The sequence below is a fragment of the Epinephelus moara genome, chromosome 8 (genome assembly GCF_006386435.1).
Source record: "Epinephelus moara isolate mb chromosome 8, YSFRI_EMoa_1.0, whole genome shotgun sequence".
NCBI classification, from domain to species: Eukaryota; Metazoa; Chordata; class Actinopteri; order Perciformes; family Serranidae; genus Epinephelus; species Epinephelus moara.
Genome location: NC_065513.1, coordinates 27,721,058 through 27,865,236, shown reverse-complemented (window position 1 = coordinate 27,865,236; position 144,179 = coordinate 27,721,058). Strand labels below are relative to the sequence as shown.

Here is a 144,179-nt window from a genome sequence, read left to right as displayed (position 1 = left end):
AAAGCAGACGAGACCGAAGGAAGAGGGACAGAGGTAGGGAGGATAAAGGAGAATGGAAGATAAATGGAGAATGGAGAATATGAAGGACAAAGGGTTTCAGAGACGGAGAGATGGATCGAAAAAAGGGAAAAGAAAAGGCCAGTGACTTCTCCGACGGCCCAGTGCTCACATATGGCTAGGCTTTGCTTGTATAGCCTCACTTCAAGGCGAAGGGCCCTGCAAACATAAACAGTAGAGAGGCTGCAGCTGGAGCAGGGAGGCAGCCGCTTGCTTACCGAGACCTCTCTACACTAAACAATGGATCAAGTGACGCACAGGCCTTTGGCAGTGCAACAGAGACCCAGGCGGCTCAGAAAAGCCTTTCTTCCGTACGTTTATATCTCTGCTCTCTCAATATTTACCCCATGGGAAAACACACAATTTTCCGTTCCTTTTGTTCTGAAGGGAGCGAAAGAGACGACCTCCCTCCATCTCTCGTCTCTCCCACCTTCAAGACAGGACAGGTTCAGAGAGGACAAGTGTCTTTTTGTGCAGAATGTGGATACAGGACACTCTATTTTCAGCAATTATGCAGCTCTGTCCAAAATTCCACCACTTACTCACTCCTACAGTTATGTACAGGTGTCAGAGAATGAATAGATTTAAGCTTTCCAATTCATTGATATTCACATGCACGGCCTAGTTCCAGGCGTGTTGAGGAGAAGCAAACAAAATGAGGATTAGTCTCTCTTACTGTGTGCGTTACTGCATTAGAAACTTGGTGTGTGTGCGTGCGTGTGCATCTGTGTTATATCTCTTTTATGGACGGCACAATGGGGAACGGAAGGGCCCAGGAGCCAGTGAATTAACCCAAATTACAGCTAACAGTTGCCCGGGTAACTGGATAGGAATGAGGGGCAAATGGTGTGTAATTTCCTAATGAAGGGGGGGAGTTCTTTTTTTTTCACATTTAGAGACCTCCTCGGCCTGTTACCGTAACAACAGGGGGACTCTGTACCCCCCCAATGTACTTGTTTGCTTGCTGAGTCACCTGAAAGTTTTTTTCATAGGCCTTAGATACAAACTATTTACCCTGTTCCCTCATAAACACCTATGATGGTCACTTAAGTTCAACTTTTTAATGATACATTATTACAGTTGCCCTGTGGAGAATCACACGCTAATGATACACGTTTCTTAATACTTGTGTGTAGGAGTCAGTGGCATCAAGCGGTGAGGTTTCCACGAAAGCCTTGAGGGGCGAGTGAGAAGGAAAAATGTGGTGATCCACTTTCTGAGTCGGATCTTAAGTGTTTTCTCTCCTGTGTTTATGACTTGAGAACAGGTGATAAGAAAAGGTTTTGCCTAGATAATCTTTCTAACTTCTTTTGTTTTTAAATTCTGTGTAACACATAGGAAAAAAGGTGGGGTTTTTTTGACAGATTGTAACCAACTAAAATCCTCCTGCACTCATCCGTCTTTACAAGAGAACCTATGGAGGCTGCCAGGTAACGTTCTGGGCTACCGTAGAAACATGGTGGTCAAGTCAAGTCAAACTTTATTTATAAAGCACATTTAAAAACAACCTCAGTTGACCAAAGTGCTATACAGTTATTAAAATACAATATAATCATACACAAATATAATAATAAATAAAAACAATAAAGGAAATAGTAAGAGCTCAAAAAAAAAAAGAAAAAAAAATGTCTATGTAGATATGAAGAGCTCATTCTACGCTCATGTAAACACAACCATTCTTAGTTTGAGGTGATTTTACACTATTGAAAACATAATCATGAATACTATACTTTATATTTCTGCCAATAGATCCTCCCAAACATACTGGACCTTTAAAGGCCCTAAAAACAAATGTTCTCTATCAGCTTCTTACCATGAGTGACGGGATCCCATGGGAACTCAGTTTCCTGCCAAAGTAGGAACAATTTGGTGAGAGATTTCTGTTTGTGTTTTTGTCCTTCCACTGGTTTGAAGTGGCAGGGGCTCAGTTAGTGTGGTGATGTCACACACGCCTGTGCACCCATTAGGGTTTAGCATAATTTAAATTAGAAACTGATGACAGTTTGTTATTGTCGAATCTCATGAAACCCCATCCACACAATCCTGATGAAGTAGATTTGTTTTTTAGCATTAAACTCTTGAAGTCACAGTGAAACTTAGGTTAAATCACCTTCTGCAACATGACAGAGTTTTTCAAGTGATACGGACCTGTGCACACTGCATAGGGCAGTGGTTTTCAAACTTTTTGTGCCCAAAGCACACCTGTATTTAGGTTCATAAATATACAGTATAGTAGTTTCTATAATGTGTATGACCACTCTTATCACAACATAAGACAATAAAATTAAGGAAAAAATTAGATAAGTAGCGTTCATGATACTCTTTTTCTTTCGGTAAGTCGTCTTTGCTGGTGCTTTGTTATAATTTGCTCCGTACTCACACTGGCTGCCAATCAGGGCTTTTGATGTGTCACACACTTATAATTCCCAGGCACAAACAGCAACAAATAGGTTCCCCATTAGGTTTTTTTTTTTAATTAAATTGAATTAAATCATATTTTTTAGCAATGGTTTGACTCTTTTACGATACTGGTGGTGCACATAACATACTGATACAGGGGGGGGTTGGCAGTGCCCAGGAGGTGAACTGGCACCTCTCCAGCTACCAGTTCACGCTCCATATTTTGGTCCGGATAGGGACTTGAACAGGCAACCCTCCGGTTCCCAACCCAAGTCCCTATGGACTGAGCTACTGCCGCCCCAAATGATGAACAATCAGAGTCCCAAATGATAAATGCATGTATACACCCCAAAGTTCCAAACTATTGTATTGTCTTACAGCAAAAGAGAAGGATCCTGCTATAATTAAAACTCAAAAATATATAGTAATTTGCCACAAACCAAGAGATAACTGAACAATGAACACAGAGACACATGAAAGAGGATTAGGATTAATTTAAGAAATGTTTTTATGTCTCCGTCTTTAAGAAATGATAAGTATTTTAAGTTATTTTATTTTAATTTTTTTATAAGTTTTTTTGATACTGTATTCCATGCTTATTTAGTCATGGACATTTATTGCAGGGGCTTTAATGTTTTATGCATTCATACTAGAACTACAGCTCTTAATCAGCACTCTGCAGACCCTTTTAACACATTGCAGAATGAATGTATTGAAACCTGAGCTAAAGATGACTGGAGGCGCGGGGTCAGCACGGGTCAACCCTCATTCACAGCTTTTAACAAATCAAATCAAACTAAGTGTCACAGTCTGACTTCTGCAAATAAACCTCCATCGCCAGGGCCGTCCCTCCGCCGCTGTCTGACCGTCCAGTTCATAACAGCCTCACAGACACGCAGGATATAGTGGCAGGAAATGTAAACAGACTTCTCATCCTGCTCCTGACACAAAGACAGGAGACACTAATGGGAGAACTAGAAAAACACACCTTCTCTTTGGTGGTATTTCTCATGACTCTTTCACGGTACGGCAAATTGGACCACGGCGTATAATAAAATAAAATACAATCATCAGGCTGACTTGAGACATTGTCACCGATCACTCATGGTGGGTTATGTGTCTCACTCCAGATCCTTGACAGAATCCCGCAGTTAGCATTACGGATAAGAGAGCTTTGTTCGCCACTGAGCCATGTTAGCCGGCCTCCATTAGCCTCCAACCACTGTCAGTCAGCTGGCGAGCCTTTCTTTTGTCAGTTAAATGTCGCTCTGCTATCTCACTTGAACCAGACTATGACCACAAAAAGACAGATAGGGATCTGCAAATCTCGGTTGTGGGTGAAACAGACAGAGGAAGGCAGCGAGGGAAGGGCTTGGGGGGTTGGGATAGGAGAAAGGGCTTTTTATTCTCCTCCGTCTATGATTTGAACAGGTGTGACAGATGTGTGGCCTCAGAATATGTGTGTACGATAGTCATGATCTACCACCCAGAAGGTCTGCACGCACAAACACACACACACACACACCCCGCTATTTACCGAGCTACATGTTCTGTCGAGGCACGTAGTCCTTTCTCTTGTTTATAGATCGCTATCAGCACTTTCTCATTTCTGCTAAACAGAACACAACACTTCCTCAGAGCAGCTCTCTTTGGGGCTCTATTTACTTCAGTGCAACAGCTGAAAGAGGTCGGACAAAGCTGTGAGGGTCAGCACATGCATACACACTCATGCACGCACACACACTCTTAGTTTTCACATTAAAGCTATAACTTTGATATGTCACCTAACTTTTTTGTGCTTTTTTTGAAGTGGTGCAAATTATTCTGTCACCACTGTTTGAAACACTTCACCTAAAAGCGTGAGAGGACCAGGGTGGATGGATGGGTGTAAAAACAACCCCCATCCCTCCTCTCCCTGCTCCACTAAGTCTTCAACTGCTTATTGTTATTTCACTAATAGCGCAGCAGCTTCCACTCTGAGGGGCGTTTGCGGCACAACTGAGCCCAAGCCACAGACGATCAGATTACTGTGCGGAACACTGTGCAGGGAACCCACACCACATACACAATATGAACACTCTCATGGGAAGTGGGAGGCAGCGAGGTGTTCAGAGTGACGGGGACGTTAACAGCCATTAGGGAGTTTTAAGTGATATCTCTGCAGGGCCACCAGCAGTCCCCCGGTGGCAGTCGTAGTATCGAATAACGATAATGGCTAATGCTTACAGCAGGATGGGTTTTCTCTGTCATCCACTTATCATATTAAGTGCAGCAGTTTGAGCGTTGACACTGACCTTTAACTATATATCCACATAAGAGGCATAAACTCATTTATACAGTTAATTTCACCAGTTTTATAGAACATGGGAGCTGAAATGATGAGTTCATCAGCAGGTAATTAACCTGTAATTAATAAGATAATCAATTAACAGAGTTATTTTTCAGGCAATAAAGCACAGCATTTCATGGTTCCAGTTTTTCAAATGTAAGAATTTGCCATTTTCCTTGTGGTACATTATTAACTAGGGTTTTAGCCCTATATAGGAGTGTAGGAATGAGTCCTGAAATTTGGAAATTAGTTAGCATTTTTGATTCCCTCGTCTCAAAGTCAGTGGGTTTTTGATTAGATGACTGAAATAAGGTGGGTTAAAATATTCTCACATTTTGTTCCATGAAAAAATATGTCAGTAAATATCACTGTCATGAATTTTGAAGGCTTTACATGTCTTAAAAATGGTGGTATCCAAGTATGTCTGTAGCCTGTTTATAGCCCATCATTAGCTTTTTACTTCTGGCAAGAGTATTAACGCTTCCTAAAACTGGTGTTCATTTGTGGAGATTATTTAGCTGAACAAACCATGCAATTATCAGTAATTCTTGCTGGCAACAGAGCTTTTTTCTGCAATAATCCAATGGACATCCCACTGGCTTTTTGTGGAGGGAACCAGGGCAACACTAACTTCCATGTCATTCTACAAAAAAAACAAAACAAAATCATCCCTGAACCACTCTATTACATATTTACAACTTACCATTGTGATTTTTTTTTTTTGCCTCAATTTTTCCACTTTTTTTTTTAAAGACGAAGAAGTAAATGCCTCCGTGATGACACATCAGAGCAGTGGCTCCCAACTGGTGTGTTGTGGTCCAAAAGTGGGTCATGGGTCCATTCTGAATGGACCGCAAGTGACTCAGGAACGTGTTGTTTGTAAAAAACACACTGAGTTGGCACAGAGCTTTTATTTTGAAGTGCTGTTTCCTGCTGTAAAATGAGTGAATAATGGACAGCTACTCAGCAGAGACAGCACACTAGCTCAACGACATGGCCAAACACAAGCATGACAATGAAAATATTAAAACATGTGGACCTTAAACTAATGACTGAGAAGAAATCTGGACCCTGAGACTGAACCACTGTATTAGACTGCTCCCTTGTGGACTGTGTGTTAGGTCAAAGAAAAAAAGAGAAATAAGCAATAAACGATGCAATGACGTCCATAAAATATACAAAGGTTTAAATTCCCAGAGTGATTAACACCCTGTTTATTAAGTAACAGTTATGCTAGTAACCCAAATATTCAGTAAACACTACATATTTTTAAATAACTACAGTAATAAAATATTCTAAAAAGGTACAAACTTTTAAAAAAAATAATAGATATCTGCAGCAAGAAAACCTGCTTTAAATCTCCATTCAGGTCTCTTTTTAACCATCTTCCTTAAAACTTTGAAAGTAAAAGGTGTAAAATAGAAAAATAAACTAAAATAAAAATTGTCTCCCCTGTATTATTTCTTCCAAAGGAACTTGTCATTAGTCTTCCAGAGATTTTTGCTCTCCTCTTCTTTAGATCTACCTCTTGCTGCAAACTTAGCGCTGATGCAAACCCGCTGCACTTCCGCCGGGTCTGTTAACCTGTTGATGCTCTCCTCGTTACCCTCATTCAGGATGTCCCAGAAGTCTCTGCGACTGCTCTTTGACACCACCGGGTGTGAAGGTGGTTTGTTCGACTTTGGAGAGGTCAGAGAGTCTATGCAGCCTGCTGAAGGAGAATCAGTCCTGACAGTTACTCTGGATGGAGACGGTGTAGTGACACACGTGCTTACTGAAACGGAGGAGGGTGCAGGGGGTGTTTTTGGGGTGTCCCTCTGTTGTGCACCCCTGGGTTTGGGTTTTAACAGGTCGTCAAGGATTGAGGTGTCTCCTATCAGATCTGTGAGGAGGGAACGGTGACTGGAGGTGGAGGTGGATGTGCCCAGCGCAGGAAGGGAAGGGGTCTGGGGATTTTCTCTCTGGCCTTGAAAAGTCTCGCTGGTCCTGGAAGACAATTTTTGCTCCCGCTCCTGCTCCCTTCCCTGTGCTGTGGGTTTGGATAACGCGGTGGACCTGCCATGGCTGAGGTCCGGAGAAGAAGGGAAATCTCTGTCTGCGCGGTTCAGGAAAGCAGCAGCCTCCCCAGACCCCGGACCACTGCTGCTGGCCTGCTCCAAGCCAAGACCACCACCAGCTCTGAAGGCTCCAGAACTAGAAACACTACCCCTCTTTGTCCTCTTAGGTCCTCTGGCACCGCAGGCTGTCTCCTCCTGCTCCTCTGACTCAAGGCTCCGAACATCACTTAGAGGTTCTGGGACATTCCTTCGTGGGATCTTTTGCTTTCTCTGGGGTGATGGAGCATCACTTTGTGGCTTTCTAGGCTTTGTCTGTGGCGCGGGAACATTGTTTTGTGGGGTTTTGGGCTTAGTTTTAGCTTCAGGATTCCTTTTAGTGTACTTAGGCTTTCTCTTGGCTTTTGGAGCATCCTTTTGTGGGGTTCTGGTATGTGTGCGAGATTTTGCGGCTGTTTTGGTGGATGTTGAAGAGGTAGCAGCTGAAGAGGAGGAGGCCTGTGCTGAATCAGGTTGTGGGAAGTTGTTTGTGACTGTACTGGTCAGGTCAGGGTGGTTCTGTGAGGTGTAATACTTTCGAAGCCAGGCCAGTCTGTGGGTTGAGTTTCCACTCAGAATCTCTTTTGCAAACTGCTGGACTGAGGGATAATTGAACGTTTGTGACATTTCCTCCAGCTGCTGCCTGCACACAAAGGACAAATGAGTGTGAATAAACATGCATGCACGTTCTCGAAAAATGCGAATGGTTTTATAACTAATATCATCTGCTAAATTTAACAGCATATTCAGACACGTACAGTTAGCATGAGGCCTGAATTTGGCACATGTGAGCATACAGTAAGGTACTTTAAATCACACGTAAAATAACGTCTTTAAAAAACCACAAGGCCTATACTATTAATCAGATATTCTGCGGGTCTGTCAGGCCTAGCCTAAGATGAATAGTTCTCCACATATTCAGGCTCATATCCAGACAGCCGTGCAGTATGAGGTGTTTTTCCTCAGCTCCAAGGCAGTCATTAAAACTTTGGTCTAACCAGACTCGGGGACAGAAATACTTCAAAGTCGCTGGTGGTACAGCAGCATTATGGTGGTGTTATTACCATTTGTGGCTTTCACTGGAAAAACAATAAATAAAAGCAACTGCAGTAAAACATGACGCGCATGTGGATTTAAATCGTTAAACAGCGAGGTTAATTGAGGAGATATCAATATAACTAGTGTGTGTTTTCACTCCCTGGTGAGCCTCTGGGCAGAGATACAGCCTTCCCCTTGGGAAGTGAGATTGGACCCATAAAGGTGTCTGTGTGTCTGTATATGAGTGTTTGGGAAGGTAGGGGGCGGAGGTGATGCAGCAGGACAGAGTTGTGTGTTTGAGCACCGTGTGCCTGTATGTGTGCGTAAATGCTTGTTAGGACGTGTGTGTGTGTATATCAGTGTGGGTTTGGAAGTCCTCGGGCAATCATTTTTGGTTAGTCTCAGGAGGGCTGCGGTTGTGGAAGGGGAAAACTCCTGCACTGTTGGGCCTGAACATAACTGGGTAATCTTTGGCATGATGCTGGGAAATAGGTGGAAGGGAAAGCTCAGAGGTGGTCTCTCGCTAAACGCACATACACACACACACACAATTCCTGAGGCCCAGGTGGGGGCGCTCAACACTATATTTGTGGTAAGTTTTGGCCTGCTTCCCAACACTGCCAGGAATTCCTCTCTCTTCCGACTTCACTCTTTACACCCCCTTTCCCCCGTTCTTCCACTGGCCTCATTTATTCTTACTCAAACCTTGCAGGCTCCCTTATTTTAAAGGAATACTTCACCTTTCAAACGTCCATTTATATGTCAACTATTCACCCCATATTACATCGAATTCATGCATAAAACTTAAAATAAGAATTCTTGATGAACTAAAGTAATAGCCGACGTGTTCAAAAACAGTAAAACTACATACCCCTTCAACCCTTCTCTTGGTAAATCCATCATATCTCATAATCTACAATCCGCTCTTTTTCTAAATCTCTTCCTCTCAGCTTTTTTGCGTTATCCAACTACTATCGCCTCCGTTCTTTTCTCTTCACCTCACCTCGTCTGACACCCTCTCAGTACCTGCATATGGCTTGGGGAGTCTCTCCAATGATGATGGTGGTGTGTCTGTTGTGGAGCACAATCTTGTTGCTGAAGGTGACGGGATGGTCCGCACTGGGCTTCTCAAGTGTGACAGTCGAGGGGAAAAGCTCACTGTCTGGTTGGCTCTGTGACAGGCTCTGGTACAATCAAACGAGATGTGGAGCACACCAAATAATTACACTTTGAAAATGAAATACCTCTAATCCAAAAATCAAGACAAAGAAGTCCACAGACCTTATTATGAATCAAAACTGAGCTATCGTCAAGCTAAGAACCATGTGTGTTTGGAGTCACTTGTGTCTTATGAAGCATGTTTGTCTGATACTGGCGAGCCTCACTCTGCATGCCAATATATAATTGCCAGGCACACTTTGGTAGAAAACAGGTCTAAATGACAATGTTTACAGCGAGGCCTGTGGATTATTGAGTAATCCTGTCAAGGGTTTCTGAAAAAAATATATTCCTGGTAAGTTTTTCAAATGTAATTTGATTTATCTAATCTAATTTGTACGGTGGTGGACGAGGGCAAATGTGCTACAACGGCCCAAAACATTTCCATGAAAGAGAAAAATGTTTTTTATGATACTGGGAAAGACTAAGGCCAAACATAAAAAAAGAATAAGTTGCTTTTCATGTCACCTCCTTACTCAACCTGCCTTTTCTCTTCAAAAACAAACTCTCGTCTGGTCTTTTTCTGGGGTTGAAAATCAAACTCAACTACTTAGCCTCTTTTGTTTTGACTGGGTAGGCAGTTTTTTTCCGTTGCACTTGTTTTTGGAGTTTGTTTTCGACTTTGCACGTTTCCATTGTTGTATTTGTTTTAGACTTTCACATGTGGTTTGGAATTGTCATTGTTTCTGAAGCTGCAGCATGTTCCTGCTCGTGGAAATGTTTTGGGCTGTTGCAGCGCGTTTTCTCTTGTCGACCACAATAAATTTGGGAAGGCGAGATAAATGCCAGGGTTCACACACATTTTCATGGAAAAAAAATTGCAAAACTTTTTCACGACTTTTCAGGAACCCATACTAATTTTATTTTACTTTGCCAGCTCGCCCGGCATTTTTCAAACAAATCAAATTCAAATTCTATTCAAACATAATTTCAGTTAGCTGTCATAAAAGGAGGGAGAGACGGCGTGTGGGAGGAAAATGAAGAAACCTACATGATGGTAAACAAAACGTTACGTCAACAGCTACAGAAACACACAACAAAAATCCATAACTTCCCAAAACTACCAATGATTTTTTGAAATTCCATGACTTTTCCAGGTTTCCCATGGCCATGAGAACCCTGACAACCATAAAACTACGTTTACAAGTCTAAACCAGATCAATGTTAAAGCAGTATGTACCTCGTCGATGTCTAGAAGGTGATTGGCCGGCAGCTGAGAGTTTATCTTTCGCTCAAACACGTCTCGTACAGCAGCTCTGCTGATCCACTGCTCTGCTTTGCTCCCTCCCACCACACGCTGGTTAGAGTGGGTGTACACCACCTCATTTACACCACCTTTAAACAGAAATATACATTAATGTTGAAATGAAGTTCAAAAAAATTAGCAGCATGTAAAAATAAATATTGAATCTGACCTAGCACACTGTCGATGGTTACATCCTTTCCTTTGGGTGCTGAAGATGTCTGACGTTTAAGACTTGTAAATGAAACAGCTTTGGGCGTCCCTGCTTGTCTCTTTGTCGTGTCAGTTGTTGCAGCTCCTGTAGATCTCCCTTTCTTAACAGGAGTGTGTTCCTCGTCGGAAGATGTGAATGTCTCTTTGTCTTCTGTGTGTTTGGATCTGGCCTTGCTCCTAGCTTTAGTTCTTTGCCTCTTTCTATTGCAGTCTGGCCCTCCTCTTCCACTGTCACCTCCTCCGCCATGTGAATTTGAAGCGTCCCTCTTGGGCCATGTCTTTGCGTCTAAGTCAAAATCCTCAGATTCATCTGAGTAACCCTCAAAGCAGGACACTCTTGGAACTGGAGTTTTAAGCTTGTAAGGTTTCTTTTTGTCTGGTGAGGAATTTTCATCACTCTCCTCATCTACAATCTTCTTATCTACCCACCCTTTCAGGTCCTGTCTCTGTCTTACAGCATCATCGCTCTGCTTCAAGAGAGAAACCCTCTCTGGTCTCCCCCCATCTTTCTTCTCCCTGTCTTCTTTGTCTGAACCACTGGTGAAGTCCCAGGTTTTCTTTCCTAACTTAGGGAGACAGACTGCACCATTTCCTGCATTGGAGCTCTTGCCGATGCCAGAGGAGGTACCCTCCATCTTTTGATCCTCAGCACCTTCCTCAGACGGGCTTTCTTCTATATCCGTACTGCTGTCCCCTTCTGCTGACTCTGGTTTTCCTTTGACCCTTTCGAGGAGCCTGGAGAAACCGTGCTGGAGGAGACTCATTCGACCAGGACTGGTGGCGTCATTCACACCCCTGCTGCCATCCACTGCATTGAGGTTTGACACCTTTCTCTTTAGTCCCTTCACCTCATCATCCTCTTCACTCCCACTGCTGAAGTCCAACACGCCTATGGCCATCTTTGACGCATCTCTGTACTCCTTGGCAGGCTCCTTTGGAGCAGGGCCGTCTGCAGAATCTCCAGGTGCCTTAAATAAAAAGGTGGAAACAAACAGCTAAAGAAAAGTTCAGATTTACAGATAAGTACAGATTTGCAGAACAGATGCGTTAGTCAACTAGTCAGTTAAATGTTGCTACCCTCGCTAGTCCGCATCAGATATATTAGTCAGTTAAACATATTATTAGGATGCCCAGATTGGCGTACAAGAGTAACCAGGAGCTCTGATCATCAACAGCTCTTTCTCCCTCTCCCTGTCTCCTTCCCAGACACACACAAACACACAAGTTCAATCTCAGACTTGCAAGCACAGAAAGTACGTACTAAGGCTTGTTATTAGTTGGACGTACTGTTTAAATTTCTGTTTAAATGTCAGGGAAATTTACTGTTAGGAACATCCCTAATTTGTAGGTCTGCCCCCGGAGTAAGAATTTTCCTAGTCGACCAATCATTTAGGGCCATTAGTCGACTAGTCGCCCACATGTTTATGATATCGATTTCATTATTAAATTATATATTTTGGGCAGGGCAACACAATGGTTTGAGTTCAAGTAACATTGTTAACACTGTGCTACATTACAGAGAAATACAAAACCGTACTAATGAACCTTCATTAATATAGGCCTATATTTTATCTACAAGTGCACGTCACACACTGAGCGAGCCGCCTGTTAATGACGCTGTCGGCAAAGCAGTAATGATTGTGCTAAGTGGCTAATGGGCATGTAGCTACTGACATGTTTCAGATGATACGTCATGTTTGTAGTCGACCAATGAAGATGAGTTTACATATCACCTTGGGTTCGTCCTTCACCTTCTCAAAATGATCCCACACTTTGGATTTCCTGCCCAACGTGTTATTAACTAGCCTGTGGAATAACCGCAGATACCAGCCCTGGAAATTAGCCTGACTCCTGTCTGACTGCTGAGCGTGGCCACTTCCTGTGTCTGTCCTTTCAAATTAAATTCCCACATGGTCTAGTCATATAGGTTTAGATTTATTTTGACAAGGCGCAGCTCCTAATAGAGTTTCAAGTTTGTTTGTTTTTTTCTGTGATTAAGCGATCAATGAAATCTTGCCGACTAATGACCTTTCAGGTCTACTAACATTTGGTCGACTATTAGGGGGCAGCCCTACTAATTTGCACAGAGAGTGGTACAAAGTAGGTTGTGTGAGAACAAGAAATTGATGCGAAACTTCAAAATAAACTGTATATTTGCAGCGTGAGAAATATTTGGCTACAAAAATTGCACCAAAAGGCTACAAATTCCTCAATTCCCTTGTTAACGCCATCTTGTAGTGCGGACCAGCCCATGTGAACTTTCATCGTGTAATACAAAACAGATGTTTGCAACAATAAATCATAATAAACATCAATGTGACACATGCCCTCCATCATGATGTAATATGAAGAAAACAAAGGGGTCATAACATTTCCTGGAGCTTTATGGCAGCGACCACCAACAGCGATTCCAATTTCACAAAATTTGCCAACTGGATGACTCCTCCGCAATTCTGTTGCGCTCGTGTGCACGTTGGTGCGTATACGCCTCGAGCCTCTCTCTGTGCGTGTAAAGGCACCCCAGTGTATTCTGTATTTTTGAAAGAATCTGAAAGGCCTCGGTGGAGCAGCAGCCCTGTAAAAAGGACCTGGCTGGGAACAGGATGATAAGGGGTATCACTGTGTAAATAAATAGCTGAAAAGCAGAAGACAGGCTTCAGTGTGGTCTGCTCCTTCCATTAGGACAGGCAAGTAATTACAACCAGCTGTTTCACACAGCATCAGAGAGAAAGTGAGAAGCAGACAAAGAGAGCCTCATCCTTTAGTTTTCCTACAACACAAAATAATGAGTGTGAAAATGGCTTTAAAATGATACTCCACCCAAAATCTATGGCATTGTGGCTTTTTTTATGTGAAGAAAATTAAATATTAATATCCTCTGCACTTGAAAGCATTGCTGTAAAAAGTTTGTAGTTCTCACACTGACAGAGAACAGGAGCGGAGGTCAGCTTCAACTCAGTCAGTCACTATGGACTCCAATTGTTACAGGTTTTCATGGCAAAAAAGCAATAAAAAAACTTCCATACAAACTTCTGAAAACACTAAACTAATGCTCAGTATGTTGCAAACACTCACAGTTTAGGCCAAATACTACTTTAAGAGCACTTTTCAATCTGAGGAGGATAATAATGAGACATGAACGCAGTGTAATGAGCCATATTTTGCTGAAAATATGACGATTAAAACTGAAGTGGTTTGAGAGATTTCCAGGTTTAAAGCTTTTTCCCACTATAAAAAAAATCAATCTATTGTAACTTCCTGAACTCAAGCTAACCACAACTCCTGTGAGGAAACCACAAACTTTTTACTGCTACCTTTACAAAGCCTACAGCAGGGTGAGTATGTGATACTGACAAGGAAGATTTTCAGCACAGTATCACTTTCTCCATGTTCTTCCTTTATAAAGTAGAATTATTGATCTCATTTTGACATTTTTGTCCAAGTAGAAGCTGTTTTTACTTGTAAATGGGACATTTTTGGATAAACTCCTCGAAGAACAGGAAGATTACAAGACAAAGAAGAATCGAGGAAGCAATGAAGAAAAGAGTTTGAGCTAAAGGCAGAGAAAGTTAAATGAGACTGCATGAATAGGTTGAGTGACAGACAGGAAGGTCCCTGTTTGAGGTATCGACTCTTTCACGTGGGAATGTGAGGATGAGTGGGCCGCCTGGGAGAGCAGACGGAGAGAGGGATGGGAAGATGAGTGCCCTCGAGTTCTGGGTCTCTGAGAACGGCAGAGTTACTCACGCTAACTCCCTTCGTCTCCTCCTCCTCCTCCTTCTCCTTGCCTGTGTGTGTGCTGCTTGTCATTACACCAGCCTCCACTTGTCCTTCTCGCTGACAGGGAGAGCAAAAGTGAGTCACACGTTAATCAAAACATAACCATATTATTGTAAACCATCAATGTAATGACATTACAATCATCAACAAAAACTTTGTTATCTTTCACATTCATTTTTTCTAGGCAATGCATGACATTTTTTTGAGTATTAGGCATGTTCTCTACATCAAACCAAAAACACTTTGAGCAAAGGACCTCCATTACTAATCCATATAAACACATAAGAGTAAATTCCAAAGAATAGAAATAAAGCAAAAGTTTTGTTGACTGTTTTGTAAGACCTGTCCCACATCCCTGGTGACACAAGGTAAACTGAGACAGTGGAACACATCATAATGAAACAGTAAGTGTGTATCTCACCTCTAGTATCTTGCGGGTGAGGCAAGTCCCTTGGGTCTGCAGCCTGAAGAGGTTTCTTAACCCAAACAGCTCCCCCTTATAGACACCATTCACTGCCTCAAAATACCGCCGTGCACTCTCCTTGCCCACAACAGAGCTCTGCAATTGCTGGAAGATGGGACAAAGGCACGAATTCAGTATTTTTATGTCATTCTTTGATTTGTGTGTGTGGTTATATTAATCCAGTACCTGTTTGTAAACTTGTCTGAGGTAGATAACCTCCTCTACAGTCCCCAATGAGATCAGCCTAAGAACAGTCACATCCCTGCACTGGCCAATACGATACGCCCTTTAGAGACACAAACATATCAACACACAGGTATCATGCATGTAAATAGTAAAAATGATCTATGTTTATGTTTTGAAATCAGACAGTGTATATGATATCAGTCAGAATATGACTAGGTACAAATGATGCGCGGGTCAACCCACAGACTGCAGGCTTTATCATCAGCATTACTGCACTAAGGCTTTCTGTTATTCTGTTTTGACTAGGAAAATCTGTTGAAGTCCAACATATTTAAATGTCTGCTGTCGTAATGTCCGCTAAAAATGTTTGTTAACATGTCCAAAACAGCAAGCAAGGGTGTCTCTGTCCTAAGTGAATCTGTTAAACATGCACCTCTGTAACATCATGGAAACAAACCACTGTATGGATAAGCTGTGCGCTCCTGTAAACAATCCAAGTAGGCTATTAGCTGACCACTCGAGATTATTCAAAAGATGTAACCGCTTAAAACAGTGGTTCCCAACTGGTCCAGCCATGAGATCCAGATTTCTCCTTAGTCATTAGTTCAAGGTCCATAGAGTTCAATATATTCAGCGTCATACTTGTGTTTGGCCATGTCGTCGAGCCAGTTTGCTGTCTCTGTTAAGTAGCTGTCTGTCTTCCACTCACTCTAAAACAGGAAATGGCACTTCAACATAAAAGGTTGTTCTGGGAATTCACTGTACTTCAAAAATTAAGTGTGTTTTCTACTAACTTGACATGTTCGCGAGTCACTTGTGGTCCATTAAGAATGGACCCGTGACCCATTTTCGGACCACGACCCACAAGTTGGGAATGACCGACCTAAAAGATGAGTATTGGGAAGTATTTGCTGTCTTTAATACTGTGATATTTACTGGAAATGACGTACAGTACAATATAGCTAATAACAAGTAGGTCAACGCTTGAAACCTTCAGCTCCAGTTTGTGTTTGCAGTTTGGGTCATTGATTATGCATGTGTTTACAGGCCGGGCTGGTGCGGGTTTTAAAAAATCCTGACCTGCACATCACTAGTAGTTACGCTATACTGGAAGCTACAGCTGCTTTTTGAAGCCAGTTAAGTGAAGCAGTGACAGAATACTTATAGCTTAACATACATGATAAGATAAGGCCCACAACCTACCTGTCAATAGCTTGGAGGTCACTGGCTGGGTTCCACGTGGGGTCAAAGAGCACTACCACATTGGCCCCTACAAAGTTAAGACCAAGACCACCCGCCCTAATGAACACAGAGCCAGTTATCAGCAGTTTCAAGGTTCTGAATACTGAAAAAAGCACCACTAGGCTTAAAATGTAAATGTGAAATCTAATTGTTATTGTTCAACTAACAAGGTGGAAACCAGGCAGAGGTTGATGTGAGAGGAGTTGTTGAACTCCTTGACGATCTGGACTCTCTCTTTCGATTTGGTGTTCCCATCCAGCCTGCTGTAGTCCAGTCCCTCCGCCATGCAGTAGCTCTCCAGCACATTTAACAGCTGACAGGTTCAAAACACAACAAACAATTGTGAAGGGTTCAAAGCACATGAATTAACTGAGTAAAAACTTGCATCTCTACATGTAACATGTGAATTCACTCATTGTTAAGATTGAAGATTTTGACTGAGAAATAAAACGTAAAAACTAGACAAATATTTAATAAAAAATAAACAGATTTTCCCCAGGCTTGTATATTTATAGATATACTATATGGGTAATACTGAGTCTTGTACAATCAAAACTGTATGGACTAAAAAAGCAAAACATAGGCCATGAAAATATGACCTCATAGCAGCCAGAAATGTTATCATAATGTCTCGGGTGACAGCGACCATTAGATTCTGCAGAGTCTAATTATCTTTAAAACTCTAATGGCCCCCACTTATAAAACCCCAAGGCTTACCTATTAATGTATGTCATGAGAAAACCATGTCTCCTGCTACTATTTTTTCTGTAATCAAGTCATCTGCTCTAAAAGCAGTGGCAATTAAGGGTGTGTGTTCAAGGCTGTTGTTGTGTTTAAAAGTTGAATGGATAGTGTAAATCTCTCAAACCAACAAGCGTATTCCCATTTTAGATGACATTGCTTTGAGCATCAAATCATTTTTCGACAGCGAAAACACCTCTTCACGCTGCTCATCCTAATCCAACACTATATATCTGTGCACTCACACACGCAAACACACTGACACACTAAAAATCGGATTTCTATAAACACACAAACGCAGCTCTCACCTTGGTTGAGAGGGAAAAAAGAAGTACTTTATCTCTCCTTTGCAGGTAATATTTCAGCAGCTTCTGTAAAACCTGAAAGGAACACAGATACATTGTTTACCCACACGGAAACAACCCATAATGCTCAAGTTTCTGAACCTTTGTTCCAAAATTGTACCTTCATCTTTCCACTGTACATCGGGTCCGACAAGGCCTCAAATGCTTCATCTTTGCATCTCTTCATAAAGTCTGGAAACTTCTGAAATACCTCTTTACAAATGGCAGCCACATACCTTTCCTGGAAGAAACAAATGAGTCATATTAGTGAACCAAACACATAACTAGAAGATGTCCAATGAACTAAGTCTGGAAAAACTGTTTTTACCTGCATCTTGCTGGTGCCTGTGGTGGACTGAAGCAATGCTACATGGTTGGCAACCTTCCTCAGTATGGCCATGTAACTGAAGTACAGCGTCTTAATTTTTGCACCTTTTGAGTTTCTCTGCAATAAAATAGATTTTTTTTTCCCTCAGAGTGAATCCTTAATTATTTCTAACACATGACAATTTTCCATGAATGTAATTCAACTGCAATAATCCTTCCCACATTTAATATGGACCTATAATGCTTATTTTCAGGTTCATACTTGTATTTTGGATTTCTACAGGAACACGTTTATATGCTTTAATGGTCACTTAAACACTTTATTTCTTTATACTGTCTGTGCTCGAACAACTGTGTTCACCCTCTGTCTGAGAAGGCTCCGTTTTGGCGCCTGTCTCTTTAAGCTCCCTCCCAAAAAAGCCCAGTCTGCTGTGATTTGCATCTCTGCACCGTCGATGCAGCTGGGTGAATGACTGTAATGGAGAATGGCGGCACTTTCTCCAATTAAAAATCACCAATGAAAGCTTCTAAACAGAAGCAGACAGGACCCAGCCGGAATATGATCCGAAATCGAGGGGAAATTAATAACATCAGCAACCAAGATTACAGGTTTCCCTGACATTAGCATGTAGCTACATGTAACAGTGTAGGCTATGTAGAGTAAACATTTGCAGCAGCGTGCCTGGATATAAAGAAATCCATTACGAGCCCATGTCATCTTGTCGCGGATGTAGAGGGAATTACTTTTAAATACATTTACCGCATTATTTGAAACCCTGGCCACATTTAACATGAGCATCCAATAAGGAAAAAGCATAATAGGTCCCCTTTAAATATTTTGGATGATGATAACAAGCTCTGATATTGTGCTTTTTCAATTTCACTGCACTACACTGTATTTAAAAAGCAGAATGCAGACGTACTGCTTGGATAACTAAAGGGACAGTTCACCTAAATCACACAAAGCATTTCTTCCCAACATGTTTGTCTGATTTAGGTGATCTGACCCTGCTCACATAAGAGTCAAAAATAAGATGCACTTAATTAATATCAGAACCGAACCCCTACAATTAAGTTGAACTTGTTACAATACACAGCATACAGAAGCATGCAACAATAAAAAGCCGTGAACCTACTTGATAGCAGCAGCTTCCGCGGGTTTTTCCACTTTGACAGTCACATTTCTCTGAAGACCTCAGCATTAACGTCACATCATCACTGTCCAGCACCGTCTGATACACACTGCGCTGAAAGTCTGTCAGAGTGCAATACACCACCTTCGAGAAAACCAAACACAGAGTTTCTTTGAAGGTTGCTTTAAGACGTCATAGACCTTCATCTGAATATTACGATGATGGAATATAATCATGTAGATGGTGAATTGTGAGCTTCCAGAGAACAGAAGAACCATTAAAGTGATAAAGTCTGGTCTGACTTCACCAGTCTTACCCTGTCATCCTTCTTAGGCAGCTGTTCCTTGATAAGAGCTTTAGTTCTTCTGAGGAACAAGTGGGAAATCTTCCTCACAAGGGCTCTGACAGTCTTCCTCCCTGTGGCTAGGGCACGTTTGGTTGCACTGTGCTTCTGACCATGCTCAATAGGATCTGAAAACTTGTTCTTGAAATGTCCTATGTTGCCAAGACAACCAGGTATGGCCCTAAATAGAATAAAAAAATATATGAAAGCTGTTAGGAACTAATTTTCAGACAAAAAGTTGAAACTACAGGGCATGAGATGATTGAGATCTGCTTCTGAATACACAAATGACAAATGTGTTGTAACATAAAAGTCTCTTAACCCACCAGTCCATAACACACCACAGCTCCTCAAGGTTGTTCTGTAAGATGGTGCCAGTCAGGCCGACTCTGATCTGGTGAAATATGAGTGCATAGCATGAAAAGCAAAGTCCACATACAAAGCTAGGTTAACTATTTTGTTAGCAGTTTATCACTTTGGTGGTACAATTCAATATACTTTAAATAAAGCACAGAAGAAAACCACTTGTGCTGGAGTAGAATGTAACTAAGTACATTTACTCAAGTATTGTGCTTAAGTAATTTTGGGGTACTTGTACTTTACTTGAATATTTAGATTTTCTGCTAATACAACTAATAAAATATGATGTATTATTATAGATTAAACTAAGCAGCAATATATAAAGTAATTAAATTCTGCATGATGAGTACTATCACTTTTGGTGCTTTATGTATATTTTGATGCCAATACTTTTATATTTTTACTTGAGCAAACCTGTAAACAGAGTATTTCTACACTGTAGTATTATTACCTTTACTTGAGTAAAACATCTGAGTACTTCTTCCGCCTGTGCACTTGAGGACAGACATTAAAGTTCTAAATGACAAGCACCATCAGGGCTCTCCACCATCAATAAACCCTCACTGAGTCTAATTACACAAAAAATAATAAGACATAAGACATAACATAAAGCTCTCTGGGGTGTGCAGTGTCCTTGCCGCGGCGGAAGTGGATTCAGTTCCAGCCCAGGGCCCTTCTCTGTATGTTGTCCCCTCTCTCTCCCCCATTCACTTTTGAAACTGTCCTTTCATTAAAGACAAAAAAGCCCAAAATCTTTTAACATAAAGTTCTCTGACCTTACATGTCAGATTCTTCATGGCCTGCGTGATCTGAGAGTTAGGATTTTTTATCTTGTGGGCCTCATCCACAATCACAGCCGACCAGTCTATGCTGCAGAAAGGGCAAAGGTAGATTTTAGTCACAGAAAAAAAAAAAAAAAAAGATCATGTATTTAAGGAATAAATTAAATACATGTAAACAAGGAGCATGTATTGTGTGGTGTTTGTTGCCTGTGTGTGTTGAGCACGGTTCTTACTTGTTAAACCGATCCAGACAAAGGCGCAGAGTCTCATAGGTAGTGAGAGCGATCTCAATGCGTCCCTTCCTGATGCGAGCCAACTCCTCCTCTTTTTTCAGACCGTGGACCACCACACACTGGAAGTGACCCCACGTGTCCAGTTCCTCTTTCCAGTTATAAAGCACTGACAGTGGGGCCACAATGAGGAACACCTGGACCAGATCATGGAAACACCAAATCAGTGCTCATATCTGCAGCTGTACACTATTGCTGCACGTCATTGAATGCATCTGGTATTTTAAAAAAGACTTTATTTATCCCTACAAGTTTTATGATTCATAAATATTTCCATGTACATAGCATATTTCAATACCCACTTTGTTTGATTTATTTTGCTTTGAGGAGGTCATCTGACTCTGCAGAAACTGAGGCCTGTTGTTCTGGATGTCCTGCCATGTGCCTGTTTTGTGCAATACAGCAGCAAGGAAACCAATGACCTAAAATATGACCAAAGAGGTGGCGAGAGCGAGATCAAGAGAGACAGCCGTGTGGAGAAATCATGCAGACATTTAAACATTTCTGACAACAGATGTGCAGCTAGTGTACTTTGTACCTGTACAGTTTTTCCCAAGCCCATGTCGTCCCCAAGGATACAACCTCTAGAACGGATGTAATTGTTGTAAATGAACCTGATTCCCTCTCTCTGGTAATCCCTCAGGTATCTGTTGATGGTGTAGGGGACTCTGTGTCCACCAACATGGCCCAGCTCTAAGGGGACACACAGCCTGGTGTCTGTGACGCTGCCGGGAAACAGGGGTTTTTCCTGGGTGCAGTGATTCAAACCTGGTCTCATGAGTTTTGAGACAGGCACAGCTTCCGCCGTTTCTTCCTCATTCTCTTCTGCATCTTCATCATGGTTAGTGAACACCACCCATGCTGTGGTTTCATTATTATTATGCGAGGAGGAGATCAGTCTCTTAATGGTGGATTCTCGCAGGGTGCCATCTCTTGGGTCAGGGGCCAGACAGCTGTCACCTTCACGCCATGCTGCTATTAATCAATATAAGCATGTCATTCGTTAAATGTGCTTTGTAACATATCAACAAATATAATTAATCAAAAGCACACACATTTTTTGGATAATAGTGGGTGTGTATAATCAAAATTAGTCAAATTTTACCTTGGTTTACAACAAATATCTTCACAAAATAATATCTTTTCATGGAAGGGTTTGGGATGCATTTTCCTACTATTAAACTCCCTGCAATATCATCAGACTAACAGTAGTTAAGTTTATCCTATCTAAACATAGATCTGACCTACTGATTGAATCAATCTTATGATAAGAGAGTAACTAAGACCCTAATGTTCCTGGACAGGAAATATGGCTAACTTAATTATTAGCTAGCTTCGAAAGCTTTGTGTAGGGCTTGTATTGTGTAAACCAGTGTTCCACTGAATTGTAGAAATAAGTAAAAAACATTAATTTCAAACCTTTATCTGCTGTAGATGTTGAAGCCATCAGGATACATTGTAAGAGTCCTCCCCTCCTCTTCTCAGTGTGTAGGTGAAGTCACTGTAGCATGCTAACGTTAGCTAGCTCGGTTAGCTTAACTTAGCGAACATATTAAACAAAAGAAAGGGCGACGGCAACTATGGGAAAACTGAGTAAGCTTTCACTTTATCCTCCGGTTACGTTCATTTAGTTGCTAAAAAGGCACAGGCACACAGACAGACACAGACACACACACACACAATCAGCAGAGCAGCTGCAGCCCCACAGCAGCTTGATGGATGTTTATGTATTTTCACGACGAGAAACGCACTTTCGACGATTTTCAAACTGATTTAAAATACAATTTGAACACCTACTCCACAAAAGAAAAATACTACAGAATTATTTATTTTAATAAAACGAATGTTTTTTGTTATTTTACTGTCTCCCCTTTTTTTTAACTTTACAAATTTCACTGTGGACAGCATGTTGAAAGTGCTGGGGCGAATCTAAATTACCATTCTACGAACTAAAACAAAACTAGGTTCAATTTAATTAAAAAATGCTGAAATAAAATCTGAGGAGCATTTAATCTCATCAGTGCTCTTATCAGCGAATGTACAGGCTATATATATCCATAATAAAATAAAATAAAATAAAATAATATATTATTGTATTTCTGCTGCTACAGATCGCCTACTTGGAACTTCTGCCCATTCACAATAATGTGTAAATGTGCCATTATCAGTCTACAGGTCTTTAAAAAGTCTTAAAATGTCTTAAATTAAATGTTACAACAATAAGGTCTTAAAAGTCATTAAATAGTCTTAATAGTCTTGTAGAGTGTTAACTACTACAAACATTTTATCTAATTTAATCTATCCATTTTTTAAATTTCTTTTTGTGAAAATGAGAGAAACCTTTCTACGTAAAAGTCCTCATTTCTAATGTTACAAATCTTAAAAAACAAACAAAAAAAAACAGCTATATAACTGACATTTACATCATATCTCCACTTACCTGCTGGCAAAATGTAAATCAGCTTAACTCACTCTAATAACCATATTCCTATAAAACACTTACCTCTGCACCAGACCACATATATACTACCTGCCTGCAATGCTTACTTGCAATGCTTAAATAAGTAAAACAAGATTTGTCCAGAAATCTGTCCTAAATTTAGTTAAATTGTGTCTTGAACAGGTCTTAAAAAGCATTAAATTTAACTGTCTGATACCTGTAGACACCCTAATTATGTACTACATGGTGCTGACATGTAAATTGTAAAATGTCACTTTCCCACGTGTAATTGATATTAAAGGAACACTTCACCCACAAAATGACCATTTGATTAGTCATTCCATGCTTCCTTGGATTTGTGAAGAAAGCTTTGTATGTCTTGCATGCCCCTGCAGAAAACAGTAAATTGATTGATTGGGGACCATGTTGAATGACTGCAAAACTATAATAACACATCCATTTACAAACTCTCTCACAACTTTCATTTATCCAGTCCTATGCTTGCAGGCTACTTCCAAAACACATGCATTTTCACTAAACTCTCACAAAACTTATCTATGCTCTCTTCATCACCACAAAACGCATGTTCTGGAAGTACTGAGCATTCTACTGGATACATGAGACTATTGCCTACTGCACAAATTGTGATAGAGTTTGTAAATGTAAATGAATTTAATTGCCCAATCTCTCTGTGTAGAGGACCTTATAGTGTATAAGCATGTATGTTTATTCAGAAAGAAAGAAGGAATCAGTGAATATGTGTAGGGTACATTATTACTAGTCTGATTCTAAGGACACAATTTGGCATTACAGCGAAACAATAACACATCTCCTAAAAATGATTTTAGCATTATAAATACTTGGTCACTGTATTTAACCACAAACCTTGAGTGATTAAAAATAAAGATCTGCCCATGAGGCCAGAGTTAAACTGTAGAGTAGACTGTGAGAGGCTGGGAGAGCACTGTCACTGAAACATTTGTAGAGTGGAAACAAAGCATCATCATATCAACCAATATTGCTCAACAGTCAAGAGACTACCACAAGCAAGTCTTGACAGAAGGTGAAAGAAAGGAATCAGTTCAGTTTGAAAGACCTGAGACTTGGTGGTCTCAGAAACAGACACAGAAAGAGCAGGGTGAAGAGTTTGTCTGTCCTCTGGGGTTGATACGACGGCCATCAATAAGTTCATTTCAAGGTTTTCTGTTGCTATGCGGAACAGACTTGTAAACACACAGTAACACTGTCTCAGTTCTCCATCCCCGATTTGACTTTCCCTAAACGTTGGCCATGGCTCTGCAGATGAGGCACGACTGGGTCCGCTTCTCGCCATGGTACACTGCCATACAAAAATTGAACTTTTTGTTCCTGTTTTCTCAACACTGGGAATTTATAGGGCAGCTGCCACAGATGTTCTCATAAAGAAAGCCCAAACACTGATGTCAAACGGTTTACATACTGCACTGGATCTCACACACACTTGTTCTCTCACTGAACCACAAGGGCCTTCTCTGGCCTCATTTACAATAATACATTACCGCTCAAGCAGATAGAGCTGGGATAAATAGATCATTGGCTGCAGATAAGAAGTTCTCATCAACAGCCGTTTTCACAGATGACTAGCTGAATTTGTTGAGTGACTGTGTCAAGTGGGCTGTGTTGGGCTTTGGCTTGATTTTCTAAAATGAAGTGTCGGTTTTCAAACTTCTTTGCTCCTTGCTCGGTTTGGGGGGAAACTAATGTGTCCCATTCTATGAAAAACATTTGATTTATGATGTGACACAATGATTTTTAGCTCTCCATCTAATAAAGACTGCAAAATATGTGACAGACCCAGAGTTTAACCAAAACTGTGTGGATTTTTACTGTAATGGTCCAAATGTAAAACATTAAGTTTTCTGTTGACATGCATGTTGAGGTCATTTTTGCAGCTGCATGTTTTGAGTCTCAAATCTTCCGTCCTTGACACAAGGAGATTTTTTTTACGCTGAAAAAATGTAATTACTAAGCAAATCCAAATATATCAAAACATGCATCTATGTAAATTCTATTCAGATCCTTAACCTCAAGTCAGGGTAGGCAATCTGCGGCTTTGAAGTCGCTTACATCTCTGTCACCCCTCTCCAGTGGCTCGCTGTTGCTTTGCCAAAAAAATCACATGGAAATAAATAACGGTTAGTTTTTAATATTTTAACTTTAATTTATCATTATGACTAAAGTGATTCTTACAATCTACAGTTGTAAATATCTATAGCCTACACATCAAATAAAAAACGTTTCAACATCAGTTACCCAAATTGTGCATCATACGTCTACAGCCTGGGGACTTTTCCTTTAAATTTTGCCGAACCTCAGTAGCGGTAGTTGGTCTGTGGATACCAAATCCCCTCCAAAAAGTATTTGAGTAAAATAGAAAATGTATTGTATATGCAAGAATAGATTTGTTTGCTTTCACTGCCAACACTGCAAAGTTTAAGTAATCATAAATAGCCATCTACAGGGTAGTCACACTGTTTCAAAACATACTGATGAATGCTCATTTAGACCTGTTAATAATGGTGTTAGGTTTGTATTGAAATAATGGGTTGTGTTACCTTGCTAACTTATTGCTCAAATATGTTTTGCTGTAAAAATAACACCACAGTGTGAAAATAAAAGTAAAAAATTTGAGCTAAATGTACTGAAAGTATCAAAAAAGGAAGTACTCATAATGCAGAATAAGTAAGTAAAGTTTATTTATATAGCGCTTTTCACAGACATAGCTGATGAAATGCTTCACAAGGACAATATACAACAAGAAAGAAATCATAGAGCCACATCGTGAAAAGTACACAAAACTACTGGCAAAACTATTTGCACACACACAAGGAAAAAAAGAAGAAATTACACGACACAACAACAATACACAAGATTTGAAAAGGTACAGCTCTGGTACATACAAGTTACCAAAACGCCTGTCTACACAGGTGTGTCTTTAGCTGCCTTTTAAAACCACTGAGTCAGCAGATTGGAAGGGAGCAGACAAACATTCAAAATTTTAGGTGCAACAGTTGCAAAAGCTCGATCACCTCGTGTGTTAAGGTGAGTGTAAAGGACAGACAACAAGTTATATGATATTTTTGTACTGATGCATAAATGTGTGAGCAGGATTTTAATGCTGTACCTCATCAAAGTAGTGCTTGCTTTAACATCCGGTAATTGAAATGCCACTGGGTAGCTTAACCTATAAAAATGCATCAGATTTTATTTGTGTATTTGTTTTCAAAAGAAAGTAGCAAGGTAAAAAAGATCATTTTCCTCTGACATGTGGTGGATTTTGAGTATAAAGAAACATATAAAAGAAAAACTCAAGTGAAGTATCAGTGGTTAAAGGTTTACTTAAGTACCACAGATGAGTAAATGTACTTGGTTACTTTCCACCACTGCTATTTAGTAATGGTCGTGCCTGCAGCTGTGTCAACTTTGTGGTTTTTTGAAGTGCCTCTTTAAGTAAGGTCAATTTCATCGCATTTTATACATAATCTTTAAAGACTGAAAGGGAACTGTTTCATAATTTATTCTAATCAGGTCAGGAGGGTGCATTCTCTTGCATCCGCCATGAAATTTCCCTACTGGCTTTCCTGAGACCCACCTGGATTGACTTAAGCAAACTTATTTCTCTGGACGAGGTGTTTCCTGCAGCCATAGCTTTCATCTCAATCACATTAATTTGGCTGAATCGAGGTTTGATTTGAATAAAACATAGTGTTGGACCAGACGTTTGCTGAACTTCTGTTGTTGGTCATAATCAGCGGTTGGAGAGGAAGACCTGAATGGAGGTCTTGTCCTGCTCTTGGGAGCTTCGGAAACACTCCATCTGTGTTCCACCACCTCTCTCTCATGAGTCAGAGGGTCCGCTATGGGCCAAAAGCAATTACCACCATGCCAAAAATGACAGTTTCAGCTTCATAAGCATTGATTGCAGAGATGGAAAATTAGGTTGATAATTCATGCTTTTCTTTTCTTTTTTATTTCATTTGTCTTCACTTGCTTTCCCATTCAACTGCTTTCCTATCCACTTCATTAGTTTCTTAATAATTCATTCATGGTGTGAGTGTGTCTTCACTTAAAGAAACCGAAAACAGTTGGATTAATATGACGTACCGTGTCTAAAATCAACATATTACACATGGTTTTTTAATCCAAAGGGCTGAATCATATTGGTTATGATGTTTTGGCTACTTTTCCCTCCTCTCATCTCTTGCCACTGAACTCGACTACAGTAGTTGGGACATCATTATACTGAATACAGTTGCATTTGATTAAATGTGATGTTTCTGAAGTGAGTGGAAATAATATGTTATGTTTTTACATTCATGTACTGTATGTTACTCTGGGACACATTTTTGGTTTTTGCACCAGTTACCGCACAGAACAGCACAAGTTCAATGTTTAGTTTTTATGTTCGGTTTGTGGTAAGGTTTTCTTTTTCTTTCCAGACCAAATTACTTTTAGTTTTCTTCAATTTATACTGTATCTGGGATATCACGCTAACATGAAATCCATCCTTTTTTTAAATAAACAAAAAAAACAATGACATGGTGATTTGATTCGACCTGATAGCATTGTCGGTGAAGATTTTCAGTCATCCAGGTCATGGTAATCTTAAGTGCTATATCATAGGCAACTACATTTGCTTGAGTTTCTTGAAGACGTTTCACCTCTCATCCAAGAGGCTTCTTCAGTTCTAACAGATTGGTGCGGAGTCATGTGACCTCGACAACTGTGTAAAGTAAAGGTAAAGGTAAAGGTAAAGTTCCACTGATTGTCACACACCTGAGCGTGTGAAATTTGTTCTCCACATTTGACCCATCCCCTGAAGGAGCGGTGAGCAGCAGCAGTGCCGCGCTCAGGAATCATGTGGTGATCTAACCCTCCAATTCCAACCCCTGATGCTGAGTGCCAAGCAGGGAGGCAATGGGTCCCATTTTTATAGTCTTTGGTAAGACCCAGCCGGGGATCGAACCCACGATCTCCCAGTGTCAGGGCGGACACTCTACCACTAGGCCACTGAGCTGAAAGCGTAAGTGTCCGTTCACACCTGCACAGGGTTTAAAACCTAAAAACTACTCTGTTAGAACTAAAGAAGCATCTTGGATGAAAGGCGAAACGTCTTCAAGAAACTCAAGCAAGTTCAGTTGCCAATGATATAGCACTCAAGCTTAATAGCATTGTTTGTGTTCTTGACTTGTTGACATATCACTTCCAATACATTCTCACTATGACCTTGTCACATATCAACCGTTTGGTCATGGACTTTCAATGTCCACATATGACGTTTAAGGTACCCTGGGTGCGTTGGTTGTTGACGTTCTGGGATGCCGTGTCAAGTTCAGCCTTGTTACATGCATTGTCTTCTTTCAAGATACACTTCTGTTTTCACAGGAAATTTACCATTTACATACAGTCTCTTTCAAAATAAATGTACTGTATCGGTAAAATACCTCGAATTTACGTTTTTTCTTCAACAACAAATGCACATAGTTGGGTTAAAGAAGACAGAACAGGGTTTGGCTTTAGAACCTTACGGGACGTGAACACCGCTCTCTTGGGTAATTATCTGTGTTTGTTGAACCCATCCACCATCCCTCCCGCCGCCCAAATCGGACTTTCGCCACCTTAACTTTCGCCCTTGTCCCGCTGTATTTTCCCCTGATGCCGCTGGGTGCTGTTAAACTGTAACAGTAAGCACGCTCTTTTCATGCCGATGTTAAAGGATGCCCTTTTTTGCTGGTGTCTGATGCCACAAGTCACTGCCCAAGTGCCAGATTTAGACGACTTCGGAGTGAGACTGGGCTCTCACTTCTGTAAACATAGGTGTAAAGTTTGGAGAGAATGGGACACATGCCCCTCAATATTTAGAAAATGTGCATCTGTCCTCCCCCAATAAATATATTAAAGAAGCAGAGGACTTTTATTTTTGATGAAATTAAAGACATATTTACCATAAATTAATGCAAAAAAGGCAAAAATAGATGCATAAAAATTTGCCAGAATGCAGGAAATTAAGTGTTTCACAATCCAAATTTCCTGAGCAAGGACCCCAAACCCCCCATTTCATATGTGTCCCCGAATTTTAAAACAAAACCTACGCCCTCGTCTCTAGAGATCGGACCAGCCTATGTCCCATTTTTTAAATGCAGCTATCATCTTGTCTTTGTCTTATTACTCATCCTCAGCCCATAAAAGTAAAGGCTAGTAACTGTAAACAGTGTCTATTTAGCAAGGCTGGAGACAATAAAAGCGCTGCATTGCTTTTTAATTAAGTTGTACAAACTTTGAATTTCTTCCAAGCAGCTCTGAACATCATCCAGTTTGTCTCTCCCCCCACACCTCCTGCTATCCTACACTCTTTTTGTTTTTTTCTCTATTTCGGAGGTATTTAGTTACACACAAGGCATGATTAATTGAAAACTTCTGCGCATCGATGCTTGAATTCTTTCTAAATGTCACAGAGCTCTGAGCAAGCACTGAAATAGAGAATAACTATCACCTGTGCTCGGGGAATCCTGCTACTGTACCTCTGTCGTCCACTTTGGGGCCACAGACAGCCGTGATGACACAACTGATTCTGCTCAGTGATTTGATTTACAACGTAGAAGCCTCTGATGACCTGAATTTGATGGCTTGTCCCTTTTGTCCTGCAGTGAGATGGAAAACTCTGTAGAGCAACATATTTACGATCAAACCGCCCCTCATTACACTGCAACCCCGTAGAGGAGCCTTTTGTTCGTCTACTTTGGCCACACTAAGTACATCGACCAGCGCTGTGCATGTGTATGCATGTGTATATGATGTGTGCATCCTTGTGTTTGTGTGCTTTGCTATCAAAGGCTCCACAGGCCCTTTTAAACAGATGATTAAACGAGACTGTTAAACTATGGGACAGTAATACAATAGAAATAGGGAATAGCCTCAGATTTCTGTCTCTGTTTTACTCCACTCTGGTCACAGCCACCCTCCTCCTGCCAGGCATGTGGGACCGGCACAAAGTGCTTGGTCTTGGAATGAAATATCTGGCCGCTAGACAATATTTCCCCCTCTTCCACTCTTCTGAACCACCCCTAACCCAACATGAACACCGACGGGGACTCAAAGAGCTGCATGACTGCACGTCCCAACAATGAGGCCACACAAAAAGCACCAACTCAGCAGAACTGGACGTCCGTTTCTCAGGCGTTTAAGCATGCAATTATGTTCCCCTCCACTCCCCACTTCACAATCAGGATTGGGGGAACACAACGTGGTGTCTGTAGTAGTTCAGTTCCTAGAGGGGAGATGTAGAGACAAGAATACAGTGCTGTCTTGATTGGAAGGATTTTGTTTGCAGGAGTTGTTGTGTGTGAAGAGAGATAAAAGTTGAATGGGGCACTTGTGTGCGTGGGTGTGTATATCTGTACCCTCAGAAAATGTAACATAATCCAGATAATACTCTGGTTCATGCCACATATGCTGAAATGTATCAGCCATGTTTTAACCCTGGTATATGCCCTTATGCATGTGTGTTTGCATATATGTGTCAGTGTTTTATGGGATGTTATCCGGTGGGGAGCAGTCCTGCTGAGGGCTAGGCCATGCGTCCATGCATGTAGCGCACACACATTCACCATATGGGGTCCAGAGGGGCTTGCAGGGCCAGGCCAAGCCATGCTTATGGACCATTTAGCACACATTGCTTTCTCCTTCATGGCTGCACTGCACTCCCCGAATACACAAGTCAGGGCTGGAAAACTTTACAGTGAATCACAGAGAAGGGCCCCACAAGGCACAGAGGATCTAACTCGAAGGATATACAAATCTGTATTTATTGGCATATTTGTCCATTTTTCCATTTTCCGTTATGTTATTTCTTTGATACCGTAGGATATCATTTATTTAAATCTGTCAGTGAAGCTGCAGTGTGTAGCGGGGCCTGTCAAAGTAGGCTGCTGTGAAATACAACTGCACACCTAGTTAAGAGAAATATGGCTTCTAAATAGTGGCGTGTAGTCTTTTTATTGAGCCTTCTTGCAAGATGACATACCCTGATTTATGTGCTTAAATACTTTAGGCTTCTTCATGTTGTGGACATCTTTTGTGCCACTACTTCTTCTACAGTTTTGAAGCCATAACTGATGATGTTGGGTGGGTAAAGTCAAGACAATTTTATTAATATAGACCATTATCATGAATCACATAGTAGCATTTCGGCTCTAGCTCAAAAAAACAACAACAAAACAAACGAAAAAAACTTTTAAAGATGTCTTTATTTTCACTCCTCTTACACAAATTACCAGCTTGATCTCACACATTAACACATCTAACACATTCTCACTTTGACCTGGCCACATATCGACGTTCGGTCATGGACTTTCCACGTTCTGCCTGTTATATGCATTGTTTTCTTTCAAAATAAACTTCCGTTTTCACAGGAAATGACCATTTACACACGCTGTCTTTCAAAATAAATACACTACATCAGTACAACACTGCAAATTGACTTTTTTTTTCCTTCAACAACTAACAGATGTGGTTGGGTTTAGGAAAAAAGAACAGGCTTTGGCTTTATAATCTTATGGGACGTGAACATCGCTGTCCCGGGTGAAAGTCTGTGTTGGTTTGTTGGACCCATCCACTGCGCCTCCCACCCACCCGACTCGGACTTTTGCTGTCTTTACTTTCGTTCTTGTTCCACCGCATTTCGCCCTGACACCGCCAAGTCCCGTTAAAATATGCCTTTGACTGGCTGCAAATCATGCCGACATTAAAGGACAGCTTTTTTGTAGGTGTCTGACACCAAAAGTCACTGCCCAAGCAATTGATTTCAAAAACTTCAGAGAAAGACCAGGTTGCACTCACTGGGTACCAAGGTACCTGTGGCCATCAGCAACAGGTCCCTCCAGCATCTGTAAAGGATGCACCAAGCTGTCAACCAACTCCAGTGTAAACTAATCCGCTCATTATTAGATGTTCAGAGCGACGGTAGCATAAAGAGTTTGAAAGGGCGCTCGGGGTGGATGGGCCCACAACCACAGGACTTTGACCCAGGAGACTCGTGTTTGTGTCTCATGTAAAACTAAAAGTCAGCTCTGAGTTATTTTGTCATATGAGTTGACTGACGTGACCATAGTCAACTAAGATCTTTTCCTAACCCTAACCAAGTAGTCTGGTTGCCTAAACCTAACTGCCAACCCCTTTGCGTCAAGATACAGCCCAAAGGCTGCCACGGTTGGCTTCTGTCTAAGCATTAAAATATGACAAGTAGGGATGAGATTATGTTGCAAATGACATATCTTTAGCTCAGTGTTCGAGTACTTGAGACTGTTCTTGGTCTTGAGAATACTTTTTGAAGGTCTGAGTCTCATTTTGAACAGGACCGCATTTTTTCTCAGACTTGTCTTCAGACAAAGAGAACTCCACTCAAGACCATAACTGTGGAAATATTGCTTAATTTCCTGAGCGAAAAAAGGAGTGTTGAATAAAGATGATTCAGCTGATTTCAGCTCCTTAGTATTTGTATTTGTGTGCTGATATAAAACAAAGGAAAATACCCACATAAAAAAGTCACCTTTGCAATGGGTTTGATTATTTTTATCAAGGCATTTCTCATTATAGACTCATACATATGATACACAATAGTATGGCAACAAAAGAGTTACATAGAGAGGACTCTTTATTTGTTTTCTGTGGGTGTTTTTACAGGAATGTGGATCTTTCAAATCAGTTTGAGGAGTGCTCATGGTTCGCATGTTTCACAATTTATCCTAAATGTGTCATGCAGTGTGGGGCTCACACTGGACTGGTCTGGTCTCAGTCTTGGTTTAGCTGGTCTTGATTACAACACTGATTCAGCTACAGACCCTCTTACCCTAATTGAAAAAAATCTAAGTGATAAAGCTTTTACTGTTTGACTTTTTGTTTCTAAAAAAAAGCTCAGGCTGCAACCAATACCTTTAAATCTTCACTGGACAAATTTAGACTGTATGAACTCATATAATTTGAGTCGTACACATATTTAAATCAACATTATGAGCTGAGCTGAAAATTTTAGCAACCACATTGCAAATCACTTGCATTAGTTTGGAAAATGTAGGCTCCTCTAGAGAAAATTTCATGTAATTTAGCTGACATGGAGCCCTTGGTTATGAGCTCCCACACACACACACACACACACACACACACACACACATAATCATCAACGTTATAATGTTGGCTTCTACAGTCACAATGCCCAGTGACTCAGTATCAGGAGTTACCCAGAACTTCCCCTCCCCTCTCCTTCCATCTATCTCCCTCTTCCTCTCCATATCCTCCCTCCATTTATTCATCCCTCCCTCTCTTTCTCTCTGTCTGTCTGTGTGTGGTCTGGAGACACTGTAAATCCCCAGCTCACACATGGTGCCACCCAACACGACGCTCAGGCCTCCTTATCCACAGTATCAACTACCATGTCAGACCAACCGGGTCAAGGCCATTTATGCCTTTATACTTCCTCACAGAGGCATAAATGAACTCTTTCCACTCACACAAAAAGCCAATATGTAACCGCTTTGATATGTGATAACTGTTAACTTATGTATTCCCACCCATTGTGAAACTGGTACTATCTTCAAGTGGTTTGTGGCTGTGTGAGAATTGAGTGAGGATTGCAGTAGCCTCAGAGATATGGTTGAAATTAAGGAATTCCCTGTACCAGTGGTTCCCAGCTTTTATTGTCAGACATACTCTCACAGTCCTGTCAGATCGGTTTAAGTACCTCATTGTCAGAACCATCATGTTAAACGATGGCTGGATTTGTAGTTCCGAATGGATTTCATATTTTATTGAATGAGATGCTTTGGTTGGGTTTGCATCCTATAGGATTCCTGGAACAGTTGGGAAAATAGAAAAACTGTTTTTCAGGCCTGGAAATGATTTGGAATAAAGAGAATGTTTTAGAAAGGTTTTGAATATACATTGCTTTGGCTATTTTTAATTACATGTTTAAACATTCCAAAACATTACCTGATTTATGTTCCTTGTATTACAAATTTAAAATCTAGTCTTGCGCTGTGTGACTATGGAAACATCACTAGTATCACATAATACACATAGAACATACCGGCATCGCATCAATGCCCCTTTTCGAGGAAAGAAACACGCTGTCACATCGGGAGAGAAACAGGTAAATGCTGAAAAGCATGAGGCACTTGAGGCATGGTTATCACTGTCAGTGATTTACCAATTGCTAAAGAATGCTGGTTGCAGCCACCATTTAAGGATAGCTAACGTTAGCTTTATTGGGAGGATGCTGCAGTGCTGTCATACAGTATAGCAGCATCAGACTGCCTTCCCCAATTAAATCTCAGTCTATAGATCAAACACTCATTCATTCATTCATTCATTCATTCATTCATTCATTCATTTTATAATTTTGACAAGTTTGTATGCATTTATTTCTTGCAACTGAACATGAACATATGCAATGCCTTAAATAAAATCATGGAAACAGGATGAAATATTATGAAAAAGTTGTGGAAAAGTTTCGTGTAATACCACTTGGAGTGACAGAGGTTTGACGTTTCACCTTTTCTTTTTTTTCCAGCAGTTTAAGCATTCATAGGGTGTTCACATTGCTTCCCATTTCCGCTGTTTAATTATTACTTTTACTCTACTTTTAACTCTAATCACTGCCCTATACTATATTTGAAATTCTCAAGGCTTCTTTACCTTGACTTTTTATCTACAGCCACTAGAGGGAATCACTTAAACAAATCCCATCTCATATGACTCACACTTTTCTTTCTTTCTCATTGTTTAATCAACACAAAACAAACCCTCTGTTTACACATCCTATCTTTCACCTGGATGTTACACAAGTGAGCACTATCCGAGCTGTGTCATAATCACACATACTGGTGACAGAGAGGGATTAATCTCATTCAGCTCTGAGGCCCTGGGAACAGCGGAGGCGTTGAAAAATAAAGCCTTAACTCCCCATGTCTTGGCCCTGGCTGACTGGGTGGTCTACAGGCATAAATATCATACTAAGTGACCATCCTCTCTACAGTTCACATCAGCACATTCAAACAAACAGGGGCAGAGCACGCTGCTGGAGGGGAGATAGAGACACGCAACGGCGGGCACAACACCTTTGCTCTGCCTCGTCGTCTGGGCTGAGAGGAGGTGAAATGTGGAAACATGAGAGAAGAAGAGGGAATGATAGAGAAAGAGTGACCATATAAAACAGTGAGAGGGAGGGAGGGAGAGAGAAAAGGCAGCAGGAGGAAAAGAAAGAGAGTCAGGGAGAGCTCCTTGCACCGCTCTGTGTGTGGTCCGAAGACCTCCAGGCTTGTTCCGGGGTGAGTGTATGAGTGCTCCCTTCCTGGGCTCAGAGAGGAAGGGGGGAATAAAAGAAGGAGAAAGAGACAAGTCTGCAAAATAAAGGGAATGTTTGCCTTCGCTTGTGTATGAGAGCGAATGAGTGAGCTGTTCTTTTATGTGGAATAAGCAAGCAAACACAGGCATGTTTGGCCTGCCGTGGGGAGATTACTGTGTTATTTGCAAATATATCAGCTAGCTGGCCAAACAGTCTGCTTTTCACCGGGCCATCAGCCTGCCAAAAAGAAGCCTTTCCTCTCTGACACATACTTTTAAAACACTTGTGCACCTGTGTGTAGGCTGGTGTGTGTGCTTGGCAAAGGCATGGGTTGAAAAGCAGAATTGTAATATTACATAAACCAATGTTGCTTTATTTTCAATACCCCAAACTAAGTTGTACCATGTACTGTTATGCAGTGGTGAAATGTAACAAAACACATCTACTCAGAGACTTTGCCTAAGTACAAATTTGAGTTACTTCTACTTTACTTGAGTATCTTAATCTTATGCCACTTTCTACTTCTACTCCACTACAATTAAGAGTGAAAGATTGTACTTTTTACTCCACTATAATTACTTAATAACATTGAAGTTTTGCACACAAACAGTATGAAAATATACAAGTGCAAATGAATTGATTAATCGATTAATTAGGAAATTGATTGTCAACCATTTTCATAACCGTTTTCTTCATTTTTAATGCAAAAACATTTCATGGTTCAAGCTTCTCAAATATGAAGACTTGCTGCTTTTTCTTTTAATAATTTTGATTTATTAAATTTACTTCTTTAATAATTTGTGAGGCAAATTGTGATTTGTGATATTGGGCTTTATAAATAAAATTGATTGATTGATTAAGTACTTTTAATCCTTAATACATTTTCTCAATGTCACTTACATACTTTTACTTGAGTAACCTTTTCAATGCAGGATTTCTACTAGTAACAGAGTATTTTGACAGTGTGGTATTTTACTTAAGTAAAGGTTATGGGGCCGGTTGCACAAAGCTCCTTAAGTATGACACTTAAGGCTCACATGAAATATCTCACCAATAACTCACTGGAAAGATCATGTTGCATAAAACTTTGGAAAGTTCAGTGCTCCAGTCACAATCAGAAATTGACTTTCAGTCAAATTTATAATGCAAAATCAATTGCTCATCATTAAGTGTATCCATTGGATTCTCCAGGTCATGAAACACCGGAGTCAGAGGTCCTTACTTTGGTTACTAAGGTTCTCAGTGCAACAGTTTAACAAACTTTCAGCAATTCCTTAAGTATCAGACCAAGATAGGAAGAAAAACTTAAATCCTCAAGTAAACAGTTTAAGGAAATCTTTAAGAGAAGACTTGAGGGTGTTTAATGCAACCGATTTGATTTAAAGGAAACCTTAAATCGTACTTGAAGGAAATTTTAACTTAAAGATCTTTGTGCAACCAGCCCCTGAATACTTCCTCTACCACTGCTGTTATAGATATACTATTATCTAAAGTACAGCATGCACATATGAAATGCAGTCATTCTTAAAGCTCTCTGTTCATGATGTACCTTTGAGAAAAGTTTTGTTATTATCAACCAGCAAGTGAACCTTTTCACCAATGTGTTTGTTATTACACTGAAAGAATCATGACTTTGATTCAGTTTTTCTGTTACAGATTCACGTGTCATTGAACAGACCTGGAATACATGCTCTATACAGTATGTGACAATGAGGCTGTTGGATGGAAATCTACAAATTCAAATTTCTATCTTTGTCTTCTGATGTCCATATAGGTTGCAGCCCAATTGCCAGAATAAATATTGGCAGTGTGCATCTCTGCAAACCACAGATATGTACCATTTGTATATTGTTATTATTATTATTATATTTTATTATGTTGCAGATATATTGAAACTTTACATTTCTGTGAGATTCAACAGTGCTGTGGTTAACATGTGGTTATGTTTAGGTACAAAAACAACTTGATTATGGTTAGGAAAAGATCATGTTAAGGATAAAATAGCTGTTTTTGGTGGCACAATCATAGCTGGAAATGCAACGATGCCTTGCTAAAAAAACAACCAGTTTAGCAGTCATCTTGTCTAGGTGTCACGCCATCCACCATCCCTCTACTGGAGACAAAGTCAGCTCATATGCATGTAATCAGAAGTACAGCACTTTCGAAACACTGATATGATATGTGTGAAATGTAGAAATGTAACATGGGTTGCAGAATCATACAACGCCTATATTTTCCTCTGGTGACTGGGCGAACACACAAGGAATTTTGGCAGTGTAGTGTTTCAAAAATTTGAAAGGCACAAGTGCAAGGTTTGATATGACAGCCAAAGTTTATTTAAGTAATTAAGATCATACAGTACATGTGGATGATCCCTCTTTATCTCTTTCAACCCCACAAGCACACACACACTGCAAACACAAACGCATATGCACAAACACACTGCAGATGTGTCTGTGTGTTTGTATATGCGGTGTATATGTGAGAGAGCACACACCCACATACATCAAACACACACACATACTTGCGCTCAATTAAAATCAACACTCAGTGAGGCCTCAAACCCCAAAACCATTTCCAGAGACATTTCGCGCCCCTCCAGTGAAATGTGGGCTGCGCCTGAGTCTATGGGACTGCAAGGACCTGGAATGAGAAGGTCTGGTGCTGAACAGACAGGGTTACATATGAGTCCACTGCTGTGTGCCCCAAATACAGAGACCCATATACCCTTCTTTAAATAAAGACTCTGATTGGACTCCATCAGTCATTTGTTAGGGTTGACCCAGAGGTTTTTCCACCTTCGACCTGGAGGGGAACAGATGTCAGCATATGTACACAAAACACACACTCGCTCTCTTAGGCACACACACACACACACACACAAACCACTTCAAGGACAGATTATGAAATTATATATAAACTGCTGCGCAACTGATTATTTAGAAGAATTTTTAATTAAGTTTGCAGTTGAACCTTGTTTGGAGAAAGATACATGCACAGCAGTGTACAATATTTAAAGATGAACATGAGTAACAACAAAATAAGGGTAAAATAAGCAAGTAGGAAGCTTGACTTCATGTAAGAAGTTATGTATTGGTGGTTTAACATTAGTGTTGTTGTATTTGTTTAATATTTGTTTATCCAGAGTGAATAAAGCTATAAATGGGGACCGGCTTTCCCACTTTTTAAGTTACTGTGTGACTGTGATCCAGACAAAGTCAACCGGTTGGTGTATTGTACTGAAGCTGGTCAGAACCATTTACTACATTTTACGTTGAAAAATTGTTTCTAAAACAACTTGAAGGGAGCTGAAAAGTGCAGAAGGATGTAAAGGTTTATTGTATGCTGTGAATTTGTTGCTAAATGGCTCTGTGGTGACGCTTAGTATAGTTCATCAAATGCTTTTTTGTATCTTGTGATGTAATTGCTGTAGTTTGAGTCTGTTTTTAAAGATTAAACAAGTACGAACATTATCAGAAACTTGTTTTATTTCTTTAAATACAAATTGTTTCACTGAGATAATTTAGGACGGACATGACTGTTTATATGGGTAATCTTGTGAATCCAGTTTTAGTTAGAGCAGGAGTCTGCAACCCTTACTACCAAAACAGCCATTTTTTTTTAACCAGAAATAATAAGAACAAAAATCTGTGCCTAGCTGCAAAAGATATTTGAGGCTTTTAATGAAGGTAAAACAGCCTATTAAGCCTAAATTAGCCTCTACTTATAGTCTAAATGAGCATTCATCCACATATTACCAGATGGCCACTCTACAGGGCACTGTTTATGATTATTTGGTATTTTAACTTTGCAGAGCTGGCAGTGAAAGCAAATAAATCAGTCCATGCACTGCTAAATTTTCTATTCTATTGCAAGACTTTTACCTTTTTGGATTTGGCATCTATAACTAACCAGCTAGGAAGATTCAAGACTAGCCACTAATATTGAGGTCCAGCAAAACTGCAAGGAAAAGATACCAGGCAGTATATAAGGATAGATATAGATATATATATATAGGCATATAAACTGCCCCTTTGTGGGTGAAGTTTAGGAAGGAGAGCCATCACAAACTACGGGTTGCGTACAATGACTGTTTAATGATTCTGTTGAACAAGCCCAGGTGGAATAGTGCCACTGAACTGTTCTGCACGGCCAGAATTCATACCTTTGACTTGATGTATAAATGTATATGCCGTCTAAACGGGTCAATGAATGGTGTTATCCAGGTGCTGACTAACCCCAAGTTTAGCACTGTCAGATATGGTTCCCAGTTTTGGACATATTGGTTACAGTGCCTTGTTCATTGATTTTTTTCTTTTATGTCTTTGTGTGTTTTTAAATGTTGTATGTGCTTTTATGGACCCGAGTGTGTTCAATAAACTTGATTGATTGATTGATTGATTGATTGATTGATTGATTGATTGATTGATTGACTGATTGATTGATCGATTGACTGATTGATTGACTGATTGATTGATTGACTGATTGATTGATTGATAAGGCACATTTTAGTTGTAGAAATGTAAAGATTATTGTTTTATTTGGTATAGAGGCTTTACATTTTTACAATTGGAGAATGTACTATAGGCCTATAACATATAAACATCAAAATGTTGAAAAAACAACCATTGTTCATTTCCACATAATATTTTTTGTCAAAGCCACAGGGAACCACTGGAGAGGGGCTAAAGAGCCTCATACGGGTCCGGAGCCGCAAGTTGCCTACCCCTGAGTTAGAGTAATGCTCATTTACAGCAAAGGGGGGTAGATGGTTGTATTGGGTCATAGAGAGGGATGAGATTTTTTTGGAGGCCAACCTGGAAGCTAGCGTCGCCCTGGTTCCTCATCAAAAAGCCATATTGGATTTTTCCATTGGATTTTGGATTACTGCAGAAAGAAAAGACCTCTGTGGCAAACAAAGGTTTATGATGGTTACACGTTTTATTCAGTAAGTTTTATTCAATAATCTTCACAAACAAACACCACCTTTATTATTTTTGAAGTGTAAATACAATCGCCAGAAGCAAAAAGCTAACATTAAGCTATAAAGAAACTACACCACTGATGTCCCCACCACAGCGAGACTGTAAAGTTGTGTTCGACATGATGATGCTCTGTAGTCTCTTTTAAATCATGTTAAAGCGTTAAAATTCATGAGTGGGGTATTTACTGGTGCATTTTATATCATAGAACATGAGGTCAATGCATTGATCCCAGCCTGTGGACCTTTTTGTGGCTGTTCAGCCCAGTTACAAACTCTTTTGTTGCCCTAGGGAGGCACAGTTTCACAGCAGCCCTAAGACTTTGCAATGTCGTAGAACAAAACATGCATATCTATTAAACTTGTGTTGACTACTGACCTTATTTCATGCATCAAACCAAAAAACCCATTGACTTTGAGATGAGGGAACAGGAAGTATAAACATGCAAAAATTCAATTAGGACTCGTTCCTGCACCACTCTATTGGGATACAGTAGAACTGTTTATTGGCTGTATCTGTGTTGAAGCAATTTGGGATTTCTTTATTGCTTCTAAAGTTGGTAGAAATAGTATGTGCCGATAGTTTGCAGAAGTTAGGAAGGAAAGCATCAGAGCTAGGTGATTTGTTATTCAGCATCTGGTTTAGGGCTTTACTGAGTTCATATGGTGCTAGTGTTGCATCTAAGGTATCGCCTTCTTTCTTGGACAGTTTCTGTAGCTCCAGAACAAATTGGGGTATTTCTCATGGGTCAGCTTCATGATCAGAGCAACGCACTTGTAACATTTGGAAACAGATTTGAGCATTTACGAAACACAACTGAGCTACACAAATATGGCACACGTAAGCATCTTTCAACAATGGGTGGATTGAAACAAATTAATCTGACATGCATGCGGAATCCGTTAGCATGAGGGCATCCGCAGCCAAACATTGATGTATGCGTGAAGTGTTTATCAAGAGTTTTTTCTTAGAATTACAGCATGTGTTGAGGTCATCAGTGGCAGCCCCACATGGCCCTCAGCACAAGCAGGATGTCCTGTCTGACAGCTAGAAATAATCAGCTTCATTAGTCACTTTGCCTTGGTTACACATACCTGCAAACACACACACACACACACACACACACACACCAAAGGAAAAGACACCAGACCCAAGTTCGACTGACTAATGGTCTGGGCCAATACCTTTCCATTTCCCCTTCCCTTCAGACAAAGCCTACTTTCTATGCCACACATGCTCTATTTATTTTTCAATCCAGAACCAGACCTTCGGCCCTCCTATCCTCCCTCCATTCCTGCGAGCATACAGACCAGGCGATGAGGTTTTGTTTGCAGGAGCTGTGAATGAAATGTTTAAGAAAATTGTGATTTTTATTACTTTGCTTTATATAGTTTAGCAAATGTTATCTAAAATAGAAGAGAGCAGTTAGTAGCCTGATATCGGAAATAACTGTCAACTCGTTAAGCTTTGTTTAAAGTAGCATGAGACAAGCTACAAGCAGGCACAGAGGCGTTTATGCTCAATATGACATTCGTTGCAATATGCTCCGAAGCACCAGATTCATTCTGTGAATGGCCAAAAAGTCAATGACTAATACTGGAAGAATGTTACTGGAAAAATAGGCAGCAACATACCACCAAATACTGCATTTGTGTATTGTAATTCAACCTGATCTCACTCCAAAGTCGTTGAAATCTAGCACGTGGGCAATGACTTGGGGTGTGAGACACGGCATAAAAAAGCCATCCTTTAACGTCGGCATGATATGCGGCCGATTGCCGTTCTAGTGTAGCAGCAATCGGCGGCATCAGGGGGAAACAAGAACAAAAGTGGGCGGGGTGGGTGGGAGGGGTGGTGGAAGGGTCCAATAACCATCAACGAAAAAGTCCAAAAAATAATCTTTAGACTTTCACCTGGGAGAACGGTGTTCGCGTCCTGTAAGATTATGAATCAAACCCTGTTCTTTTTTCCTAAACCTTACCACAACCTTTTAACCTTCGTTGTTGAAGGGAAAAAAACGTCAATTTGCAGCGTTGTGTCAACATTTGTACTGCATGCTTTTATTTTGAAAGAGACTATATGTAAGTCATACATTTCCTGTGAAAACGGAAGTGTATTGTGTATTTTGAAAGAGCACAATGTATGTAACAGGCATAACTTGACATGACGTCCCAGAACATCAGCGACCAACATACCCAGGGTACCTTGCATGTCGTATCTGTACATGGAAAGTCCATGACCAAACATTGATATGTGACAAGGTTGGAGTGAGAATGTGTTGTGTAATTATAACTGTTGCTTACCTACAAGTCGAAATTATTTCATTCTGCTTTGTTTACCCTGGGTCGCCTCTCTTTCCTTTACTGTTGATTAGCTTTTTACAAAGCGATCTCATGTTCTTAGAGTCTAAAAGCCTCTTCTTTCCCAAGTGTGGCGGCCTTTCTTGAACTTAAGGCCATTTGACCATTTCTGTTGTCTCTCAATGAGGAGTTGTAGAGATGTCTGGAAAGACAAACCTTATCGGCCAGTCTTTCATGTTGAACTGAAAAGTGCAGTGTGCCTAGTTGCAAAAATGCAGGGGTGTAAAATGAGGGCTGTGACAACTTTCAGAGCATTCACGCTCGACACAAAAGCGGTGATAACATCTTTTTTGGCACGCAAAGCTCCCATTGGGGGCACTATAGCGAGTATAAATCACGCATTACAATCTGTTTCCATCTTCAGTCTGACATCGGCTCCACTCTGACCAATTTCTGTGGGAGAGGGGATTCAGTTTTCCCTAACCAGTCACTAGAAATACCATGCGAACTTATTGTTTTTGTCAAGGGTGGGGGGGTGGAAACAAACTGCGATGTTGGACGATATTGGGAAGACATACTTATTTAGAACACCTTCAATAGCAGCATCTATATCGTATGTAGCTGTCACTAATATTGGTTTTACTCGTTATTGGTTCAGGTGCATCGCTTGACAATGCTTTTCAAGAGCATAACAACAGTGTTAGTCTTGCTCGTGGTGCTGATTGGCTCCAAACTCCCCCAAGATCCCAGAAGAATTAGTCAGCTTGGTGGAGTATCTTCAAGGATCTGGAGCCATGCAGGCAAAGAAGTTGGTACAAGGGCATAGAAAGTCTTAAATGGGTGTCTTTAATGGTAAAAGTTCCATCGATGCTCACTCTGTGACACACACATATATGCAGACTCACACGCACACACTCTTGTTTAAAAACACCATTACAGTCATACACACACAGAGGCATAGAGTTCCTTCGGGCCTCATCTTTACTGCGGTAACCCACGGAGATGTACGGGCCAGTGACGGGTCAGTGACTTATCTGCATGGGTGTTGTTGTTCACTCAGCTCACTCTTAAACCTCAGAAAGATCATCTCACAATAAGGTGACAGTTCAGAGCTAACAGTTACCAGTTTATGAGGCACACCTGTACAAACAGAAAAATAATAATGACAAAAACAACATCAGATACTGTAAGACAAAATAAATGAGATCATACTGTGCCTAACGCCACTGTGGTTGTGTTTTGAAAAAATATTACAACACACAGAAGGAGAGAGTGTTGTTTTACAAGGCTACAGGTTGTAGCCCAAGGTGCATTCCCACCTATATGCCTATGATTCATACAGGTGTGTCTGCATGGGAGACCTGTGTATGTGTGTGTGAGCTGCGAGGTCATGTCCCTGTGTTTACCCACCCGTCCATCTAACCAGCCACATTCACCATTTACATCCAGTGAGCAGGAATGTTTATGATACTCTGTTAAATATAATGATGGCTCTGTTTGTCTCCATGAATTAAGGCCTTTCCTATAAAAAGAAGAAAAGGAGGCTTCCCCCGGGGCATGTTTAGGGCTCTCTCCTCGCAGCACAATAGTTTTTACACACAGATCTTGAGAGTTATAACTGTGCTCTGTATATACGCTGTGACTTTACCCTGTCTGCTAAATACAAGCCAGAGACCCTTTCTGACATTTGCAGGGATTTTATTGTGAGATGTTAAAATTGAAGCTCTGTTCTGTTTCATTTCTCTTTAAAAGTCACTGCGGTGGATTTTTTTCTGCAACTATACCTCTAAAAATAAAAGAAAGCACTAAAGTCTGAAAAGTTATTACTGTTGTAACAATACAGACATGTCACTATGGAGAATGCATGAAACTCTATGTACTTAAATCATGTCATCCTCACTGATACCACCAACTCCCATTTGTCGTACTCCCTTTTTTATTTATTTATTTATTCATTCTTTCTTTCAATTATTCATTAAGGTTGATAAACATAAAACGCAAACATTTAAAAGTGCTGTATGCAACTCTGGAAAAAAGATAATTGAGTCTGAGTCTTATTCCCAGGTAGTCAAATATTGATGCATTGGCTTGGTGGTTTTGTCCAACTGTAAACCCAAAGTATTATTTGACAACCCGGGAATGAAACTTAACAGTCAACTATCTTTCTCCACAGTTACAAACAGTACTTTTAATTCACACACACGAAAAAAACAAGATGTTATAGTTAACATATTAAAAGGAAAAAAATGACCAAAGCTTCGTTCACAGTGCAAGCCTGAGCACTCACTTTGGATTTACTGCTCAGATCTAAATTTTTTGTTTGGTTAACCATATTATTTTTCAATGTGGACAGTATCAGACGTGCAAACCGGTCACGGTCTTGAACTGACCCTCATGCACAAAAAAGCATTAACAGAGACATAACATGCAGCATCCTGTGGTACAGGAAATAAACATGGAGGCAACTTAAGTCAGCATTTACAGTTTTATTCATGAGTTTATGTGCAATGGAAGCCAGAACATTCATGAGCATCTAATATGGGGGACAAGGATTAGGAGAAAGAGAGCCAAATTTTTAATTTTGGCTCGTAGGTCCATGTTTGTATTCACCGCATGCACCAGCGCAGAATTGTGATGGATGTAAATCTAGAGTGTCGTAAAAGTCACATGAATTTCTATATGACTGTTCAGCCTGAGGTTGAATTGCGAAAAATCACATCTGTATCTTATTTAGGACTTCATATTAAGCAGAATTGGAAATATCATATTCTGTGTTATTTGTGCTGTTTACAATGTTATGAAAAAGACAAACAGTTTTGAGTCATATGAGGACAAAGAAAATGTTATCCTCAGATTTGGGTCACTTTTGCCCACAGTCTGAACATAGAGTCCACAGCCATGCTAACAAGCCAGCATGTTGATTGAAGGGGAGGTTCAGAAGGAGAGGTCTGCTATCATGGGTATTGGTCAGAATGCATCAGCCATTAAACTCTTTTTTGCACACAAAGGTTTATTTCCAAATTAATAAAATTGCAGGTACACATAAAGTGGGAGGAAACACACATGGTGTTTTGGAACAGCGCTGCAGCCCCATGTGATGTCGAAGAAAGAATGAGTGAAACAATGTTCAGCATTTAAATAGGGGTGAACAGGTGACCTCAATCAGATTAATGAGTGATCAGAGAGTGAAAGGAACCAATCAGTGCTGAGGAAAAGGGAGGAAAGGAAGTGAGGTAAAGGAAGTGAGGAAAAGTAGTGTCAAATTAAAGAAAATAGGAATCTTTGATACACTGATGTTCAACAGGTATAATGTTTGACATGCACCACAAATGCACATCGATCAATCAAACAATCACTCAAACCACTGACAAACCAACATCTCGCTGCTAGCATGGCTAAAAAATTCGGGTTATTCAGTTTTTCACACACTTAAAAGATCAGTGTGTAAGATTTAGTGGGATTTAGTAGCATGTAGTGGTAAGGATTACACATTGCAACCAGCTGAAACTTCTCCCAGTTAGAATTCCTCCAGTGTTCAGTGTTCAAGAGGTTTTTACTGGGAGCCGAATTATCCAAAGAGGTCTCCTCCTCTCTAAAACAAACGAACTAGGTGATTTAAACCGGTAAAAACACTGAATAAAGCTGTTTCAACAAATCAGCATTTCTCCTATGCTGTTCTTCACTTCACAGGGCTGTCACTACAACACAAAAATGCGAAAATGCAAATGGCCCTTTCTAGAGCCAATGTTTGGTTTGTCTGTTCTGGGCTGCTGTAGAAATACTGCGGTGCAACATAGCGATTTCCATGGATGCTCCCTATGTCGACATAAACGGCTCAACATAAACAGGTAATTCTGAGGTAATGAAAACAAGAGGATTCCTATTTTCAGGTGATTATACACTAAAGAAAAACACACTCATTATATTACTTTCTATTACTGCAAATATGTCTCACTAAGTCCGGCACACTGAACCTTTAAATCTGAAAGTGATCCATTCAAAAGTCCACAAATTATTTGCATTATAGGTCCATGTGATTGATCTGACTGTATAATACACACAATAATACTGTTGTTAGCAAATTATACGATATGGTTGTTTTACTTACAATGAAAGTCATCTGTATATAAATGAAAACATCTCCTTTCTCTCCTCATCTCCTCTCATTTTTCTTTTATGTAACCACACCATCAGTCAACAACCATCACAGCTGACATCTACTTACCTCTGCTGCTTTCAAACTGCTTACATTTCTAATGTACCAATAATGATCCACAGGTTAAACCACAGGGAGAGGCAGAAACCTGATACAAGTATTTGAAGCAGCAGGAAATTGAAAACTACAATTACCTCTTTGCCAGCAGCCACAGGCACTTTATTACACATTACATTTGGACCGTAATATGAACTTTTGATAATAATATTTAAACGTGGCATTTTGACAGGTGATGATGCCTTTTTGTATTTAAGCATTTGTTCCACACAATGACAGCGTTTTACATATCATCGATTTTGGTTTTTCTCCGGTGACATGCTCCAAAACAACTCAGAGGAAACAATGGAGCCTGCCGGGCCCCTCAATCAGAGCTCAGGCTCGGCTCGACCAGAGCCAGATGTGGCTCTTGAGATGCTGATTATGTTTGTCTTGTTTACAAACGCAGCTCAGAGCAGATTCCTCATTTTCTGCCCCCCTCCCTCTCCCTCGGATCTATATACACAGACTCTGACTCTGACATAAACTGCAAACAAAGAGCATTTTGGTGCAGTCACATAAAGGGCTCTGTTTGTTAGAAATTGTCGCTCAGGGCCACGGTTTATGGCATCAGCGCAGCGGTTGTGATGCTTGTGTGAGTCTGCTCAAATTGCTTGTTTACTCAAGAGAAAAAGTACAGCAGAAATCTCTGAGTGACAGTTATGAGATGACACTATTTCCCATAATGTCAGAGAAAGAGAGACGACTTGATCATTGAACTCTCTGAGAGTATACATAATATATTCAGTGGAATTCCCCTAAAAAGTAAAATATCAGCTAATACTGATATCTATCTTATATGTAGTATCAAAGTTTTGCCCCTATGTGTTCATATTTGACGTGAAATACAAAGATAGGGGCTCAAATTCACATATAGCCTGAGAAGAATACAATAAAATACCCATTATACATATTTCTTACAAAATATTGTGTTGCCCCGCTGGGTTAGGGCCCATATCACGAGGGCCCCCCGCTGTGCCCCCATTTGAGGTCAACCAATATAGCCCCCTTCGCCCCTCACAGTCACTTTGGCAGGAAATGACCTCACGCACAGAGAATGAACCCAAACCATCAGACAACAACCCCCTTCACCTCAGGTCAAAGGTCAGTAGAGTCATAGGGGAGTCAGTGTGTGTGTGTTTGAAATGTGTGTGAGGGCAGTCTCTGATCAGTTGTCAGTGGCGGACAGTTTGAGTGACTCATGTATTTGTTTGAGTGGCTCTGTGGTATGTCAGGCATGTGTGTGTGTGTGTGTGTGTGTGTGTGTGTGTAAATATGTTTTGTTTTTAAGTATATGTCCACTTGGGCAGGTGGAGACATAAGTGTGGTCTATGTTATGTGTGTGTGTTGGGGGGCACCAGAAACTAGAGGTGTGTGTGGTTTTGCGTGTGTGATAAGGTCTTCTGGGGATTCCTTTAAAGTCATGCATGAACTCTTTTGGAATGACCACTCAAAACAGTGACAGAGTGAGGCCACTTCCTTCAGTCAGATCTCCCGATAGTTACTGGAATACCCCTCTTTAAGAGCGGATGTGCCCTTTTCTCCCCTTCTCTTGAGGATGCACGTGTCTTTGTACAGTTGTGTAACTTTGCGTGACTGACTGCTAGTGAAGACTTGTTGAACTTTGGAAATGAGAGAAATGTTTCCTTTCATTATAATTAAGCTAGCATCTTGCCTTACAGTGACTTTCAAAGTGGGGTGGGAGGACCCCCAGGAGTGTGTGGCACTCTGCTAGGGGGTCCCTGAAAGGGTTTCAGAGTCATTAATTTAAATGATCGTAATATATTTTTTATTATAATATATTATGATAATTGATTATCATCAGAATCTGTGTTTTATTTATCTTATGTATGCACTAGGGTGAAACCTTCTCTTGATATGTGTATAATTTATGAGATGCACTTCAAATCCACCCTGTTCTCTTGATTGCCTCTGATTGTTTAGGTACAGTGTTACTTGCCGATACTTGAATTAATGTCAGTTGCATGGTTTTGTGTTGGGATGGTGCAAATATTTTAAACACATGTTCAACATCTTTCCAACACATTTCTCTTGTGTTGTTCTTTTACATCAGTGTCTCCCAAGAAGTGGGTTGTGGTCCAAAAGTGGGCTGTGGGTCCATTCTGAGTGGACCACAAGTGACTGAAGTACAGTAAATTTCTGGCACAGAGCTTTTATTTTGAGGCCCCCGTTCCTGCTGTAGAATGAGTGAATAACAGACAGCTACTTAGCAGAGACAGCGGACTTGCTTGACGACATAGCCAAACGCTGAATATATTGAACTGTGTGGACCTTACATTAATGACTGAGGAGAAATCTGGACCTTGTGGCTGGACCACTTTGGGAACCACTGTTTTACATGACTTTGACCATAGAAGTGCAAAAAACAGATTAAGTCAAATCATTCCAAGAGACATACATGAGGGGGGTCCACTGTATATCTTGTATGGGGTCCTTGGTGGAATTAAGATTAGATTAGAGAGTAGAAAAAGAGTGTTAAACTAGTCCACCTCTGACCCACCTCCCAATTTAGGAAGGGAACTCGACCTTACAGGTTATTTACTTGGTGTAAAGTGAAGCCAGAAAATGGACGATAGTGACGACTGGGTACAACTTGCAAATGTTACCAGTCATTTTTAAGATAAATGGATAAACAAGTGGAATCTTACCGATCTCCTTTCAAAAATATGTCCATTTCTGTGGTTCTTTATTGTGAGCAACTACTTAAGACCTGTCCTGAATCATTGTTTTTCACTCATCAATCTTTGAACCCATCGGCTATCATTTGAAAATGATAAAGCCTCTGGGGGCAATAGCCAATGATTCGGGACATCCGGTGTGGTCAGCAGATATCTAAACCAAGACTTCCTCTTCCGTGCACTGCTCATTGTTTACAGTTTGATTAACAGCTTGAGAGGTTCAGATAACATTTCTGCTGATCCCTATAAACAGATATCTGCATATGACTGCAGATACATTTTTAAAAAAGATAATAAAAGGCTAAATCATCGTCAGACAATAGCTGATGGGTTTTGAAGTTGCATTGTCGCCAGTGCATTCCACCTCTTTCGCTCTCCACACGAACTTGTTTCCATGCAGGCAACCAAAGCCAGCTCAATACTACTCGGACTACAAACGGAAATCAGAACGCTTCTGACACCAAGATCTTGTCTCAAATCATAGATTGACAAGTGCAGACTTTTTATTGTAAGATTTTATTTAGTTAGAGTGCAGTTCCAAGATATTAAATCACACCCACATTATGTAAAGATAAGCGATATGATTGAAAGTTCCAGCTCCAGCCATTAAATGGACCTCATGGTGAAATTGTTTTCCCAAGTGCTATCGGTTTCAATGACTTTGGAGTGAGACCGTGCTCATTGGGCTTAGCTGGTTAGCATGCTCATTTCAGTAAATATCTCCGCAACACGATACAAAGACATCTTTGACATAACATCAAAACTCATTTACTTCTACACATTTGGTTGATAATGTTCATTTCTTGGGTGTTTTAAACAAAAATGCTGGCCATATCTTACACATTGGACCCATAAAATGCTCAAAAAAATGAAAATTTGATCATCTACAAATCCCTTACGATCAAACTCTTATCTGTTTATAAAGATCATGTGATGTGATTGAACCAGAACCAGGTAAATCAACCTTGTGGTTAAGCTGTTTTTTCAACATATAATTCCTGGCTTATGTCTCTCATGCTTTTCCTTTGACTCAAACCCTTGAACAAAACCCACAGAAATACTATTACATGATTTGGACTACATTACTGATGGTATTATTATGATATTTACAGCCTAAAGAAACCTATACCATTATATTGCCACAATAACATGCATACGCACATTTTTCTGTTCAGTGCACAGCTCAGTCCCTGTTAACGATCATGCTACATCCCCATCTTTGTCTTGTTGTGATAAACTTTAACACATCAGCAGATTTCTAGGTTTTTTTTTCTAAATGATGTCATGATTACAGATTTCAGCTCATCGTTGACAATTGTATTTATGTCCAGATGTTTACGGGGAAGTTGTCTTGAGTCAACAAAATGTCTTACGACAATATTGCTGACTTATTGTCTCTTTAAAGCCTGTTTACACACACAGCTCCACAGGATCAGGGCGGCTCCACATTGTGCTGAGTTTTCCATTAAAATGTTATGATGTGCGGACAGAGATGAATGCTGCAACATCTGTAATTTGTATGGAGTAACTAAAGTTCCAAAAATTTATTTCTGAAATGTTTCGGGTCCGTGCTCTCTGTCATCGCCGCCAATAGAACCAAGAACAGCTCTCAGGCTGCCATTCTCCCCAAAGCAAGGTGATTTTATTAAAAAGAGTTTGAATCTGTATACAAACACATGCTAACTTTGTTTCAGATTGTTTGACATTGCGGTGCTACACACCAGCGTGGCTGTGATAGGACAGATGGATGTGTGTTTATCTGATGCCTGCAGACCCAAACCTGCAAACACTATATAAGGATGGCTGTGTTACATCAGCTCTGAAACAGACTTTCACTGCAATGAACTACTTTGTTCTTTGGGATCTAACCTTTCCTCCCTCAACTCACACTGAGTCTCCTCTCGTTATTTTTCCTGCATATCAAGAGATGGTTGCAGCAGACACGCACAGAGCAGCAGTTACATCACACTTGACATCACTACAGTAATCCCAAACAATGCTGCTTTTGAATTGAGCAGATGCATTTCTCAGCGCTGCCAAGACTTCTGAACTAGCACCTTCTCTGCGAGAAAGCAAAGCTGGACTCAGATAAGCTGTCAACGGCCCACTCAGTGTATACACAACAGTCCTTGGCAGCCTATGGAAAGTCAAAGCAATAATTAAAATGCAGCCAATAAACGTGCTTCTATTACATCCAGCTGTGTTTACATTTAACTATTCCATTTGGAAAATCAGTCTCTCCTTCTCCATATACCGACCTCCTCGCTGTCACCACCTCAGTCCCCCTTTAATCTCATTTTATCACTGACACCTATTCATAGTCATGCACACCTGGCTCAGAAACTGCTCCCTCTTTTTTTAAATTATCCTTAAAGAAGCAAAAAGCTGTTGCACATCATCTTGTGGCCTCATGCATAGTTGTTTTCAGCAGAGATTGAGGTTGAGTATTCACCACTAACAATTTTTGGCTGGACTGTGAGTAAGTTAGAGGAGAGAGTGCCCACATCTTGACCAATACGCATAAATTAGGCAAGAAGATTGTTCGCAGGCGGTAATTAGGAAATGGGGATTTCAGCTGTAAGATACAGGCGTGGGTAATTATGACTTCCATTTTCCCCCGCTCAAGTCAGACCTCACAGTAAGCCCTCCAGAAGTTGAACCAAAACAAACCAGACACCCACAATGAATCAGAAATGAACACACACACACAAATGCAGGTGTGATGGTAGGATGACAGGGATGCAGTGGACAGGTTTCAAAATCCTGCATTCGCAGATGTCCAACCAATCCTGATCCAAATCTTGCTATCTCTGGATGTGCCCCAGATTGAACTGTGTTTGGGCTAATTGGCCACTTAAGCTATGACCTCATGGTGCGATGGGGAAAACAAGCAGATGATGCCTGTGACGGCGCATTGATGAGCCTGGAGGGAGTTAATGCAGACATGGTGGTTTGGCTGCAGGTGCTGTCAACACAGGTCTGCACTACATCTCAAGCAGTGACATTGAATTAATTAAACCCTCTTTTTTTCCCACCCTCTTCCTCTATCTGTCTCTGCTCTTAGTCATTCCTCCCTTTTTTTACACTCCATTAGGGGATTATGAATTTGTGAAAATGAGGCTCAAAAACGACTTGGAGAGGAGCTGTGACTGTAAAAATTAACGTTCCCCCGCTGCATCTACATCTACAGGGAGCAACAATTTATAAAAACTGATCCAAGATCCAACATTTCAAGGCTGATGTGTCCTTGAAATGGTCAAAACAAATCCAGAAATCCACTGTGGCCGCACAAAAAAGTTCATTTTCCAGCAGAAATATTGTCATTCTGTCAGGGTGCCAAAATTCCAACACAACTGATGCAAAGAGCATCATAATTAACAGTTTTAAGAACATCCCAATTTCTGTAATGAGTGTTTATGTCAGAGGAGCTCTCAACCACATGCTGTCTAATTCAGTCCACTGTGTATTGCCTTGTCTCCAAAAACTGTGCTTTTTATTTGTCACTCTTTCCTCTGTTTTTATGGTTGGTTTCTAAGGTCTTAGTTAAACACAAACATGGTCAAATAAATAAAGAGTACTTAGTGAAATATAATCGTATTGTTTTTATTCTGTTGATACTATGCTTTTTTGATCCAATTGCATAACTATACAGTGCTATGTTGTTTTGAAAAACACAAACAAGGAGCTGTATACAATATTCAGAGCATTTCTAGGGTTTGGAGTCTGATGCAGGCTGTCTGCACACAGTTCTCGACATGGAGATGGCTGACTAGCTAGCAGCTAACGGTGATAACAGTGGGAACGGTGCTAACGATGGCAACAGTGCTGATAGAGCTAAAGGTAACTGTCCACAGGATCTGTCATTTCCATGCCTCCTATTTATTGTTTGTGTGAGCAGCCATGCAGTGCATTCTGGTAGCAAAGTGTTGCATTTTGAGAGACGGGGTGCCTACTCCTCATTTGCATAAAGTTGAATCTAGGCACCTCTATGCAAATCAAGGGCGTCCAGCATGCCTTAACTTACCACCTATGGAAACTTTTGGTAAATAGACCTGCACTTGTATAGCACCTTTCTAGTCATCCAACCACTCAGAGCGCTTTTTACACTACGAGTCACATTTAGCCATTCACACACTGGTGGCCGAGGCTACCATACAAGGTGCCATCCGCTACTCAGTTTTTAACACACTCACACACTGATGGAACAGCCATCAGGAGCAATTTGGGGATCAGTATTTTGCCGCCCCAGCTTTTGAAAATGTTTAAACTACCAATCTATGAAGACAGATTCAGGAACTAACTGCATGGCATATTTGTTTCCTCAAATGTTTTTAGAAGGACAATAAACTGTTTTTGTAATGTAAAATAAATGTTCCAAACGAGCCACCATATTAATATACTTTGAAATCTGGGAGCAGACCCCCCTACCCCCTAAGGCTGGTACAACATGCTGTTGCTTCTCTCCACAAAGTTGAAGAGCAGATATTGCATCAAGTACTCAGTGCATTTAAAGTCCTATAGATAAACTGAGGGAAATGGAAATGCTCAGTTAAAATGTATCATGATGGTTTCTTAATGGTGACATCTTCAAAGTGAATATTTAGGCTTTACTTGAGTTTTCCTCTCTTTTTTAGACTTTTGGGGCTCTTTTATTGACATGATGATGAAATCCTTTGACAAGAAATGCAACGTTAATCAGGGGCAGAAATCCCGGGGGGGACAGGGGGGACATGACTCCCCCTTCAGTAAAGCTGTCCCCCCACTTGAATAATTTGAGACACAATTAATAATTTTTGAACAATGCAGCAGTATTTATTGAAAGCACAATGTAAGCGGTGCTCATTATAATCGCGCAATAATGTGCTATTTAAATCTTAAAAGATTGAGTCCCCCCCTCCCATTCCTAGTACTGGTATATCCCACACTCTTTCCAACAGGCGGGGCTGCTTGGCAGCAGTAGCCGCGTGTGGCTGGAACCGCTGCCCACATCGCGCATCGCATGGTAAGATGTACACTCACACAGACACAGTTTAACTTACACAAGTTACAGCACATCCCATTTACTGTTACAACAAGCCCCAGGCCCAGGCTGATAATATAAACTGTCTGCAACATTTCTCCTGCATTGTTCAAAAGCCTACTCAATTACGAGTGCTGCTAAGCTAAAAGCTAATGATTAAGCTCAGAGTTTAGTGATAGTCAGAGAGGACAGGAGAGAAAGAAGAGGGAGAGGACAGGACAAGAGCAGTCAGTGGCGGAGCGGCTCGTAGCTAATGGGTACCTGTCTGTAGGCTCTCCACCTGTCAGTGAGACAAACATGAAAGACGTGCAGTCTAACTGACGAGGAGCGGTCATTACGCGCGACTATTACGCACGGTTGTGAGGTGCGCAGCGGCAGATCTCACAGCACACTGTTTATAAACCAGTTTACCAGTTTAATTGCAGGAAATGTTTAGTTGTTAAGCCATTTCTCATAAGTATAGACATTCACTCTGCCTGTTGGAGAGATAGAGAGAAGATTAAAGCATCAAATTGCGGTAAAAGATGCTGTATAAAGACAGGCTACAACTTTTTTTCCTTGTCCCCCCCTGGAATTATTCTCTAAAATTTTACTGTTTATTGTCCCCCCCAACTATGAAATGGGATTTTCGCCCCTGACGTTAATAACAGTGATTTCAAGCAGAGGCTCTGGCTTAGGGGTCCACTGAGTCCTTGGGTCCCTGGGCCTGGGCCCAGTAGACCTGTTCGGTCATATATCAACAGTAACACCCATATGAGCACATTGCAGAGTGGCGACACAGAGGGAACGCCATACTGTCCACCACAACAACGAAGAGAGAAACAAACAGAGAGGTAGCGTGTCTTCATTCTCAGCTCAGGGCGCCATTACTCCTCTATATCTTCACATAGTTGTTTGCTGCTATAGTTATGTTCTGAATGTCATACAGCTCATAAAAAGTAGTTATTGTAAATATATCTTAATTGTTTCTGCTCTTTACATATCAGCTGATATATTTAATTTCATAACGACATGATGTCTTTTGTACGACTTAAAGTATCACACTGGGAAGGAATTTCAATTTCAAAGTGAACTTCATGTTCCTCAGACAAACTATTAACAGACTCCAAATCTTGTAATTACAGGTTTATTATGCTATTAGGCACAACTCAGAATAGCTCTGGTATTCAAAACATTGCTTAACACCATTTCATCCTCATTAGTACAGCTCTTACTCCAAAACTGTAAACACGGACCCATGAAAAGAAGCAGTCACTGACACACCACAGGCTGTGGCTTTGTTTTAACAAACTTATGATAAATGATATTTTAATTTGGAACATTAATATTATGTGGGAAACATTTGGTAGATTCATTAAGGAACACATGTATCCATGCTCTGTGGTGTTGGAATAATTTCTCTTAATGAAGGTTGATGCTGCTTGTTTATGAGCTTGAATTCCATTGAGGAGGGTAACAGTTCCCGCTGTTCTTGACTGAACAGGAGGTCTGGGTGAGTAAACAGAGGTCTGGACAGCTTATGAGGTTCTTACCTTTAAATGTGTCACTTTTTCCAGCGGGCCTCCCACAGAGACCCACCTCAGCTTCAGTGGAAGTAAGCAAACCTCAGTCAAAAAGTGCAGACATAAGAATTTATAACAAATATATTTGTTTGTGAGTAAAATGTCTTTTCTGTCTTTACACAATTTATAAAAATGAATTCGATGAGAGACCAGCTCCATCTGTTTCACCGCTCTCTCTGCCTATTTCAGGTTCCTTCTTTCTTTCAAACCCCGTCTTTCTTTGGAGCCACAGCGTTGATATTGTATTATACTGCTTATTTGTTGAGGCCATGTGTATACATTCAGAGCAGCACACGTTTCCTGTTAACATTGGAGGCTGAACTCACTTCCAAAAATTACAGCTTCTCAGGCCAGTTCTGCAGAACAGACCAGTGCCTTGTCTAAATATCGGCCCGCTCCAACATTGTCTATCCCAGATCTCAAAGTAAATGTTGGCCAAACGGAGGAGTGGACTGCTTCACGGGGAGCAAATGAGACTAATAGGACTTAAAAGAGCTTAAATGCCCTCAAATCAAAATCAATATTCATCTGAGATTCAGAGTTTTCATTTGCAGTCACTCACTTTCTGCAAGGAACACTTTACCTCTCATTTCTCCATTTTCACATTTCCTCCCAACTTAGTTTTTTCATGAAACGTGACCGTAAGGTACATGTTACAATATTAAGTATAAAACACACTCTTACACACACACACACACACACACACACACACACCATCTGAGGACCTGTCATATGAAATCCTACAAAGTCCCCTTCCACTCAAAAATGTGTTATTCTTGTGTTTATGCCCTCTAAAATGTCTGACCTTGACTCTACTGACTTGTGTCTGTGCAAAGTTTGTCAGTAGTGAGGTGTTTTCACATTCCTCCACTAATACGAAATGCCAATCACTGTCTTATGTGGTAAACAAATACAGACAAGGGACCAGACCAGTACAGAGAGTGAGAGTTCACTTAGCATAGTAAAAGTTTTAACAGCAAACATGGGAGAGTGTGCAGTTTTTGGACGTAAACTGGACCCTGGAACTTCATTCTACTATCTACCAAAAACTAGATGCTGACTACATTTACCATTCTGATACAATGCTAGTCACCAATTTTGGTGTACTACAGACTCGTCATCTGAGTCTAGGTCTGACTGAGGCTTAAACATGTACGGCTGAATCTCCATTGTTACCTCCAACACTACTACTAATGTGCACTGCTCTTTCACTGGCCAACCATTCTAGCCCAGACCCCTTGGAAGTGCGTTGTGCCAATTTTTGTAATGGGCAAACATGGAATCACATTCCGAGTCCATCACAGGATGCCATCCCAGCCAGCATTTGTATGTGGGTAGTAAATGGGCTGAAAAATGGGCCCTATGTAGGGATGTTCACGGGTTCCATATTGGCTCCAATACCTAAGAGGACCCCAGATAAGATGCCCGTTTCAGACCCATACCCACTTTGTACCCAGGTTGCCCACTTGGGCAAACCCACCCATGTGGATAATTTGCTTGGGGCCAATACGGAACACATGGACAATGCAATATAGGGCCCATTTTTCAGCCCACTAACTACCCACATGGGCCCCACATACAAATGCTGGTTGGGATTGTACAACCCCCCCAAAAATGTTTCCCATCAACTTACATTGGAAGTGTAAAAAGTGTAAATCAAAGGATCCGATTTTTTGAGCATCGCAGCTATTGTGAAATGACTACTTTTACGATCAGAATTTGATCAGTTGGGTCCCATAATATTTGAAAAGTCTAGAACAACTGCAGGACTAAATCATTTTATCATCATTCAAGTTAGTTGAGCGCTACACTGGAAATAGCCGGCTCGGCCAGTGGAAGTCGCTAGGGTGCTTGGTCTATGGGCCCAGTAATGCAGAAGCAGTGCCGATCAACTGGGTAATTTTATACGCACCAATTCAACATCTTAGGCTTCATGCGCCAATGAGCAACTTTCATAAGAATTGACTGTGTCCTGCCTCCAACACTGTATACAGATCTCTTGATACATCCATGGTCTAGCCTTAGTAGCGCAGCACCATCATCTCTTAATGCGGAAAAACCACGTTAAACAAAATATTCTTAATATATTTACACACTTTCAAACCAGTCTGGAGAGGGACTTTAACTCTTGAAATAATGGTTAGAATATAATCCTCACTCACTTTCAGTAAATCCCCATTTCTTTACCACACCAGTATGACTGCGTGTAGTCATGTATTCAAATAAACATTGTTCACTATCTTAAGGACCACAAGACACACAAAATCAACTTCATTTATTTTAAACATATATTCTAACGCGTTTTCCCTGAAGAGTTTATCTATTCTGATTAAGCCCGTCAAACTCAAGCATTTTCTGCATCATGTTAAGATGCCTTTGGTCAGCTTCTCTGCGTTGCTGTTGCTGGTTGAAGAATGGTGGAACTGCCCTCTTGGATCGTCTCTGAGCTGCTCTGATTGTGCATACAAAGCCAGTCGGAAATTGAAAGAGGTAAACAGAGGCCAGGCGGTGCTGCGAGCTGTCAAACAGCTCTGTGTATGATTGAAGACAACCTTGAGCTGGAACATAAACATCCCAGCAGTCTCTCGCCGTGCACTCAGCCCCTACCGCTTCACCGGCAGCCATGATGGACCAGGGGGAGCCAGCAGCTGGGTCAAAAGTGAGGAGGAAGGGATAGTTTTATGACTTGGCAGAAATATTGGAAATGGTACCTGTATGGAGCATCCAGAGGGAGATACTGTGGGGGTGCACTTACAGGGAGATTTTCCCGTGAATATAGATGTGCTGCCTCGCAGATAGAAACAAGTATTTAAAGGATAATTCCAGTTTAATACAAATTATACAAATTTCCATAGTTTTGGCAATTGTTTCCGTTACTTATGTTAACATTAAAGTAATTGCTGACATCTGGAAACATGGCAATATTGCTACAGCATAGTCCATCACGGCGAGAAACGGCAGTCAGATATTCAACAAGTTGGAAGCCAACAACTCAGCCAGATTCTCTAAACCATTTCATTGTGAAGTAAAAACAACAGTTAAAACAGTGTGTGAGCACGACTGAGTTTCAGTCAGAAGAGACGAACTGAAAGGAAGGCTTAAAGAGTAATAAATGAATTTATGTGACAAAGTGTGCACAACAGGAAAAATTAAGGAGGCATGTGAGAAGTCATTGGCAATAACACCTAATCATGATGTAATCAGTTTAAAGGGGTAGTCATGCTGTAAGCGCTGCAGGAACATGCAGTCTAGACACTGGTGGTGGTAAAGGAGCGAAGATTAGCCTTGATGACGATGTGGATGGATGGACGTGGAGCGAGACTTCTGATTCGCTCATGAGTCCTGCATGTAGTGTGGGTGGGTTGCATTGATCTGACCCCATATGGACATAGCTACCATTACGTCACCCATTGGTTTGTGGAGTCCTGTTCTGAAACCTTGAGTTCAACATTTCCACTGTCGCCAGTTTGTTTTTTGAAGCCAGAAGTGACCACATTTGAACAAGATGGTGGAGCTGGGTTGGATCTGACTCACAGACTGTAGCAATGCCTCGCAGACAGCCTGTCACTCAAGTGGCACCACCCTTAAAGATGCTTAACTTTAAACCTTGATAAAATGTAAACAGGTGAGTTATATAAAAGAAAATTAGCAATAGAGCCCAAAACCATTTTTGTACCAAGCTGAAAAGCTGTTTATTTCTGCTGTAAAGTTGGGCATGTTAACATAGGTGTCTATGTGGATTGACTGCCATCTGGAGCGAGCCAGCCTCAAGTGGCCAGTAGAGAAACTGCAGTTTTTGGCATGCACATTGGCTGGATTTTTCAGCCCCAGAAACAGAGGAAAGAAATTTCAAAATAAGACATCATCTTCATCCAGCATATTTCTCTTAGTGAAACTGAGGTCAATATAACATCAATAAATGACATTTTTACCATTTTCTCATACTGATTAAACTCATCTCCTGAGAAACAGCCTTCCTCTTGTCTCAGCCCGTTCCTAATTTAATGAAGCTTCATATATTTAGATTTTTCCTTTCTCCACTTACAGCACAGTCAGCTGACTAAGAGCTTTCACACTGTAAGACTTCAACAAACGTCTGCATGCCTCCGATCAATGAAGAACCCGGAAACAGAGACTTTTTTTTTTTGCGTGTGTGACTTTGGTGAGTCCAAACTAATCTTTTAAAACACTAAAGTCACACAGTAACACAAACAAACTAACTGATCGAGGCAGAGGTAGATCAGCAGCTCCTGTGTCCTGCAGGGTATAATTACTGTTATTGTCAGTAGAGTCTGGCTTTGAAGAGAGCATGAATAAGTTTCACTTTCCATTCAGTTCACTGTCGGAAAGGCCTGTCTGAAGTACTGAGCATACAACTGGATCAATGAGACTTGGATTATACTCCATGTGTTTCATGAGAATTTATAAATAGATGTTTTCATATAGTTTTGCTGTTGTTAAACACGGCCGCCTATGACCTCAATTCATCAAGAAATTCCTCCGTTTCTGGATTCTGAGGCATGTGAGAAAAACAAAGTTTTCTTCACAAATTCAACATAACAGTGTGAGTGACTGATACACAAATGATCAATTAGGGGTCTAAGTATTGCGTTAAAACAGTTTCTTCATTCATCAGTCACTTTAGTTTCCGACAAGTGTTAACCTCCCCAGAAGAAATTTTTGCTGCTCACAATAGTCTTTTGGAAGGAGATATACTTAATTAATCCCAGAGGGAAAATTAAATTTTTTCACTCTGTTGTCATATACACACAGGCCTGAAATACACACGCAAGCATGCACTTATAGGGCCTATACATGGATTAAATTAAGAGATGTCAGAGTGAAGGGACTGCCTTGGACAGGTAGGAATTGGGGGGTTCAATGCCTTGCTCAAGGGCACATTGGCAGTGCCAAGGAGGCAAAATGGCACTTCTCCAGCTACCAGCCTACATTCCACCCTTCGGATCCCGACCCAAGTCCCTATAGACTGAGCTACCTACTGCTGCCTTTTCTTGTCTCATCAGAAATAAATCAGCGTCTTATTCGGAGATTACTGAAATTGTCATCTGTTTCTCCTGAACCCCCTCCTTAGGAGAAATAAGGAACAAAAGAATAAATCAGCAGAAGTTCTTTTGCTGTGCTAATAGGCTTCTCAAAAGGGTTTTTTTTTTACTCTGAGAGGAGATATGATACACACAGTTGAGACTTAAATTTTCTTTTGGATCTTACTGTTATCTAAAGAGCTGATTATTTCAGATGAAAAGATTACTGCAGCGCGCAAGAAAAAAGAGCATTATAAGATCTTATGTACAGTAGGTCAAATTTGAACCAGAAAGTTCCTATTTATGAATGTCTAGAGAGGATAGATTGGGTTATAATTTTGCCTTTGCCTTTGTTTTCTCTTTCAAACAGGTTTGGCTAACCTTGATTTTTTTTTTATAAAACCTCTATGATTGTCTGAAAACTCCTATTTCTTGTGCTGTTTGACTTCTTTTTAATACTGTTGCCATGTTTCCAGGTCTAACCATTTAACACTCAGGCATGTCCAAAGTCTGGCTCGTGGGCAGATTTTAAATGGCCCACAGCTTGTCTCTCAAAATATACTATATAATAAACACAGTACCGGTTAATCAGGCAAGATCACTTTGCATTTTTTCCGTTCATCTTACGATGGCAGGACTATCATACAGTTGTAGATATGCACCAAGTAGGAACTATGCAGGCAGAACTAATTTGTTTTCATAAACAAACGGTACAAACGGAAACTAACTGTTACCTCGCAGCAGACATTTCCTGCTAGGTATGACCACAGCAAAGAACCTTAAAGTTGAGAGCAAGGACTGCTGCTCTCAGAAAAATGGAAAGTTAATATCTTTTCACTGGAAGGTGAAACAGTTGTGTTTGTCTCATTTGTATGTGATCTTTTTAAACAACCCATACAATGCCAGAAGCAGCTGGCCCCCAGGTATTTTCACATTATCTAACCTGGCCCCCATTCAGAGAAGTCTGGACACCCCTGACTTACTAGATTAATACAAAGTTGTAATCACCAGTGGACATGCTGGGAAAAACTAACAAGTTGTGATAAATCAGCTATCCTTTGATGATAAATAAAATGTGACAAAGACACACCTACACTAGGAAAACAAGGTAGTGCAATGCATATTTCTTACAGTCAGTACTGTGTGCAGCTAAAGTCACATGTGCTCTATAGGCAGTCTGCTATCTCTCAAATCTCTCAATGAATGGAGCACGATCTTTCAAGCACCAAGAGCCCCTCGCTGCAAGGCATTCATATTGTTTTTCTCTTCTCTTTTTTTTGGAATGAAGGAGAGACAGAAAGAGAGAGACAGAGAAAGAGAGGACATTCTTACTTAATTGGGATCTTGAGTGCATTTGTTTCCAATAAAGAGGTGTGCTTTGTTTGCACTCTCTCTTTCTGCTGTTCTGCTGCTTCAGAGTGGCTTCACATACAGTATGAGTGGATCACCCTGCACCACTCCTCCATCTCACCCTGTGATGGCTGGCAAACACAGCTGCCTCGTCATTTCAATTCATAACTGCTCAACTAAGACGCTTGCTGGTTTTGGAAACTTTTTTGCAAAGCTTTTTTAATAATGCATGGTTTGATACTGTTGCTGTTCACTGTGGCAACAGACAATAGTCTTTGAGTCATTATGTAGCTGTTAGAATAAATTATCAAAATGAGAAATGGAAGTTAAAGGCTGATACTTTCTCAAGCTAATGCCTATGAGATTGATTAGAAATCTCCATGTACTGACAATGAACCTTTGACTTTGGCTTTGACTTGAGGATATTAGTGTTTTGGCACATGTCTGCTTAAAACTGTAATCCACCTGCAAATCATAAACAAGCACATGCACTAAACAAGGTTTTGATGCTTTTCCCTTTGGCCCATGAAGGGCCCTGCCAAGGGTCAAAGACAGTGATTGGTTGATTAAGTTGTCGCTGGATTGACGCCCAAATCCTCCAGCTCCAAAATGAATACTTCATCTCCTATAAACAGCAGCAAGAAAAAGTTTTTCAAGGCTGTTACCTCTGGCACTGTGTGGGTTTTGCACCTGCAATCACAACCCAAAGTGATGTCACAGGGTCCTGAAGTACACCTGTGCATGACTGCAGCAAGGTGAGAAATGAAATTACTGAAAGTCAGCAATTTAAGATTTTCAGAGGGGCTAAATATACAATGTGATTTCATCCGTACTCATCATAGCCTGACAGTTGACAAAACTACTTAGGTTTCAGAAAAGATGATGGTAGATGTTAGTCATGTCAGTTGACGCATGTGACAAACAACTCACAAGAGACTAAGGAGTGACTAACTAATGATGTAACAAAAAAATGTTAACTTTTAGTTTCACAGTAGACACTGGCAACAAGTCTATTGCGGCCCCTACGTTATTGCTATGGCATTGGGTGTAGCCATAATCATAACTTCCAGAGGATGAAATTTCATATTTTTGATGACGTTCAGACCTTTTCTTTGGTGCCACCATCAGACCAAATTGTCCACATATTGCACCATGTCTTTACATGAGCAGGTTTTTATGAAACTTACAGAGCACTTTGAAGATTACCAATAAACCGTTGACCTTTCCTGTAGCACCATCTGCAAGAAAATACTAACATTTAAACGCCACTATTCTTAAAGTGGTGGCACGGTGGTAGAGTAGTTAGCATTGTTGCCTCACAGCGACAGGGTTCCCGGTTCAAATCCAAGGTGGGGGGCTTGAACCCCAGGTGGGGGAGCCCTTCTGTGTGGAGTGTGCATGTTCTCCCCGTCAGCATGGGGTTTTTTTTCTGAGTTCTCCAGCTTCCTCAAGGGTCAGCAGTGGGTCAAAGTCCTGTGCTTGTTTGACCCATCCATCCACCCTAGGTGGAGTTTTGCACTCTTTATACAACATCTGTTGCACTCTATGTCTAATAATGCTGCAGATGGGTTTACATTAGAGTTGGTTAAAGGCTGGGTGTGACTCATATAGACACTAAAGGGTGCATTGCACATCTGTATCTGACACTGAGAGCAACTACTTCCCAGCTGCTTAAGTTTCTTACTTGGACCAAAGGTTCAAACAACACCCTGAAGATTTTGTGATTTTAAGAGCTTTAACAATATCCATCTTTTCATTCATTCATTTTCTGTGAGCACTTAGCCTGTTGGGGGTCATGGGGGGGCTGGATCCTATCCCAGCTGAGAGGCGGGGTACACCCTGGACAGGTCGCCAGACTATCACAGGGCTGACACATAGAGACAGACAACCATTCACACTCACATTCGCACCTACGGACAATTTAGAGTCACCAATTAACCTGCATGTCTTTGGACTGTGGGAGGAAGCTGGAAATTAACCTGCATGTCTTTGGACTGTGGGAGGAAGCTGGAGTACCTGTAGAAAACCCACGCTGATACAGGGAGAACATGCAGACTCCACATAGAAGGGCTCCACCGCCCAGGGTTCAATCCCCCCACCCAAGATTCGAACAGAAACCCTCTTGCTGTGAGGCAACAATGCTAACCACTGAACAAGTTTAAATGCTTGTATTTTCTTAAAGGTGGTGCTACAGGAAACGTCATAGAGTCATTAAATCAAACTGTTTATTGGTCTCTGCAAGTTTCATAAAAATCTGTTCATTTTAAGACATAATGCAAAATGTGGACAATTTGTTCGGATGGTGGCACCAGAGAAAAGGTCTGAACGTCACCAGAAATATTTAAATTCATCCCCTGGATATTATGAACACAGCGACACCCATTGCCATGGCAATAACATAGAGGGCTGAATAGACTCGTTGCCCTTGTTCCTCACAAAAGAAACCCAAACTATTGCCTGCAATCACAAAATTAAAAGAAGCTGATTTGGAATACAGTTCTCCCTATTTGGTATAATTCCTAAAGTGAACAATTAGTCCATCTGATCCATATTAGCACATGATGGTAAATGAAAAAAAAAGGAAATATGCTCATGTTTGGTCATGGGTGTTTTGGCATCTTATGTGCATATGTATTTCATTAGTTCACACAGATGCTTGCAATATAATCTCCCAGAGCATTTTTACTGGCATATCTTTACAGCCTCTACACTACAGTATTCGACAGGGAGGACCATTTTCCACAATGACCTACGGCACTTTGATGGAGTCCTGTAGCGTTACCATCATGACAACAACTTCAACATAGAGATATGCTGTTCCACTGAGACAGGTCTGGTTCTATTCAGGGGCATTAGGGGGCATTGTAGACTAACTTTGTCCCCCTTTAGATGCTCTTTCCTTATCAGACACCACTCTAGGGATATCTGATGCCAGAGAAATGATGTTGCTGTTGCAGCAACAGTCGGTGTGATGGTCTCCATCACTCCTAGCCTTCCTTTTGAGAGGTTTGTTGATGGGACTGCCTTGTTTAGATAAAAACCTTGTTGTCTATAGGCATCCTCTGAGTTTTTCTGAAAGAAAAACACATTTTATACAGGGTGGGGTCAGTCTAATTAGAGAAATATGGTTCAATCTTTCAATTTAGGCTGCTGACTAAATAAAATGGTACAAAAAATGCTAAGAAAACGGCATTCCCATGATAAGTGAGCAAATCATGATTGCGTTTTCATGTCAATAGCAGTCAGCTTTCATAAGCTATGACCTAAAATTTAATCTGTGAATTGGATATGTGATCAGATGTGCATGTATGTGCGTATGTGTGCATGCTTTATGATGTTTGTAAGGTACATGTGTGTGCACATACCTCCATATAGTAGCCTATTAACACCTATTAACACATGCTTGCACGCCTTCAAAAGCATGCACGTGTTTATATATATTACATGTGTGTGTCTAAATGTACGCATGCACACGTTTGTACACAAATGTATTTATGTGTGCACCTGCATGCTCAGGTGTGGGTTTCATAGCAAACATATCACAGCATAACTCTGCACTCTTTCTCCCTGAGTGCGTGCGCGTGTGTCAATGACTGACTGAGAAGACGCTGCTGTGCATGGGTTGGTACTGTTTACAATGTTGGGCTAATCACGTGACAATCAAAGGGTCCTGCCTATGGAGCGAACGGGACCACCCACGTGGCCAAAAAGGAACAGCCATGTAATTGTGAGTGAACTTTTTTTCCCGACGCAGAGCAGGATGACTGCGACCAAGGCGGATTACGATGCGTCTCTTTTTTATCCTCACCACAATAAAATCAGCTCATTGTATCTTCATCATAACTGACACGTTTGGGACTCCACGGGGGGCGGATATCACGGATTTGTTCTGAGAGCTCTCCCCACCTGGACTAAAGATGGTAAGTGCGCGGCTGGCAGCCAGACGAGCCGCTGAGCTGCTGAGCTCGGCTGGCTCAGGTGTGAAGTGTGGGCTGCTGATAGACTGATACTCTGGTCCATCAAGCGGCTACACTGCTAAATTACCACCCAATTCCTCTGTGTTTTTTATTCCTCCTTTATTGTCCACATTCATTCAGAGTTAACAGTTTGGTCTGAGTTAAATGCGGTGATATTTAAAAGTGTGTCGTGGCTGAAATGTCTCAAAGTTCTTTGACTTTAAGCTGTTTTTCTCCGTTGTTTCTCATGGAGGTTTTAATGTTAAAGATAAGTGACATTTAGGGAAGGGTTAAACGTTGTTGTCTATTTCTTTAACCTGGCAAGTCTTTAAATCCATGTTTGACCGCGTACTTTGTCCACAATTCGCTTAAGTTTTCATCTGGAACAGTGAGCACTCGGTTAAAGTCTGGAGCACGACAGTTACTAGGAAAAGCATAGCTATTTGTTAAACTGTGCTCAAGGAGAAACTATCAGACCCTTTAATTGTCCAGTAGAGACAGTTAATGGACAAGATATTGATAAAATACACAATGCAGGCATTAGGCCTGGGTGCCTTGATTTCAGATGGACAGTGAATGCGTTATGCGCAAAAGTGATAACCTCCGGTATATTTGGCATATGAGGTTACTTATGTTAAATTAGATCTACATAAACGCCCTATTGTGGTAGTTTAGCAGTGGATAAGAGATTCCTAACCGTAGACTTTATAAATAAAGTGGATAATAAAATTGATATAGATGATAAATAAGGATTCCCATGCGTAAAAGCGCGTAAATCACATTTTTAACATGCTGTGGTTAAAAAAAAGCTCTATATTCTACTAATTAATTTGTGTTTAAGAGTTGGGTCATAGGATAATTGTTTTGAATGCTGTGTTGAATGTTTTGTTTTTAGATTGAGATGCAGTTGGGGGTGGACAACAATGTAGCCAGCTGAGCTTTTTTCGCATATGTTTGATTACTGAGTCCATATGTTTATTTATTGAAATCCAAAAATCCAAAAGTTTTGCATTTCCTCTATTATTGTCACAATATAATACAAAAAAAATGCACAACATGGCACAAAAGTATGAGCTGCACATTATAAAGAACATATGCTATAGTGGGGCTGACATTGTATCGACAACATACTGTAGGACCTCCCCTTGAACTGCTGTAATTTGAGGCTCAACTACCACCATCATGGTAGTGGCAGAAAAAAAAAATCAAAGTTAAATACTGCAGTTTTGACATTCCTCGGCCCCCTTCCGACGCATAGCCCGTGTACTTTGCATCAGACATCGGGTCCTCTCTGGGAAATCTTTCTTTCTAGCGACAGGGCGCTGTGTGGAAACCCAAAACACCAAACGCACCAAGCGGGTTTGGCTCTGAGCGAGCCTCCCCTGAAGTTGGAGATGCACACATGAGGTCTCCCCGCCTGGGTGGTCTCTCTACTTTAGTGAGCTGTTGCTAAGCAGCTAATAATAGTCGTGTTTGCTGAGTAATTTTTGCCCTTCTGGAACCAATCAGATGCAAGAAAGTCCTGCAATCTGACAGCCCCAGAGGCGGGATCTCGAGTCTTTTTTTTTCTTTTCACCCCTCCTCCTCCTCTGCCTCCAAATGGAGAGAGGTCTTTTTCTCCTCTTCTATTGAATCTCAGAGTTGGCCGTGACGCGCGGCCCAGGGGAAGACCACATAGATCTCACCAGAATGCAACGACCATCGAGGTTTCTTACCCGACGACTTGTGTATGGGAATCACTTTGCGCACCTCGCTTTTTGAGAGAAACTCACTTTTATTTGAAGAGACACGGTGAATGCGGTGAAAGCGGTGGAGACCTCCGGATCGCGAAATGTTGGGATGGAAGGCGCAGACTTTGACTCGCCGTCTCCAACAGGAGTATGAGGTCCTACTTCACGGGTGTGAGATCTCCGAGAGTGAAACTTTGTTGCCTTGGGATATCGCTACACGCTTTCGGGGAAATACTATAAAGTGGGAAACGGTCTCGCAGTCCCCGCAACATGGCCTCGGCTGCTAATGCGCCCTCCGAGCAGGAAAACAGAGACCCCGATCGGCCGAGGATAAGGCGGAGGAACAGGGGGGACTATACCCGCAACACACCGCTGGATTTGGAGTATTTGCAGCGGCCGAGTTACTGCGATGCGGGCTTTGCTTTGGAGCAAATATCCGAGGTGCTTATTTCTCATCTTAACCCGGAGAGAGCTTTATGGTCTTGGTTTCATTGTATTCGCCGAAAAAAGTGACCAAACCATGTCCAGTCGCTGCTAGGTAACGGGGCGGGCTGGGCAGGGGGACACAGGGGTAAGGCAAGGTTGTAGTAAGCGGAGGGTTGTTTTGTTTTATATTGAGCAACATTTAGTCTCTTCCTCTGCACCCGGCTTCTGTTTTAGGATGTCAGACAAGTTGTATTTACAAATACAACCACTCGATTGCTCCTAGTGCAACATCCCCAACCTATAACGGTCTCAGACCAGGCAAAACATGCAGCTTTCACTCACAGTCAGCTCTGCCATTGACTGTTTCATAACACCCAGCTTGACGTTTCTCTGCTAATGAGCTGCGTACAGAAAATGTTCCAAAAGGTTTGCATGACAGTGTTTAAACTTGGGACACTCGCGTAAAGAAGAGAGGAAAAAAAATCCATGTGGCTGCCCTCTTCCGTTCACAAATATTGTGAGTCCCCCTGTGATGGCTCCTCCACTCCCCGTGCAGGCCGGAACACACGGGCTGCTGGACGGGGAGTGGGGCTGCGTGTGGTGGTGTTTGTGGGTTTCACCATATGCACTTTTTCATGTTGCTGAATATCAAAGTTTGATGTGTGGGTGTTAGTATAAGCCATTTTTCCAGTCAGCTCATAGGGACCTTACTGTGTTATTTTGCAGAAGAAATGTGCATCCAAAGCAGGATTTTAAGACCCTGCAGGCTACATTTTCTCTGTGTGAAATAGAAGGGCATTATCAAAAGCCCACCTACTGTATAATTGCATCTTGACCGGCTATCTGCTTTTATTTACCTCCAACCACTCTGGAGGTCCAGCTGCAAGCCTGTTCTGGAGCACAGCAACGCAAACCCTTGACACCTAATGTCAGCCTGTGTGTATTAGCATCCTCATAACTCATCACATGCAGCAGTGAAATGACAGAAATGGACCAGGCTGTGTGTGTGGGTGACCTGCAGGGGATGAAGATATCTTCCTTCTGCATGTCTCCTGCTAAGGTTACAGTTTATACGTGTTACTGATATGACAGAACCTGTGGCTCTCACTCTGGGGAGTCCTTTGTGGTTTCCAGGCGGTCCTCAGCAGATGTGTATATTTCAATCATCACAGGTTAGCGTGAGTGAGACGGGCAGTGTGTTTTATTATTTTGATCACAGCTCCCATTTCTCTTTGAGCCTTTATCATAGAAATTTGCAGTGAATCATATCAACTAGTGTTCTCAGATGATGCTCCTCGGGTCACAGTAGGGCCCGTAGTTTACATATGTTAAGAGTCTTTGACTTTGAGACCACCTGTAGTCATTTCTTCACCAGTATAACATCAAACCTGTTCTGTTAAACCCCACAGATGTACCTGTCCAGGTAAGTGCAGTGTTCTGTGTTTGATCTGACAGTAACGCTGGGACTCTTGTCTCGTTGTAGGGGAAGGCGACTGGGAGGAAAGCACCTCTATGGCTGAGAGCAAAGTTCCAGAGACTTTTATTTAGGCTGGGCTGTTACATACAAAAGAACTGCGGAAAGTTTTTGGTTGTGGGCCTCATGATTTTCGGAGCGTTTGCTGTGGGCTTACGGGCAGCTAATTTGGAGACAGACGTGGAGAAACTCTGGGTAGAAGGTAAGACTCTGATTTCTTATTTGTTTATCTATTTTAATAGTGTGTGTGTGTGTGTGTGTGTGATTGAATGAAAGATGCTGGGACTGTTATTTCACTTCTCCTGAAGCTATGCAATCTGATATTGCATGTTTGGAGCAGCATGGGATGGCTCAGATTGGAAGAAGAGAGGGTTGGTGGGTGCTACTAAACAAGCCAAGGGGATTGTTTATTGTTAAGATCCTGGCAAGTGTCCAAGTGAGACCTGAAAATGATTTAATTTACCCCAACATACTTGCAGCTCCTCAAACTATGTCAGATGCACGCACGAGATGTGCAAGAGGTGGCTTTAACTGCACTCAGAAGTAAGGTTGTAATTAAGTTCATAAGCAGCTTTTGGGGTAGAGGAAATTTTTGTCAAAGCCGCCATTTTGTGAGAGTGTGTGAGTGTGTGTGTGTGTGTGTGAGTGTGTGTCTGCCTGCCCCCAGCAGTTGAATGCTCAGAGACTGTGTGTGGTCCCGTTTTGGACAGCTCTCAACTTTCCAAAAAGATTTGTCTCCGGCTGCAGGGAAAAAGCGGAGTGAGGACAGGAACTCGTGTTTGTGGAGTGGATAGCTCGCTCACTTGTTGTTGTTGTGGGTTTTTTTTCTCCTCTCAAAAACAACTTATAAAGACTGAATGTTTTTAAGGGAAAAGGGGACTGTGCGTATGGGTGGTACTTGGGGGGTAAGGGGAAGGGGCTGTGCTTTTTTCCTTCCCTTTGATCCGCATTCCTGCACTTAGGGCTAGAGTGGGCTGTAAGAGTCATGAATGGAGGAGCAGATTTTGCTGCTGGGAAACTGAATAAGTGTTTTTTATCATAAATGTTAGAAACAAAATTGCATTTACACGTAGTTGTTGTTACGTTTGCGTGGTTGCCTTTTCTGTTTTCACCCCATTTTAACTACCCCTCCTCAAATAAAACATATAGCTCATGAGATCAAACATTAAAGCGGACTGATTCCCGCACAGATCAAACACCCCACCTCCTCCTTGGGTTGGCTGTTCTCTCCTTGCTTGCTGCTGCAGGGGTCTGACAGACAGCGTGTTCCTCTAATCTGTGGCGCAGGCGCAGTTGGCAGCAGTTTAGGCAGAGGGGAGCCTCCTCAGTACAGGAGTCCTGATTGTAGCCAGAGGAACACACTGTTTTCACACCCTTTTCACTTGTCCCACCACAGTCATGTGTGCCACGGTGAGGGACGCCATATGAAATTGAATGTACTTACAGACTGACAGAGCATTTACCCTGTACTGGCACTGAGCGCTGAAATTGATGAGTCAAGAAATCAATTGACAGAAAAGTAATTGCTGACTGTTTTGATGATTAATCACCATCTCTCAAATGAAGCCTCTCCATTGTGATGGTTGTCTGCTCTTCCTGTTTGATATCATATCACCAAATATCTTTTTTGACAACAACAACAAAAAAACGAACCAAAAAAGGACATCCATTTCAGGCTCTGGTAACTTTTGATTAATATTCCCCTCTATTTACTCGTCCATGTCACGCTATTGCCCTTCTGGGAGCTCTTCTGGATGTAGTGTATAGCCATATTTTGGCAGACATTTTATTTGGACCACACTGAGCTTACAGAGGGACAGCAGAGAAGTCCATCATGCTGCAGAAATGGTTGATGTTTGACTTTTTGGTACTTTGGAAAACTTATCGCCATTGAAATACATTGTAACTGTCATGAATTCAAGCTGAATGTAGCTGCTGTGCTTCATGAAGCAGCAAACTTCAAACCGCTTTCAGCCGCTTTTAAAGTCTACAGGGGATTATATGTCTCATAATCCAAAAAATACAGTTAATTGTTGAGTAGCCTTGTTGGACTAAAAGATAAAGATAAATCAGGTATTGATGTAGTATCCACTGGCCCTTTTGTGCTGGTACCTGTGGCACTACTGGCGTTACGTCCAGTTAACTGCCACATGACTGATGACTAAATTGTTATGTAGCTTTTGATCAGTATATTTTTTGTCTTCTCTGAAATTGCACCATAGAGTTTTGGTCACAGTCTGGCTTTATGTTGAACCTGTCACTTGAAGTAACCTCTGGTAGACATTCACAACATAGTCTCACACTGGCTCGCACTGATACACAGAGACCTGTTCAAACACACACACACAGACACTGACAAAGACACTGGGCTGTGGTGGTTTCCTAGGTCCCGGTACGTGAGGGGTTCCAGATGTTGATAGGGAGAGATCTGTTTGTTTAGATTAGACTGCACAGCTGAGGGATAGATTAGTTCTGCCTGGACCGTGGAACGCTGTGCTGGGCCGTGCTGGGGGACTGGCCCATCGTCTGAGAGGAAAAAGAGGAGAGAGGAGGAGAGGACAGAGCGGCTGTTTATGTTTCATTTGGAACTGCCCTCCGCAGGCGACCCATGGACGACCCCGCCTGGAAGCTGTGTGGCCTGTGGACGGACGCACGCACACACGCATACGCACACAATGCACCCAGCTCGTATGAGATCTCTCAATTCCTTTACAATCAACTGGAGCTGCATTTTTTACGTGCGTGATCTCATGTCGTGTCTGTCGTCACCTGCTTTCTGCTAGGGCTGGGGTCTGCAGCAGACCACCATTAGCTGCGTACCGGAGCTGGCCAGTGTGTTTATTCTACACGCCGTCACGTGCCGCAGCTTTCGCAGGGATTGTCTCTTCTCACACAGTGCTCACTCAGCACTGTTTATAAACACTCAGACACAGGAAGTTCTGTTTATTAGACAAAGCGACAGAGACCAATTGGGAGCGAGACGCATGCTTGCACAAAGAGGCGATTGTGTCAAACCTCTGAGGATGTATGGAGTTTTGTGTTCTGCTGAACACTCAGGGAATGATAGTAATATTTTTTAAAGTCTCCTTTCCTGCCCAGACCACATAAAAATGATAGTGGCACGTATTCAGAGCGGACTGCATCCACACACTGCAGATAAACGCTGTGTTTATGTCCACTGTGGCGCTCACAGGAAATAATTGGCTTAAACAGGAAGTCGTAGTATTGTGGTCTCGTATCTCGCTCTCCCCACACACAAATGTGGCTCGCCGCCCTCTGTGTGCTTTCCTCGATGTCAGAACACATGCCTGTTGGCCTGTGTATGACTTCAGATACATCTTCAGTTTCAAATTGCAGATGATTCTACATGATCTTGCGATGATTAACTCTAAGCCACATTCAGGGAGCCGAGGCATAGAAGAGAGGAATAAGACCCCTTTAGAGTTCCTCCTGGCCACAAATGGAAAATGGAGCCATCCCTTGGCATTCTGGGTTAAGGCAAACATAGGCCAAATTGTAAAGAAAATAGCAGCGCCGCCTGCCTCTAATTAAAACAGTATCGCGTAAACATTGGCCTTCCTGTAGGACGGCCCCTCACTCTTTCGCTCTGTTTCTGTGCTGAGAGAGGGGCGGCTGGAGATGTGGCTGTGGTTAAGGGGCTGTGTTGATGGGTGAGAGAGGGTACAGGCAGGAGAAACTTTGGAAATGGGGCTTTTGAAGCTCAAGCTCCGGGCAAGGGTTGAAGTTGAAACTTGGGGCAAAGCCGATGAGATGGAGTTGCACTGTAATCTGGGCTGAGTTGTGGTTAGCCTGTAGCTTTAGCATCGACTAAAGAGAGGACGGGACCTGCAGCATTCAGAGGATGTCTTTTGTTTTCATCATGGACACACAGATATGTGTGAGTGATTCAAGTTGAAATGAGTTTATAGTCCCCAGATTTATGGCCTGGACCGGGGCACAGGGCTATGGATTGTAGTCTCAAGGCTACAGACTGAGGGGAGGCCCCAGGTCCCGGAGCGCTTTCTTGGGGGACATAAGTGTAGAGGCCAGGGGCCATGGGGTTAGACCCCCGGGACCCTGAGGTCATCTCGTTGAGGCCCCGCTATTTAAAACCTCACCTGATACTCACCCTGTGGCCTGGGTGCGGAGTGAAGACTCACAGCAGAGGGGACAGAGGGGGGTGGAGGATGGGAGGGGTGGATGAAATGCAGCAGAAGTCGCAGCTGTCACCAGTCACTGTTTATATGTTCATGTGTGTGCATCTGCATGCCTGTATGAGTGCATCTCATGAGCCACATGTTGTCAGGAGCTTACGCATTGTTCTCCTGTGGCAGTATTTCATTTCATGAATTTGTGTTTAACCTTTTGACATCTGTCCTCCAGCAGAGGGCAGTGAATCAGAAATCATTTTTTGCTTTAATCTCTGAATTACTGTGTAATAATTCCCCGTCAGACAAATATCAAACTTTCACAAGTCATTCCTGCTGTAATGACAGAATACATGTTGAGGAATGACACGTCAAAGAGGAGACAAGTCAGACTCCCCGAATGTTCATTATTTATTGTCCATCTGCCTTCAGCTTATTCCTCATATCAATATGGTAACAGTTAACATGTTGCCAATCCATGTTTGTGTGCATCCTAAGCCTGATTTAAGGTTTCAGAATCCAGTCTGATAGGACCAATTTTTTTTTTCTAAAGCAGCTCCCTCCCTCCCTTGCATGTCTGTTTTGTATCTAGTGTGATTAAGAGCTGACTTGACAGAGTTGGTGGTTGTTTTGTTGTTTTGCTGGTAATGGCAGCGGAGAAGGGAGCGGTATAATGTTAAGTGCATGCGGAAGAAGCCTTGACATCCTTTCTTGTGGACGAAGATGAGGAGGATGAGGAGGAGGAGGAGTGCCCTGAATGTGGCGTCTCCACTGAGAGGATTGTGGTTTGCATGATTGAATTATCCAGCTTTTGATGTGTATGGGAGCACTGATACATGCATGGATGCACGTGCACATACACACACATTCACATATGCAGAGAGGCTTTGGAGTTTTGGGTTCTGTGAATGAGTAGGTGGTTGACCAGGGCTGGCATCGCAGGCTATTTTGATGGGCCTCTTTTTGCTATTTTCTCCTCTTTATTCATCTGTTTTCCTCCTTTTTCGTTCACCCTGTCCCTCACACTCCATCTCCAACTGCTTTCATTCAGCAGCCGCAAGCAATCAAACACACAAATGCGCCCACACCCAATATTTTTTCCTAGTTTGCACAGAATACACTACATAGAGTCATCTATCTTGCTCTCTCCATCCATTTCACCATAAGCGCGCACACAGACATGCACACGTTTTTTTTTTTGACATTTTCCAAACTGGACTCAATTAAGTTTGTGTTTATCAGTTCGCTACAAACAGGATTATATCTCTATAGAAGGAATAACATTCCAGCGTGTTGTGTTAAACTTTACGAGTTGATGAAAAGTGCAGGCTTGCTGGTGAGGGATTTAGTGTGGGGAAACATTGCGCCTCTGGTACTGTACACAGACTTACAGCGTTGTTTTCTCAAGCTCGCTCTCCCCTCATTTGAAAGCAGTTTTGTGTATATTACCCCTACCTGCCGCAAGTAAATTTGAAATAACTTTTAAAAAATTTGCTTGTTAACCACGCTGTGTGTGTGTCCGCGCGCGTGTGTGTGTGTGCGCTCTCGTAGGCGAATGCACTCCCATTCACAAACGACATCCTGAGATGCCTCCAAGCTCTCTGTTTACATTTTGCATTCTTTCAGGCGCTCTTATTCAAAAACCAGAGCCCTGCGAATGACCGACCACAGGAGACTGTGGAGAGAATTACCCTCCCCCCCTCTACCTCCTTCTCTCTCCCTCTCTTCTATCCCTCTCTTTTCCTCTCTGCCAGAAAGGTCTCTCTCTTTACCCGAGCCTCCTCCCCCCTTCCACCACCACCACTCCCCCGTCCCTGGCTGGAGAGAGTGGCCTCAGAATGCCAGATGTATTACAGAGTGAGCCACGGCAATGTAAACACTCAGCCCTGCCATGAGAGCAGGGTGGTCTGGCCTCCCTCCTTCCCTTCCCTCCCCTCCTATCCCTCCCTCCCTCTTCCCCTTTCCTCTCTTCCCTCCCTCACAGCACTGACTGCCAGAGGGGTGGAGAAAGTACAAAACAGCAGAGGGAGAGTGTGTGTGTGTGCGTTTGGGGGGGAGACTGAGCGAGGGAAGGAGCAGGAGTATAGTAGCGGTAGTGTGTTTGTGTTTTGGCTGCAGTGCCTACCGTACACCAGGAGAGAGATTGGGGTGTGGATTGATGCTTTTCAGACTGCAGCGTGGAGAATTTTTCATGCAAACATACTATAAACATCTCCAAATCGTGTGTGTGTCGCTGGAATTTTTTAAGCCCCTCTGGCACACATGGGTTACGTACGTAGCAGTATAGTTCATTGCAATTCCTACAGCGCAACGTCATAGAATCTGGCAGCAACAGCAATTACACAAGTACCACACATGCACACGCAAGGCATGAAGATACAGCGATATAAAACGTTTCCTCTCAGATGATTGAGAGGTTTGGAACTCCAGATTGAGTCAGTATGCGTCAGAGTGAAATAGTCTCCTGTGCTGAGACCGCCCTGCGAGTCTGACTGAAGCATGAGGACATTGGGAACACTTGTGACCCGACAGGCTGTTGTGTTAAAAGTGCAGCAAAGCGTGATGGCTATCGCTTGTTTTCTATCATTATCTCTCTGGTTTTCTCTTTAGACATTCACATCTGACATTTTTGTACAAGGCTGCACACAGGTAGTTGCGCACACATCCTATTCTGTATTTTGCCCGGGTCTTAATCAGGCAAAATACCTAAATTGTTGCCCCTTTCAGTGTAACTTTGAATCTTTCAATCTGGTGTGCTGATGCGGTTTCCTTGCTGTTTTGGTTTACTCTCTTTGCTCTCATCAGCAGTGTTTTCTGCCTGCAGCGGGGAGATGTTTTAAGCCAACAAGCTCTCATAAACCCACTACACCAAGTTAGCGACTAACTGGTGAACATCGTGGAACATTTAGCAGCTAAAGAGCCAGACATTTCCCCTCAGGACTTGGCACAGAGAGCTAAAGCAGGGTTAGTATTGGACTTCCACTCATCAGGTCGCCAAACAAATAAGCAACTGGATTTACAGCTCACAGTAGCTTGATAGTACACAGTCTCTGGCTTTTGTTTAATATCTAATGTCTGCAAAAAATGTTGTTGCACATTTCTAATCCGTCATTAGCGTAATTAGCACATTAGCTCCAAGGGCTAACTAGGCTTAATTAGTATATGGTGTGAACGTCGCTGTCACACGGAATGTCCCACCAAACTCTATTCAAAAATCTGGCAGGTTAATAGTGTTGCTGTGTCAGATACAGCCCTAATGTTCACCATATCAACTTAATGAGTTGGCAATCGTATGTTGGTGTTGTGTAAGAATTCAACTAACTACTATTCTTATTGTTGGTTATTTTATTGATCAGTCAATTAGTTGTTTGGTTTAGAAAATGGTCTAGAAGAAAATGGTGAAAAATAATGACCAGGGTTTCCCAAAGCCTGAGATGACGTTCTCAAATGTCTTGTTTTGTCCACAAGCCAAACATGTTCAGTTTACAGTCATGACGGAGTAAAACAAAAACATGTAAGAGGAGAATTTTGACCTTTTTTCCTGTATAAAAACTGACTCAAACCGATTAACCAATTACTTGGTTTACCATTTAATTGTTGCAGCTTTAGTGTTGTGTTTACAGCTTTTTGCTTTGTCCTCAAGTGGTCAAAAAACATTTAATTATTCAATTCAATATTGGTAACTTTCAATTGTTACCTGATAGTGACCATAAAATTAATTAAGTGTAGAGATAACTATATGAAAATGTATTGCAAGAATGAAGTAACTGGAAAGAAGTACAGTTAATTTATGTCTTTCTCCAATTCACACTCACTTTCTGTCTCCCCGTCTTCTATTCCACACGTTGGAATGTGTGATTTTGGGATACCTGGAATCATGGGCCATCTTTCCAGGAAATGACAGAGAGATGGCTGGTTGAGATTGGCTGCTCAGGCTCATGTCACGGTCTGTTATGGCTGGGCTGCGGGCCAATCACAGGGCAGTAAATGCAGCAGGGGGAGATCACTCACCTGGCTTGCATTGGACAGGCACTGACAGGAGACACAGGATGAGATTTTTTTTCCCCTAACAGAGCTTGAGTTGATGGAAGAGTTGCTTTTTCTAATTATTTTTTGTAATTCTCTTCTTTTACTCCGCAAAAGACTGCACTATCTGTGGAGATTATTCAACACTTTTACACCACTTACAATGGCAGTAGCATCAAATCAGACATGTCCTCTTGGTCGCCAATTAATACATCATTTGTCCGATGTGTTGGGTACCTTGAATTGAACCACAACCGCTGCACACATGCACGCACATGCTGCAAACACAGACTTTCTGTCAGCATTTTCTTGCCCTACTACTCTTTCCACTTCTCTGTGAATCCATTGGCATTGAATAGGATTTTTTTTTTTTTTTCAGGGGTGGAGGTGGGGGGCTGGGAGGGGAGAGTGGGACCTGAATGAAGGCAGCAACGTGGAAGAATCTGCCCATTGAGGAGTGTGTGAATGTACACCTCGGGCCCAGGGGAAGCTGCATTGGGAGCCAGCCGACTGCTAAATACACCCATTTTAGGGGCTGCAGGGGCCGGACAGGTGATTAGCATAATCAGGGGCGAGGGGAGCCATACATATGGTAATGCTGGAGTTGGGGGGTGAGGGTTGGTGGTATGGGTGGGGGTTCGGAGAGGAGGGTGGTGGTGGTGGGGGGGCAGGGGTTGGCAGCTGGGGTGTCACATTTGTGTCAGGGGTCGGGGTGCTCGGGGGTGTTTAGCTGCATAAGGAGACACTCAGCTACAGCTGCATGTTAGAGCACTTCCACGCTGTTTCTCATCGTTTCCTCCTCTCTCTTCTCTGTCATCCTCTCACTTTTTTCCTCTTCTTTTGTGGTCACCCACTCTCTACCTTGCTTGTTTTACCCTTCTTCTGTGTGGCAGGCAGACCCCTCCTCTTGTAAGCTGAAAGGAGAGAGGGAAAGAGAGAGAGGGGGCAGAAGAGTGAGGGGGGCTCCACATGGGTCAGATAGGGTCTCGGCTCTCAGTGAGGCCTTTCATCACATATTTGTGGCTGTGTGCACACCTGCATTGCAGAGCCCACATTCAAAACTACTATTGCTGCTTTGTATACCGCTGCTGCCACAACCACTACAACTATTACTGCAGGGAGAGAGAATGCAACTCAGCTATAGACTCAGCTGTACTGATGCAATCTAGCATATGATAAAAGGCTCGAGATCTTGAAAGTTAGTGGTTAAGTAAAACCAAATCATGGTTCTTTCTTGGTACTCTGACAGGAAACTGTGGCAAAATTATTATTAGTTTTTACCTAGCTATTGTCAAAGGAGCTGTATACGACATCCAGAACATATCTATGATTCAGAGTCTAAGCTGGGATTGTCTGCACATGGCTCTCAACATGGAGAATTTTGAGCTGGCGGCTAGCAGCTTATAGTGCGCTGACAACAGCAACAGTGCTGACAGAGGTAACTGTATTAACCTGGGGGAAACTTGAGGGTTTGATGTTATGATTTTACGTCAGCACCATTGCCGCTGTATGAGCACAGTGGTGATGATTAGCTAGTCAGTGCAATGCACACACACACATACACACACACACAGGGACTGTTTACCACGACAAACAACAGAGAAGCTCGGATTTCACCACACATAGAGGTAGCATGACATCATTCTCTGCTCTGGGCACCATTACTCAACTATATCTTTACATAGCAAATAGTTGTTTGTTGCCATAATAATGCTCTTAATGTCATATACAGAACCTTTAAATATTTTTGACCATTGTTAGCAACAATTTGTACATTTCATTTCCACAATCTTAAAAGTCCCCTATATCTTCAGCCATGCCTCATGGCGGCAGAGACTTGTTGACATTTACCCACAGTTATGAGCGGGTCTATCAAGATGTACAGTAGCAGCAATGATACGATGCAGGAGATATTTACTGGGCTGCAAATTCCATGAAGTAAAGACTGAGGTGACTGAGACTGGGGTAACATGTTTAAATCTGTGTGAAGGGATTTGTAAACCGTGCCTTGAGATTCGCAATCTGTGCATCCTGGTATGATAGACACCGACATCTAAACCAATTCTATCCAGAGATTTTGGAATCTCTGTAAACATCAAATATCGTCAGAAAGATAAACCGCTTATTTTTTATTTGAACCCATTACTGTTAGATGGAGATAGTGGATCTCTTGGAAGGGAACATTTCCTAAACCTTTCCTGCCTTAACTATGATTGCTGTGTTTACAATGAGCTCAATGAATAAACAACTATGATACTTCCAGCTCCCTAATGGCCTATCTACCATCAGGTAAAATACTATTTTTGTAGAATGGCCAGGTCACTATTTAATCGGCAACATCAAATTCACATCCTGATATAAAACCACATTACAAAACGGTGCACACATCAATCTGAGGGCACGGGCTACAGCTCTTTCTGCACAGATTTACACATCAATTTTTTTACGCTGTGGACAGCAGATTGCAGAAGGTAGAAGCAGACGGATGGTGGAGGAGGGCAACAGGTGGGTTCGTCTAAGTGATCAAAGAGCTGTCAGGTGATTGGCAATAGCAGCTGAGGAGAGCAACAGGAAGGAGGAGAAAAGAGGAGGTGGTGACATAAGGTGAAGACTGACCGTGGGAAACTCTACCTGAACAGACTGACCAGTAGCCGGGACAAAGCAAGGTCCAGCGAGAGATGTTGGACAGAATGATGCAACTAGGATTTGTAAGAGCACAAACGCTTCTATGGTGAGCCTTCTGCACTTTTGTTCTTCATTGCTAAAGCTCTTAAGTAACTTGAAAATCAGCTTTAGCATAAGCAGCTGTGTCTGATTTTCCATATGAGAGCCCTTTGTTTGAGCTTATCCTGTAAATGGAGATGACGACATTTCTATCTTAACAGTTACCTTATCTGACAACAGTCACTTGTTAGATTTTTGTTACATGTGACATCTCATGCAACAGGTGTCACTTGACATGTTAAGTCTTTTTAAAATCCATTTCTAATGTGTAAATCTGACAAATTTCTTGTCTATAATGTAAAATAAATGTATAAAAACATCAAAGGCACATGTGTTTCCATACATTGACTTTGCTAAACTATCTTTTCAAGTAGCTTTTGGCTGTTTTTGTAGTTTTTGGGAATGTTTTTCCAACATCTCATCCTCGTGTAGGTGTTAAAAAGAGAGCTGCGTAGTCCTGTTCATCTCCTCTGGCGGTATAGGAGGCTCAGGGTATGGGAGGTCGCTGTAGACTTGGTGGCAGAGAGATGACCTGGTTTTGGGGGGCTTCCTCCTCACCACAGGGGGTCCCTGCTGAGAGGGGGCCTAATCCAGCTAATCCTTTCTCTGCACACACACACACTCACACACACACACGCACACACACAAAGATGTGTTAGCCTCATGCACGTACATACAGTATATTAATGTATGCATGCTTGAGGTCCTGCACACTTAGATGAACTATTTAGCGTCTTATAGCACAGTCAGATATTATGTTAGGCATCTGTTAGCGGTGGTGAAAGTGGCAACGGATTCTTGGTCCGCAGAAAGGTCGTCCCATTCATTTCCACACCAGCATCAGACTCAAGAGTTTTAGGAGCTGTTTGCCGCCGGTGCATGTTTTCCCTGAAAGTGAGGGATGCTTCCGTTGTCAGGAGTAAGAGATGTGCAGGGGGTGGGGCCATGCCGTTGTGTGTTGCATGGAAAAGAGAGAAAGTTGGCGAGAGGAAAGGGGGGTGGGCTGGCTTTGACAGAGGGGCCGGGCTGATTGCCATCATGATCTGGCCAATCACAGAGTAGAGCTGAATAGAGCAAAGAGAGAGAAAATGAGAGTATAAAGATGAGGGGGAGTTCAGAGCTGAAAGGAGGGAGGGGGGTGATGTCAGTTCCTTAGAAACCTACTTTCTCTCCCTTCGTCCCCACCACCCCCCGTTCCCCTACTTTGAGAATAGGGGGGTCCAGGGGTTAATGTTATGCAACACACTGAATACCCGCACTGAGCGCTCCAATACAGTGACACACATAGGCCTGCTTCTCTTCTTCTTCTTCTTCTTCTCTTTTCTTCTCTTCTCACTTCGATTCTGTGCAGGTTTGTTTTTTAGAAATGCATGGTTTAGACGTGTTTTCGATCATTCACCAGGAAACACACATATGCAGATGTAACACGTACACAGGTTGCTGGCAGTTACTATTAACACAGGTGTGTAAATCAGGGGATGGCTGCTCACAGAGGGCAGTGATTTAGGGCTGCAACATCTATATTCATCATCGATTAACCTTTTGATTATTTTCTTTATCATTTGTTTGGTCTATAAAATGTTGGAAATTAAGGATGAATGCCCGTCAGAAGCTGCCAAAGCCCATCAGGACATATTTAAATGGCTTGATGTCCAAAGTCCTAGTTAATTACCACAGAACACCTCTTCCTAACACAGCAGGTGGGCGAACTCTGGTGAATGGAGTCCGAAAAGTTGTCCAGACATACATTGAGTGACAACATTCAGGCAGCCTATGGAGTCTAAGCATCGGCTTGCTGTTGCTCTGAAAAAAGGTTGGAGATGAAGCAAGTGCACAAAACTTGCACAAAATAGAGCCATGGCAGGCAGTTTTATAAACAAGCGACACACCCCATAGCCTGTTTGCTGACGCACGGAGCAGGTGAGGACATCTTCCCTGGGAAAATCTTAAACAGTCTGATGTGCGCTTGTTCACTTATATGCATTACGTCCAGTTAGATAAAGGTCTACGACAAAGAAAAGCAGCAAAAGTTGAAAAGCAAAAGACATATAACAACAATTACCAATTATCTTAAATTGTTGCTGATTGCTTCTCTGTTGATCAACCAATCAGTTAAAAGACAAGGCTCTCCAGCTGTAAATCTGTTGTCAATCAATGATAAACGTTTGAACATGCAATTGATTCATAATTAATTGAGATCATTCAAGTCATTTATTATGTAAAGACGCCAAATATTTGCTGGTTTTAATTCCAAATTGAAGAATTTCTTGTTCTTATCAGTTTTATGTGAACATGTTTAAGGCCTCACTTTGGGCTATGGTAACACCCAGTAGCAATTTGAGGAAAGACGAGGAGGGGCGCCTCCCACTTGTTAGCATAATGACCAAAATGCATCCCGCTTGTTAACCTGCCATCCCTCTCCATCCCTGGGTCTGGACTCAGACACCATCCAGAGAAATATTAGATGTTTGATGCGGCATTTTTAGCACTAGTTTAGAGGACTACAGACTAATGACATGTAAATCATCTCACATGATGCTACTCAGCCAATCAAATCTATGCGTTATGATAAGCGCTGCGACTCGAGTGAGTGAAACACATGAGAGACGTGACAAGAGATGGCAGTCGGGGAAATAAGAGTGAGAGGAAAGTAATTTCACATGGCGTGTTCCAAGGAGAGAAAAGAAGACAGAGCTTTTCATCAACACTGTAGACTCTTACCTGTTCATTCTTTCCACGGGCAGTTAAAAACCAGTACGTCTCATCATATGTTCCGAGACTGTGGTGATTACTGAAAGCGGCAATGCGTGTCACTACAAGACAAAGCACAGAGCATCTTTTAAGCAAATGTACTCACTCAAATCTGAACTGAGATGAGAAAATGAAATATTCTGAATCATAATGCAAGTCAGACTACTGATAACATCAGATGTGTATTGTTTCAATGAATAAGCAAAAGAATAATAAACACATAAAGCATCAGTGCTGAAAGAAAGAGTGATGTAGAAAGGATGAAACTAAGGAAAGTGAGTGAGAAACAGAGTCGGTATGGGAAGCATTTTCAAAGTCAGTCACACTTTGTTTTAGGTCAAAGCAGCTGAGCCCTGAGCGGGACACCTTCAAGATATCAACACATGCCGGGGTCAACCAGTTTTCTTAGGAGAAGGAATATGGGAATATGTGTCATTGAAGAAACACAGCTGTGTGTACACACACACTCACATGCACACACTCGCCAGCGCGTCAGCGCACACTCACACACTCGCACATTTTCTTGGTCCAGCTGGGGTGTTAATTTCACCCCGAGGCTGTGTGAGTGTTGACCCCAAAACGCTGTAACCTCGTGAAGTGTGGAATTCTCTAAGCCCGAGGCCGTGATGTGCTGTTTCCTGTAGAGAGAGAGTACATTCTTTCGACTTGTCCCGTTTCTCGCTGCTTGCTGTAAACTCAGGGTCCTTGGGTGGCAGTCCACAACTTGGAATGTGTACAGTACAGACAGTGAGTTCTTTCTAAGCTCGTCCCTCTCATCGTTTTTAATCAGACCTTTCCTCGTCTCCTTGCACATGTAGAAACTGAAAATGGACGCACCACTTTCTCCACACCCATGTTTCCCCTCAGCCGTGCACCTTTAACAAAGCCTCGGGCTAGCTTTGCCTTTGAGCGCTGAGTATACCAGACAAGTCGACTTGTTAGTGCACTGTCAGTGTGCGTAGGGTCTAAATCAGTTCCATGCGTGCTCTTTTGAAGGGAGGGCTGGTGTAACGTAGCCGTGTAGCTGGCCTAGCAGTGGAAAGCATGTCGCTCCGGTTAGCCTAGGCCTGCTATTAATGATGAGTATTATAAACATGCCTTCAGACAGGATCAGATGGGAATGCTGTTTGGGTCCAGAAAAAAAGAAATCAAGTGTGTTTTCCTAATGCCCCAAGACATGGCCCCCTCCCTCCCTGTTCCATTGGTCTGACTGGGTGGTCCAGCTCAGCAGAACAGGCATGCTTATGTTCAACTTTAATGCCATTACAATGAGCTGAAAATATTCAATCTATGCCTGCTGTTGCACGAATCGAGCGGAATTGTTAAATTGGATTAGGGCATAATAAAATGTTACAGAGTTTTCACACAGTCGGCTCTCTCACTGGGCAGTTTTCATGTTGTGTGTGTGTGTGAGAGCAACTGAAAGAAGATGACTATAAATTGCCTGAGCTTTCACTGAGCGTTCAGTCACTGATGATGGAAGCGCTCAAATCCTCTGCTTGTAAATCAGGCGCAGATACACTGAACTGGCGGATAGGCACGCAGGCATGCACACACACAAATCTCAGGCTGTTGATCATGCACTTTTATATTAATATTTGTGGTCCGTTTTCTTGGTATTTATTCGTTTGATGTTGCATTTGACTGAAAATTTGAGACTTTGTCCATGCTTGCATGACTGCAATCGCCTGCATTTGTTCGTGTGTGTGTGTGTTTGTGAGAGAGACTTTGCCAGACCTGCCTTGGCTGTACCGGGGTGGAGCAGGGCAGCTAAAGGGCCTGAAAGGCTGCTTTTGTAGCTCGGGCTAGCTGGGAGCTCAGAGCGCACGCACAGGGCTTAGTCCCACCACGATACTGGGAGCAGAGCCTGGAAGAGAGAGTCTCTCTCTCTCTTTATCAAACACATACACACCCACGAACTGTCGCACACACACATGTAGTCAGCGTGGTCTGGCGCTGCTGACTTGTTAGCAAATTTGAGTAGAAACATAGAGCTGTTTTTGTGAAAGGTGGATTTGTTGGGAGTGATGTTGCTCTCTTCTGGATTCAAAGGAGTTAGGATGTTTGGCTTTGTCGTGGCACAAGCTCACTGTAAGCAAAGTGCTTTTGTGTAAGATACAAGTGTGATAATGATCTGGTCAGGCTGAGATGTCTTAGGGTTCGATTTGCACAGGATCACTTCTTGAGTCACAGATGTTTCAGCACATGATGGTGCTTGTGTGCGTGGGTGTGTGAGTGGTACAACTATGTTCAGGATATGTCACCTTATGTAAATGTTGGAATGATATTTTTACCTGAAGTATCATGTGTTTGGGCTCATTGTTTTCAGTTTTCAATATAGCAGTACAGTAGTATGACTTCACCTAGACACTCATGCTCCTGCAGCAATACTGTCTTACATCAAGGATCACAATCAAAATAAATCTTGAACTTTATGTGTTAGCCATGACATTTTGCAGTAGCGCTGCACAATATGAAAGATTAAAATCATATACAACTGCCATTCCAAAATTATTTCGATTAACTTTGCAGCGCTATTTTGCAGATTTGTGTGACCTTGGGTCTTGTCTTCACTTGTCATCAATTAAACTAAACTAAACTGATTTATTTCTTGACTCTACTTATATCCTTAGAGGGACTTTGAGTCCTGTTCTCTCCATTTTTCTCTGAGATTTTTATCACTGATCTGTTCCTAAAGATTTTCTGAACTGTTGGAAGAACAATTTGTTCACTGCAAACTTTGGCAGTCAGGGCGTTTTTGCAGCAAAACTTTGGAGAGAAAATCAGTAAAAGCTGAAAATGATGAGCCTTAAATGTACTTTAGAAAACTGACTCAGAATAACTGCATCTACGTACAGTAAGGGTTTGTTTGGATGTTTGCATGGAGCATTTGAATATGCAAGGCTAATAAACACATTTCACTCTCCTTTGTCCAGTTGGTGGGCGTGTGAACCAGGAACTAAAGTACACGCGACAGAATATAGGCGAGGAGGCCATGTTTAACCCTCAGCTGATGATCCAGACGCCGCGGGAGGACGGAGCCAATGTTTTAACAGTGGATGCGCTCCTGCAGCACCTGGAATCAGCTATCCGAGCCAGCAGAGTTCATGTTTACCTTTATAACAGGTAAGCAACTATTCCGTGTCTACTTCCAGTTTTGCCTCTTGTCTATATGTCTGTAAGCATAATGTGTTGAGTTGATTGTTATTTGCCCAAAAGAATAAATCACAATTTTGTCTTAGAGATTCAGTGTGTCGGATTTAGGGTGATAAATTGTCAGAAATGGAATATGATAGAAGTATGTTTTATTTAGTGTTTTCGTTACCTTAGAATCAGCCGTTTATATTTACTTGTCCAAGGGGATTGCCATGTTGCTACAACAGCCAAGAACATACAGAGCAAACACTGGCTCTAGATAGGACCATTTGTGTTTTTGCGTTTTCATGTTGGCCACCGTAGTTAACAGCCCCTCTACGATGAGTATCATCAGAAAAAGACTGATTTCAGTAGGAGTAGACCTTTGCAGATAATTCAGCTCCCAGTAAAACCCTTCTGAATGTCTGGATCTTAAGTTGTCAGAGAAAAAGGTGAGCACACATTAGCAGGTGCTGGGCTAGCAGCCTGTCTGTGAAGAGCCGAACAGCATCAGAGAAACACTGATTTGTAACGTGAAACTGCTTTATTCAGTGTTTTTACCGGTTTAAATTACTTGGTCCGTTTGTTTTGGAGAGGTAAGAGACCTCTGTGGATAAATCGGCTCTTTGTAAAAACATCCTGAACAGTGAACACTGGAGGAATCCTAACCACTAACCGAGTTCACGCTTCTACACAGTAGAAGTTTAAGCTGGTTGCAATCTGCAATCTTCACCACTAGATGCCACTAAATCCTACACACAGCCCCTTTAAGTGTGTGTTGTTGTATCGCATTGGATTGCTCTATGTGATAATCTGATATTTTGTGGACCCCATCTACGTCCGTGTATGCAGCATACCTGTTTATCAGTATTCAGCTGTGTTTTGGCTAGCATTACCTCATAATGATGAGAGATTTATTATCACTTATTATCATTCTTAATCAGCCTAGCCTGAGGGACTCATGGTGTCGTGACAAAAGCTGAACAGAAACTCTTTTGTTCTCCTTTTCAGACAATGGAAATTAGAACACTTATGCTACAAATCAGGAGAACTAGTCACAGAAACTCATTTTATGGATCAGGTAAGATGCAAATTCTTCAGTATGTATTCATTTGTATTTTGGACTTTAACTCTTTGGATCATATTGAAACGTGACCAGCATCGTTTTTGTGTCTGAGGTTTTTTCCTGTGCAAACTTCCTGCTGTCAATGTGTGTCAAACCTGCTGTGTGTGGGCATGTGTTTGTCCAATTAGATCATAGAAAAGCTACATCCCTGCCTCATCATCACCCCTTTGGACTGTTTCTGGGAGGGAGCCAAGCTCCAGTCTGGAATGGTCTATCTCCCGTAAGTACACAAAACTCCTTTTAACTAGACAGAATCAGTGCTTTATGATGTGTCAGCACAATCACGACATGCCATCGCAGCATATCAGTAGATTGACCGATCTCTTTCAAGCGTGATCAAAAGCTATTTTAAAGAACCCTAATTGGGCACACATACTGTAGGGGTTTCCTCACCGTGAAGCCAGTTGGCAAACTGATTAAAATGGTGTTTGGGGACAACAAGGCCTTGAACGCTGAGCTCATGAGCGCTGGTTATGGAGTTAGCGTATATGGTAAGGGCATTCTCAGATTGTTTTCAAGACAGCGAGAGCGAGAAGGGGGAGATCTGGATCTCTGTATCTTGTTTTTACCCCTTTAGTAGAAGCTGCCCAAACACGCTCAACCCATCCAAAGAGACACCACAGAGGAACAAGAGTGTGTGTGCATGTGTGTGTATGTGTGTGTGTGTCGTCCCCTCTGAAGGCTCTATTGTAGTGGTTGCTGGCATGCGTATCGCTGGCGATAGTTTCTCTCCAGCCCTGGGCCTCACACCATTGTCTGGCCCTTCTGTTGCTAATGGCCTGCTGCTACAGTAATACTCAGCAGACCTTTACCTCTGCATGTGTGTGTGCATGCACATAGTGTGTGCCATTGCCATCGGTGCATACGTGTGTTTTGTGGACGTGTGAGAGTGTATCAGCACTTGAGTCTGTGTCATCAGTGTGCGTGTCTCTCTCTCTGTATGTGTGTGAGTGTGTGTTGCCCGTTGGTCTCAGATGGTAAATAAGGTTTTTACTATGTTCTGGTTGGGAGGCTGGGAATAATAACCCAAGCCTGGTTAAGCACATACAATGTAGTCTGAATGACAGAGAGGGAGAGAGAGATGCAGAGAAAGGGAGATTGGAATGTGCAGGGCATAGAGAGACAAGGACTGGTTTGGAGCAGGAATTCAGCACTGTGCCATTGCATGATGGGATTTAGTCTCCATTTATTGTTTTGTGTCACCTAGCGAGAAAGAGATTATTTTCTCCTCTCAAAAATGTGACTGTTTTGTGAGGTTAAATTTTGGAGGTAATTACGCCCAAACATCTCGACAAATGCAACCCAGCCTTGAATACATTACGTCCTGAAATGCACACCAACAGACACGATGGCGACAAACAAAAACCAAAGGTATTTTTGAGAATCTAATGGATTCTACGGGACTTTACTTGTCTATGAAGAGAAAGACAACACCTATTGATAAAACAGCTCATTAAACTGGATGTAGATGTTGCATCTCTTGCATTTGCTATTAAAAGAAAAGTTATACTTACTTTTACAGTTTTGATCATTTCCATTGGTTATGATAACCAACAGGAAACACCAGCACTAGGCCAGATTACCTGAACCACTTAAAATGGAGGTAGAACTGAAAGTGAGCACAACCAAAACGTTGTTAATACTGTGGTTACTGTGGTAGGTCAAAGTTGAATCGAGAAGTTGGTCTGTAAACTGTGATTATGTGATTACTTGATTATGTCTTGATGTAGAAAAGTCAATAATCAGAAACCTAAAAGTTCTTGACAACATGATCGCCTCCACCACCTTTGTAGGAACGGGCAGTACGTTACCTACAGCTAAACCAATTGGATGGTGAAACTGACTTAAACATGTGCATCGTGTTTACGTTCTACTACTATTGTATTAATAAAGATAATGGACATAAATTCATCTTTTTATTTTTTATTATGGATCAGTACAAACATGCTGTTTTAAAAGTAGAAAGTAGTCACAGACAAAAAGAAATCATGTAAAGAAATCCAAAATTTTGATGCAAAAAGCATCGATACAGCTGGGTATCATTGAAAAATGACGATACCAGTACCCTTAGAATAATATCAATACAAATAGAGTACATCATTTAATACCTGTTGTTTGATACCTTTTTTTTATTGTTTCATTTGATACCTATCATGTGAATGGAGTGGGTGTAGTTTAACCATACTTTCAAATTTTTTGGTGGCAGCTTTTTATGCTGAACTGGCAACTCCATCAAATACACCATGCTCAGTCCTCACCACACCATAGACAGTATGGGTTGTAGCTGCTGTGGTAGAGGGCCACTTGCAGTTCACGCTTGCAATGACTGCAAAAACAAACCAATTTCTTTTCTAGATCTGGGTAAGAAAGGGATCGAATGCAGATACCAATAGACTGGATAAGTTTGGATACTTCTTGGTACAGGGTTATTTCGATTGTTACCTTAAGGTATTGAGTGCTGATACCCAGCCCTACGTATTGATAATCATTTATCATTGCATCGTAGCCACCTGGATCAGAATCAAATCAAACAGTGAGGTGCCTAAAGATGCCAACCCCTGTTTAGAATGGACAGCTTAGATAAACGTTTTTCAGTTCACCTTGGTTTTCTCTTGGTTAACTTAACTTTGTGAGTACAGTGTTGTTATTACCAATAGGAAAGATGGCCAAAAGTGCAAATGAGGTTTTCCTTAAAATAAATTTTAAAAGAAATGTCCAGAAACACAGCATCTTAAAACACGGTTTGAGTCACATTTAAACATCTTGTTTACTTCTAACTTTGCAGAGGTAAAGACCCTCTGCAGTGGACCAACTTTGACCCCAAGGAGTTCCTTGAAGACTTGCGAAGGGCAAATTTTCCCGTGGAAGGCTTTGAGGAGATGTTGGAGAAGGCGGACGTCGGACACGGCTATATGGATAGACCCTGTCTGAACCCTGCTGACCCCGACTGCCCCCTCACAGCGCCCAATAAGAACTCAACTAAGGTAGGCGCACAATTCGACTCGAGCTCTGGGCTCGGAATATCTGTGTACAAATGCCACATTTATATGTTTTGATAAAACTTACAGTCTTCGGTTTGAGACGAGCTGCTGACAGTTATTTTCTCGCCTGTTGCTTTTATTGCACCAGCCATTCGACGTGGCGCGGGCCCTCAGTGGCGGCTGCCATGGTCTGTCCAGGAAGTACATGCACTGGCAGGAGGAACTGATCGTAGGAGGGACCACCAAGAACGGCAGCGGACCCCTGCTCAGGTAACATACCCACACTTACACATACACACCCTCATAAACACTGCTGTGATCACTGCAGGGCTTATTCTGGAGAGAGTGTGTGTTTTTTGTTCTTTTATGCTCTCCGAAACGGCGCATGCACGCGTGCGTGTGCGCGGTGTGCTGTAAATCTTGCAGTCATTAGCAGATTCCAGTGAAATCTTAGAGCTCCAGCTGTTCCTGCTCAGCTCTGGCCGCTCTGCTTGGACACTACCCACTCATACACACACACACACACACACACACACACACATGTGCACAGAGTGATCTATTGCCTGGCTAGTTTGTCCAAATATACAGCGATTTGGGGTACATGGACTTAATTCCAGCACAAGCACCAGGACAAAGCTTAAAGATTATGTAGTATTATGCAGTAGAGTGCAGCATGTATATTATACACATTTTTATGTGTGCATTAAGCTTTATGCCCTCCACATTAACAGACCACATTACATTCAGTCAATTATTGTTTTGCACAAGGTTTTTATGTCGATATAAAACATGCACAGGAATTAAAAGCATGTACATTTTATCAAGCAATAAGAAGCTTCCCCTGGCAAAATGGGAAAGCTGCAAATTATCCAACATTTTGCTAATGGACCACTTATTTTAATGTGAAATTGCAGTTTGGATGGTGCGTGCACATGCATGTACACACAAAAGGCAATCCCGCACACACACACACACACACACACATTCACACGCATACTGGTCCCAGAGTACAGTGGGGTGCGTTGTTTGTTTTGTGGTTGTGTTTTTTCCTGGCAAGATTGGGTCATTAGGGTGTCTGTGCGTGCCTGCCTGCCTGTGTGTGTGTGTGTGTTTGTGTCCGTGTGTGTGTGCGGTTTAGTTGCTCTGTCCATTGGGCTGTTACTGCTGGCACTCAGTTTCTACATCTTGTTTACTAACTGCCACCATTACTGTGATTATCACCATATTACAGAGATCACATTCATAAAGAGAGTGACTAGCTAATGCCTGCTCCTTCGCTTCATAAAATTTGATGACTTGAAATCACATGGACTGACTCGACTACTGTTCTTAAGTCGCAGTCTCTTCCAAAGTCACTTTTTAATGACTAATAAGTTTTATTTCTTAAATATGTGCCTAATGTGTGCACCACCAGGACTGTGCATTCCTCATTACACTAGACACCATGGCCCTCTTAAAATTTGTCAGAACATGATCAGGAATCTTGTATATTAGGTCCAGATACCTACTTTATAAGATCTGGCACTTCCTTTGTCACTATCAAATCCAAGTCTATGAATTTCTTGAAATACTAATCTTTTCTGCCATCCAACTTCTTTGTTTGGTTTGGAATAAAGACAAGAAAAGATTTGGACCTGTATTTCTGAGGCATGTCCATAAGGGACACGCCAGATGGGAAACAAGGTCACAGTTGTTTAGGACACCGTATCATTCCAAGGAGTCTTAGCAGCGATGGTGGCAGGAGGATGAGGGGAGCTAGGAGTTTGGAGAAGGGGGGTTTGTACTGGACAAATAAATATGAAAGAACACATTTCTTTTGTAATATGGCCAAAATCTCCTATCACAGTATATGTAATTTTATATTGTGCTAACAGTATATATGAAAATGTTCTACAGATTCAGTCAAGAAGTGGTTTAAAACAATCATACCATACATGTTTCCTTTTGTTCTTCCCTTATTTGGAGCATCCTTACAAACAAACACTTAGCTTTACGGCTCCTGAGAACAATAATTTCCAGTGTTAAATCACCTTTCCAGGCAGCTGGATTTGCGAGGTCACGCGAGAATCCAGCTCTGATTGGCTACACAGCCTGCCCCAAATAACTCCCACGATAGAGACAGTATTGCCAAATCTCCACACATTTTAACCATCGCACAATACATACCATCTTATCACCCAACCCTAGAGGGAAATGCAAACTTCACATACTAGGTGCACTATAGGCTGGCAAGTGGTTTCATATTTGGTGTCTAAATTGATTGTTGATTATATAAAGCAAGCATTTTAAGCATATCTCTTTGGGCTGTGGGACATTTTTCAGTATTTTCTTGCATTTCATAGACCTGTGGTTCTCAACTAGGGGTCCTGGAGGAAGTTCCACGGGGTCCCGAGAACTATTTGATTCACTTTAGAGTCCAGTGTGAGTAAGAGGCATAAGAATGACTATTCTGATCATGGCTTTTACTTTTTCAACTGTAGTGGACAACTACAGAATTCTGGTCTTAATCATATCTAACAGCCAAAATCTTCTCAGATGGAGAGCCCTGAAGCGATATCCTATCAAACGGGGGTTTGTGACCTAATGTGCATCAATGTAGGGGTCCTTGACACCAAAAAGGTTGCGAACAACTGCGATATGAGTTGCGATATTATTGGAAATAGTAATTTTTGCGTTTCATTTTCAGTGAAAAATATATAAAAATGACGATGATGTGATTTGTGTCTGTACCAAACACGCACGTTCCCTTTTGTGTGGAGTATGATCTGTAGCACCACGATGCTTCATTTATGATGGTATGCTGTGACACATTTAACCTTTATGAAAAAATTGCAGCTCCTGCAATTTGGATACTGCACCTGGCCATATTGAAATTTCGATAATATATCAATCAAATGCACAGCCTCAGGATTAATGACTACATCAGAAAATGATCCACAGATGCCTTGAAGTGAAAACAATGGTTATTTGTAGCCCAAATATAAATATTTCAGACAGCTTCAGAAGTGGATGTTTGTGCTGTGCTGTGTGTGTGGCAAACGAAGCAAGTCTCATGGCTGAGGGCATCTGTATTCTTGGCTCAATAGTAATATCAGATGGAACAATATTCTGCTTATGCAGCAGGTGTGCTGAACGCGCCATTGTTTATGATGACTGTTATCCAATGTGCTCCAGGCGCTGTGGTTTTGATGTTTTCTTTTTTCCCCCCTCTTCCTTTGCCGGTTAAATTAGCACCTTCTCTGTTCTGGGACCTTCTGGTTTAGAAATTAAGCAAATGTCTGGCCTTTTGGTTTGATGAGTTTTTGACATTATTCCATCTTTTCTGCTTTTCTCGTCTTCCAGTTCTGGTTTGGTGCTCCTGCACGAACAAAAGATACAGTATTTGCGCTCCTTGTCTATAGAATGAGTTATAATAATGCAGAGCTTGTGGGATTCAAACAAAAATACTGATCGGAGTGTCTTGTACATTTCAAAATTGAAGTTTTAACCCTCTTTGATGTAATTTGCACAATCCAGAAAGCCAGCTCATCACCTTGCTGATCTTCTCATGTAAACATGATGTTTTCAGTGACGGCTTGCACATCATTGACCTCTGTCTTTCTGTTCTCCCTCTTTCATCCTTTCCTCCCCTCTTCCTCCCTCTCACTGTGCCACCCTCCCTCCCTCCCTCCCTCCTCTGCAGTGCCCAGGCCTTACAGACCATGTTCCAGCTGATGACTCCCAAGCAGATGTTTGAGCACTTTCGGGGCTACGAGGAGGTTTCCCACATCAACTGGAATGAAGAGAAGGCTGCAGCCATACTGGAAGCCTGGCAGAGGAGATACTCTGAGGTAAGGGCCAAAGCACTCAGAGACAGAAAGAGAGGGATCCAGAAAAGAGGGCAAGAAAAGAGAGAAGGTTGAAGAAATCTACCCTAAATCCTCGACAACCACATTGTAAATCACCGACCGGATACAGGTGAACATGGAAAGGCCCCATCCAAAGCCCGGGCCCCTGATAGATACTAGAACCACTGCTGGTGTGTGGTAAAGGACTAAAGCTTTCCTTTCACTGCTCGGTGGAGAGGAGCAATAGAGCAACAGGGTGAGCAGGTCTGGAATACATTAAGGGAGTGCTGGATATCTCTCTCTCTCTCTCTCTCTCTCTCTCTCTCTCTCTCTCTCTCTCTCCCCCCTTCTCTTTAACTCACGTACAAACACACATGCAAACACACTCAAAAGTTCACACACAATCGCTTTCCCAGCTGTGGCCCCATTGGTGGCTCATGTGTGACATCATCTGGTCTTTGTTTTGGGGGCCCCAACCTCTGTTCGACATGGTGTGACCTTGTGTGTGTGTGTGCATACAAGTGCGTGCGTGCGCGCCATTTATCTTGGGGCCCAGAGATCAGTGATAGATAGAAAGGAGGTGAGACTGTTTATTCGAGTGCAGCGTTTTTATCAATGGCTCTCATAGAAGAAGTAAAACATGCCAAATAGTGTTAATGTGTGTGTATTTGCGGCTGTGTGTACTGAGCACAATTAGGCGTGTCTGCAAGAATAGTATGTGCATGCATGTCGGTATGCACCTGACACATGTGCGAGTTCACATGTGGGTGCGAGTGTGTGTGTGATCTAGTGCGTGTTTTCTAATGTGTGTCAGCCAGCATTGCTCCCCACTGAGCAGTAACTGCAGTTCAATGTTGAAGCCATCTGTCTGCCCTGAGATAGTGAGAGAGGGAGAGGATGGGTCATGGTACTGTCTGCAGATTCTCCCAAATACCTCCGACAACAGAGGCAGAGCTCATTATTCAGAGCTGCGATTTGTCTGAAGACACACAGAGCGAGAGTTTCTCATTCCATACCCTGAGGCATATACTGTATATTACATGTTATTTATCAAACAGGCGAGAGAACAGATTGGGAGCGTAGTTTTGCTGTCATCTGAGGTGTGACTTTTAGTGAATTGTGGCTGTGTTTACATGCACAAAATATTCCTACTAAACAGATTACATGTAGCCGTACACACTCTGATTAACGTACCTTAACGGAGTCGCTTGTGCTGTTTTGCTTCTTTGCATCAAAATCTGATTTTTCCAAAGTTTCCCATCGGTGGCACAGCCTCCCTCTTTCATTCCTTCAGTCACCTTTTTAATAAGATCGGCACTGCAATATTTCCCCAAATCCAAACACCTATTAATATCCAAGCATTTTATAATGTTCAAAAGTAGGTGTGTTTCTCCTTCCGACCAGAAATGTGGGCTTTTCTTTCCTTTTCTGTACCCCAGCCTTTTGTCTACAGTGTTTCCATGGCAACGCACAGGGGCAAGAGGCTGTGTGGCACAAACATCATTGAGACACATATTACATGTCCTAAGAATGCTATTAAAACCCCCAAAATATTGGCGTATCCCACATGTCTTAATTGGAAAAGCAATAAGGCCTAATTGAGAATATCCAGATGTAGTATGCAGTTTTCGTGACCCGTATCAAATTCAGAATATTTTCATTTTCAGAATAATAGTGGAATATTACTGTGCATGTAAACATAGTCAGTGAAATGCACTTCTTTCCTTCATTGTTACACATTAAAATCATAACCAAGAAAGACTAATTGCTACTGGAAATCAGGCAGCTTGCAAGGTTCTGCAATGCCTGGAAAATTGGTGCAAATTTGTGCTGGTATATTAGAGGAAGAATGTGGTGAGGAGGAGGAAATTTTATTAGCCTTTGCTCTCTAGAGAGCTGCTCTGATTTAGTTCAAAACAAACCTCTTAGAAAGAAAAAGAGCAGTAGCTTATTATAAATGAACACAATATTTAAAACAGAGTTATGACTGAGTGGCCATTAAACCTGAACTGGAGCATTCACTGAGCTGCTGCTGCTGCTGCGGCTGCACAGTGGGAGAGTGGATGCAGTGTATTTTATTTATTTTTTATGAGCAGTCTCTTTCAGCTGTTCATTCCAGATCTTTTTCATCGCCTTCCAAGTTTGTTTTAGGACTACTTACATCTCTGTCAGTGATACCTCATTGTTTTGTTTTTTTTTTACTTCTCTGTAGTAATTTTTCACATTGTTTTTCCTCTCTTCCTGTTTGTCTGTCTCATCTGTAGGCGGTGCTGCAGAGTGTGGCCGCAAATTCGTCTCAGAAGGTCTTGTCTTTCACCACCACCACTCTGGAAGATATTCTCAAGTCCTTCTCTGATGTCAGTGTCATCCGTGTCGCCAGTGGATACCTGCTGATGGTGAGAACAAAGCCACAAAAAACGCTCCTTTGTTCACATTATATTTAGGAAAATGCATCAGCTTTGAAAAACAAGAGGGGAAGATGTGTTTTGGAGTACACAAGCGACAGGTTGATTGATAAATGGATGACTTGTTTACTGTTTGTTCCCAGCTGGCCTATGCGTGTCTGACCATGCTACGGTGGGACTGTGCCAAGTCTCAGGGGGCTGTAGGGCTGGCGGGTGTCCTGCTGGTGACGCTGTCTGTGGCTGCTGGCCTGGGCCTCTGCTCTCTCCTGGGCATCTCCTTCAACGCTGCCACCACGCAGGTACAATGTCAGTTAGTATCAGTCAAGACCTACTGATTGATGCACGAAAAAGATACTAAGCCAGTAAGGAAATTATTGTGTGTCAGACAGGATCACATTCTTTCAGTGGTATTAAGCTTTGATCAGGCCTAATGACTACTAGTAGTAGTATCAGTGGTTGTTTATCGTCTGGGCTGTTTTGCACTTTGTTTCTAGAGAGAGACAAATACTTACAACATGTATCATTCTGTATAGTAGAAACTAAAAACTACTAAAACCGCTGCACTGGCCGCGCTCCTCTTTTTGGCTAATAAAGTTTGCATGTGTGCCACAGGTGCTACCCTTCTTGGCTCTGGGTGTCGGAGTGGATGATATCTTCCTCCTCGCTCATGCCTTCAGTGAGACCGGACAGAACAAGAGGATCCCATTCGAGGTGAGGCAAACATCCACGCTGTTCTTTACCCCTCTGCCTTCTTATCTCCTCCGTGGAGGAATGTGTGAAGCCTGTCTGTGCCTGCGATGTAGCATCTAACAACCAGTGTGCCACACACTCAGCCCGCTTATCTAAGCAATGCTCCATATTAAATATGTTCCTTTTGGAAAACAGAGCAGCGACCATCGCATTCTATATTGGATCATAAATCAAAATATTTTCCTCTCGAGCAGATCGAGGCACATCCAGAAGTAAACACGGCAAAAGTTGGCAGAAAGCGAAGTTTACAAAAGTGTAAATAAAGTGTATATTTCTGCAAACTCATGTGGGTATTTGTGTGTGTGTGCGTGTTTTTGCGGAGCGGGATGACTTTTCATCTCCAGAGGGGGGAAAACACAGGCATGTATTTGCTTGTTTTTGTTTTCCCCTGCTTTCCTCCCCTCCTATGCCTCCCTCATCCCCCAGCTTCCTTTGTGTGGCTGAGATGAAAACTAAACAGAGCTGAACCTGATCTCTCCTGTCTGACACACACACATATATATATGCACACACCCCACACACACACACACACAAAGATGCACACGCTTGCAAACACTCCCTGTGTGGTCCTGCACGTCCTCAAATCTTCACACAATTGCCGCCAAACCTTCCGGGGCTATGAGCATGCTTATCACTAAATAATAAAGAAAAAGTCAATCAGCAGTCATGATAACACTAAGAATTGATTTGTTTGAGGAGCAGTGTGTCATTACATTTCTTTCTACTTTTGCCCTGATTCTTCAAACAGACGTAGACAGGCCCAGGTGGATTATTTAAGAGCACTTGAGGGCCTCGAGAAACGTTGCAATCACTGTCAGTCATATCTGCATTATGATAATTGTACATAATCTCAAGTATTACACGTTTGCCTCTGGCTACAACCTGATCAAAAGAGTTGAGTTTCATTGCTTTTTCCTTTCATCTACTTTTTCTCTCGTTTCTCAGGACCGTACGGGGGAGTGTCTGAAGAGGACAGGGGCCAGCGTGGCTCTCACCTCCATCAGTAACGTCACAGCGTTCTTCATGGCAGCCCTTATCCCCATCCCGGCGCTCAGAGCCTTTTCTCTACAGGTATGCCCGGTAGTGAGTGTGTGTACGTGTGTGTGAGTGAGTGTGTGTGGGAGAGAATTCAGTCGTGTGGGGCCTCTCTCTCACTAATAGTCCTGTTCCTAGTCCTCATTGGCTCCAGATTTCTCCAGACAGTTGTTTTATTGATTCCTTTCATCAAACTGATAGTGTGTGTGTGTGTGTGTGTGTGTGTGTGAGAGAGTGAGTTAGAAGAGGAGTGTGTCTTTTCTTAAATCCATCCAGCCCCCTCCCTCCCTCTTTGGGGCTGTTTAGTGGTGGGCCCAGTGTCTGTCCAGATTGTGGCTGAGGTCCATGTAACTGAATCTCTCTGCATGTGTGTGTTTGTGTGTAGTTGTGTATGTGCATGTGTGAGTGTGGTGAGTTGTAGTATCTGTGTGGGAGGTTTGAAAAGCAATGGTCTAGCTGTTTGTGTGTGTATGTGTGTTAGGGGGGGGCTCTGACTTCTCGAACATCTGTCAGTAATTATAGACGTCACCAGAACAGTGAAAAGCGGGACAGAAAGAGACGTCCAGTAATCACCAAATTGTTAATTCATAAAAAGGCTCACTCACTCACAACAATACAGACTGTAATATCAGACTAAAGCATTTGTGATGCCTGTGTTAAGCCTGGGTCCTTGCAGCTGTATAAGAAGCAGGATAGAGGAAGAAAATAGAACATAAAACTGAATATAAACAAATAATTGTTGCATGAACAGGTTGGACAGACATATATCATCTTGGTGATTGGGACATATTGGACTCATAATATTGGACCAACATCACAACATGTGTTACAGTCCAAGACTTTTCTTAAACCATGTTATACCTTTTTCTTCACATTATATTTTTTTCTGCCTTGTCAGTCAATGCACAACATGTAGGATAGCAAGGGAAGGGAATTTTTCACATTTGAACCTATACCGATACCTGGAATTTGGTACCAGTACCCAACAGTACCTTTTTTAGTACTGTTCTGCCTGTGAAAATGGGGTATTATTAAGGTTTTAAATGCATTACTGGGGCATGTATACAGCACGTTCGGAATATGCGTCACAACTGGGGTTTTTACCGCAGTTTACGACACAGAGATGAGAAGCACATCTAGTTGTAAACATAATGAAAGCCTTGAGTATCAACTTTTTTTGGGGTATGCGCAAACATCACAGTGCTGTTCGCACGGTCCAACAAGTCCGCCACCAGTAGATACTTTTGTGATTGATTTAGAACATTTTACACACCACACAAAGTAAACCCCTCCCTTCATATGTCCCCCTTCCCAAACCCCTCCCAACAACCTGTCAACCCTGTCAATCTGTCACTAGGGCATAGTGTGAGATAGCTGTCATGTGTGTCTCAAAGGAAGCACAATCAACTGTAGTAATGTAGCAAAGTAGTAGTGTTTTATGTGGCATCAACCCCACGTTTACGCTCACCCAGATGCGTTCTCACCGATTGATTTTACGCGAATCGGTACCCGGAAGTACTGATGTAATTCCATCGGTACCCTTAAAAGTGTGAAGTTCATTGTCCAACCTTAGGTGTAACAAAAGTGACGATGGAGTAAGTGTTAAGAAGATCTAGTTGGTTTGGGGCATCAGTAGCCTTAGGAAGAAGAAGCAGCCATCAGTGTGATCGCTGGACCAGCATGATATATTGCACTGGAGAAGTCAAAGGAGGATTGGGCCATTCCTAATTACCACCACTGATGTGCCCTTGAGCAAAGCTGCAGAGCTGTATGAAGCAAAATCTTGACATGTCATTCAAGACAGTTGTGCAGTACAATTTCAGAGGCTCTCTTTTCTGATTTGCTGATTGCCCTCTGGGGCAATTTTGGAGAGCTTGTAGAGTTTGTCAGCAACCTGCAGCTAAAGTGCAAAATAGATCTTCATGAAACACATTCGTCAAACAAATTTAGACAATAAAAACATTCAATGAACAATTCAACATGTTTTGAGAAAGGAAAGTATGAAGAGTGTTGATTAATATATGATTACGTAAAATTCTACTCTTACTGTATACGCTACCCCCTGTCCTCCTTTCTCTTGCTTTCTCTCTCTCTCTCTCTCACACACACACACACACACACACATACTCTCAGAGTGAGGCAAGATGTCGCCACAGTGCGTACAATATTAGCATGTGTGGATAGATGGCTTTAGTACAGCGAGTCTGTCAAACATGATCCATTTAGCCCATGGGTCTAATCCATGCAGCCTCGTTTTATGCACACAAACACACACACACTTGGAGACAGGCGCACACACACATGCACATAGCATGCATACTTTACACTTGTGGTTATGTGACTGGCGGACTTGCAGTGAGGCAGACAATCATGCTGATACCCATCTTTTATTATCAAATACACACACGTCAGAACCACAATCAGATGTGCTCATCCCTCAGCCTCACAGAGATGTGTGTTACTATGTGTGTGTCTTTATCAGCATTAAGCACTTCCTGTGGTCGACCCGTCCGTGGATTCATCTCTTTCCTCCGTTGCGTCTCTCATTCGCTTCCTTCCATGAGTGTGAACGAAAAAACAGGAATCTTTTCCAGATAACACGAAAACACACACAGGAACACACACATTCATGCTCCGAGGACAGATGTGATGATAAATCTCCTCACTCTGAGGTCAGCTAGCGGTCACTGAGTGTGTGTGTGTGTGTGATTGTGAGCGGAGTCATACTGTATCTGTCTGGATGTTAGCGGGCCAATTGAGAATTAATTGTTCTACTCTACTTACAGAGGCTTCATCTCTCTTGTTCTCTCACATTATTACTCTCTCTTGTTGACTGAGCTGAGGAATGAGGGAGGGCGAGGATGTGTGTGTGTGTGTGTGTGTGTGTGTGTGTGTGTGTGTGTGTGTGTGTGTGTGCGTGCGTGCGTGTGCGTGTGTGTGTGTGTGTCTGGTTGGTGTTAAGGTGTGGTTTAAGTAGGAGGCTTCACAGTTTTTTAAGCTGGCAGTAGATACGTGTGTGTGTGTGCATTTTTTTGTGTGAGTGTGTTAGGGGTGTGTGTTGTCTGTACAGCCGCAGCGCCTGCTCATCACCTCAGGCCCCGCGGGCCTCCGACTCCTTGGGTGGTCTGGCACACACACAGGATTGTGTGTATGTGTGTGTCTGTGTGTGAGTGTGAGTGTGAGTGAGTGAGTGTGTGTGTTTGTAGTGGTCTGGCAACTACGCAAGATCCAGATTGTACTCTGGGCAGGGCCCCAACCTAACCCCAACCCCCACCCTCTGCTCCAGTGCACCACCTTCAAATACTTAACCACAACACTGCACTGGCTTCTATTACTTACACACTCACACACACACGCACGCCTCGCTTTTTCCCTGCACACTCAGTGTTTTTGTCTTGAAAGGAATTGAAAATGTGTTGAAAGGCAATTTTTCCTTGACGCCAGCTTATTCAGATTGTGTTATTTTAAGGTGTATTTAAGGCCTCCTAGTGTTTGTGTTAAGAGACAATAATTCTTTGATGCAAGACAATCTCGTCTTCAATCGTCTTCACGATCATTTTGCAATTTTGGAACTTGTTCATCAATGGAGATGCCGGAATATTAATTGAGAAATACGATTCATTACATTTAATTACATTTTTACCTTGTCTGGAAAAAATATGTCTTCTGTTTGTTTTTGGTTTCCATTGGATTTTAATCTTACTTATCCACCTTTTTAAAGTCGCAGCTGCTTCACAGTTTAGCTCATTTTACACAGAGATCCCACAACACTGCTGCAACAAAGACGCTTCCCGACATCTAGAGTGCCATGAAACATATGCATCAGGCAGCGATTTTTAAACAGTAACAATGGCATAACATAGTATTAACAATCATTTACCTTCCCTACAATATGGCGGTTGATCTCGTCCTCTGCTCGTAAGTTAAGGAGCTCCCAGACTTCATTGTCTCCCCCATTTGTGGACATTTTCAGTCGCTGTTCTTCTTCTTTGAGTTAGCTGCTAACTACAACTCGCTGCTTTTTAGATCTCCTAGTGGTGGGTTGTACACGTAACACTTTGTCAATAGGTCACACCTGTACCGTCTTGCTGGCTGACACTTTTTACACGGACGTTGATTCGTTCTGTTGCTACCACTGCTGCCAGATTAAAGGTGCAACAACTCCCCCATTCTGTGTTCGTACCTTTTATACAGAACCGCGAGGCGGAATGGCGCTGCAACATTCCCGCCTTGAGCAGTCAGTGTAACTGGCCACTTTGTGTCCTCTGTTACTGCTCAGCAAATGATACACAAATGATTAATAATAGATCAGCCCAGTCTTTTACTTTGATAAAAGCAACTTTTTCTCATTAATAAAATAATGTTTTCTGTGTTTCTTGCAGGCTGCAGTGGTGGTGGTGTTTAACTTTGCCATGGTGCTGCTCATTTTCCCCGCCATCCTCAGCATGGACCTCTACCGACGAGAAGACAGACGTTTCGACATTTTCTGCTGCTTCTACAGGTGTGCAAACACACTCACAAAAATAAACAAAGAGGTTCTTTCATTTCTGATGAAGGTTATTGCTCTGCTGTTCATTAAGTCTACCTTTTATGTTTCCCTCTGATCTCCGATCTGACAATGAATGACTTTAACGCACGGTTATCTCTGAGATATCTTCACCTTAATCCCCCACAGTCACAACCTAATTACTGCTTAAGTTGTCTGTTTCTGTCTGGCTGCTCAGTTGTTTGACTGTCTGTTTGTCTGTCACAGTCTTTATTAAACTTAGCCAGTCTGACTGCCAGTCTGGGCATGCTTGTTGGCACGGCGATCATACAGATGTGCGCACACACTATTAAATTCCCTCGTTGGGTCTCAACTCTATATTTCATGCTGCTGGCAGAGCAAACGAAAATGAAAATTCATCATAACATGGGGCAGATGAATTTTTTTTTTTTTTTACATATTTAATGCCGTTAATCTAAAGAATGTACACATTTTTCTAGAATACCATAACCTTGACAGTTTTAATGTTAGAAACCATTTCATACTATCAAATGATGTATCTGTCCATAGTCTGACCTTTGTCCTCTGTCTTATCTCTTCAGTCCATGTGCCAACCGTGTGATCCAGATCGAGCCTCATGCGTACCTGGATGGGGCGGACGGCAGTCGCTACAGCCCTCCTCCGTCCTATCGCACCCCTCCTCCCTCATATCGCACACCTCCCCCAAGTTACAGTAGCCCCCCTCCCTCCTACAGCAGCCATGGCTTTGCCCAGCAGACTCAAATCACCATGCAGTCCACGGTGCAGCTCAGGACAGAGTACGATCCCCGGACTCAGGCCTTCTACACCACAGCTGAGCCCAGATCCCAGATCTCTGTGCAGCCTATGAACCCCGCTCCAACTAGGAGCAACCCTAACAACGACTATTACAGCAGCAGCAGTAGCGATCACAGCAACCTCAACAACAACAACAGCGGGAGCCGAACTAATGGGGGGTCTCGAGGTTCCGCCACCTTTTCCCATCATCATCCTGCAGCTCCTCCCGCTGCCCCGACTTCAAGTGCAAGCTCAGCACCTCAGGGCGAAGCAGCCTCATCAGCTGGCCAGGGCCCAGAGAACAACAGCTCCACACGGGACCTGTTGTCCCAGTTCGGAGACGGCTCGCTGGGCCTGCGCTGCCTCGAGCCTCCCTGCTCCCGCTGGACTCTGTCCTCTTTCGCTGAGAGGCACTACGCTCCGTTCCTTCTGCAGCCAACCACCAAGGTAAGTTTAGTCTCTCTGTGTGTTACGGTAAAAAAGACAGATGGAGAAAGAGTGGGGAAAAGCTTCTGTGTGAGGTCAGAGTGTGCTTCTGCTGACTCACCGTGGTGATAATTTGAAAGGGAGGGTTAGTCACCAAAGTGAATAGTAGAAGGAAATCTGGGGTGGAGGTTGTGGTCATGTCCTATCTGAGTCACATACCAGCAAACACACACACACGCATACACAGTCTGACCTCAGTCTAGTGGGTGGCCGGCTGTCTTAAATCCTTCCAGAGCTGAAATCATCTAGTGGCCTGCACTTGACATTATAAGAAAATCTTAGTCTTTTCATCACGCTGTCAGATGTTTCTCCATATTGCCAAATGGCTTCATGCACTCCTCTGATGCCTTAATCCAATACTCCCATTATCGCTGAATGACTTAAAGGAAAATTCTGGTTTATTACAACCTGCCTCTTATTTTTGGCCATCATGGCAACTTTGCGGCACGAAACTGTGTGTGTAGTATAGGTCAAAGTCGAACCAGGAAGTTTATAACATACAATTTGGATCGTAATTTTACCGTTTGTCTTCCTCCAGATATCTTTGGCTAACCTTGGAGTTTATTTAAAATCTCTACGATCATCTGACTGCTTGTGTTTGTTGCCACATCAGAAATATTTCAGCAGTGTTACTGTTGTAATGCCTTGTTTCGAGCTATTTTAAATGAAGACTGTCATTTAGAGGGCGAAATTTTGGAATATGTTGCAAAAATCAACCTTAGATTATGCACTTTATCCACATTTTTGCTCTTCTCTTGAATATGCATCATGGTTCAAGCAGTAATTAGTGCAAGCTGAAGCTGCCCCACCATCGCTCTGTGCATAAAATTGATTGATGAAGCTCCATCTTCGTCCCTCTGTTTCCAGGTGGTTGTGATTGTGCTCTTCCTCTGCCTGCTGGGAGTCAGTCTATACGGGACCACCCAGGTGAGGGACGGCCTGGAGCTGACAGACATCGTGCCCAGAGAGACCAGCGAGTACGACTTCATCGGCGCCCAGTTCAAGTTCTTCTCCTTCTACAACATGTATGTGGTGACGCAGCGTGCAGATTACGCCCAGAAACAGCCTCTGCTGCACCAGCTCCACCAGAGGTTCCACACCGTTCGCTACGTGCTAAAGGAGGACAATGGACAGCTGCCACGCATGTGGCTTCACTACTTCAGGGAGTGGCTGCAAGGTAAAATGAAGCTTGAAATATCACTAGCTTCCCAATGTGGACCAAAAGTGGATTGGGTCACACTAAGGAAAAAAACTCTTTGGGTCAGATGTAGCAGTATGATTCACAGTCAGTGTTAGATCACTTAAGTTTCACCCTAGTACTGGTGTCACATATGATTTTGTTATTAATGCCTCATTTAACAGCACTATTCAAAATAGTTCAGGCATGGGAATAATTTACTTTCTCATGAAACTGTTTTGAGATCATAATTTTCTTCTGTGTTTTGACATGAATCTGCAGGAAACAAGATGTTGGGCAGAAGTTCAGAAGTAGGCGGGATTGCAAAATGGACACTGACAGTAGCCTGATTAAAATCACTTGTGTCGTCCATAAGTGCGGTTGATGGAGGAGGACGAAGTGGGAGGCCATGTTTTTTATACTTGGCCGTAGGCTGTATACAGTATGTTGGAAGCTTTGGCAGTGGAGAGAGCTGCAGATGAAGTTGGCAGCGCAAACTGACACTCAGATACACTCATCCATTAGTACTACTCCTGCTCCTTTCATAAAAAATAATTACACGAAAATCTGAAATATTTGGCATTTAATTAGCACTGCACTACACCTTTAATTTTATGGTACTTTGAATTAATTTTGTATGATGGCAGTATTCACCTTTGGATTGGTTGTATACCCAGCACTGACAGCCACTGTGCCACTGAACAAGACTATTATCTTCCACATGTCAACCCAAAATCTGGAAATGGATTCCTTTTCAGCAAGGAAGCGCGCTCGCCGACTTGCCTGTAACGATAAAACACATTGTGTGAGTCTGTGTGTGAGCCGGCTGGGAGCCACACAGAGAGTGAGTGTGTGGGTGAGAGAGAGAACTGTGTCTGATATTGCTCTCTGCAATGGTGGGACAAATTGGAGCCAGACAGGCCAAGGAACGAGACCCAAAACAACATCTCCCACAGACGGACCACAGCATGGGCCTTGGGGGAGAGCCGAGAGGAGGGGAGTGATACACATATGGATTAGAGAGTAGTATAGAAAGGGAGACACATGTTACTGATATATTCCCTAATGATGGCTTTGAATCAAAAGCAGCAGATTTTAGGCTTTTGAAGTCTTGCTTAGTGGTTGAGAATGGAACCGAGTTATCATATTAAATCAATCAGGCTTATTATAGGGTTAGGGTTAGGTTGCAGTGTTGTGTTATATTGTCTTGTACTGCGCTGGGTTGTTATTTGTTGCGTTTTCTTTTGAACTGGGCTTTTTGTGAGTGTGTTGCAGAGAAAGAATGAAGATAACAGGGCATGTAACCTTTTCAAACATCCACATCTAACCAATCTGTCTTGTTGTGGTTTCCTGCAGGTCTCCAGCAGGCGTTTGACAAGGACTGGGAGGCCGGCCGCATCACCCTCAACAGCTACAGGAATGGCTCTGATGATGGCGTCCTGGCGTACAAGCTTTTGGTGCAGACAGGACGCAGGGACAAGCCCATCAACTTCAACCTGGTATGTTCAGGATTTTAAGCCCATTTCAGCTACTCCTACGATTAAGAGTGAGTCACAGCTGACACATGACTGCGATCTGAGGACGCTGACACCAGTGTCAAAGCTGTTTTGTCCTTTTGTATGTGCATGAATATCTTTGTGTTTTGTCATGTGTGATCGGGGCTGGAAGAGCCACACCCGGCTTAAAAACCGCCTCGCTCTCTCTCTCGCTCTCTCTCTATCCGTCTTTTTCTCTTTCTCCCTGCGTCTGTCTTCATCTTTTCCCAGTGATGACTTTACCGAGCCCAGGAATTTAAAGCTCTCACTGGGGCTGCAGCCTGCCTCTGAAAAACCTATTAACTCTTCATTTAAACCATTTGTCCCACTTGGTAGTTCTGTGTGTGTGATGCACATGCATGCAGGGGCCTTGACAGTGAGACGTCTTCCCTCAGCATCAAGCCTTTCAGTTTGACACTTTGTTAGTGATTCCAGACGTAGTTTGTAGTTTGAGAAGTTGGAAGGCTGAAAAAAATCAGTGCACAACAGAGTGCCTCATGCAGGCCCCAGTGGGTCTATAAATAATTTGCCTGGATTCTGCAGCCGCGTGATAAAATATAATTAGAATTGTCAAAATGAACCGAAGCAACATATTTGCATATTTGTTGCATATTCTGACAGGTGATAAATTGAGCTAGTTGGCCACACTGTGCAGCTGAATGAGTTGAACCTTGGAGGTTTGAAGGGCTTTAAGTCCAAATAATGCATTCCCAAAATGCAGAGGTAGGTTGGGTAGAAAAGCACCAAGATTTCATCACTTTTGTACACACATAAAGTGCAGGTAAAAAACAAAAGCCCATATACAACCGGAGCAAACAAAACAAGTAATGAGAAGACAGCACTGTGAGTGAGTGACAGCAGGCGGGGCTATGAGGGTACTGCAGCGGTGTGTCAAGAGAGTGAGAAAGTATTGAAACAGTTTCAAATATTAAGAGTCAATGCATCAATAAATTGGTACTTTCAACAACACTAAGAGGTAGTTATCTTAATCTTCTGACAAACTCCAGTTCAGCTCCGTGTTTACAGTGGAACTGGAGTGGTGTTTGACATCCAACAATGACAGAAGTCAAGCTTGTGAACAGCTGAGGTCTCAGAAGGAGGTCCAGAGGAACCTTGCTCAGCTTCAATGGGGCATTGCACGCTGTTTTTACTTCAGTGCCACCCCCAAAAAACAACATACATGGATGCATGGCTGCATTCTTTGGCAGGGAACTGCGCAAAACACAAGATAAGGAACTGGAGAAATATAAAAACAAAATTCTTGGCCGGCATCTCTGAAAACTCCAAACACAAAACAAACCAGGTTTGTTTCGACACTGAGATCATTTTCTTCAAAGATAATTAACTTTGATATATAGCTCCGCTGTGTCTTGTGTTTGTGTGTGAGTCTGTGTGCAAGTCGTGTAGTGTGAGAGCTATGTGCTCTTCTACTCTTAGCTGTTTGTTTTTGGCTTTTTCCTCTTACCCATTGGGCTCCATTGCTGCAGCATGCTGTTCTTCCCATCCCTTCCACTAGCCTCGCAGGAAGCAGAGGCGGGCCTGGTGTGCGGCCCCGTGACATCACTTCCTGTGCCTGTGAGGGAAGTGTATTTGCCGTGAGGCGCGGGGGCCGCCAGCAGAGCTGCCTGGGCTTCCCGTGACAGCTTGAAGACATACAGTTGTTGCGTATCCCGCTGTTAAATTCAATCCAGATCCTCTGGAATCCGGCTCTCTTTCTTGCCCCCTCTCTCCCTCTCTCCAGCTCTCCTCCACTAACTCCTGCTCGCACTACTGCTCTTGCTCTCTCTCTGTGTCTCTCTCCGTCCCTTCCTCCCTCCCTTTCCCTCCCTCCGTGCTCCACTGCTGTGTCCTCTTTCAATGAGGGGAGCTGAAACACGTGGTTTCTTTGAGGCAGCTCTGTGTGTGCATTTGTATGTTTTGAGTGTGTGTCCTGCTCTTGTCTGTTGTGCGTGCACTTACAGCAGTAGCTGTTTTTTGTGTCTCAAAATGAGGACCAGATCTTTTCCAACCCTGGCAAATTGCAAAGCTAGATGTTTTATTTTGATATGCCACTCCATGGATCTGTGCAGAGGTGTTCTGGCTTTGATCTGCTGCTGCTAACATTTCCCTCTGTGCTGAGCGACCATTCATTCCTTATGGCCTTGCCTGGGAGTCATATGGAAGCTGGTTGTGTGTGTGTGTGTGTGTTGTGTAAGTGTGTGTGTGTGTGTGTGTGTGTGTGTGTGGTTTGACAATAAGGCAATAAAAAGATAAAGCTTTGGAGAGTGAACACAGAAAGAGTTATAGATAGAAGAAGGAGACGGAAAGTTTCAAAGTGCTAAGGAAGGCCACGCTAATGCTATCAAGAGCTCTTTTCTTCTCAGGGCCCGGTTGGTCTGTGGCGCCGGGCATTCTGGATACCCGTGGGGGTCAGGAGAAGCAAGTGTGAGCAACATTTGTACAGATGTTGTGTTATTTTTATAGCTCTACTCCATTTGCTGGGTGGCATTTCCTTCAGTGTTAACAACCAGGTTAACTGCACACAGACGCGCTCAGGGACTCCAGCCAATTTTTTTATTGTTACGCTAACTCAAGCAATTTTTCTCTCCCCACCCCCATCACAAAAAAAAACTACTACTTTCTTCATCCACCTAACCCCATGAGTCCAGCTTCACCCCCAAAGCTCTCCCTGCCTCAGTGAAGGAGGGATTTATGGTTCCTAGAAAGGAGAATGGCAGAGCGGTGTGCAGTAATGGTTTTACCTCTCAGGAGGTAGCAATGCTAGGCTACACTCCTCCGGTTCCACATGGGAGGACGAAAATAATGGCCCTGAGCAAGACAGTCATTCTTGTCTAACTACTGACCACAGTCGTCACAGCAAATGATGCAGACTGAAATAAAGGCTTTGTAACATATTTTTTTAATCAACCATCTCTGGTTTCAAACAGCAAGAGTGACTCCAGTGTAAAGGAAGGAACCCGAGCGAACAGTATTGCCTGAGTTAATAGTTTTGACAGAGTGCCTTTGTAGTGGTCTAAGCACAAAAAATGCTGATGTTAAGCAGGAATAATGTGTACCATGTTCACTATTTTATATAAGGGTGTTAGCATGCTATCATTCACTAATTAACACAAATGCAGCCCAGACTGATAGAAGTGTCATTGTTAGTAATCCGTCTAGTAATTGAGACATTTCGCTCAATACCAAAAATGCCAACTTAATGGTGGCCCCAGAGGAAAAGTCAGGGGATCACCAAAGTCATAAGGGCCTAGTCCAGTGGTTCCCATCTGGCCCAGCTATGGGGTCCAGATCTCTCCCCAGTAATTAGTTCAAGGTCCACACAGTTTAACATATGCAGCATCGTACTTGCATTTGGCCATGTCAATGAGCTAGTTTGCTGTCTCACTAGTCACTCACTCTACAGCAGGAAATGGCACTCCAAAGTAAAAGCCCTGGGCCAGAATTTTACTGTACTTCAAAATAAAGTGGTTTTTATTTTTTGACACATTTGCAAGTCACTTGTGGTCCATTCAGAATGGACCCGTGACCTGCGTTTGGACCTGGACCCACCAGCTGGGAACCACTGTCCAAGTCCACATGTACATGGGTATTCTCCTCTTTCCTTTGATCTCAAAAAGAAAGAAAAATATGTCCATACAAGCACTGTTATAAAAAACATGGAGCATTGTTAAAAGCACGCCAAACCCAACAGGTAGTGATATAACTGTAACCCTAAAGCCACATAAAGAAGAAGATGTTAGCCAATCAGAAGCCTGAAAAAAGCTAATACCAGAGGGCTACCTGGAGCAGTGACTTCTGTAGTGCATTCTGACGCCTCTGTTTCTCAATGTAGTAGAAAAGTAACTGTAGATTTATGTCTAGATATGTAAAAAAAAGTCTTGTTAGCAAGGTTAGAATCAGAACTACTTGGGTCACGACACCCATTCCACAAAATGTCACCTGAGTTGTGACACTGTCCAAAGGAAGAGTTCATGGCACGCGATCCAAAACCTCTGTTGGAGGCCAAATGCGTAGAAAAGGCTACATTTTGAAATATACCCGTTTAGTGTGGACTAGGTTTCAGATTCATCCTCTTAGCACCATGAATGGCAATCCATTCATTAGTTGCTAGATTCGGTAGCCTATTTTCAGTCTGGACCAAAATGGTGGACCAACCTGCAGACATACCAACACACACTGCCATCCTAAAAGCTGCTAGCACAGCCAAAAAACACTCATGTTGCCACTGAGTCATTTTCCTCAGCTTTCAGGAGCACGTCAACAGCACAGGAACCAGAATGGAACCAGATTAAAGCTTGTCTCATACAAGAAATATCAATGCACTGCTACATTTCTCTTCATCAGAATTAAGCACATTCATTTCCGCAGCTGCTTCTTGACAGAAAAGTGCTGCGAGGCTCCCTCCAGAAATTTATTCAGAGTGGTCAGGACATTGGGCCTGAGGTTGGCCAGCCAATATCTACTGTATGTAAAGGGAGAAGCTGATTCAACATTTTCCATGTTTTAATGTGGCATGATAATTCTGGGAAGCGGTGATGAGAAGTACGGGAATTTTCAGAAAGGCGACCAGTGTTTGACTTGTTGATTTTTCTTTGGTTGGAAAGAGAGAGGGACTAATATTTGACTCTTATTTTGAAAGCTGCTTCGTTCTCTTGCACTCATGCATGTGTGTAAGTAAGCATTTCTGTGGTCAGCTCACCTGTAGAATGTTTTGGTTAAACATGTCCTATTTCCACAATACCTTTTCGTGTCCAATGTATACTTAACGGCCGCAATATGATTTCCTATGCAAGCTCCACCTGATTTTTTGACCTTAGCTGCACTTGTTCCATTTGCTAATTATTCCGTTTTTGAATTTCATAATTTGGCTCAGCTCAGTGTAAGTTTTAGATGTGTGCAAGTATGTGTCTGAATGTTCTAGTAGAATCAAACAGAACAGAACTTGACTGCATCAGAAACCAAAGTGCTGTCATTAATTCATCTCCTTTCTGGCTTTTGTAGCTGACTCGTCAGAGGCTTGTGGACGCAGATGGGATCATCAACCCCGGGGCTTTCTATATCTACCTAACCGCCTGGGTCAGCAATGATCCTGTGGCGTACGCCGCCTCGCAGGCCAACATTCGCCCACACCCTCCAGAGTGGCTTCACGACCGTACCGACTCCATGCCCGAGACACGCCTCAGCAGTAAGTCAGCATGTCCACAAAATGTGCTTGAATTAAAACCGGGAAGCCTTCTAGTGTAATGGAATGAAGTTCCGCTTCGACACAAGGAAGGAAATGGTAATAATAACGTTTGCTCCAACAAATGAAGCTAATTTAAAAAGTTGAAGTTCATACCTGCTCCATGGTACAGTTGAACAAATTGCATTTACTGAAATTTTAAGCCAGATTTTTGTGGGGCTCATTGGTCTCGCCTGCCACTTTTTTTTTCTTTAGGTTCCATAAGGCGGCTGCTACATGTGAGCAGTGTTTACCTCTTGTGGTTTGAGTTATTGCTCCTTGTCTGCCTCTTAGCTTTAAGTGAGGTAGTAGACTTTACTGTACCACTGCGGTGTGTGTGCGTTTGTGTATGTGTGAGCTCAGGTTGCAAGGCTGAGGACCAAGACACGGCTCACTGTGGTTCTTCTAATGGTGCCTGTGGTGAATGCTATAATCCTGGCTACCATGGGGCCCTACCATTACACACACAGACACACACACGCAGACACACACACACACACACATTATTAAAACTCAGTGACCCCAAACACTACACACACCCTGTTCTCATTTCCCTACCACACACACAGACTGTAACTCACATAAAAAAGTACAGTCATGTTGTTGTTTGATTCCAGCCTGTGATTTGGTACAAGTCAGGAAGTGCTCCACGGGGGAGGAAAATGATTGGATAACAAGGAGAGACTGGGTTTGGGTGGGAAGCACAATTGGATAACAAGCAGGAAGTCCTTTACGGGTGGGGGGGAATATGATTGGATAAGCAGCGTGAAGTGCTTGGCTGTGCGGGAGCCCCCCGGAGCAGATCTGTGTTGGCCAAAAGCCAACTGGTGTCCTGATGGAAATTTATAGTTGAGATTATAACGGGCCAAACCATGTTAGCAAGTGCTCCTATCTGACCCTGCAGGCGCTGTGGAAAATACACACTCACACCAATGCCAGACAGTCCAAAAACATGTGTTTTCATAAGAAAAGGGAGATAGTTAGATGTCCAGAGTAAATCCTTCGATATGCCACATGCTGCAATGTGGTCTTAATTACACTGCAAGCAAAAATCCGAATGAACACACTGTTTTGACAGCAGCAAATATGACTTCATAGCGGAGTGACAGACAGGTATGCGTGTTTATGCATTTATATTATGCTTTATGTGGCAGTGCTAAGTTTAGGGTGTGGTAATGGCAGTGATTCTGACATTGTAATTACCGTGAATCAACGTTAGCCCTGACACTCTGCTGTGTCTGGAACTGATAGGCCCTCATTAGCCAGGCTGGGCCACAGACTGGCTGGGCTTGAGTCAATGGAGCTCTGTTTCATGCTGCTCCGCCCACCCCCACCACACACACACACACACACACACACACACACACACACACACACACACTTGCCCCACAGATGTAGCTGCTCTTGGAACAAGGTTGGATTAGGGAGGGAAAGCCTTGATATTGGTGGTTTGGCTGAAGAGTCTAAAATTATTTCTGCAGATACACTAAATGATCAGAACCTAATGCTAGCTAATCAGAATAGACAAATATCATCTGCAGATGTCATCATTGCCAGTGTTGATGTATCTGATCGCTTCCTTAATGTTCCTCAGGAATCTTTTTCCCTGAATTGAAATTTCATCAAACTGCATGGCTGTGTGGCCTCTGCTTCCACGGCCCCAAAGTGCAAAATCATCATCAACTGCTGCATGGGGGTCTAATATAAATCATTACAGCTACATTTGTATAAAGTTCTGCCTTGTTTTGCTTACAACAAATTGACCTTCCTCTCATTGTCTCTCCATCCAGTCCCGGCTGCTGAGCCCATCGAATACGCACAGTTCCCCTTCTACCTCAACGGGCTCCGGGAGACACCGCAGTTTGTGGAAGCCATCGAGAGCGTGCGGGCTATCTGCAGCAACTACAGCCGACAAGGCCTCCCCTCCTACCCCAACGGCTACCCTTTCCTGTTCTGGGAACAGTATGTCAGTCTTCGCCACTGGCTTCTGCTGTCCATCAGCGTCGTGCTCGCCTGCACCTTTCTGGTCTGCGCCCTCTTCCTGCTCAACCCATGGACCGCCGGCATCATAGTGAGTGTTAGAGAAAACAGACAGACACTAAATATCTTAAAATGCACCATCTTGTTTTCAAGGGAGCCCTCAGGCACAAAATATGTATGTTAACAAACATTTAAGCACCTAAGTAATTGTAATAATAATAACGACACAAAAAATCCATCATCCTTAACCTTCTCAAAATCGACAGATTTACCGCCAATGAAAATAATCATTAGTTGTAGCCCTACTGGTTTAGATATGTTTCACACAGGCCCACGTCTTAACATAGAGAGCCAGAAACCCCCATCTTTCAGTTATTAAAAAATCCCTTTTCCTGTTCTCCACCCTTTATTTCCTGGTTTTTATGTGTGGTCCAGAAGGCATCTCAGAGAGGACACAGTCAAAAAGGAGACGGGGCTGCTGTGTGTTATTGTAGCCCCAGTCACCGGTGTTTATCTTGTGCTGTTTTGTTAGGGCCCGTCTGTTTAGTCTAGTCCAACACTCCCAGACACCAACGCTGAAATAAATGGGGAGAGGACACAAAGTTGCTCAGACAACCCGCTCCCACTCTAAACCTATAAAAAGTTAGATTTTATTTCCATCCTCCGCACTCCTACGCGCCCCCTCCTCTTACTGGAGGAGTATCCAGGGATACACGCAAACACGCATTCACATACACAGACGCACACTTTGAAACATGTATATACTTGCACACATACAGTACGGACGTGTAAACACGCAGGTACATAACTCACACAGAAACACATACACAGAGCGCTCTGGTTTTTCTCTCTGGTGGGTTGTATTTTACGACAGGCAGTGGCCAGGCCACCCGAGCCCTTAAACAGGGGAGGAGGGGACCTCATGTTCATCCTTCAGGCTTTACTAGCAAGATCAAAAGACGAGTTATGGAGAGGCGTCAAGTTTAACCATTCGCTTTGTCCAGGACCAGACCACCGCCAGCCCTACAACGTCAAACCCTCAACTTTAAGCCCTTTCAAACCCTCTTAGCTATTTGCCCCGAAATCCATCTTAACCACATGGACAGGCTTGTTTTAAATCCTGTGTCTTGTGTTTTGATTTATACAGATGTTTCTAATCCACTTGATATTGATTGGTGTTCACACTTGGCATCGGAATAGGTCTCGGCCGCATCTCTCCTGTGATCTGGGTTTGCTTCCTGTCCATGCTTTCATTTGACGCTTTATCTGTGGGAAAGCCGTGACTTAAAAAAAAATACATGAAAATGTTGCCTAAGTTGTCTGTCACATGATGTTTAGAAATCTACTAAGATCTTAAAAGACTAAAATAGTTGAGACTAGTCACAAGTTTAATTCCCTGAACATCTCCAAATGTGATCAGGACCAAGTGTTCTCTCAATATATCAGACCATCTGAGTGAAAACACAGCCAGACACACACATACAACACACGCAGATACCCACATGCACATACTCTGTGCTCGCTCACTGTATAGGCACACATACACACGGCTCCCTCCCCTGCCCACCTCAACCCTCTTCAAAGGAATAGGGCCCCATGTAACCTGACGCCTGTCAGCTGATAATGGCATTTACTCCCAGCTCCTGTCCCGCTTTGCACTGGAGCCTCCGCACATACACCAACACACACATATTTCACCCACATGTATGGTTACTGCTTAACACCTCTATGAGATATTCACACATATCATCCTCATGTATGGTTGCCCTCTGTCTGTCTTGTGTACATTCAAAGTTGAGGTCAGCTGTAAATTCACACTGCATGTGCACTGAATAATAGTTTGTACATTATAGAACATTAAGTAAACAATTGTTTCCATTTATGGTTATTTGATGCACTATGCCTACATATGTTGTTTAGCATTGTCACCTGGGAAATGCACATTGTGATAATAGATTGATTGGCCTTTTCTTACCACTTGGATCGAAGATATTTTTATAATATTTTGGGCTCACACAGAAGAATAGAAAATACATTTGTGACCAGAAAAACCTGCAAAAAAACATTTGAAATTCCTCCAAAAATAAGACAGGGATGTTCAGGAACATAAAGTGCTTGCGAAGTTTGGATTATACAGATTAACATCTTGGAAGAAATATGGCTAATTTTCCATAATAAATGAAACAAACTGCAGCTATGAGACACTTCATTACACAAATGTAATTTTCTTACATTTTGAGTCTTACAATTTAACCTTTTTTTTGTCCTGTCCTGTTTTTAAATACACATAAAATCACTCAAGGGTATCAGCTAAGTTTCATTATTGGAGGGGGACACATGAAATGGGGGTTTGGGGGTCCTCTGCCAGAATTTCCTGCATTCTGGTGATTTTTTTAATGCAGTTATTTGTGCCTTTCCGCATCGGTTTGTTGTGTAAATGTCTTTAATTTTGTCAAAGTCAAAGTTTTTATTCAGGGGTTGGGACAAATGCCCATGTTTTGAATATTGAGAGGGATGAAGCACCTTCATCTCCTCAAAATCTACACCTATAAAATCACTTGTCAGGTAGATTTATCAACCACCTTCCTTGCTAACAGTGGCTCATCCTTTCCCCCTCAGGTGTTGGTGCTTTCCCTCATGACTGTGGAGCTGTTTGGCTTCATGGGGCTGATGGGAATCAAGCTGAGTGCTGTCCCTGTGGTCATTCTCATCGCTTCTGTGGGCATTGGAGTGGAGTTCACCGTCCACGTGGCTCTGGTAGGCATACACATAATGAATTTTTCAATGATTTAAATCCTCATTTCGTCACTAACAACATGGTTTTGGAATCCACAATCCCCTCCAGAACGAGACATAAATCATGTGTTTGTGTGTGTGTTGTAGGCGTTCCTGACAGCCATAGGGGATCGTCACAAGCGGGCAGTGCTGGCACTGGAGCACATGTTTGCTCCGGTGCTTGACGGAGCCTTTTCCACCTTATTAGGAGTCCTAATGCTCGCTGGCTCTGAGTTTGACTTTATCGTCAGGTGAGTGCAAAAATCAAACCTTATGAGAAAATGCTACTTTTATTTAGCCAGATGTATACGCAAGTACAAAGGTTATCGTATGGGGTCTGTGTGGCGTCAGTAGACCGTTGAGACCGTGCCTCAACCTGTATGTCACACAGGAATCTACCTGAGCCACCAATCATGCATGAAGGCTCCTCGCTTTCTTCCTCCGTTCCCTCCCTCAATCTCGTTCTCGTCTTCCACCCGCATCTCCTTTTCATATATTCCCTTTCTGTAAACCTCATCCTGTTCCCAGCTACCAGTGACATACCTGTTTTTTTGTAGTTTCGGGGGGCTTGCTCTCGAAGAATCTTCATAAACAAGGCCTTTATCTTTCTCCACCCGCTGCTCCCCTTGAGTCTTGTCTTTCATCCTCCTCTCCTTTCCCTTAGTGTCTCTCATGCCTGACATTTTAGGGGAAACCAGGGGAAGGATGGAGAGTTGAAGGTCAGGAGAAGGAGGAGGAGGAGGAGGGGGAGCTGGGAGTGAGTAGATGGAGAAGCAGAGGGAAACAAAGTCAAAGAGAGTGGAGGGGGAGAGGGAGCAGGAAAGTCCTCTGGCTTTTGTAATCTCCTTCAGCTAGTTTAACTGCCCTCGCTAGACATTTATAAGCATGGGAAGGAGTTACAGGGTGGGGGGGCAAGAGGGCAGTTGTAGAAAGACAGGAGAAGTGGAAATTAAAACCGACACACTGTGGGGGCTCTGCGTCGGTGGCTCCTTTTGTGTGTGCACGCTCTTGTGAGTATCAGACAGAAAGGTGGCGACCAGCTGCCATACAAGGGAGGAAAATTAATTATTCTGTACATTCTCGAGCCTGGAGTATTATGAGAAGTTTCCAGTGAGCTCACTGAATAATTTAAAGTAGCTGAGGTAGCCGTATGATTTGGTTGACCTGCTCCTTTAAGAAAAGGGAGCACTGCAGTCCATGTGATCTGCAAGCACGCAAACTCTGTCATGTGCATAGGCCTGCACTCGTGCATGCACACCCACACGATCACACATAGTCCCACTCATATACACACACACACCAACCTGCTCCCTGACCTTGTAATCATGGGGGTCAATGATGGCGTGCCTGCACACACAGATACACACTCAGAGAGACACACACAAACAGACACACGTACGCACACAAACACAGGGAGGCCTATAGACCTTCTCTCCTCACCTCCAGTGGTGTGCTCTGGTTTCTGGCTCAGTCCCGGGCCTCCATTTAAAGGTTCTGCTGTTGTCTGAGCAAACAAAGCAGCGCCCCAAGACGGTGCAATAACAACAGGCCCAGCTCGTATTTTTCTGCTTGCGCCGAAAGAAATGTTTCCCTGGCTTTCCCCGTCAGCCCTGTGAATGTTTTCACTCTAAACAGCCCGGCAGGGCACTCAGCCTGGTATGTGGGCTGCACGCGTGCATGTGCAGATGTGTGTGCATATATGTGTATCCAAAGGTGACGTGGCATTTACGCCTCCTGGTGCGTATGGACAAGCTAACCGTAGTGATGACACAGTTATTTCAGTTCCACTTATAGAAACAGTTCTGATCTAATCTAATAAAGTATGAAGGATGGGTGGGTGGGCTTTAAATACTGTGTAGCGTGTATATGATGCGTGCAGGGTAGAGCTTTACCAGAAACAAAGTCAAAGGTCAAATCAGACGAGATTACCTTCAGTGCCCATTTACTTCCAAGGACACTAGTTGAATTTGGCATTTTCTCGAAGGTTGAATATGAACTTTGGGCACAAGTTCCCTGGCATTGGAGGATTTTCTGTAAATGCCAGTAAGTTTGGTTGGAATGAGATGATGCAGGAAAATAAACTCTACAGGTGAAATCTAATCTTCCTTAACAAGTAAAGAAAACAAATCGTCTCAGATCCTTCAATTTAGCATGAAAACATACGCATTGAAAAAAAATGTACTTGATATAATTTGTTTTTAAGGGCCCTGACACACCAAGCAGACAGTCGCCATTGGTCAATGCTGGGCCGCCAGTGAGCGTCTCTCACCCTAGTTTTTGCAGTGTATCCGACACTGTTGACACTAGTTGGTCCTCGTCGTGCGAACTGGTTAACTGGCATCTGGAATCCGTCCTGACGGTCCTTCAGTGTCCCTTTTTGAATGGGAAATACAGACTACCACTACCTGCTGGTATGGTATGGCACAACGTACTTGCTAGTTGGCTGTAGTCTTTGTGTTGTGTTCAAGTGCAACTTCTTGGCCAAGACACAAGCGACATGAGGCAATACAACAGTCGGCCTTCATCGCCAATAATTCTTTGAATTCTTTAAAAATCTCCTTTACAAGAGCTTCGTGGCCAAGACAGGCAACAGCACATTAAACAAAGTTGCAGACAAATAACCTGTAAAAGTTACAAATGGGAAAAAAAACAATCAGAAGTCACAGCATAGCAAGAAATCAGGTCAACATGTTCTGGATCAAATAGAAGCAGATATTCACGCCTTCCTTTTACTCCTTCAGACTAGTTTCAAAAATACTTAGGGGAGAGACCAGCTTCCCAAGACCCATATCAGTCTGCAGCAGATTCCCAGCTGCAGGGGCAGCATACCTAAAAACCCATTTTTCCAATTTCAAGATGAACTTTGGAACAGCAAGTCTTGTAAATATGTCACATAGCATATATGTTAGCTGTCAGCATTTTTCAGATGGATAAAGTTAGATAGATAAGGAAGCAAGTGTAGTATTGCTTTATAAATGAGAACATGCCAGTGATTAAGTCTATGGATGGACAATTCAGGCCAGCATACAGACAGACTACATACTGTAATCAGTAACAGCCATAATAGATGTTGTCCTTCCGCATTTACCTGAAAGATGCAAAAGCACAGGCACATATGAGTTATTTTTAAGTGGAATACAACTACACATGGTTCATTCTTGTGCACAGACCTGATTCAGAGAATTTATTTTTTCTAAGTATCCTGAAATTCATGAGCTGGTCCCATTGTTGCGGGCTCCACATGGGAAGTGTTTCACCAAGTTACTTCATCTGTCTGCAGGCTAGATCCCGCTCTGCTCTGATTTTTTGACTCCGTCTCTCTGTTACCCCCTGAGAGTAAACTGAAGTGAGAAACTGAGAGACCGATCTAGATGCCTGTGGTATGAAATTGCGTGTGAGAATGGGAGGCAACACACAGTATATCAAGGCTCATATAAAACACCACAAGGCTAGATCTTATCGCTTTTACATAATGATGCATTTATTTTCTATTAACTGAATTTATTATGTTTTGAAATATAACTCACATGGCCTAGTTTAGCGTGGAGCAGCAGGAGTGTGTGTCCATACCCGCAAATTATCATGAAGGCATTTTCCACATTTAGTAAGTTTCCATCCTGTTTCACAGTCCGTGTGCCAGTATTGTGAAGGTGAGGCCACCCATACTGGGTAGACAAGAAGCAGCTCTCCTCGCTTGTGGTTCCTCCGTACAATGCCTGCCTTCCTGCGCACACACACTTGATATAAACACACACACACACACACAGTGAATAGTTATGAATGTGCGTCTAGTTTGAGTCCCAGCTGCAGAGCATACCAGCGCATCTACACCTCGGTCAGCCCACTTAAACCGTAATCGCCACCCCCCCCTCCTCACTCACACACAAACAGCACAGTCAAGAGTCAGGCGAAGGGGTTCATGGTTCATCAGTGTGTCCCTGCTAACCTGAGAGCTTTCAGCGGAGAACCAAGTGAGGAGGAAAGCCTTCCCTAATGAAGGGAGCTGGATTGGAGCGAGAGCGAGAAGGGGGGAGGGATTTAGAGTGGAGATTGGGGGTCTTACCTGATACATTGGAGATTTAATTAGACGGAGGGGATTGTGGAGTGGCCGGGAATTTCACAGGGGCTTAGCTGGAAAGAAGGGAGAGAGAAGCGAGGCAGGGAAAAGAGAGAAAGAAATAAAAGAGAGGGAGAGCGAGACCAGGGAGGGGTGGCGCTCTGAGGGTCCCCTTCTCTTCTTCCTAGACTAAATTGTTTAAATTCTATACCCTTCACTTCATTTGTTTGCTTCTCCCTCTCTCTTTTTTAGAGCCGAAGAGGAGAGAGAGGCCCCTGTCCTCTTGTGCCCCCCCTCAACGTTCCCCTCACTCGCCTCTCCCCCCTTTTTTACCCTCCCTTACCCCTTCCNGCTAATTATGCTTCCCCTTTCCTTTCTCTCTGCGGCGTCCTTAAGACTAACCCTGTTTGGCAGGACTTAGAAACACACAAGGTACATTTCTGTGTTGCTCCTCAAAACCACAGTGCATGCCTGCCTGTCTGTGGGGGGTTTATATATGTGTGTTTGTGTTTGGGGAGTGGCCGGGTGTCTTTGTGGAAGTATTATTTCGGGCGTGTGTAATGGTTGATCTTGCACATGTCTCCCCACGTCCAAACCTCTGTGGTTTGCACAGGTATTTTCTTTGTTTCTTGGCCTGCTTAGTTTCTCTTCTTGTCTGTCTGTGTTGGCCTGGGCAACTCAGCTATGTTTTTTTTTCCTGTCATGAAATGTCCCAATTTTGAAGTATCTTGTATTTTTAGTAAATGTTTTAATTTTGTTAGGAAGCGAGAGGAAAAAATTACACTTTGCATGCAGTGCGTTTCATTCGTACGTGTTGTGTTTAGTTAAACTGCTCCTGAAATTTAAGTTGTTCGCTATGTTCAACTACTTTTCTGTGTGCCTTTTGGTGTGTTGCAGGTATTTCTTCGCAGTGTTGGCCATCCTGACAGTTCTTGGAGTTCTGAATGGACTGGTCCTTCTTCCAGTATTACTCTCATACTTTGGGCCTTATCCAGAGGTAAGATCTCAAAGAACACACCTGCAAGGACTTTTAATCCAAAGTGTTTTTCTCATATCAATTCCAGACAATGTCCAAAGAATCAGGTCTGGAAATTCTCCAGAGTTTCCCTTTCACACATGCAGCACCAACAGGAGATTGCCTTCTCACCTAAGGGGAATACTCCGTTTGGTTTACGCGAGGGGTGGCGCCTGTGTAGACCGTGCAGATTGCAAGACATGATGCAGATAACAACGCAGTCACGTAGCTGGTTTCGTAATTTGGTCAAACACAACAGAATCTCCTGCCGTTATTTGAATTTGTCTGACAATTTTGGCTTCAGCCCTTAGCAACAGAAGTTCCTGAATCTCGTTGTCTCTCCAGTTAGCCATTTTTGTTGGCATCTTCATGTAAATGTCCCTTCCTCTTCACCCTCAAATGTTTGCTTTCTTACGGTTTCACGTGAGCCACATTATAGAAACGTCATCAACATACCCACTGGCTCACTATGAATTCTCCGGACAGTGACCTGCTCAATTCACACATGGGCTCAATCGGACATTACAGACTTTGTAGTTGGGAGCTGGCGGGATAAAGTCTATTTAATGTCTGATCCAGCTGATTCAGACATTTGCATTCTTATACACAGATGTTTTTAATAATTTCAGGTTTTCAGCACATATGTGAAAGGGGCTTACGTTGACTCAAAAACGTGGCAGTGTTTTCATTTAAAGGGTGGAATACTCACTGCTGCCTCTTCACCTCTCTTCTCACCTCTCAGGTGTCTCCAGTCGATGGTCGTAGCCGGTTACCCACGCCGTCCCCAGAGGCCCCTCCTCACGTGGTCCACTTCTCAGTCCGTCCTCACCACACCACCGCGGCCACCACCACCTCTGGTGCAGCTTCAGACTCATCTGACTCAGAGTACAGCTCCAACACCACAGTGTCTGGTATCAGCCAGGAGCTGCAGAACTACAACCTGCCCTCACACAGGGGACAAACTCGTGCAGAGGAGCAGCAATACCACCTCCAGACCAGCAGGGGCAGAGCAGCCAGGACAGAGGAGGAAAGGAGAGCAGGGTCAGGGCACAGGCGCTCAGCCAGGCAGCCCGAACCTCCTGCATATACTGTGTCTTCGGTAAGAAAACGTCCTCTGATGTGTCGCATGTATGATTCTGTAATTGCTTCGTCACATTATAGAAATAAAAACGTTATTTTCTTGTTCTACAGTCCTCTCAGGGTTGTGATGCTGGGCCTCAGCCCGGGGCTACTCAGCGTAACAGCAGCAGGGACCCCAAGAGCCAGCTGCACCGGCAGGCGCCGCCCCCAGCCCGCCCGCGCATGGACGCTTTTGAAACTGCTACTGAGGCTGGGGGCCATTATGGTTCACATGGCCATAGAGAACACTCAGCAGGCCACAGAGCCCGCTCTTCCCACAACCCACAGCCTAATCACCACCTCCCGCACCACCACCCCAACCCCACCCCATATTGCCAACCCATCACTACGGTAACAGCTTCAGCCTCCGTCACTGTTGCCGTCCACCCAGCCCCCTTGTCCAACCAGGGCCCCCCCGCTTCCTCTTATCCAGGATACACTGCAGCGGACAGTTACTGCCCATCAGGGCCGGAGGGGCAGGAGCCTGCCTTCCAGGACCCACATGTGCCGCTGGACACCCACACAGGGGCCAGAGGAGTCAACGTGGAGGCCATGGAGCTCCAAGATTTGGAGTTTGAGGCAGCTGAGAGCAACAGTGGCAGACGAGGAAGCTGAGGTGAGCCTTTGAGTACTTCAGTACATCCATATGTAGTTTAATTGCCCTCTTAGAAAAGTCTGTTTCATCGTAAAGCACTGACAATATCTCCTTTTTGTTTCCAGTTGTGGAGAACGGAAGTACAACGGCCAAAGATGGACTCCTCTGTATTACTAAGCAGCTGACCTGGTCTGGCCCAGTCCAGCCCAGCATAGCCCAGCCCGGCTTGCCCCCGGCCCTAAGCAGCGAGAAACTCGCCAGTGTTGCCGTCATGGTGCTCATTCTTACTGTAACCCAGTGGACTATTGTCTTAGATATTTCTATCTATATTTAAAAGATGTATACATATGTAAATATGAACAAAAAGTAGCTATAATGTTAGGAGCTGTACAACTCCTCATGTTAACAGACTGGGGCTGCCATTTTATATGGTGTGAGTGTGTGTTTGTGTAAATGTGTGCATGTGTGTATGAGAGATAGAGATAGATCTCTGATTACTGTTCACTCATCTGTGGATCTGTGCCATTAGGAAGCTTCATCTAGACAAAAAATACCTGTCAGCATTCACTGTTGCTGCTCAAAAATATTTTTTTAAATAATATACATTTATAACTCTATGCAAATGTCTCTTTAAACAAAAGAAGTGATCTGTCCATGTATATGTGTGTGTGGGCGCGCGTGTGTGTGTACGTGTGTGGGTAGTTGTGTGTAGGGCTGTATGATGTGAATCAGCCCCATTTTCTTCTGGCTTCTACATCAAATACATCCTCAGAACAGACTAACATTTACACTCATTTTAAAACATGAGGGAAATTGTTAGAATTATCAAACAGGGCTATGGTATATATGTGTGTGTGTGCGTTTATGTGTGTGTGTTTATTATTGTATAAAGGTACGCATGTTAAACTATTAATTTTTTATCACAAACCTGTGGTAGTTATGAAACAATTACTGTTTAACTTGACACGCTATGCGTGCTATTTAAGACGAGCAGATATGAAGAAATTTTAAAAGCTGTTTTTTTTTGTTTGTTTGTTTTGTTCTTTTTAGTTATCGCCTCTGCATTGGAACCTGTTTCTGCTCTCAGCTTTGTATCACTGTCTGTTAGGCTGCTCTCTGGTCGTATTTTACTGTAAGAGGTTACTGTATGTATTGTTTAACCCTAGCAGGCTCAAAAACAGGTTCTGTCTTGTACGCTAACGTGCGAGCAGTAACCCCTCCTCAGAAACTCACTCTGCCATTACAGGGACATTCACATTACTGATTCTGGAACAGGGTCAACACGGGGCACTAACTCTGTGTCTAGTGGATAAGCTAAAGCTCAGACTGTATACTGTACGACCCGATTCAACATGGCACTTGACTGCATTTAAACTTCACTCACAGGAATATCTCGCCTCAAGTAGCTCTTTATTTCTGTCCAACCAATAAGCTAGCCCACGCAGCCTGCTAAGGGCTAAGCCCTGTGTGACAATGTGCTCTGTGTGTCTCAATGTATGTGTGTGTCCAAACATTTATGTGTGTGTCCGTGTCCATCTTCTCACTCTATCTCAGCTCTTCACAGTAAAGACAACTGGCCCAAATTTGGCCTTAGCCGTCCCCACTGACCTCAGCTAATAAAAATCCGCAACATAACGCCATGACACTAATTGGACGTCCCCCCTCAACCGCCAAATGGCCTCAGGGGTCAGAGTTTACACTGCCAGCCCCTCTCTCCACCAGCTATGGCCAGTTTATATCTGCATGTGTGTCTATGTCAACATGCATACCTGTAACCCCCCCTTCAGTTCCAGACCCAGGCCCCTTTGACCTCATCACTCACCCCCTCCACACCTCAGTTCACCTCCATGTTTTTTTTACACTTCCTGTTGAACACGTGTAGCTCTTCCCAGAAGTCTTTGCAGTTTTCCTCCCTCTGTCCACCATGTTACGTCAGCTGCTTGCATGAAATAGGTTGTTCTGTTTGTTTTTTCGTTTTTTGTTTTCTCCCAATGTCACATTGGCAGTAGTGGAGAGAATCATAGCTGGCAACTATTTTATTCATTTTTAAATGTTTTTTTGTTTGTTTTTGTTTTCAACGTTCAATTGCGATATTTATATTTTTGTAATATAAAATATGTTGTTTTTTTCTTTTCTTTCATTATTGTCGTGATGCCAGTGGATAACAAATGCAGGGATTTTTATGTCTATTGAAAAAAAAACACTATTACAGTTTAATGTTTTTACATTAATGGAGTTTGATCTGTATAAAGTGCTTACTAATGTTAAATAGGAAAAAAAGAGTATATAACATTTTACACTACAGGTCTCATCATAGCTCTTAGAGGATTTTAAAAGGAAAAAAAAAATCAGTGGTTCTTCCAGACTGCCATTTTGGTCTCGGTTGGCGTGGATGTATGCTGTTTTCAGTTACAAAGATAAATGTATGCCATATAATTTATTTATATGAAAATTTATTTTTGTAGTGTACATAGTAGTTGTCAAGGTATTTGACAGAAGTATATTTTTAAAGAGTTTATATGTAATGATATACCATAACAGAAAAAAAAACCTTAAGGTGCACACTTTCACTGCTAACTGTCTTGTGAGACAACATCGACACCTCCCCTTCAGTATTATGTTCCGATCCTTGGAGAGAGACAGCTGTTTCTATGGTTTGTCAAAGGCTAGCCATGAAAGTAGAAAATTGTACTAGCTCTCTAAATATTAATGTTCAAACACTGATAGAATTCTAACAAATAAAAATATTATAACTTATTTGTCTCTTTGTTCATAACTTTAATAAATGGAAACTTAAAACGATTGCTGTTGTCTGGCTGTCAGTTGATTGTTTCAAAAGGGGTTTGTGCTTAAAGGGACAAAATCAAGAACACATATTTTTCCTCTTATATGTAGTGCTATTAATCAATCTAGATTGTTGTGATGTGAGTTGCTGAGTGTTGGAGATATCGGCCATAGCTGATTGCCTTCTCTAGAATATAATGGAACTAGATGGCACTTGGCTTATGGTGCTCAAAGCGCCAAAAAAAATACACACACACCGAACTACATCCACCAACAGTATCACTTCACAGAAGGAAGCGTGCATCTACTCATGGACGAGAGGTGTAAATATTAATGGCCAATATCTGCAACACTGGGCAACTCAGACCAACAACAAGAACAATCTAGAATAATAAACAGCACTACAGTTAATAGTAAAAATATGTATTTTTGGTTTTGGGTTGGGATTTAAAAGGAATAGTTCAACATAATGGGAAATGCACTAATTTGCTTTTGTCTCCATGCCAGCATATTTACCCATCTAAAGTCCCGATTCCACCAAACACTTTTGGTATGGTGTCTTTGTAACCAAAAAAGTACCCTTCAGACATGGTACCTAGACCCTAAAGTTTCCACTGCAAACAGTACTCTTTCATGTGGGCAGGTTTGTTGTCACTCACTGTATTTCCTCATTACCGATGACACCGATAGATGTCTGCACCTCGTTTATCGTCCACAGAACGAGGTTGTACGCCAACATTTTCTAAACAAAATAAAACAGGCTGCAGTGCGAGTCTCTCTTGATAAGATATTTAAAAAGTGTGTACATGTTGAAGTGAAATTCAAGGTGTGTTGATTGATTCATGTCGTCAACTCATGCATTGAGTAACATTACAAGTTAACGTTCCACCTTAACAGTGAATTATGTTATTTTTTTCTCAGACTACAGCTGCTGCAAGAGGCAGCAAAACATCCTTTCATTTTATTGTTAGAGTAATAAAACTCTCCAAGGTTTGAACAGTGGTTACATGAGCTTTAAATCCAGCCACAACTCAGCCCTGAGCAGAGTGACCGTCCTCTATTGACCAATCAATGAACTGCAGTGTTCACAGCTCCATCTTTTGGTGCCAGATCTGTGTGCTAGGTACCCCAACAGAGGGGGGACCAAAAATGGGGACGGTACGGAACGGTTCTATTGGTACCATCCACAACTTTTCACAGAAAATAGAAAAAAAGCGTACAGAACTGAACTGTACTGTACTGCTTGGTGGAAACAGGGATAACTCTACAAAAACAGCGAACAAACTTATTTCCAAAAAGGCCAAACTGTACCTTTCTGAGTTGAAGACATTGGTTTTGCACTGTTATTGTGACCCACAGGCACCACAAAGATCACCTCCACGCATGTCAAAAATATTTCTGGTATTCCCTATTAAGCACAGCTACAGGTAAACATGACCTCCCCTCCCTCCCTTAGCCGTGTCCTGCAGTTTAAAACTCTTGACATCTGGTCTGGAGCCCTGCAGCCCTCCCCAGCAGCCCACCCAGCTCCGCCCCTGCGCCCCCCACCTCCACTCCCTGTTCCTTATGATTTTGATTGACAGCTTTATAGACTGCAAGGAAATTGGTTGTAGTTACAATACAGCTGGCCTGTTCGGAGTAATGAAAAAGGGCATGTGGCCTTGAGCTTGCTGCACTGATGGTGAGAGGGAGAGAGAGCGCGCCTTGTCAACTGCATGGGTGGTGGCTATTTATTCTCATACTCAAGGGTTGTAAGAGCTTTAGACTCGCCAACGTGCAGGAAACATTCAACTAAAGCACTTTGATCAAAATAAACAAATATTGCAACATGCATCTGCAATGTAAGTGATCACAATGCTTTGCAAATATACAGCTGTGTTTCTTCTGTTGTTCCTAACTACAAATAGAGGATCAGTTTCCCCAAGCCACACTCTCAACCTGAACCTGAAGGAGGCTGAGGAACTCACTGACCCTCGTTCAGTGGTTAGAGGCAGGCAGTAGGCATGTCATTATCTTTTAAGGCCAATAAAGGCTCACTATTCTGCTGAGTGCTGTCCAACCAGTGCAAAGAGGCAGGCTGACATCTTACAAATGACAGGGTGTGTTTGGAGAGCTGGGTGGCAGGATGTTTTCTGTCATGTTTTGAACTTTTCTAACTCGGACTGACATTTTTAGTCTGTTGCTCGACGAGATGCAGAGCAAAGGTAGAGACTGGTGCAGGTGTTGCCCGTGCATGCTGATCGTAATGTGGCGGTGAAAAAGAAATTCAGAGTTTTTGACATTTTAAGGATGTGTTTTGTAGTTTTATTCAACAATGTCTGAGTGCAAAAACATTCTTTAAAATGCTGTTTTCCATTATATAATGGGTTTCAAGAACTTATATCAACACAAAAATAAAAATACAACTTCTGTGGATACATGTTCAGTGTCCAATGTGTAAGATTTAGGTGTAATTTAGTGGCATCTAGTGGTGAGGATTGCAGATTGCAACCAGCTGAAATTTCTCCTGGTTGGAATTCCTTCAGTGTTCATTGTCCATTGTTCAATTTACCGGAAGCTGTATTACCCACAGAGGTCTCTTCCTCTCCAAATTAAAAAGACCAGTGATTTAAAAACAGCTAAAACACAGAATAAAGCAGTTTCACATTACAAATCAGTATTTCTCCTACCCCATTCAGGGTAAACGCGAGCTGAGACGCGAGGAAGAGATGCAAGTGAGGGAAACGTGGATGCTAGATCAGGTATTGAGATGAAACCAAGGTTTTTATATTGAGCCGAATTATCTGCAGAGGTCTCCATTTCTCCAGAACAAATGGACCCACTGATTTGAAACAGTAAAAGCACCGAATAAAGCAGTTTCATGTTACAAATCAGTGTTTCTCTGATGCTGTTTGGCATATGGGAGACGGGCCTCTAGCCCAGCACCTGCTACTCTGTGCTCATCTTTTTTCTCTGATAACTTAGGATTCAGACATTCAGAGGGGTTTAAACAGGCACCAAATTATCTGCAGAGGTCTCCTCCTCTCCAAAATAAATAGACTTAGTGATTTAAACACTGAATAAAGCAGTTTCATGTTAAAAAATCAGTGGTTTTTCAACATGCTCATTGTAGAGGGGCAGCTAACTATGGTGGCTGATTCAAAAATGTGATTGGCCCTATCTAGAGCCAGTTTTAAGTTTGTCTGTTCTGGGCTACTGTAAAAACATGGCGGTGCAACATGGCAATCTCCTTAGTTGAGGACCTGCTCCCTATATATAAACAGCTTATTCTAAGGTAACAAAAAGACATTCTTTATTTTCAGGTGATTACACACTAAAGAAAACATATTTGTTATATTATCTTCCATTTCTGCCAAATATCCCCCTACATCCCACACACCTGACCTTTAAGACATCCAACCCACACATTAATGGATAGCAGTGCATGAAAAATGCATGAAAGGTGAAATATCTGTGAACACCCCATGGTTGTTTGTAGGTGACATGGTTCATTGAGTTCTAATGTTGTTAAGGTCTCTAAAACCAGCACTCCCCTCTTATGCTGGAGGACCCCAGGTCACCAAACCAGCACCCCCCCTCCTCTGGCCCTGCCTTACCCTTTAGCCCCCTTCACCTCCAGCCTTCTCACAAACACACTCAAGAGCTGCCCTCAGAGGTGGAACTGCACATTTTGTGAAGAGTGCTTCATTGAAGCTAACAAGCTCCAGGTTGTTAATGAATGAGTGTTTCCTGTACCTGTCCTCTCAGCCAACAGAAAAGGGGGTTGAAGGGAGAGAAAGATGGAGGGAGGACAAAAGAGGAAGAGAGAGGAGGCAATTAAGAAGTTCCTACTCTCCTGGACTAATGGACTGTTCCGCCATGGCTCTCTGCCCAGACTGGGTGACAATGGAGCGGATACATACTGTACAACAAAGCTTTTTTCATTCTTCCTTCATTCATTAATTTCTTTTCTTATTTTCCTTTCATTCTTATCTCAAACCTACATATGTAAAGCAAATTTTACACAAGTTTAGTATTGATTCCTCTGCTCCAGTCCTTCTTTTCCATCCATCTGTCCCTCCCTCTCCCTATTTCCATCCCTCAATCGTTCCCTGAAAGGCTTGTCCATCAACACCTGCCGGCAGAGCTAAACCCTCTGAGTGTATACTCTCCTCTACATGAATGATTGCTCTGTTGACATGACTGCATGGGACACACGCAAACACACCCAGGCGCTCCTGCCAGATCCACGGCCAGATTTACACATTCTTTATAAAAGAACGGAGTTTAAGAATAAATCTGCAGGAAGCATCACATGGTGTGTTGATACAACTCCAGATCCAGACGAATGGGGGTTTTACCTTTGAGGCCTCACAGACACCTTGAAAACCATTTAGCTTTGGACTTGTGTTTGCTTCTGTGTGTGTGCGTCCAACAATGTGCCTATGAACACGGACTGTTTGCCACATTTACTTCAAAGCCGCTGGTGGTTTCCAAATGCCAGACTTAAGTGACAGCAAATAAACATCGAGTGAATAAGAACTGTGTCTCTCAGACTGTAAGTATTAGCCTGATCATACATATGAGGACACGACATTGAGGGCCAAGAAATCATTGCTGTAGTAGTACTTGCATTATTAGACTGCTACTTAAATGTTTTCTCACTCACTGTTATGGTTATCATGTGGGGCTTAAAATAAAAGACTCAAAATTAAGGAAAATAAATGTGCTGCTGATTTTCTTTCTTAGAGTTAAATAAGAAGGTCAATACCACTATCATATCTGTGTGCTAAATATGAAGCTACAGAGCCAGGAGACGGTTAGCTTAGCATATCATAGTATAAAAACTGGAAGCCTGCTAGATCCTCTAAAATGTACTTTATTTTAACTCCACAGCTTCTCCAACCTGCCCTTTTTATTTCTGTATGGATGAAACAAACAAGATTGAACATGTAAATGTAGTTCAAAATGTTAGCAGTCCTTATAGTGAGAGACTTTCTCCAAATAATGACTTGTCAAAGTAGTGACTCAGCATCTCAAAATAATGACTTTCTCCAAACAATTATGTACAATAATGACATAATTAAGTAATGACATCCATCCATCCATCCATCCATCCATCCATCCATCCATCCATTTTCATCCACTCATCCGGGGCCGGGTCTCGGGGCAGCAGGCCAAGCAAAGCACCCCAAACATCCCTCTCCCTAGCAACATTTTCCAGCTCCTTCTGGAGGACCCCAAGGCGTTCCCAGGCCAGATGAGATACATAACCCCTCCAGCGTGTTCTGGGTCTGCCCCGGGGCCTCCTACAAATGGGACGTGCCTGGGACACCTCTAACGGGAGGCGCCCAGGAGGCATCCTGATCAGATGCCCGAACCACCTCTGAACCACCTCAACTGACCCCTTTCGACACGAAGGAGCAGTAGCTCTACTCCGAGTTCCCTCCAGATGTCCGAGCTCCTTACCCTATCTCTAAGGCTGAGCCCAGCCACCCTACGGAGGAAACTCATTTCAGCCACTTGTTTTCGCGACCTCATTCTTTCGGTCACTACCCAGAGCACATGACCATAGGTGAGGGTTGGGACGAAGATAGTATCACAATGAAATGAGAAATCTTCTCAAATAACGACTAAAAGTATCTCAAAAATTGAGTTAAAATGATGAAAAACTTTCTCAAAACAGTAACTCACTTACTTCAAAATAATGACATACTATCCTTTCGCAGATACTAAATCATTATTTTAACTTACAGGATCTTTTATTTTTCATCACATTGCCAAAAATGTGCTTCCATAGTTTCTCCCTGCTTGCGGTCTTCACGCTAAACTAAGCTGGTTGTGTACAGCTTCACATTTATGTGTGGCAGTTAACACTGAAGATGACAAACAGACATGAGAGTGGTTTTGATTTTTTCAGTTACTTTAAAAATGTCAAACTATTCTTCAAAGAAAAATGTCCTTTGAAGCACAAAAACAAAAACTATGATGGCATGTGGCTCATCTCTACAAAGGCTCTAACGTCGTAAGAAAGAATAACTCTCTAATATTCTCTGCTATCCTCTGCTATTCTGTCAGCAGTCTCAAGGTGGGTGGTTTTGGGAGGGTTTTGGTGCTGGTGTTCAGTCCCACCCTGGGACCAGTTTGATTTGGCTGGCTGCTTTATCTCACACAGAGGGAGTACGTTCTTCCCTACAAGATCTATCCAGAAGAATGTGAGGTTCAAGTCCCTCGTGGTCAGGCTTACATAAACTCAGCATAAAAGTGCAGCTCTGCAGGCTGCAGTGGTGAATAACAAGAAATAGCCATTATGAGAATGACGTGAGAAATATGCTCGGCATTTGTAGATTTGGAGAGCAGTGATGCACGGTTGTCAGGATACAAATTCTGAGCGTATATCTGTGCTGGATTTGCTAGTGTTGCAAGAGGGACTCCAGCATCTGTTTCTCTCTTATTCCCCAAGTCTCACTTAGTTTGTTTGTCTGAGAGTGATTAAAGTTGGAATTCAGCTCTCTGAAATCAGATGTTTAATGATCAGAGAAGATTACAGTGCTAAGGCAATGGACTGGGGAAAAAATTATCACTGGGGAGAAGGTGTTTAAAGAAAGTTATTAAATGTGTAAATACTTGCATCTGACATATAGTAAGTGTGCACTTTTTATATGTATTTACACGATAAAACAACAGTTATACTTCATGAATCCTCTACATTTTTAGCCAGGACACAGCTCCAGAGATGACAACATCAGTCTGTAAGTCACCTGAAATATCTTAAATATCTCCACAACTGTGACAGGGACTGCCATGAAAATTTGTACAGATATTCATGGTCCCCAGATGATGAATTGCCATGACTTTGCTTCTCTAACTTTTCCACTAGTGCCACCATGAAGTTCACAACTGTGGTTTTAAATTACATATCTCAAAACCTTTTGGTTGGATGGATTGCCTTGAAATTTGGTACATAGAGTACATTCATGTCCCGCTCAGGATGAATTGTAAGGACTTTGGTGATTCATTCATTTTCTGTAACCGCTTATCCTGTTGGGGGTCACGAGGGGGCTGGAGCCTATCCCAGCTGACATTGGGCGAGAGGCGGGGTTCACCCTGGACAGGTCACCAGACTATCACAGGGCTGACACATGGAGACAGACAACTATTCACGCTCACATTCACACCTACGGGCAATTTAGAGTCACCAGTTAACCTGCATGTCTTTGGACTGTGGGAGGAAGCCGGAGCACCTGGAGAAAACCCACGCTGACACGGGGAGAACATGCAAACTCCGCACAGAAGGGCTCCCCCACCCTGGGTTCGAACCAGAAACCCTCTTGCTGTGAGGCGACAATGCTAACCACTGCACCAGAGTTTGGTGATCAAGGCTTTTATCTCAAATTCAGTTTGTCCTTGTCTTTGGTTTTTGACCAATTAACCTGCACCCTCAGCTGTACATTGTGTTTAGCAGTAAGCATGCTAATATGTTAATGTAAGGTGGTCATGGTAAGCATTATACCTGCTCAGCATTAGCAATGTATCAATGTATAGACTCATACAGAAGTAATCCCTCTCAGTCATCACTTATGAACCACTAGAAGTGTGTGATGGTTTATTTATCTGCAGAGACTCTGCCCTCTGCCTGTATGTTCTCATTATCTTCTTATTTTGTGGTGTTCGAGACGTTCCTGGGCACAGTGTGCAGGTGAGCCCGGGACTTTATAAAATGGTAGCGACCAGATGCCAGACCGCAGCACGCATCTAAGAAGAAGCTACAAAAACCATGGACACAGCACACACACTCTCACACAAAAAGCAAAAATAGCTTGGCGAAATGCCAAACGACAAAGCTTTGTCTTTCCCTTTTGCTGGCAAGCGCGTCTACAAACAGTAATTTATAATTCCTGCATAGTATACCTTTGAGCTCAGCCTCACAGCAGCAAGGCTGCAGACTCAGACTTTGTCTTGTTCTCATATTGAACACTAATTTTCTTCTTATGGTTGCTTTCCAAAATGAACATATAACATTTTGGATCAGAGCTACTTTTTCATAGCCAAGTATTCTTTTATTCATACATGACATGTTCTCCACAAAAGCCTTTGTGCAACACATTTTCTTACACACTGCTACAGCTCTCCAGGAATCCTACGAGAGAAAGAGGGAGAGAAGAAGAGCGACAGAGACAGAGCAGCGCTGAGGTCCAAGACAGCGAGGGAACCGCATCCAATTCTTAGAAACAGATGACATGATTCACTATGCATTCAGCAGCGTTCAAAGGCTTCTGCTGCAAGAGCCAAAGATTGTATCTCTCTCATAGTGTGCAGTAAAAAGCTCAAGAAATTTGCCAAGATTGTTATTACTGTTGGCTGTTGTCGCGGCATTCAGACAACATTCTCAACGAAATGCTGATGTACTGTCATTTGTAGTATTTTTCTCCAACTTTCACAGCCTCATATTTCTCTCTGTGCGGTGCAGATTCAGACCACCCTACTCAAGCTTGAGATCTAAGGCCTGAAAAGAGGGGGTTCATTTCGATATAGTCAAAAAGGAGGAAAGGTACTTCGCCAAGGATAGATAGAGAAAGTGAGTGCGAGAGAATAAAGTAAAAGGTGTAATCAAGTCATAGAGAAAGGGAAGAAAAAGGATTGGGAGTAAAGACAGATGGAAAATGGCGGGAGGAAGAGAGTGAAGGGGGGTTGGAGGATGGTTGATGGTAGATGGGAGTAGCCGTATGAGAGTAATTATAATGACTGATGTTGTTTACTCCCATTTCCCCTCGCATCATTTATTCTGTGGAGGTGGAAAACCCACCCACTCTTTCTTTGCGTTACAGACGAGTGCTACGGAGCAGTGCCAAGGCATGTCATAATCTCTCCTCTTCCGCTAATACTGGAAGCATTTATCCTGCCCTCGGCTTCCCTCTTTCCACCCTCCTTCACTTACACTCTGCTTCCATCGGACCTCGCTCTTTTCCTTTCCTTTCCATCTGCATTTGTCTCTATCTGTCTCGCTCCCAGCTCCCTTCTTTCCATTCTTTTATTTTCATTACTGCTGCGTTGACACGGCTGTGTGTGACTGCCGTGATTGGGCCGAGCACATGTAAGATGTTAGCATGATGTACGGCCGTTTACACTGAAGATGACAAACTGAGGTTGGATGCTGTCATCCTTTCTCCCTTTTATTTAATGTAGTCCTGGTGGCACTCACACACACACACACACACACACATACACATGCCAGATGAACACACACCACCCACCTCTTTGTTTAAACTATGCTGTTTGTCTTGTGCCAGAAAACATGCAACAATGTATGGAAACAGATGCGTCATCTTAAGGCGCAAACGGGGGGGGGGGGGCAGGAGAGGGAAAGAGAGAGACAGAGAGAAACCCACAACTAAATATTTTCATCTGTGTCTGGGAGTGTTGAGTGAATACGCGATTCTGCAAAGCCAAACAAAACTGGAGCATATGATTTCACATGTCCCTAACACTTCGTACTAAGGAGGAGGGTTTTAAACTGTAGGTCATAAAGGAAATAATGGTGGTACAAATTACTAAAAGTACAGTAAAGTCGAGGAGGGTCTTTCCTCGGTGATGATGGTAAACACTTTGGAATTTGCTAATGATCTGCCCATTCACAAAGAGGAGAGGAGACATTTTTTTTTCTCTTCCATCTGTGCTTATTGATTCTGGCACCATGACAGATGCCTAATGAGAAACAGGGCTGGAGGAGAGCTCTGAGGACCCCAGAGGGAGCCTCAGTCTGAATCAACGCACAGACGCATGCACAGAAAATATACATACAGTTTGGAGCACACACAGTCATGCCTGATGTGAATGCGCGGAGATGAGCTAAGAGAGTATTGACAGACATAGTGAGAATGTTAGAATAAATGTGGCGGATATTCACACACACTGAACTCCACTGTTTGCCTGGAGCTCCATGCTCACAAACTATATAGAGTTGGCAATGACAGTCTTGGATCTCTGGCTCCCTCTAACAATGCTCAATAAATAGGTAACCAAAAATCATGCAAGTAAAAACCAAAATGAGAATTTAAGACGTAAATGTATCCGTATAAATGTGATGCGTGATAAATGTTGAGGCGGAGCGTGTGAAACGGCAGCATTCTTTGAAGCCATTTTGCTCTTGGAGCGAGTTATGGTTCTTTTCTGAGATGATGTAGGGGAGACGCCCCCCTCAAAATTTAGTATACCCACAATTAAAATTAAATGTTTGATGCTCGAAATTTCCTAGTGGGAGGACCCCAAACCCCCCATTTTATGTGTGTCCCCCTCCCAATGTTGAAACCAAATGTACACCCTTGAACGCAACATTAAAAACATAATTGGATGTATTTTACCCAAGACTCCAAATAGTGACGGGACTATAACAGAGCACTGTTGAGACAGAGAGGTAGAGAAAACAGTGTAATTATTACAGGAAGGTAAGGAAAACTTACTTTAAATATTTTTTTTTGAGTTGTGCTTAAACTAGAGCACACACACACACACACACACACACACGCAGAAAGAGACATCTGAAACGGTTCAAATAAGCAGAAGTGCTGTGAGTTATTTTCTTTCATATCTGGATGCGTGTCATGTATTTACTCAAGGTATGTGGTGTATCTGTTTCGCCACTGATGAACCAATGCAAACCTGTGGGTCTGCAAACCAACTCTTTCACACACACACACACACACACACACACACACACACACACACACACACACACACACACACACTTAAACTTTAACAGAGACATGATTGGAGTGGAAGCTGTCGGAGAAGGATTTTAGAGCAGGAAGTGTGTAATTATCGTGGACAGAGGGGCAGATAGATGGATGTGTGTGTGTTTAACACTCCCACTCAATTTCCCTGCAATCTACTGGACTAATAGAAAACAGGTGTGTACGTGAGAGTGTGTGTGTGTTTCTGTGCAGTGCGTGTGATTGTATGAATGTACCTATGTGTGTGTGTGTGTGTGTGTGGTACAGTGTGTCACGGTAAAAACGGACCCACAGCTCTGGTATCGGGTTGTTGAACTTGGATGGTGAATGAGTGACAGGGACAAAGTTGCAATGGGGGCCGACTCACTGACATTTTCAGGTCAAGTGGAGTCCTCAGGGGCCCAATACAGCCAGAAGTGATTCTGGCATTTGAAACATTATAAACTGGGTCCTGTCCTTTGCTCCTATGTTCATTAAACTAGTAGTCAGAGTGTAATAATTTATACAACATAGAGAAAAAAAATTTGTGTGTTCACCGCATTTACATTTTGTGCAGGACTTTTTTGCATATGATTCCTTGAAACTCTATTTTTCAGACATTTGTGAAGGACCTTGAGACTGCTTGTTAACCACATCACACAGGTCAGACGTTTTTAAGCCTACCTACCTTTGGGTGTAATGGTCCAGTGTGTAGGATTTAGGGTGTTTAGTATGTAATCACCTGAAAATAATAACTGTTGTGTATTTGTTACCCTAGAATGAGCTCTTTATATCTATATAGGGAGCAGGTCCTCCTCCATGGAGATCGCCATGTTGCACCACCATGCCTCTACAGTAGCCCAGAACAGACACACCAAACACTGGCTCTAAATAATGGCCATTCATGCTCTTGTGTTTTTGCAGTTTGGGATTTTCACCAGTTAGCAGCCTCTCCGTGACACAATTGCCAAAAATGAACTGTTTTTTTTCTTACTTGAAACTGCTTTATTCAGTGTTCTTAGCTATTTAAATCCCTGGGTCCATTTGATTTGGAAAGGAAGATACCTCTGTGGATAATGTGGCTCCTTAAAAACCTCCTGAATGTCTGGATATTAAGTTATCTAAGAAAAAAGGGGAGCACACATTAGCAGGTGCTGGGCTGGAGGGACGTCTCCAATATGCTAACCAATGTCACAGAAACACTGGTTTGCAACAGGAAACTGCTTTATCTGCTTTATAAACTTGTTTTTTAATCACCTAGTCCACTTGTTTTGGAGAGAAGGAGATTTCTGTGGATGAACACTGAAGAAATTCTCACCAGGAGAAGTTTAAGCTGGTTGCAATCTGCAATCTACATCATTAGACACCACTAAATCCTCCTAAATCTCCCCAGTGGACCTTAAAAGGACAAATTTTAGAATATGAATATTAGCGAAAAGTTATTTTTAATCATGAAAGTGACAATTAGATGTTATAGGTTGGATGTGGCAGCTGGCGCTTTACTGGCAATGATTTTCTCACTGATTGCAGATGCTGAGTCTCAGCTGCTTCTCTTCTTACTGGTTGATTACCTGTAGCGGGCAGCTGTGTTATATGTAACCATCTTTAATCAGCGGGAGAACCAGATTAACCTGTGGAACATACACACACAAACATGCACACACACATGTATAAAGTTAGAAAGCAGCATAAATATGTGACGTATTTCACATGTAAAATAAACATGTTAAAACTTACTAAGATACATACTAAGATACGGTTCCCTAACAGTTTTCATAATTGTGAATGTGCAGTTCTCAGTAAATACAGCGTATGTGTGTGTCTGTGTGTGGGTGTGTGTGTGCGTGCCGGTGTGAACAGGCTTATGCATGCAGTGCTGTTTCACATTGGTCACAGAACCTCTCTCCCTTTCTCAGCCAATCCTCAGCTTCCTCTCAAAGCAATAAAGAAGCATGCTTTAAAAATGCCTGGAATTGCCATAAAGTGTGTGTCCTTGTGACTACACGTGTTTGTGCATGAAAGAGAAAGTAGGATGCGGTGAAGATGCATATTTTGTTTTACTGTGAAGTTGTTCGGTTCCACGTATCTTACCGGACCTATAAGTGATTCCCTTAAATGTGAAAGATGTAAAAAGGGGTTATGTAAGGTAAGATCTGCTCCTCTGGGCAGGATTTTACACACATCTTCTGTGACTGCTCACACCAGACATTGTAAGGCTGTAGAGCCTGGGTAGGTCTCTTGATTTCCTTTTAAGGCTCTTCTCTGTTGCATTTTTATTTTCTACTTTCATGTGTTTTTTTTTTTTCTTTGTGTCATTTTGGTTGAGCGTGATAACCCAGTGAAACCCTGGGGAAAAGGGTTGTGACATACAAGAAGAATGTGTCAGAGCACTTCACAAAAAAAGAGAAAAGTGGAGTCTTGTGATTCTAGGGAAAGATTATTAATATTTGGAGTCAACAGCCAAACATATACATCCCTACCATCGGGCTCCTTCAGAAGTAAAATCTCCTATGCCGTTTGTGTGTGTTGTATGTTTTTCATTTCTATCATGGTGTACCTCCATTCTTGTGGGCGAAGATGTGGAAGATGGTGTACCTCCATTCTTGTGGGCGAAGATGTGGAAGAGGGAGAATGGCCAGCATAGTGTTGTGTAGCCACATTGGCCCTTTTTACCCAGAGATCTACAAAGATCTCCATCCTGCTGTGTACTCCCAACAAGAGTGACCCAACCACCACACATCAAACCCCCACGTTACACAATCATTTACCATCCCTGACATATAGCAGCCAATCTCATCCCCTGCTCCGAGGTTAAGGAGCTCTCGGACCTTATTGTTTTCCCAAGTTTGCACACATTTTCGGTCGCTGTTCTTCTTCTTTGAGTTAGTCGCTGACTGATAACAGCTACTCCCACAGGGGGTCGTAAGCCTAACACATCATCAAAATGTCACACCCGTGTCCGCCCATAATCCCGTCCTGCTAGCTGTCCCATTTATACAGACATCGCTTCGGCACTGTTACTACCTGTAATGCAGGGTCAAGGGGGGCAACTCTGTTGCGTCATTCCCACGTTTGTGCTTTTACACAGATTGGCGAGGTGGCATTATGGCATGAAATTCCCATGTTGAAGAGGTAGTGTAAAAGGGGCTTTTGTTTGTTTCCCATTACAGAGCCAGTGCTGTGAACACCAGTGTACACACAAGATGGACAGCTCATATCGTGAGGAGATATTTACTGAATTAAACAAGAAATATAGTGGATTAGGATTGCAGACTGCATCTTTAAAGACATCCATAAATAAAACAAAAAACAAGCAAAAAAAAAAAAACAGAAAAAGGTGGCGGTTTCACCATAAACTCAAGAGACTGAAAATGGGAACAGCTACTCCTAAGTATTTTTACTGCAAGAAATTCTGTTTCCTTCTCAAGATAACCTCATTTGCAAAGACAAAGTCTTCAGTCAATATACTACACAGTCGTGTACATTTAACGTTTTCAAATAAACTGAAGGTTCTAGGTTTTCACTTCTACAACTCTCCACACATAAGCCTGATTTATGCTTTATGTTATTCAGATTATGAATGAATGAATTCAAATAAACTGAAGGAAATTCCTTTTGAAAGAGAAAAGAGGAAGTAGAAAATAGGCCTCTACTGCATACATTAAGTTTAGATGTAGTTTTTGCACTTGGTTAAAATTTACAAACTTATTTTCTCTTGTCTTGTTTCCATATCATGATAGAAAACTTTTCAGTGTCAAACCTCAACTGCTGTCCAACCTAACCACTGACCCAAATTAATGCACAATCGCACAGTGCAGTAAACAAAAAAAACAAAACAAAAGACAACACCACACACACACAAACACAGAGAGATCCTTTAAACTTTGTGTGAGACACAAATCCATTTATGAGGGAGAGCTGGCCTCTGTCTGGAGGCACCTCTGACAGCTCCTCCTTTATCTTTTGAAATGTCTCTCTCCTCTCCATCTCTGTGGCCCTCTTTCTTTCTAGCTCTGTCTCCTAACAGCCAGACATTCAGAGTTAAGCCCAAACGGATCTGAAGATTTTTAACGGCACATTCCTCTACTTTAATTTGAATGTCTCCTTCCTCCCCCCCTCCATTGCTTCAACTGTCCTGGGGCTGAGGGAGAGCTATTTCATCCACAAAAAGACTAGAATTGACACATAGACTCAGACACACAATACAAAGGTTTTAAAGGGTGATACTTGGTCGGGGTGATGGAGAAGTGTTTGATAGCTTTCATGGAGAGGTAGGAGGGAACATCTTTCATGAGGAAAAGAGGAATAATAGTGGTAAAGGGATGGCAGAAGGCAAAATGTTGAGTCACCATGATTATTAATCTGACAAAAGTAGATCAGTTTCAAAAGGTTTGAATGTTTATAGAGCCTGTATGAGAATTCAGAACAGTCACTGTCTTTGGACTCCTTTTCCTTTTTCATCTCGCCATTGTTGCCCAGCAGTGCTGAGTAGAAGAAGTGCCCAAAAAAGTCCTCATCACTCATGTTGCCACAGTGATGTTATCTGTATATGGCCAAAACTACTGTCTGAATCAGACATTTTAACCCAATGGACTCCCAACCGCAGAACACAGTGTAACAATCTAGTACAAAACTGTGACTCAGTTGCAGAGAAAAACACTAAACACCGAAAACAGTTTATCAAATCCACATCTTTACTTAAGAGGTCAGAGGTCAAATACATGAAGGCAGTCAGCGAAGGCAGAAAAGTCCAATCAGGGAAATCACACAAAAAGCAGTCCATGAATCCAAGCAGAGTCAAAAACCAAGCAATCAAACACAGGGAGAAGGCTGGAGAGCGTGAACACACAAGGGCAACAGTGACAATCTGGCAACTGAATGGGGGCTTTAATATACAAGGGCTGATTACTAACCACACACAGGTGAGGGGAACAAGACACAGGTGAAACACATGAGGTAATTAACAAAGGCAGTAAAACGCAGGAAGCAAAAGAAACACTAAACATAATATGAGCACATTTCAGTATATAACAGGAAGTGGACACAAGCACATGAACATAAACTTGACAAATATCACAAAACAGATTCTGTGAATTACACATTTGTTTTGGTAGATGACTGTAGAAGTAGTGATTTGATTGAGGGTCACACTGCAGCATCCCAAGAATGACACAACGGTACACAGATGTCAGTCACTCAAGCAAAGGTATCCAAATATGACAGGCAAAGACAAAATCCAGAAATCCAAAAACAGGTGTGACACATTAGGACAGGCGCAGGTAATCAAACAGGCGGGAAATGCAGGGGAGCAGGAAGTGAAGAGACCTTAAACGAGACAAGACATGAGTTTCAAAATAAAAGAGGAAACACAAGACAAGAAACATGAGAATGTGACAAAACCAATATGAGCACTAAAATCACTAAAATATATTTCCACAAACATTTGAGGTGAGAAATAGGCAAAGCAGACACAGAATCTTGATACGTCTTTGATCAGTGCTGCCTTGTTTGACAGTTTGACCACAGTTCATGATTGAGCCATGATTGATGTGATTGACAGCTGCGTAAGAGACTCCTCAGCTCTGATTGGTTGTTTTCGTTCATGTACAGTAAGGCCCTTACAAATGCTATGAGGCAATAGAGTAGGCAGAGGAATATGATTTTTTTTTCACAGGTTATATATCTCATTCAACTCAATATAACACCTCAGTTGTGATGATGTACACAAAATTACATAAAAATTTACAAATGGGACATCATAAAAAAAATCATAATTATTTATGCTTCAAATACCAGTAATGGATGGCCCAACCAGAGTCCTGCATTGGGTACCCAATAGGTATATAAATTCATGGGTACGGGCACAGGTATAGAAATGAACTACATGTAGGCGAGTCAGAACAAAACTTTACTTTCTATTTCTTGGAATAAAACAAATAAAAAAGATGCAATTCCTTTTATTCTGAAAGTCAGTGACACAAGTTGAACCTTTGACCTTGTTGTTATATTCGTCACTGATGTGGAGGACTCCAGTGATGAAACTTTGCAGCCCAAGGATGAGATGATTCAAGACACCCAAGGAGGATCCTTTTGAGGTTTTACGGTGGTGAACAGAGCATGCTTAAATGTTTCCTAACCTAGCAGTGATTGCACGGAATGTTCTCACCATCCTGGCATCGAGCGCAGCCAGTGAAAGAGACTTTTCCTTCGCTGGATTTGTAATTCAAGAGCGGAGAACACAGCTTGATGTGAGTGATTGTAGCCTCTGTGTGTTTGATCGGGTCACTGGACTTTTATTAACAGGTGCAGCCGGGTGCAGCTTTGACTTCAACACAATGACGGGTAC

At 42.4% G+C, this 144,179-nt stretch overlaps 2 protein-coding genes across 5 annotated transcripts; one reads left to right on the top strand and one right to left on the bottom strand.

Annotated features, from left to right (window-relative positions):
- Window positions 1–5,558: 5,558 nt before the first annotated feature.
- On the bottom strand, window positions 5,559–22,294 carry ercc6l2 (excision repair cross-complementation group 6-like 2). 3 transcript variants are annotated; one of them, XM_050051692.1, is made up of 20 exons: window positions 22,002–22,294; window positions 21,121–21,554; window positions 20,885–21,004; window positions 20,526–20,719; window positions 20,287–20,380; window positions 19,477–19,544; window positions 19,124–19,331; window positions 18,811–18,951; window positions 17,676–17,792; window positions 17,469–17,588; window positions 17,312–17,383; window positions 16,430–16,575; window positions 16,224–16,319; window positions 15,021–15,120; window positions 14,793–14,939; window positions 14,339–14,428; window positions 10,551–11,559; window positions 10,316–10,470; window positions 8,944–9,101; window positions 5,559–7,522 (listed from the first exon to the last, which is right to left on the bottom strand). In XM_050051692.1, exons 1-20 carry the CDS (start codon window positions 22,027–22,029, stop codon window positions 6,244–6,246), a joined length of 4,776 nt encoding a protein of 1,591 aa, XP_049907649.1. In that variant the 5' UTR covers window positions 22,030–22,294; the 3' UTR covers window positions 5,559–6,243. The 3 variants fall into 3 exon arrangements, with proteins under 3 accessions (XP_049907649.1, XP_049907648.1, XP_049907650.1); XM_050051691.1 differs by having other exon boundaries at window positions 5,560–7,522; window positions 21,121–21,557; XM_050051693.1 differs by lacking the exons at window positions 20,526–20,719; window positions 20,885–21,004; window positions 21,121–21,554; window positions 22,002–22,294 and having other exon boundaries at window positions 5,561–7,522; window positions 20,292–20,357.
- Window positions 22,295–66,366: 44,072 nt separating this feature from the next.
- ptch1 (patched 1) lies at window positions 66,367–127,115 on the top strand. 2 transcript variants are annotated; one of them, XM_050051270.1, is made up of 24 exons: window positions 66,367–66,525; window positions 70,201–70,393; window positions 86,777–86,966; window positions 87,987–88,056; window positions 88,230–88,321; window positions 90,887–91,085; window positions 91,231–91,352; window positions 94,765–94,912; window positions 97,174–97,305; window positions 97,458–97,613; window positions 97,927–98,025; window positions 99,010–99,135; window positions 103,482–103,600; window positions 104,188–104,848; window positions 105,755–106,064; window positions 107,421–107,563; window positions 112,601–112,784; window positions 114,611–114,891; window positions 117,420–117,557; window positions 117,684–117,826; window positions 122,530–122,629; window positions 123,390–123,746; window positions 123,839–124,382; window positions 124,487–127,115. In XM_050051270.1, the coding sequence occupies exons 1-23, from the start codon at window positions 66,523–66,525 to the stop codon at window positions 124,379–124,381; spliced, it is 4,509 nt and encodes a 1,502-aa protein (XP_049907227.1). In that variant the 5' UTR covers window positions 66,367–66,522; the 3' UTR covers window position 124,382; window positions 124,487–127,115. The 2 variants fall into 2 exon arrangements, with proteins under 2 accessions (XP_049907227.1, XP_049907226.1); XM_050051269.1 differs by lacking the exon at window positions 66,367–66,525 and adding an exon at window positions 68,194–68,732.
- Window positions 127,116–144,179: the final 17,064 nt, after the last annotated feature.

Bases quoted from the DNA above. Each gene is read 5' to 3' on its own strand.
- ercc6l2 (XM_050051691.1), bottom strand. From the start codon at position 22,029: ATGGCTTCAACATCTACAGCAGATAAAG. The intron at 16,576-17,311 runs GTGAGAGCTGCG...TGAACCTGTCAG, and splicing joins TTTTTTCCCTCTCAACCAAG to CTGTTAAATGTGCTGGAGAG. The intron at 15,121-16,223 runs GTAGGTTGTGGG...GTGTCTCTAAAG, and splicing joins GACCTCCAAGCTATTGACAG to GGCGTATCGTATTGGCCAGT.
- ptch1 (XM_050051269.1), top strand. From the start codon at position 68,562: ATGGCCTCGGCTGCTAATGCGCCCTCCGAGCAGGAAAACAGAGACCCC. The intron at 107,564-112,600 runs GTATGTTCAGGA...TGGCTTTTGTAG, and splicing joins AGCCCATCAACTTCAACCTG to CTGACTCGTCAGAGGCTTGT. The intron at 123,747-123,838 runs GTAAGAAAACGT...CTTGTTCTACAG, and splicing joins CTGCATATACTGTGTCTTCG to TCCTCTCAGGGTTGTGATGC.